A 142,098-nucleotide genomic window follows, 5' to 3' on the forward strand; every position below is an offset into this window, starting at 1 on the left:
TATTAAATCATTTTAATGTGTTTACAGATAGTTATAAACCATCATTTTGAACCATTTCTCTCATTTTTACCTGCCCTGCACGAACAAAAACAATTTTTCTGGGATGATTCGATGCACCGGGCGAACAGAGGTGATCGATGTCTGTATCGGATCTATTGCTACATGGCGACTGGATGTTATTTTGATCTGATGCGCGTAGTCAAGTCTTTGATTTTGTTCATTTATCACCGCTTTTAACATCTGCTCATGAAATTAAATCACCCCAGCGAGGGAAAAAGGCAACCATGGAAACCTGACTGTGACTGAGGTTCAGCGGTGGCCAACTTTTCTCAGCCCACAAGCTTGTTAACGGAGCTGCATGTGGTTGGTTCGCTCTGTGAGAAAGGAAAGGATTGTAGTGACTCATTGATTGTGCTGATGCATTTCAGAGCACTTTAACAGTGGTTTGGACACTTTGGAGCTTATTTTCCCCCCTAACATTATCTTTAGACATCATGTCAATTGTGACAATGAGGAAAATTGTCACAAACGCAAGAAACACAGTCGCCCCAAAATGTGAGACTAAACCAAATAAACAATAGGGAGTGGAAATTAGCAAAGTCAGCAGTGAAAGCAGAGAGTAGATGTGATGTATTTGCCGTGGAGGTCTCGAATTGTGCCAGCCGTGAGTGACAGCCAGCTGAAGGAAAAGTTGAGCTCATGGGACTTGATTTTATATCGTGGAGGGTCCAGGTGAGTTAGATCAGCTGATCCACGTTTGCCTTGTGGATCAGGAAAGTACAGAAATCGATGCTTTTGCTGTTTTGATCACGACTCCTCAAACAATGACTCTGTTTGTCTGTGAAAGTTTTCATGGCGGAGCAAAGAAAAAGAGCGCAGGGTCAGCATCACAAAAGCCTTTTTAGCAGAGCAGACCGCTAACTTTGTCACTCTGACAAATGATCTGTGCAATCCGAAGCTTATTTCAGGCCACTTCCAGCCTGTAAAAAGCCCAATCCATTACGGAAATGACAGCAGGGAGGGCAGCGAGCGGCTTTGGTGCACAGAGAGACCGTTCTGAAAAGTCACAGGTTAAATGCTTTTAGCAGCCAATATGTCCGTCAAAGACACCAAATTCCTCTCCAAATTATTTCCTCCTGTGCAATGCACTCTCTTTTTTTTTTGGACTTTGTTTGATCCGCAGTAAAAAAAAATAAAATCGAAAAAATCTTGGTATGCATTTTGATTTTTATGGATTTTCTGTCTGCAGGTGAGGCCGTGGAGCCGCGGGCCGAGCAGGTTGTGTGCGAGTTCCCGCCCATCCGGAAGATCAGTAAAGACAGCACCTGGCTGGGACCCAAAGAGAGCGCCGTACGGCAGCACAGGCAGGAGATGAAGACCAAGATGAAGACCAACAAGGTGGAGGAGGCCAAACCTGCACGGCCCAAACAGGTGAGACCAAGCAAAGACATACGGCATGTTTTCCATCACTTCAGTCCCGTCGATGGATTCGTTTGTCACTTTGTTCCAGTGTTGCTGCTTCGGGTTTGATTTCAGCTTCTTGTAGTCTGAAGAAATGTTTTAAGAGGAATTCTTCGACAATTAACACCTCGTAATGACTTTTTAACTCGCCGTTAAAGGTCTTTAACCAAATATTAGTTGCTTTCTATCACAAAAGAAGCATTTTACACAGCAAAATGTTCTGATATTTCCAAATAAGCATCACTCTCTCTGTGTGGATTCTCCCACGGGTTAATTGGTGACTTTCTCTCGACCTTAGTCAGCTGGGATCGGGGCCCCGTGACCCGGCATAGATGGATTTTTTTAACCTCACTGTGTGTGTAAGTTTTAGAAAGTTAGAAAGAACCGCCTCAGCTCAGAAATTTAATTTGATGGCTTCCATCTGTCCCCGATACGACCGACTATATCAGATCATCACAAGACTCAGAGGTTGCAACCCAAAGTAAGCCACAGCAACAAAGACGCCGACACATCATGTCCTGCAGTGAACGCCGCTGCAGGACATGATGTGTCGGTGTCTTGTGTAAACCTCAAACGGCTCCTGAGGGGAGAAAAGCAGCGCGGTGTCGCCTCCCTCTGGTACAACAGCTGCAAATGCTGCATTGAAAATGTTTTTATTGCCATTAAAACTCAACCTGTTCATAACTCAAAGTAGTGCACGTTCAAAAGCTGCGAAGGGAAACACTGAAGAATTTTAAGGGGATTAAAGCGGTCGCTGATATTTACTGACCTTAAATACACCTGACCCGCGCCGGCGCTCACGGCTGAAGCGCGGGCATTTCTAACAGCCGTCGTGGTATTTTCCATCCGCCATAAAAATCATTTAAAGGTTATTGCTCTACCAGAAACTTATAACTGTCTCAACAAGACATTTAGCTCCGTTGAATTGTGAGGTAAACCTGAGGTCACTGGCAAGAGTTATTATTCGTTACTGGATTCATTTGCTCATTACGGAAAGCCCTTTGGCTTTATTGTGTGTGTGTTTTATATGAGATTTTATGTAGCATAGCGAGTAAAAAATGTGCTCGCAGACACATCGTGTGTGTGTCGATGTGTCCCGTAACAGTTTTGTGTTTTGTTCATGGATTTTACAGATCCGGTTTCTGATTTTTCGATTATAAAAACACACAAAAAACGACTTCTCTGTGCAGAACATTTCTCGCCGCCACGTCCGTCACAGAGAAACCCGGTGACTCTTAAACACACCCATACGGGCTCGTGTACATGACCGGTGTTTTTGTTTGTCTTCAAGACTCAGTGTCAGCAGGAGCTCGACCAGATCCTGGAGAGGATATCCAAGATGCCCTTCAGAGATAACCGAGGTCCCCTGGAAGACCTGTACGCCCTGCACATCCCCAACTGTGACAAGAGGGGGCAGTATAACCTCAAACAGGTGAGTCCAGGCAGTCTGGATGACGTGCACGTTACAAACCTCCACGTTGTGGTCCAGGTGTTCGAACTACAGATCTGCTTGTTTTGTGTGTTTCAGTGCAAGATGTCTCTCCATGGTCAGAGGGGCGAGTGCTGGTGCGTCAACCCTCACACCGGTCGACCTATCCCATCGGCCCCCACTGTGAGGGGTGACCCCAACTGCAGCCAGTACCTCAGGGAGCTGGAGCCGGAGCTCCCTGACACGGCTCAGATTTAGCGTGGCGTGACACAAACAAAACAAAACAAAAAAAAAAACTGTAAAGTACTTGGGAACAAAGAACATCTGAGTAAGCTATATATTATCTTTCTGTGTGTATGTGTCTCTAGTTTACTTGATGACGGTGACATTTGAAATCGTAACCACCAAACAGGATTAAACGATAGAGTCCAGCTTGCTGCGTAGGATGTAACGGCAGATTAATCTAAACTAAAAAGATAAGACTCCCCCTCTTTTCCTCCCCTCGTAGATATTCAGTAGACGTCAGCTGCAGTGTCGGTGACTTTTGCTTTTACTAATTGTGACTTAAAGCTCAGAGTTGCTCTGTCTGTCAGTGTTTTGTACTGTATGCGTTGAAATATGAAAAAAAAGCCTTCAACATTATTTGGTGTTTTACAGGCGTGTCGTTGTGTCGTAGCTTGTTGCAGACTCACTAACAGATAACGCCATTAAAATGATGATAAATCCAGCTTGTGTCTCTTAATTTGTAGAAATCGACTTTTTGGGACGAGCACAGACGTTTTAAATCCTCTCATGGACGTTTATGGAGAAAGTTTGCCTGCATTAGTACAAAATTTAGTCCATGTTTTGATCAACTTTTGCCAGTCGTGACAGCTTTACGGCACTAGTTCTCAAACTTTGGCACGAGTACGACTGGTGACCTTTCTGTCGTGGTACTCAGAGGAATCATCCACAACAGTTTGAATGAAGAACATCTAAGAGTTAAGCTTTGCATTTCCTTGAAATATCTTGTCGTCACGTTCCGTCAGTTACGAGCTATAACATGATGTGCGATCGTCAAATTAACAGATCGAAAACTCTGCAAATGTGGCTCCAAGTGTGCATCAATGAGCACCACTTTTCTATCGAATGAGCTCTGGTTCTGGATCCGTAGTTCAACAGGGTCGGCCTACACTGCTGGATTTTAACGTAGTAGTGGTGGAGGTGGTACGTGGGGGCTTTACGGAGTCTTTCTTAGCTCAAAGAAAAAGTATGGAAAGTATCATGAGATCATTTCTGTCAGGATTTGGTGCTATGTGAATAAAATTATCAGCTGGCCACATTGGCGGATGAGAATAAACCACAAAGAACAGGTGAGGCTGATGGAGAGTTTAAGATACATCACTAAGCTGTGGAGATATTTCTGTCTGGATGTCGCCGCGCTGCCCTCTACGGGTTGAACCTTTCAAAGCACGTCTCACCTTCAGTTCAGTTCTCGCCTTCGACAGCCTGCATGGAGAACCACGTGAAGGTCATCGAGATAAACGCGACGGCTGACTCGACAGTTTGAGACAAAAAGTGCACGCGTGTGCATCATTCCTGTGAGTACATGAACTTTATTTAAATAGTGATTTGTCATTACAAAAAAAAAACGAGTACATCAATTACACGCCTGATAAATATTTCACCATAATGTTCACATTAATCTTCTAGCTGAGATTCTGTTCAAAGTGTCACCGTGTTTACATGAGAGCTAGAATCAGCATGAGCGAGGCGACGAGCCGCTGTCACCGCTCTCCTAACATCACAATATTAGGAATGTCTGAGATTATACGAGTCATTAAATGAACATTGAGATTATAACAACAACAACAACAACAAAAAAGGATTTAAGCAACTTTGGAGCTACAGAACAAAAATCTTGTCCTCTGTCGATCAGCGGCGCTCGACTGATCTTCGTCAGCAACCGACTGAAAATAAAAATCTGTCCACGCCTCAGATTGTTTCCCCTCTTCTTCCATTCGACACATGCAAATCAAAAATTCAAAGTGGCGTCGGGCAGAAGGCACTTGAATTTACATACACACTCAGCGACCTCGCTCTTTTGCAGGATGAAGTACCCGATAAAAACCCTGAGAGCAAGTCAACGTCAGGCCCGGCGGGATTTGCCTGCGTGGTGGAAGTGAAGACCCTACGCGCGGAAAAACATCAACTCTTTGCATACGATTTGTGTGTGGAGGGAAATGCACGGGGACACGTCGGACAGTAGCTTGGGTTGGCTGAGAAGAGAGAGAGAGAGAAATTTAACCGAAGCTTTACGGCGTCGAGAACTATTAAGGGCACACACACATACGGACACACACACACACTGTACATACATTTACAAACAGCGGACGCAGTTGTCTGGCGCGTGGAGTGTAAAATTTCTCACGTTTTTACAGTACCATACAGGACGATATGACGGTTTATCCTAATTTCGTGTTAAACTTTACGATTGCCTAAAATACGACCAGGTTTGACTCGTCTGATGGTGCCAGGACAAAAGTGATTTTCAATTAAACTTAAATCATCTCAAACTGGCAAAAACATTCACAGGACTCACGAGAACGCCACTTTTGATTCGATTTCTCTACGTCTTATGTTGAATTTTCATGGATTTTTTAACGTAGGTGTCTATATCTTGGAGCGGTTTGAGAGATTTCAACAAGTTACTATTCCCGGCCTGAAAATGGCCAAACAAACAACTTCTAACGTGTTAATCGCGAGCTTTTAAAGGTGCTGGTAGGTGGATCGAGTGAGCTGTCTTCGTGGACTCACATCCAAGTGTGTCAACTTGCCAATGATTTCCTTTTTTTGTTTTAATCTATGCTGAGCAAACAATGATAGCTATCATGCTGACATGACATATGAAATCAGCTGATTCACCTGCCCGTGTGATGACATAACATAATCCCTCCTCACTCCCCTTCGTCCTGCTCCGTGCAGCAGGTTGAGGATTAAACGGCGGACGTCTTATTGCATCAGGGCGTCATTCACACGATTAAAAATTAACTAATTCAGACGAGAACTGACTCTGTGACGATCGTGACAAAAACGAGATAAAATATTTGGGTTTTGTTTTTTAGCCACATTTAAAATATGTCTTGTCTCTGAATTTCTTGGAGTAAATTTAGCAATAAGTACACAACATATTATCAATATACAAATATATATATATATATATATATAATCCTCTATTATCTATGGATATAAAGAGGTGAGGCGTAGTACACAGTCAGCGGGGAGCCAGAGTTAACGCCTACATGTGCAGATTTTCACCCAAGCAAGCTTCAGTTGAGCTCCCCGTTAAAAACAGACAAACAAACACAACGCAGTCCATCACACCTGACCGTATATATAAGCATGTGTGCCATATTTTCCTGATTGGCAGTCATTAAGTGTGCTAGCTTGATTGGCAGGATCAGGGCTCAGCGGCTACGACGAGCGCTCTCATTCGTTGCTGTTGCTGCTGCTGTCGAGGTCTTTGCACTGCAGGTCGCCGCCGGCGTAGTTGATGTCGGGGATTTTGATGCCGAACCGGTCGACGCACCAGCAGATCCCCCTCCGACGGCCGCGGGACGGCTTACACTGCAAGTAAAGAGCGGACAGGAAGGGATGGAGGTTAGAAGGTTTCCTGTTTTTGATGAAAACGCTCGAGGCGGCGCTTAAAGATGTATCTGTACCTGTTTGCGCTTGAAGAAGCCCTTCTTGTCACAGTTGGGGATGTACAGAGAGAGAGCCAAGACCCTGGAAGTGTCCTTCATGCTCTGAATGAGATTATCCAGCCTTCTCCTGCAGGGACCCTACAAACACAAACAGGTTTCAGCATTTGCACGATCGAAACGTTGAAGATCCTGGTTCAAAATGAGCTTGGACGTTAAAGACTTAAGAGGCATGATGAGTTTTCTCACTCACAAACTCGGGGTCCAGTTTGTCCAGGCTCTGCGGTGAGAAGTCCAGGTTGCTGGTGGGTCCCAGCCTGGCCAGCTGCTTTATGCGGTGCTTGGCTTGCATCATGGCCTGCAGCTTCTGTTTGCTGATGTGGTCTCCATATATGGGCACCTTGGTTTGCGGCGGCACAGACTCGGGGACGGGCAGCACGGCGTCGCCGTGAGATTCTCTGTCTGATAGGCAAAGACAGACGAGATGATTATCAAGATTTATTAAAGGTACTTGGCACTCTTATAAACAGCAAGTTATATTTACATTGGTGAGTTCCCCTCCTCTGCATGTGACAGGAATGTGTGTTGGATAAGAGACACTTGCTCGTGCATGCACGTACTTTTGCATGAGATACAAACAAACCCACTCATTAGCGCCACTAGTGGTCAAAAACTCAAGAGGCGTGCCTTTAACGCTCAAATTTAATGAAACGTGTGCTTTTATTTTTGAAATGATTCAAAGCTAAAATGCAAAACTCACTTTAAGTTCTGCATTTTCTGCAGAAAAGAAGAAGTCTTGATACAGACAGGATTACTGTCATCAGACGAGAGCTGTCTTCACCACAGCACGGTCAGTAATTTACACTGTGACGTGACAAATTACAGACACGCAGGATTAAAATAACCAACGCTGGCAATTATTACAAACAACTTAATGTCCACAGGTGTAATATTAGTCCTGTGCGAGCGGAGCTTCAAAGCATTTTTCTGCTGCTTTCAAGAGGCCGTTTGAAGAAGAAGAAGGGTCCAAATCACGAGCGCCGTGACGGCTCCCACCTGGAAGACGGACCCATTTGCTAAAGTCTCGCTTGGCACAGGACGGCAGTAACGTCACGACACGACATGATGATTTCACTGCACCAGCTGAATGCTTATTTAGCACACTTAGTGGCTGCTGGCCAGTTTCAGATTGGATGTGTTGACATACGGGACAACATAGCCTACATTTATGGCAAGTTAGGTTGCCAGTTTGGGGTATATGTAGACCAGGGGTTTTAAAACTTTTATAGCCGGTGACCTAAATGAGATATTTAGTCTCACCCTGGCACCCAGGCCCATGAAAACATACTATTACACTTGTCATGTGGCAAGCCACCAGAAACAGCCGCAGCCCATTTTGGGTCCCAACCCCCACAGAAACCCTCGTGTACATGCATCTTTCATCTGTGCAAAAATACAGCTCCTTGCTTCAGTTTCTCGGGGGTGGGAAGTCGGTCGCACACAGTCGCACAAACCTCAGCGCTCGCCCCTCTCCCTCGTCTCGTCCCACCCTCTATTCATACGACCACAGCGAGCGCGTCGAGGCCAGAGCGGCTTTCTTTCTTTCTTTCTTTCTTTCCCCCAAAAGCACTTTGAAACTTCATTTATAGCTTTAAACATGCATTAGCCTTGTGCATGTCCTAAGCCAGAGCTGACCCCCTTTTCCAACTGCTGTGTCACACACTTGTTTCTCCGATTTCTGACGTTTGCAAAGCGACTGAACTCGGGAACGGTGAAACAAGGTCATCGGCACGTTTAAAACCTTCCCGAGCCCCCTCCAACCCCGGCGGCCTTCATGAGGATGAAGATCGCAGTGATGTCATCCGTCCACATAATGACTCCCATCCTCCAGTTTCCTGCTGACACATTTCTTTTTTTTCCGCTGAAGCAGATCAGCCGGTGTAAGTCCAATCAAGTCTTCACTTGCTAATCCTCGATCTTGTCTAATCTGACCTGTGCTGACTGATCACGTCTTTCATTTTCTTTCTTCCCCCTTCTCGAGAGCTCGATGCCTGACACAGAACTCCTTCCTTTTCTTTGCTCCTGACAAGTTCCCTTCCTTGATTTATCTGGAAAATCAACCTGTCCGGATAAAGTTACGCAGACATAACTAGAACTCGACGAGAGGGCAACTAAATACTTCTATTTTTGGCTTTTTTTTTTTACAGGTTTGAATGAGTGCACATGTGCAAAATACACACATGCACACACACTTAAAGATGTGCATCTTCTCAAGTGTATTTATCAGTGTGCACGTGCGTTTTAAGCCCAGCAGGAGATGTGGAGTTAATGGAGAAGCTGGCTGACGGGCAGACAGATGGGGGGATCAGTAACCCACGCTCAGCCTGCATTCTGCTGAATCACTGCACAGCCTGGGCCTGCCTGCAGCGCCGAGACGAAGGGAGGGGAGGGGGGACAGATGAAGAGACCTAGGGTGGGACTAACAAAGAGTGGTGGGAGGGAGCAGAGGAGAGTGTGGGAAAGGGAGGAAAAAAGGGCGAAGGAGGAGGAGGAGGGGGTGAACAGAAGATTTTTTTGGTTATAGAACAATTTCTAGGATGCAGAGGGAATCCTGATCTGATAAACATTTAAAAAATGTGCTGTAGATGTAAATGAGTGCTGGCCGAGGCGCAAGCTGGAAGCTCATTTGAATGTGACACTGATAAGTTTGTATTTGATTGCTTTGCTGCACTTCTCCGAGCTCTGAGCGCTGAGGTTTAACGCAGCCAGTGGGATTATTTATGTTTCCAGAGTTACACTAAAAGTCCAATCTGCGGGAAAATGAAGCACCAGACAGAGCGGAAAGGGTGAAATAGGGTAAAGAATAGGGTGGAAAAGATGAAGAGGGACGGCAGCCAGGGCAGGGAAAGAAGAGAAGAGGCAGTGTGGTGAGAGAGAATAGAGGCTCGGAGACAAAAAAAAAAAAAAGCTGGGTTAGGTGTGGGAACAGGCACAGGTGGTGGATGGAGAAAGGTGGATGACTCACAAAGGAACCAAAAAAAAGTTGGGAAAAGAAAGAGGAGAGGTGAAATATGGTTTCACACCTCGTGCGGAGTGAGTTCGAGGGCCACGGGCCAACATTTCCCCACAAAGAGACACAGCGACTGTCCCTGAACTGCCATTCAAACGAACGGGAGCCGGCGAGGAGCCTCGCTCAACACCACCTGTAATCTTCTCTCCTGTTTTATGTTGGCTGGGTGGCCCCCGAGGCGAGCTGGTTGATTTACAGCTCCGCAGCGAGGGCCCTCCTCAGCCCCAGATGACAGGTTGATAGGCGCTCGGCACCAATTGTTGACAGAGTTCATGGGGTCAAAGGCGCACGGGAGTCGTGTGCCTTGGTATAATGACAGGTGTCAGGCTCGTCTTAAAGAAGGGCTGCGAGCTGACCCACCTCTAATCCTCCACCTTTAGAGAACAAACTCACAGCGTGCATGTTGGAGTAAACTTCTATGACAGGGTGTGAAATATTGTCTTATTGTGTCCATCTTTTATTTTTTTTCCATTTGCATCACTGGCTGACTCTGTGTCACTTGAGGGCTTCATTAAAATTCCTGCATTGACAAGGGAGGAGTAACATCTCCATCCAGCTGTTTGCTATTTCTCTGCAGCTGAATCAGGATTTCTGCACCAATCAAAGTGAATTAAATGTTTTAACGAGTGTGAATAAAACGTGAGTTTGGCTGACAGCCTCTCCTCTCTCCTACCTTTGGACGGATGCTGCAGCTTGTACAGCTTCTCGTTCCTGCACACCCCTCGGCCGTGCAGGAGCGCGTGCAGCGGCTTCTCCTCGCCGTCCTTGGGCAGGCACCGGAGCCCGCGCGTGCACGGCCCGGTGTACACGCCGCACGGTTGACCCTCTTCGAGCGCGCACGTCAGGCAGCAACCACAGCCGGGCTCCTTCACCAGCTGACAGCCCACCGGCACCGGCGGACACATGGACAGGGCCTTCTGATCGCACGGCTGGCACGGCACGTACGACGAGCCGCAGCCGGTTATGCTCAGCAGGGGAAGCAGCAGGAAGGGAACGCTCAGCAGCATGGCGCGCTTCTCTTCTCTTTGCTAAAAAACTCGAACAAAAGAAAAAAAAAACTGGAAACGGTTATCAACTTGTGGTGAATCCTTTCTTTGCAGGAGATCTGAGTCCAAACATCAGGCGGGTGTTTGTGCGTTTGTGTGCAGGGGGTGTGCGTCGCATCCACAGGTGCTTTGCGCGCTCAAGTCCCAAATGTCACCGCATCCGATGCTCGCAAATCCACAAAGACAGTCAGCACCTCTCTCCCTGCAGCGATGAATTCAATAAAAAAATGAATAAAATATCCAGACAGCACGTCTCTGTCTCTCTCTCTGTCCTTTCAGTGATGCCCGGTGCCGTTTACGCGCAAGCTGTTCGTCTCCAGAGAAGCCTGATTCCGCCCGTCGCTCTCTCTCTGTCTGTCTGTAGGTTATTTTACCCGCACGGTTTGTGAGCAAAATGTATAATCTGTGGCTTTGAGCTTGCCTTTTAAAAAAGAAACTGCCAGAGGCGAAGCCTATAACGATGGGTATGTCAAACAACGTTTGGAGGGGGAGGCGCACTTGTCAACTCCGTGCGCTGCGATGCTGATTTCACAGGGCGGGTGCTGGCATGCCTCCAGATCTGCCAGATACAGAGACGGTGCGCTCCTGAATAAGACCTTGTGTCTCTCTCTCTCTGTCTCTCTCTCATGTGCAGAGTGGCCATTTAGCCTCCCAGCCTCACGACGACTGAATTATTCTCATGATTTTAACCGAAAAGATTGAGGAAACTTTGTTTGCGTGACAGCCAGTGAAGCTCCAAACCCATCCTGCTGGATTTAGAGGAGCTCTCAGGGAAGTGTCACACATAAACGTTGCACAGATTTATGTCAAATGTGCAAATAAATCTTCAAAACTCAACAGTCATGGAGTGCAGAGATGCTTCCTGACAACATATTTATGACTCAGTGTGTGTGCTGCTCCCTTAATGTGAGCTTCCAGATAACAATACAGCCATGAAACAAATATAGATTCACTCTCTTGCTCAGATTGATATTTCTTTCCCGGCGCTCGTCCGCATCCAAATGAGCTTTGTGGTCAAACTGAACCGCCTATTTTCATATCTGTCACAAGACAATAAGCCGATCCTTCCACTTTGCTCCCAACGCTTAAAAATTCCTGATTTGATGACTTGACCCCGAGAAATATGGTGCTCGGGACTTGGACTTGCTCTCTGCCTCAGTTTCACTGGAAAAAAAGCAGAAATCCCAGATGGAGATCTCCATCAAAATCTAAATACTTGTTTGACATAACCTCCTTGGAAGATGCAGTCGGATACTTAATGTTGACCACAAACATGGTTTTGTTCCCCTGTGGAGCTGCCAGATGGATACAAAGACCCCACTACACCCTAACATGTGTCATTTTCTTTCTTTCTTCGTCTAGAACAGAAACCTTTTAGTGAATTTCAAGCGTGTAACGGCACCAGATACACTTATTATACAACAAAAGTTAAGGCTTTCAAAGTTAAGGGTGGGTTCCTGCTTGTACGTTTTATAATTCCCCTCAGATATCTTCGGCTTTCTCTCGTTTGCCAGAAGGACTGTAGCTTTAAATATTTGTGCGATGCTGTCTTGACCATAACAAATGTATTCTCCAAAGATCCTGCGCAATGACTAAAAGGTCCAGATCAGGGCAAACCGCACTCAGATTGACCTTATTTTATGACTCAGCGAGGTCAGTGTCCAGCGAGATAAGTGGCCATCTCTCATGGAGTGTAACCGAGTACAAAACGCTCATAATTCACTTGATGTTTTGGCAGATACCAATATATGTCTGAGGACTGTAGATGATCAGCATGTTTTTGTTTTTAGTAAACAGAGTCCCTGCAGAGGCCAAGGGGAGTTAATTTAATGCTTTTGACCCTGGTCATGTTCATCCGCTCGGAGTCGGCTGTTGGAACTTCTTGATTATTCCGTTTTATTTACCTCCCTCGCTCTGTTTACATCCTGTTATCCTTCATCTTGATTTTTGCACTTTAAAGTGTCCAACAACAGGATGAATCCAACTTCACGTTTGCCTCAGTCAGCACTGAAACTGACCTTTAAAACAACCCCGCGCCGATCAAAGCTTTGATTCCTTTTTTGCTGCTTCGAGTTTCACTTCCTCTTTCCTCCCTGAAACTTCATCGGAAATCCCCCCCCGCCCCTGTTTTGCCTTCTGCCCTTGACCTTTGCGCCGTATCAGGTGTCCGATGACGTCAAAAGGTCAGCTCTGCGTCTGCGTGGGCGTCGCCGCCCACACGCGCCTGCCTACCTGTCCAGATTTGAAGAAAGAGCGCCATTCACATTGTGAAAAACCTGCGCAGCACATCTGTCTTTCACAGGTTCCAACGAGAAAAAACCTCCCTCTCAAAGAGCGTCGTGAGACTCTCCTACACATTTATGATTCATAAATTGATGATTTATTACCCAGAGGCATATTGGCAATGCTAATGTGTCTACAGTTGTTTTGTTTTCTCCAGATGTGAGACATGGAGGAACTGCGGTCCAAGGGCTGCTAGGGTTCGTAAACCCCGTCGCTGCGTCTGTTAAGGTTGGGTTTCCTGTATAGTTTGGGTCTGAGTCAGTTGGTGTATATGGGCCATATGATGCACAGATGGTGAATATAGCTGCCCTGGATAGACGTGAATGGTTTGGGATTTCTTTTGAAATTAAGCCCAGGACTAAATATGTGCTGAGGTTTCAATGTCAGGTCTGTGGGAAGCTTTAATGGGCGTCTATATTAGCAAGTGGAAGTTCCTGTAGCAACACCCCAGCTGTTAGGGGTGTAATGGTACACAAAATCCACGGTTCACTACATAATTTGGCTTCGGATTCCTGGTTTGGTGCGTTCAGCTTTGGCTAAGTAACCGCTGGCGCACAGTTTTCATCCATCCCAACACTCTCACGTCCAGTGTTGCTACTGGGAAACCATAACACTCCCAAACAACTCGAGTTTTTCCTCTTGCGTTTGCTCCGCTGACAACACTTGCAGGGGATAAACTGAGTAGCATGGTTCAGCTGACAACGTGCACACCCATGGCGCAGGTGTTTTTACTTATTGTGGCTGATTGGAGCTCTTCTCTGGACCATGAAGGGCATGTACAGACTGTGCTATGCTCCGGTTCACTGTCGGGACGAATGACACCTCGATCGCTGTGATTGGTACACAGAGTTACCTCACATCGACTCGCATCAACTTTAAATCTGAGGAGAGGTCCAATTAGCCGAGCTAACTGGAAACACCTGTGCAGGCGGGCAGGTTCTTTAGGTTTTCCACACACTAACCTAATTAGAGTGTATGAGACTAATTTGATTTGGTTCACGGGACAAACTGAACCCAAGAAAGTCACATACAGAACTGAACGCCCTGTGTCTACAAATAAACATTGCTTACACCCCGTCGACATGTTCCAGTTCAGGAGCTGAACCCTCCAAAGTCCACAGTCCTAGACTAAATACGCCATGTGATGGATTGATGTTGAAGTGTTGGAGGAAAAAGGGCAAAACCAGCGTAGCTTTTGCAGCTAAAACCAACTGTGTCCGAGTGTCAAGCTCTTACATTACGGTGGTCATCGATCAGAGAACGTCGCTTAACTGAACCGATAAGAAAGCAAGAAAAGCAAGCATCAACTTTAGCTGAGAAAACCTCATTACAAGCAACTTTTTTTCCGTAGAGCAGCTCCTTTAAATACAGTTTTCAAGGTCAAGTGTGAGCTTTGAACTTCAGAGGACGAGATGTCGTCAAAGGGAAGTCGAACATCTACAACAGGAACTGGAGAAAGATCATGCGATATGACCGAAAGCTCCAGAACATGTTGTTCTGCATATATATAACATTAATTTGACAGGAAGCGTTGCACTTTTTTGTCATTTGGTCAAGATAAAAGTCACAGGTTGTACCACAAATACAGTTTTATTGTTCTATGATTTCAGAACAGCCACCAAGTTGTCGAGGAGCACTTGAATGCACCATTAGTTTTGGTTTTCCATCATTTGTTGAGGTAGCACAAGTTCACGTTTCGTGTCCAGTGTTGCTGACCTTTGACCTCTCTTTGAAACCAATACAGGAAACCCGTTCTGTTTCTGATCTTTAACCTTTGCTGGTGTTTTCTTCTGCGATTAGAGTTGTAGTCCAAAGTTCAGATCAATTAGACCTTCAATAATTCATAAACCGTTGGGGTACTTGGAATCAACCAATCAAATGTTCAAAGACGGATGGATGGAGGTCCTCAAAAGATCGTCTTCATGTCTTTCTGTTTACAAGAGAGCGAAATTTAAAGAAGACAAAGACCATGTCCTCTCTGTTTTTCTTTCTGCTTCAACTCTTCAGGAATTTAGAAAAAGTGATGCAGTTTGGAAGCTGGCATTAAAATTATGAGTTTTTATCTGAGACAGAAACTTTTCCTCTGCATACTCAGACGATCTTCTCCAGCTCATCCATCTCTCGCCCCTCTCATCTCCTACTTTTTCCTCCACCATTGTTCATCTGCTTCAGTCTCCAGCTTGGCTTTCATATGCTGACCTACTTTATCTGTCAAAAGACACTGACGCTGCTGCTGCTGCACTTGTTCTGGAAGAGATAATGGAGCTGGAGTCAACTTGAGCGATGTCTGAGCGGAGCAAATGATCAAAAGCGGAGAAAAGAAGCAACCTCAGCACAAAATGGTTCGGAGCCGCGATACAATCTATGAGAAACAGCGTGGCAGTGTCGTATTTCTCTTCAGCCCCAGGACCTCGGGGCTAACGTGCTGCATTACAGGAGAGTCGGGAGAGAAAAAGTATGCCAAGACAATGAAGTAATCCTTGTGAAAGTGATACCTTGAAAGCTTGTGCTGCAAGACATTTTTTGGGGGGGGTTGGAAGTAGGTGGGGTTTTTTCTTTTTTCTGTGCCTCCAACATCTTAGTCAGGTGATAAATCATGCATCAAGTCGGCCAGAAACGACTTCATTAGATGCATTATCATAACATTTATTGTTCTTGACTATTTTAACCCCAGACCCCTTTTACTTAAAACTTTTGAAGCGACTTTAAAAAGGTTTAAACCACCCTGTATGTTATCTACTGCCGCAAAAAGTCTTTGTTTGCACAGGTAGTGACTCAAACTCAAGTGCTCCTTACTTAAAAATGTCACATGTAATCGCCGTAATCAAAATATTTAACCTTATTCGACCGTGAAACTGACTGAAGGTGCATGAAGAGGCATAAAAACGAAGGTGGATGTGGCGCCACATCTGTTTTTATGCACATGTAGGTTTTCCAGTCTGCTTCTTCTTTTCTAACCGCTTAATTCATGGTCATAAGTTGTGGACGGTGACTGTTGCATGCATGCACAATCAACAAAAAAAAAACAAGTGTGACATTCAGAGTTCAAGAAGAATTATTGCTCTGGTGGTGAAATGATCCCTCTTGGACGTTTTCTGATCAGGATCGACCCGGTGGCGGATCTACATGGTGCTAAAGAGGCGACATCTTCCATCTCAGCCTGTTTGGTTGCACGTCTGCGGGCCAGACAGAAGAATTAGTGGGCTCCTTCCCAGAAAATGGATAGAAAACGGATGTACTCACACTACAAACAGCGGCTTTTGCTTTTAGTTATCGCTCACAACTGTTTGCAGCTTGATGTGGATCGGCAGATGACTAGTTTGTGTGGCTGATGTGCACCATATGAAACAGTCAGAGCTTACTGTAAGCGAACCGCTGGAAATGTGCTGAGGCAGCATGCGTCGCCCTCCCCCATATACTCTCACACAGAGATAGAGTCAGTTCCCAGAATACTTTAGGGACTTGATCTGGAGTCCACGCTGGATAAACTGAAGCTGTGTTTGCGTGGTGTGCACAGGTGGAGCTCATGGATGGTGACCTATGTGTGTTTCCCAAAGAAAATGACAAACAAATAAGATATACTGCGTTTCTTAATGGCTGTTTGAGGACAACAAACGGATACTTTCATGTGAATTATCACCCTGTGATGCGCAGAAAGTGACGTATTTCATGTTTCTGGCAACAGCTGCAGTGTTTGTTTGGAAGATATAGATGAGTGAGGCATGAGCAATGATCAAGCTGAGCGCCACCTACAGAAACTCATCAAGGGGAAATCCCAGAAGACGTCTGCTTCATTGGCCACACTGTCAGATTTCCATTTGTATGTGGGAAGCAAAGTGCAAGGGTACCACATGAGTGGGTGACGGTGATCGATGACGGCGTCTGAATTTAAATAAAAAGTTGTTTGTGCAAATCAATATTTTTTCTGCCAAAAATTGCCTTTTACTGTAAACCGCCTGGCTGCGGTGGCTCTGATTCACAAACTTGTTATGATGACAGTGCATTTTTATTTCCATGACACAGCACAACACCAGCCGTCGCCGACACCAAATTACACATCGGGGCCCGAACGCACATTTGGGAAATGTAAACCGCAAATCAGCAGGACGCTGTGATCTGCATGCAAAAAAACTATAGCGTGAAGTAAGGAGGAGGAAAAACAGGCAGGAGTGAGGTGTTTAAAGAGCGCTGCAGGCTGCGGGGTTTGGTGAAGGAGGAGGAGGAGGAGGTGGAGGATTATAGGAAGCAGAACGTGAGATGGCAGATTGGCTAAAACCCTGTCAGCACATCTGTGTGGCCCTGGATTGGACAAAGGAAGATCATTGGATCCAGATGCTGGAAAAGCTTCTGGTGCGCCTGTGCCATGCCGATTCTATTCGAGGAACAAGTGTGTGTTTTTTTTCTATGAATTTGTGGAACCTGAATATTCAAATCTGTCGGCGAATCGTTTGTCTTTCGTAAAGTGAGTCGTACTTGAACGGCTTGTGGCGAGAGACCGATGTGTCAGGTGGTCTCTCTCTCAGAGGGAGGTAGCTCGGATCTATAAAAAAATAACAAGTTTGCTGACATGAGGCGTCAAGCTTTAACTCTCTTTAGGAAGTCCTGTGTTTCCAATATTCCACATTCAAAAACAGGCCTGCTCTTAAATATAATGTGTTTTTACGACCAGTATAAAACTGTACACCGCCTCTTAGCAAATGATTTACTCTAAACTAAACGCAGGGCAGGGCACAGCGACCCCGCCGTAGCACCTGCAGAGCGCGAAGTCAGAAACTAGCAAAACATTTCTTGGAAAACAGGAATTTGGCTCTCTCATACGAAAATGCTTTCTCAGAATTTGCGGTTTCTACTCGTCTGCAGCATGGCATGCAGTAGATCTCCCAAGAAAATATGGATGAATTTGGCGAGCGAAGGCTCCCCGTGGAATCGTTTAGATTTACTGCTCCGAGGCTGCAGCTCTTGTTGTGGGCCTGGACAGTTTGAACTTGTGGTCATGCTGTCCTCCGCTTTGTTGCTTTCCCACTGGCGTCGGTGCACAACGCAATGACTGATGGTTAGGTTTTTTTGTAAAAGGGTCTTTCCCAGAATAAGTCCCGCTGTGGTTTTTGGGGTCAGTGTGACTTGGAACTAAACTAAGTCCTCGCTCGCGCTTCTCGTGCATCATTTGTGTCAGTGTGTCTACTCATGAAGTGCCAGAGGAGTGCTTCCTTCAGTTAGCGTCCTCATTTCAGGATTGCTCGCTCGTAGACACAAACAGATGAAAAGTATATTTATAAAAGTATTCATAAATATGCACATGCACACACGGTTACTGACAGAGGAGATGGGTGTTTCTAACAGACCTGAACTGGTTGACTTTCAACTTTTAACCAAGATATTTGCTGGATTGTCTTGGGGCTCATTATTTTTGATTTTTTAATGATTAGAAATGGTGTCTCACCTAAAAAAAACACCCAAATAATCTCAATACCATGCTCCCCAGAGTAGCATTTCCACCTTCTATATTCATTATTTTTGGGTACAAGGTTTCATACCTAACCTAACCAATAGTTTGAAGCTGTACTTAAGTATCAGCCCAAACAAATTCGGAGTGCAAGGTAAGTTGGAGGACGTCCATCACAAGACAAAAACATTGTAACCCCATCATACCGCTTGTCCTACATATGAACAACAGTTTTCTCTTCACGTAGATTGAGTTTATCTTCATCGGCCTAGCTTGTGCTGCATTCGTGTCATTGCAAGAGCACCTCATTGACTGAAAACTGCAATCATCAAAGTTTTCTCGTCGTGGAAGAACTTTCAATAACGTTGGTATATCAGTCTTCAGAATTGGAAATAAAGTTCCCTAAACTTTCTCCGAAGTCTGTAGAATTGCTGTTTTCTTCATTTCTCCACTGAAAACTGGTTTAAACCAATCTCTGTTCATCCATCGATCCATTTTCTGTTGCTTAACCCAAGGCTGGGTTGCGTTGGCAGCAATCTAGGCAAGGTAGTCCAGACATCCCTCTCCCCAGCAATGTTTTCCAGCTCTACTTGGGGGATCCCAAGCAGGATGAGATATACGATCTCTGGGTCTACCCCAGGGTGTCCTACCAGTTGGACATGCCCATAAAACCTCCAAAGGAAGGTGCCAAGCTTCCAAGCTCCCCCTGGATGTCTGAGCTGATCGGTCTAACCCGATCTCAAAGACCAGATGAAACTCATTTTGGTCGCATAAACAAAATCACTTAAAAACTGGGAAGAGGGGTATTTATTAAAAGAAGGTGCTCCCCGTATCTTTGTCCAAGCTGCACCTTGCAGCCATAGCATTGTCTCGTCTTGATTACTGCTCATTAATCTGGTCAAGTGCTGCCAAAAAAGAGCTGAAAAAAGCTTCAGTTAATGCAGAACAGAGCAGCTCGATTATCTACAAACATCACTGACTATATGTTTTTATTCGGATATGGAGCCAAGGAGCTTTTTCCAAGTCAACAACTGATGGGAATCCCAATACACAACAGACAAATAAACCTCCTTACAGCCTCCATCTTTGCACCAATCCCAACCTGAAATAACCAGAGGCCAAGTCTCCACAATGTAGGACTTTGTCTCCTCCATTCTGCGCAATAAAGCAACTGTGTAATCAGGTTAATCAGGTTGGTTCCTGTCTCGATTAAGCCAGAGTAATTTGGTTTGAAATAGTTGAATCATTCATTGAAAATGCTGACGAGGGAATGCTCGCACACCTCACTGCAACCTTCAATCAAGTAGTAAATGTGTCAGGTTTGAATGCTCATAAAGCAACACCCCTAATTTAATCTTATTTGACTATAGCTTGGTATTATATAGGGGGGCATATCCTTCGGCTTGACTCAAAGAAAAGAATGTGCCTCGAACTAAAAAGCGTGCTTTGGGGCAAGATCTGTGCCCTGACATACCCTTGTAAACACTTAGCCCCTTAGATTTGCTTATTTTCTTTACACAAATGCATGTTCAGCGTGTCAAAAAATCCATTTTGAGTCAGTCTTGTTGTGTTTTGAAAGCTAATTTAACCCTAACCTTATTTAAAAACAACATTAACCCTAAACCAAGGGTTAGCATCAACTTGTTTCCCATATGTTCTTGTATAAAATCTCATTTTTATCGATTTTAATGAAGCAATCTGCTTTATTCTGTCCTCATTTCTCAACCACGTAGTTGATTTCTACGTGAAACAGGTTGAAGCGTTGGCTGCCTTTTCATAATTTCAAGAAAATAAACTCAGTTTTAGACAAAAATGACTTTATAAGACAGAGTTTTTTTGTTTTTTTGCAGTGCTCAAAACTCAGAAATGTTATATCAACTCTCCTGTGGGTGTGGGCTTGTATAAACAGTGGTACACTGCGGTTTTACACCCTCAGAGGTTAATTATCTCCAACAATTTTTGCCCTATGTATAATGATGTGTTTGTACGTGGAGAATCGGCGGTGGGAGTACAATCCAGGGATTTTTTTTTAACGACGCTGGCACCAGCTTACATCAGGTGAGCCATGTGAACAATTCAAGAAATCCTGCTTTCGTCAGTGTCCTTGGGGATCTTGCATTACACGGCAATGTGAGGAGGCCAAGGAGACCAGCATGTACGGGGACAAGAGAGAGAAAAAAAGGTTTCCGTGAGTGTTGCAGATTCCTATCAGATGTGCTGAGCTTGTCATTTACGCATTTTTGAACGTCAAGATACTGAGATTGCACACTGATGAGAATCATGGAAATGCACATGAGGAATGAGTCTCCTGCAACGAAACACAAAATCTACCTGCCTCTGTGTCTCGGTCTGCCTCCCCCCCTCCAAATCTGTCAAGTATCAGATACGTGCAGCGCAGCAGCTTCCAAAAGTCAGCTGCATTGAGGCTCTTGTTCTCTTGTTTGGTGATCTGTGAGCCGCTGCCAGAGCTGTGTCTCTTTGCAAGACATGCGATACGGTAACAGGAGGGCATTGTCAGGCCGGACTGAGTCAGAGGGTGTTACGTTTTCGAGACAGAAACTCGCAAACAGAGAGAGAGAGAGAGAGCGAGCGCACATATTCGACGGCTGAATGAGAGACGCACTGTGGTTTTGCGTTTCAAGAGCTTATCTCCTGAGATTTGATAGAGACACTTTGAGCCGGTGAGATGTCTTAAAAAGATGGAGAACGGGCCGAGTAACGGGGCAAGACTAGACGAAACAGAGGTGAAGATCTGACTTGAAAAATGTCAACAAATATCACTTCACGCAATAATTTGGCATTTTGGAATACGATTAGTTTCTTCCCTGCAGAGAGTTTGCGTAACTTAGCTTAGAGACTGGAAACGGACCAAGTGTAAAAACAACAGGTTGTGTTATGAGCGTCTAATTTGAGTTTTTATGCTAAACAAACCATCAGGTATCATTTCTGCGATGATTTGGACTCGTGTTTGTTTTCTTCTTTCGTGGTAACCTGCCAGACTATTCCCTGCTCCCGGGCCAAGAAATAGTCAGACAACATAATCCCTGTAAAACCGCAACTTTTCATTTTTAGATGCCAGTTTTTGTACAGATTAAACATACAAGATATAACACGTTAATTAGCGAGCTTGAGACGTGCTCGTCGGGCAGATTCTGTTACCTCCAGACAGAACAGGCTCGCTTTTTCTCCCCCCGCCGAGAGCCTGGCGAGAAGACCGGCCTCATGTTTAGGATGACTTTAATGCTAAGCTACGCTAACAAATTCACCGTACAGACACGAGACTGGTGTCGATCTACTCGGCTAAGTCTTGGCAAGAAAACTAACAAGTGTCTTTCTGTTTTTTTGTGGACGTGTGATTGAAATAATCCACTTCCACAGCTGCAACTTTCAGGGCCGAATTTCTCAACTTGTCTTTCCCTCCCGCGATCCGTCGACTGCGATAGTCTGCAAAGAGAAACAACGCAAAACAAACCTTTCACTAAGCTGTCACTGACACGTCTTAATACACTACAGTCTTGATTTAATGACATGTCATAAGTGCGGCCTGAGTCACTCTTCTTGGCGGAGATGAGGCTCTTACAATCACACTGGGGAGTTGATGGAAATCTGTCAGAGGGATGCGCCTCTTTCCTCACCACGCATACACAGACGCTCTTGTTTTTGGCCAGAGCCGGATGTGTGTCGTGTGCACGTTGATGTTTTGGCCATTGTGTGAAGGGCTTACTCTTTCTATACTGTTTAAAGTTTCCTCCGATTGCTAAACAGTGGTTACACAGCGAGATTTACATCGGGCCGGTGCACAGATTCGTGACATCTTCACCTGGATCCTTCGAGTGTGCGTGAGACGTTTGCAGAACTAAACTAATATCTCCGGAGAGCTTTTTCTGGTATTATATTTGCGAAAGCAAGAATCTTAAAGCCTTCCAGGATTAGGGCCTTAGACAGTGGCATTTCTCAGGGATTAAGCTGCATATACTGTTTGTACTCCTCTTGATGCCAATTCACATAGAGATCAAGCCAAGTCAATGAACCCACTGACATTAGATAAAGCAGAAGAGCCAATTTAACCTCACACCTTTCAGACTTTGTTAGATCAGGATAGTTGGATCTTTTTGCAGAGCAGATCTTTGACTTTAGAGGTTTCCCTCGGTTTTCGATGAATATTCCTGCTGCATTAAGGTGGATGTTGCATTTTCCTGCTCGAGATCTTAAAGGTTGAGCCCATTTTACCTACTTTATAAACTGTTGGGTACATTAATGCATCATACTGGAGTACCACTGTCCTGTGAGAACCGCAAATCTCTGAAATGTTTTCAGCTTTGCGACATTTCTAGTTAATCCAACAGAGTTTATTTAGCTTAAGGAGTAAAGGCGCACTTTTCATCCTTCAGTTTGTCAGAAAAAATCAAATTCAGAGTCTCAAGTTCAGTTTTGATGGACAAGATTGCAATCTGAAGGAGATACTTGAGTAAGTAGTACCTCAAAATGGTACAATACTTGAGTAAATGTACTTGGAACTAGAAAAGTTTCTCTTTCTGCAGGTAGGTGAGTAAGCACAAGAGTCTTTTGCACAAGAGCACTTCAGAAGGACAGATCTTCGCTGCCATCGGGGCCTGAACCTGAGTTTCTTTGCGGTCCAGGGACGCTCTCCATCCAGCTGATCCAACTCAACCACGGCTGGCAGGGAAGTGAAATTTCCGTCTCTCTGTGTTTGCAAACCAGCTTCCTTCCCCCGGCCAAAAGACAGAACAGGCTGCTATTAATTACAAAGAAATATTATCCTCTTGCGGGAGGTTCACAACAACACTAGTATCCAAAGCAAACAGATACGGTGTGCTTGGAAGCTTGGTGCCTTGTACAGCTGCCATGCCAAATCCAGGCCCACAGATCCTCTTACAGCAGATCAGAGAGAGGAAGGGAGGGAGGAGGGGAGGTGTGTTATCTGCATGCTGCAGCATCATGATTCCCAATTCATCTTCACGTCTCGACTCCAGGAAAGCAGCATGCATAAGTGATCTTTATTGTGTTCTCCACTGCGGTTTGTAACTTTCCTAATCTGCTGCAAGAAAAGTTATCTGAGCAAAACTTCTGCAGGATGAGAAGAGTCTGTTTGCAAGAGTGCGTGATAAATACTTTCCAACACACGGTGTGCGATAGCAGATGGTTGTGTGGGAGGTTGTAAGTTTTTAAACATGCATAACACCATATCAACCCTGCAAAAGAGCGCGGGAGGAAGAGGGAAGACGGCATTCATCGCGCTCAAGATGTTAGATTTTGTTGTGGGAAGCCTTTCCAAGGTCAAGAACCGCTGAGATGTGACGATAAGACTTTTTTCCCCATCAGGTGATCCTCGCCTGATGATACCACCTGACTAAGAACATGATGCGTTCATGCAACTTGAAATAGCAAAGCTTTTCTGAAGTCAAGCAAGTCGCCCTTGTTCAGCTTGAAAGGGAGTTAGTTACCGAAGGTCTACAAACCCTCTAAAGCTAGGGGCCCCCTCCGACATCGTCCCACAGCACTGTACGTAAGCACATCGTAAATAGCCATTATTCCTCTGACATTACCTGCAAACCGTGAGGAGAGGACATCCTGTGCAATCAAAGGTAGAGCGCCGAGTGTCAGGATGATGGATGAGGCTCGGCCGTGTTGTTTTGATGGAAAGATGTGGAGGGAGATGTGTTTGTGGAGGTGTGGGAGAGAAGAGGATACCCAGTGGGCTGCTTTGAGTGACGGCGGAGGTGAAACACACCGCCGCTGTTTTTGTTTGAACGGTGAATTTGTGCGCCCCACAAGAGTTTCAGGATCGTCCCCAAGTGGAGAAACTCTCAGGGCTTGAACAACACCGCTAAAACCTGTCGGACATGATGACAGTTCCAGCTCACAGGCTCACTTTGATGCATGTTTGACTTTTACACGTTCAGATTATTATTAAACATTTAAAACATGTGTAGCACTTTATTTTATATTCAAACAATTTCCCTTAAAAATAACTTTGGAAAGAATGTTTCCTGGAAAGACCTACAGTATGTAATCTGGCACTAATTACAGGGAAACTGTAGGGACAGTGTTCAATTCATACATGTCCAATTAAAAACAGTGTATTAGTGTTTCACTGAGAGTGCAGTAGGTTAACCGAGTGCAAACTGGAGTATAAACTTTAATTAAAGATACAAGTATGTCAGGAAATCAACAACTTCTTGTAAACTTCCTGTTACAGCTGCCGCCGACAGCATTTATGCTATGCTAGTCCCTCGTTCCTGACGGTCCAACCCTCCAATCCACAGGATGCAATTTAGGCGACTTGTTTGTTTGCGTTACTGGACATTTATCAAGTGGACGAAGTTCTCAGGACTCTGTTTTTAACTGTGTAATCTGTCCTTTCCTAAGAAACGTTGGAGGGAGTTACATCACAAGAGATGACGGAGCCAGAGGGACGAGGACGGGGTTTAATGTTTATCTTGTCTACCACCTAACATAAAGTACACTTGATGGGTCATTGGTTCTACAGGTATTGGACAAACTGAAGGTTTTAACAAGACCAAGTTTGGGGCGGTCGGTAGCGTAGTGGGTTAAGCGGTCGCCCCGTGTGTGGAGGCTATAGTCATCGCTGCAGCTGGCTCCGGTTCGAATCCCGCATCGGATCGGACGGCTAATTTACTGCGTGTCACTTCCCCTCTCTCTGCTTCCTGTCTATCTTCAGCTGTACTATCAATAAAGGCATAAAAAGCCAAAAAAATAATCTATAAAAAACAAGACTAAGTTTGAGGGGTTGAGGCCAAGACCTGTATCAAAACTTTGGTAATTACTTGTCTCAGACTTAGATTAAGTCTGAGACAAGTTCGAGTAAAAATGTGGTTGATTCGAAGACCTTCAAAAAGATGTTGAGTACATGAAACCTCCGATCTTTCATTAACAAAAAGAGATCTCCCATTTCCCCTCAAAGCCAGGACACACTTGAATTAAATAGCACATGCAGCATGTCAGAAAATTATAATCTGAAATCAAATGTAGCAAATCAATAAACTTTTCTATGCAGACGATGAAATAATAATAATGAATAAACTGAAAAAAAATGCGCTCCTGCTGTTACCATTCTGGCTTAAAGTAGGGCCTCCCAAAGTGTGTGTGTGTGTGTGTGTGTGTGTGTGTGTGTGTGTGGACTGCAACACAGTCATCAAAGACTCCATCATCGGTTTCTTTCTACAAGAGGCTCAGGGGATGACAAACAGCAGCGCGCTCACGTCGTCGGGGAGTTGTTGTGTCGAGGCCTGTGATTTTCTGCCTCCCTTCACCTCCCACGACGCTCGCTGGATTTTCAGGGAATTTAAGACATTCCTCTGCAACTCTGTTAAAAATAGAAAAACTAAATTGCCCACAGTGAATTCATCCCAAATACTTGGACTAGCCCTGAGTTTGTTTTGTTGACCTTCTGTTTATACCAGCTTTCTTCAGGTGACCCATATCTGATTCCCGCATTTACACCGGAACTCTTCGCGTTTACATTTGAAACAACCTGCATGCATACAAGTGATCGTAAACAACGACATAACCAAGCAGGGAACACGGTCCGGGCAACATATCCAACAGACGAAAACAAGGAAGACATAATTCAAGCTTTTCTTGAATCGTCGCCAACGATCCGTTGAACTGTAATATGATGAAGACAGAGGAAAGCCCTGACTGTTGGTGAATCAATACCTCGCCAACAACATAACACTGTAGCCCGAGATTCATCAAAGCAGCTTTTTATCATGACAAAGAAGAGCTACAGTAAATCTGCAGCTCTGTTAATAAAGAGAAAACAAATTACTTTTGCTCCTAAGACTTGTAGGAGGATTATTCAGCTGCACTGCAGCGCTAAAAGAAACGTTTCTACGTAACGAACCCTCAAAACGACCTCATACAAAGCTTCAACATACGATTTGATGAAATGTCGAAATCCCAAGAAGCTAATGTTTAAACTAGAACTAAAACTTTGCAAGATGATTTATGCAGAGTTCAGATGACACAGCATCTCGGTCTGTTCGGATGATTGCTGTGTCAGATTAGACAATTATAGAGCCATAAATTCTTGCCATGACTTGACTGAGATGTATACGAATGCTTTACAAGTTGCTCCACAACCAATCGTAGCTTGCCGTCTTTCACAACGTGCCTGACGTCATTGGGAAGAATGGATGGAAGGATGAACTACTGATTTTTATGTTATTAGGCCACAAACAGACATCAGCTATGTAAAGTCAAACCTCGACCTCTCGTCTCTTTGCTTTATTTCTACCTTCCAAAGAAGATATTGCGTAAATTCACATCAGCAGCTGCCGAGGGACACGCCGGCTGTTGTTTGGGTTGAACCCGTGACCTTTTTGTTCACGGACAGAGGCCAAAGATGCTGTCAGCCGTGATCTCCAGACGCCTCTGCTAGGTGTTCTTTTTCCTTGTCAGGTAAGGTAAGAAAAGGGATTTTGCCAAACAACACACTGTAAGCCCCCCTCCAGGCAAACAGGCGAGTTCAGCCTGACGTGCTGAACAAAAGAGGCGAGACAGCCTCTGAGTTCTGGGATCTTCTTGTTGCACCTCGGGAGAGATTCCTCGCCAACTCTGATGTGTTTCTTTTTCTCACCTTTATTTATCCAGAAAAGTTTTGCTGAGCAGGCACGCGGCTCATAAAGTTTCATCACACCTGGGAGCCGCTCGGCATGAACCACAGTCTCTCTACTGTTGACCGCTGAGCAGCTCCAGTGGTGCGGTGGTGGGCTGAGTATTTTGCTCAAGGGTACTTCTGACAGTCGGTGTTGAGAGAAGGGTGAATTATGCTTTTTCGCTTCCTCTAACTCAGAGTTTTCCAGGCAGACAGGGGATTTAAAGTGGTCGAACCTGTGTGTGTGTGTGTGTGTGTGTTTCCAGGCTACAGTTTGGATCGTGTATCTTCGGGGGATTCACAGGCTTGATGACCGATGCCAGTGATGCATCGATTACTTTGCCAGGTGCTGAGATTTTTTTTGGAAACGCTGTTTTCCTCCCGAGAAAATGAGTTTGGATCCTGAAATATTTCTCATATTGATGTTTCAAGACTCCAAATTATTATAGTTAGACTCTAAAGAAAATACGTTTAAAGCAAAGTTTTAAGGTTAAAGGTTCAGAAAGTGATTTTTGTTTTCATCTGTGCATTGGGATCACGAGCCTTTTAAACCTACAGACGAAGCTTCGCCATAGTTTCTCCTTCACGCTTGGAATGGGAGGACGAGGCGAAGGATACTCAGTTGGTTGCAACTTAACCACTAGATGGCATTACATCCTACACATCGGACCTTTTAAGGGTGTGCCGATGGTGCAACACACGTTTAAATATAAATATGACTTCATTGGGCAATGGATAAACAAAAAGCCTTTACACCCCAAAACAACGAGGATTCGAGGTTTGACTGTGGTCCAGATTTTTACAGATCTTTAGAAGTTGATGGCGTTAAACAGATACTCCAACAACTTGCTGTTGCACGTCTATAAATTTGGGAGGATTCACAACAGGCATCAAGATATTTGGCCCTGTTCACCGCTGACTACCAGCCCAAATCAGCAAAGTTTTTTTGGCACATCCAACTTGATTTAAAAAAAAAAAAAGTCAGCACAGCAAGAACATGACAGGTTTTTTTTACTAAGACAACAAAAGATTTTTACAACGTCAAATCCAGAGTGATGGAAGTGCATCAGAACATGCAGGATGACCGAGAACAGTCGGTGACGTAGTTACTTCGTCATTAGTACAGCAGCGAGATGAAGGCTAGTGATGTCTGGACACACTTAAAGGTCTGTAATAGGGATTAATGCTGGATCCTGCAACTCAAAAGCATGTTTCCATCTGGATTACCTTCTCAAACTTTGGAGCGCTCCCTCCGGAGCCACATTATATAACATTATTAGACGTTATATCACAGGCTAAGTAATATTCCTCATGATGGGTAAATCTCATGAGTTAAATTGGAGGGAGTGCCACTTTAAAAACATGCTGCGTTTGACAGCGTCGACGATGTACTTGATGACACCTCACCTCATGATGTTTGACAGCCCTGATCCCATAATCCCCAGATCTGCAAGACAGGCGATCTAATATTGGTCTGAATTCAACGCGGAGTCTCGTCTCTCAACCGCGTTCACCCAGTTTGACATCTTCAAACAAGACAAACGTTGTGTTGTAGTCCGATCCCGATGTTAAGGCAATAAATCTTTCATCTCGAGTCAAACAGCAAGTGATGAAATAGTAACACGATCGCAGCGTTATGTGTGCTGTTATATTATTACCTCTCCACTAGACGTAACTTGTTTCTCTATTGTAAAAATCAGATCTTATTGGTGTCAGTTACAGGTTTCTGTAGCTCAAGGCGCAGGTGAGGCCAGAAAACAACATAACTCCTGCTGATACTGGTGTAAAGGTCATAAAAACGTGTTGAAGTACAAGAAATCAGGAGCTTTATATGCACTCCTATAATATATCCATCACCGTTTGAGTTCTGTGTTACGTCCACGTTTCACTTGGATAACAACCAGCCTTGAACAATATTTCTCTATTATAAAAAAAAAGCTTTAATTGGCTTCGAAGCGCTGGACACTCCACTTTTCCCATATGCAGAGCTGAGTCAGTACACTGCAGAAAATATCCTTCCCTAACGAGAAAACGTGGAGCTTGGAGTGTATTGTATCCAGAACCCCCCCCTCACACACCTCATAGGACACTAATTCAGATCAGTCCAGACAAGTTCAAAGTGACACGATCCAAGAAAACGAGAAGAAAAATGTAACTTTTGAAAAGTGCCTATGTGGAGAAAAGAGAGCACATGCCATAAGATGAAGATGTACAGTATCATATACACAAGATATCCTGTTAATGCACAACTCCTACTGCTCAGAAAGAATTCTCGCTATGTCGGACTCGGACAGATTTACAAGGTGGTGTATGTTCTGCAGTTTACAGATTAAGGAATTTACGGCGTATACAGTACGCGGGCCGGGCGAACATGCACAGCAGCAGCGTCCAGAAATATGATGTTCTAAGACTAACGAGCAGATAGAAAGATAGACACTTTTTGCAGTTTTCTGGCAGCGTCTTCTCTGAATGAATGTGTCGAGGGGTGTAAGTTCCAACGTGGAGGAGATCGTCTCGATTTTTATTACCATTGGCAGAATTCACAGACTAAATAATGGTTGTGTAATGGAATCGGTGCTGCCTTAAACACAGGAAATAAATGGTGGTGGTCATGTTCATTCATGCTGGTAATTATCACTGGCTTTTTAGGAAAAAAAAAAAAAAAAAAAACCCACTCAAAGCAAAGAAATTATGAACTTTGGAAAGATACCGACTTGTGTTGCGTCGATCCAAGATTTAAAACCGCTCGTGTGTGTCTGTCTGGTACACTCAACTTTTCGATACTGGGCAACCATGGAGGAGAAATCACTCCTGCTCTGGGAGGACGTGTTCCCCTCAGAAGGCACTTTCCAGCCAGATGAATCTTCAAGCTAAAGGTTTCTTTTCCTTCCCTCTGCGTTGGGAAAGAGTTTCAGAAACAAGATCTCGAGAAAATGATGTGAAGACAAAAAGGCGCCTTGTGTACACGTCACATGAATAATCTCACCGGGAAAGATTTTAATAAAAGCATCTGAAACTAATTATGCAGGTAACTCCATACATCGTGGACTCTCTGGGAGATCCTGGCTCTTCAAAGCTGGCCCGAGGACAGACCCTTCCCAAAGCCCGAGGCTCCTCAAGGGCCACATCGTAAAAAGAAACACTTACGCCCTCGACATGACTCAAGTTTGGGAGTCTCTGCACTCGTGACGGTTTGTGTTTTCTCTCAAACATCATGCGCTGTATTTGAAGCAGGTGACCTCCCTCGCTCTGGCCTGTGTCTGGACCGGGTCAGGCATCGTTCCTGCGATGGTTTGAATTCTTCCACCTCTCCATGTCGACACGCACGCCGCTTTATTTTATGACACCTGCAAGATTGTAGGCTTCATTTCAGCTTGACGAGGGTTACACTCTGAGCAGGTATCATCAGGTGTAACTTTTTGACCCGTGTCCCTTTCACTTGTTTTCTCGCCGAGAGTTCGATGAGAAGATCAACAGCATTGTTTACTTCGTACAAACGTTATGAAGGTCTTTAGTCTCAGTCTTTATGCTAAGCTAAGCTAAGACGCATCATTCCTTTGCACACTTTATTTTATGACGCTTGCAAGATTGTAGGTTTTGTTGCAATTTCACAAGCTTAACAGGTATCATTAACTTTTTGACCCCTGAGTTTAAAGGAATACCATTGTACCCTAAACATGTTGCATCTTGTTTAATCTGTATAAAAGTGTAATTTAAACACTTTAAGTCTTTATGCTAAGTTAATCTTTTTCTATCCTCTCATCTAACTCTGGGCAAGAAAGTCTACTTCCCCAAAATGTTGAACTTCTCCCTGAGAATGCAGATCACTTGGCCAATCATAAAATACAGTATGCCTTGTTAAAACCACAAAATAAATCCAACTTCTGCATATAGTTTTGTGGCAGAGACAAGAGGAAACATTCATCCTTATCCTGATCCCGGAGGGAAGAAACCTGCCTGCCTTCCTTCCAAATCTAAGTCCATGCTTCACTGAGATGCCTCACAGTCTCCACTCAGTCTCATAAAACTTGACCCTTTAAAAGCTGAATTGGATTTGAATCCTCACAATGACTGCAGACGTACGTCGGTGTGTCTAGATATGAGCTGCCGATGAGCACCGCGATGCACGACCGCTGTTCCGGAGAGATTTCACACGAGCGTGAAGCCAAAAGGGAGTCAGTGAGCTGTTGCGGGGACACGACGAGAGTCTTAACAGGGGCCTGTTTTGCTGCTCTGGCGTGAGAACAGCTGGCCTGTTTCAGAGCCAACAATCGTCGGGCTCTTTCTGACCAACATGTGGATGTGAGGAGAAGCCTAATGTAGCGTTTCCACCCCTCATTAGCCCGAACTCAGCACTGTTATCTTAAGGAAATCCTCGGGAGATGTGAATCGGTCAAACTGCGGCTTTGACGGCAAATCAAAGATCAACACTGGCAGACACAGGAGAGCATCTCCGATGAGCACTTAAATATTTCCTATAACATTTCTCTTCATCGTCAGCATCAGCGCGTCACGGGTGTTTGGAGGCTGTTTGCTTTCAGCGTCACTTGTAATGAGCACCTGCTGCTGCAGAAGATTAAACCTCAATCATTCTCATGTGAGAGAATAATAAGACTCAGTCGCCTCTTTGTCAAGTAAAAAAAAAGAAAAGAAAAGGGCAGCGTGTAGGAGTGCAAACCAAAACAAGCAGGTTGATTTTTCCATTTGATAAGAGCGCAGTGGGAATGTTCCCTTATTTGAATATTTACAGTCCAGTGGCATCCGCATGTGCAGGGGTCAGGTTTTTCCAAAGCGACACAGTCTCCGTGTAGGAAGGTCATACCTGGGTGAGATGCCTCTCACAGGCTGCACACATTTCCACTGCACACTTAAAGAGGTTCATGCTCGTGTTTTTGGCTCGTGCGTCGACTGAATGATTGAAAACGAGAAAGAGTTTACTTCCCTCCAAATGATTCATGAACTTGAACAGGAGAGAGTACTCACGGTTCAAAAGTTCAGGCTTGATTTTTGGATTCAAGCTGGAGTTCACATGACAACTTTGGTTCTTTCACCCTTTGTACTAAAGAAAAAGTCAGTTCATCTTTGATGCTGTGAACTTCAATCAAAGCCAGTAACTCCATGTGTTTTCTAATGAAAGTTGATCTATGCGATTGCTGGACGGATTTCCATGAAAGGGCGGCACAGTGCGAGAAGATTCAAGGTCAGCTACTACTCCGACTTCCCAAAGGTCCAAAGACAAACTCTGAATGTTTCAACCCTGTGATGAACTGTCCACGGTATACCCAACCTCACGCCCCAATGCCAGCAACCCGCAACCCTGATAAGGAAAGCGGTTCCTATGGAATAGGTGTTCAAGGTCCCCAGAGGTTGAATCCTTCGAAGTTCATCGAAGCACCTGCAGGTCCAGAACAATCAAGTAAAACATCTTGATCTTGATTCATGGTTCCCAGATGATACACGACTCACACCCCTCGCATACAAGTTCAGTTTGTCCAATATTTTACTGCACTTTGCGTCCAACGTGGTAAACTTTTAACGGTTTAAACATCTTTTTACGGTTAATTCATCACGACTGCCAAGGGTCAAACCAGATTCAGCTGTTTGTCATCGATGCATCAACGTCTTTGCATGCAGACAACATGATAAGTAATAAGTTGTCTCATTTGGTCATTCAAAGAGGATTCCAGCGTCTTCGAGACTAACATAAATCTGTCCATGTCTATTGAACTCTGGAAGGTTTAATCGCTCAGATCTGTTGAAACCAAAGACAAGTATTTCAAGGAGAAATGCTGGTTTTAGTGTTTTAGTTGAAAAAATGCTTTGTCAGGTGTATTTGAACCTCGGCTGATCACAGGCCACAAACGTTTGATGCTTCTTTTACTTGCTGCTCGTTCTTGGGCGTCAAACACCTTCAGGGCACCAACCTTTAGACTACAAGTCTCTCCATCACAGTGGCTTACCTCCCAGCCCTGCTCCTTCAAAGACGATTTCAAAGCACAGAGGCATATGGTCCTCATTTTTAATTCAATGAACTGGCCGTCGGTCGAACCCCAAGCCACCAGGTATCAGGGCGGACGCTAACCGCCGCACCGCTGATCCGACGGTTGAACTTAAGCTGTGTTTTTATTGCCCTGACAGATTCTGTGTTTTGAGTTTGCTTCGTTTTCTCTCTGTTTCATGTTTTTGAAATGCAAAACTTATTCTGCGCTCCGGGGATCTCTTGTAAAAGAAAACTTTCGCTGTCAATGGGATTTCCTTGTTCAAATAAAGCTGTCAAATCAAATCAGATCACGGTGGCTGCCGACAGCAACGCGAACACGCCTCCCCCCTCCGCAAGCCCGTTACCTTTACATCTGCCCATGCTGAGGGTGAATACATATGTATTAGTGCCTATGAACTAAGCCAGGACCCTTGAGAGACCCAGATGCACTTGGTGTAAGCGTGTACCTCCCTCACAGCTCATAATGTGCCATGCCGACAGTGTGTGTGTACGTAATTTGTCCTGGGGGAAGTGTGTCATGCATATTTGGGAGTTTGAACACTGTCTGAAGCCGTGAGAACCTCGCACAGTTTTGATTTTATTCCTTCGCTGCCAGCTTCTCGTTCCTCTGACTCTTGTTCGTCGTCTCAGGCGTGGCGATGCTCGGGCCTTAAACCTGGAAACAAACAAACAGACTTGGAGAGCTGCCCTGTCGACTCCAACACACACCTGTTATCAATCTGTGATAGTTTAAGCTCTCGGGTATTTTATTTACAGGCTGAGGTCGAAACTTATTTTGTTACTAACTACCAAATTAGTAAGTGGCTCGGACGGGGAACCACCTGAAAACAACATGACGCGACGGGCTGGATAAATAAATAAATAAATGACGCGTCAGATGGTGCTCATCAGAAGAACACGCAATTTTCAGAGACAATAGAAACTGAAATGAGTCACACGTGGAGGCTTGAAGCTGAAAAAAGACAAAAAGATTCGACCTCAGATCGATTAATATTTCAATTGTAATGCATTTCCATGACTTCTTTGCAGGTAAAAACTGATGCATTCTTCTAATAAAACTCAAAAGGAACGATGGGATGTGTGTGTGTGTGTGTGTGTGTGTGTGTGTGTGTTTTCACAGCAGGCTTGTCATAGGAGGGAAATCACAGGTGTTGCTGATCATATTAATGATGGCTGCGTTCCATCCCCGCCTGAGTTTGACCGGTGCTCCTTAAAGCTTTGCAATCTTTAATTGTGTCATCTGGTTGCAAACTCTTCCTCCTGTAATGGTTTAATTATAATTGTTGTCAAAGCGTCCACGCTCTTAATCCTGCATAACTTTAAGCCTTAATATAATGTGAACAGGTGAGTTGTATATAAATTCACCCTCAGTACAGTTGTCATGAACGGGGAAATTAGCTACAGAGACCAAAACTGTTTTTTGTACCAGGCTGTAAACATGTTTATTTCTGCTGTGAAACATGGGGACTTATGGAGACTGACTCACTTCTGGAGCCAGCCTCAGGTGGACGATTGAGGAACTGCAGTTTTGACTGAGACGCAGATTTTCAGCACGGAAACACGAGCCAACATTTATTTCATTATCTAAACTTCTCCTTCTGCGATATGTAAAACGACTCTCTGACCTGCAGCTCGGCTTAACGAGCAACACGACGTGTTAAAATGCAAATGAGGATTCTTCCCCATCACAAGAGGAAGTGGCTTTAACAGTGAAATAAGGCGGCGTTGGTCAGAGCGGGAAGTGAAGGTGAACCAACGGTCACATGTGCCTCCAACTCTTCACTTCTTATGCAAAGTTGTTTCATATGAGAGGAAGGTTTGGATTTTTTGCCGGTGCAGCTGAGGTCTGAGATCCTGCAGCTCTTTAAATCAACTTCCCAAAGGTGTTACCTATTAGAGCTTTCTAACGAGCACACCTGACATGGATGGAAAACAAAGCGCAGGTGAAGCTTCCGGCAGACATAAAAACCAAATGAACACCCACATAGCTTGAATGTAACTGATTTGTATTGCTTTAATGTTTTTTTTTTCTCCTTAGGAACAGGTAAGCCATGACAATATAATGTAAATGATAAGCGCAAACAAAATCTGAGACCCTTCTGTACATCCGTAAGTAGCACATTCATACAACAAGTCCCATCTGTACATCGGGGTCACAGAGATCACTTCTTTTTCACTGAAACAAGGCAACTCTTGACTCAAAGCCAACAGGTACAATGCAAAATTTCATTTTTTTTAAATATATATAGAGAGAATTAAATTTTTTTGTCTCCTCCGAATGACTAAAAATGGCACAAAGCTTTGTTAGTAGTCGATCTTAAGTGCACTGTACCTTTTTGTTGCTTTCAATAAAGCGCCACCGTACATTCCTCCGGTAACCGTTAAAATCTGCGATGATGCGACGATGAAACGAGATTTGATCTTTTTTTTTCTTTTATTAAAAACATGTCGGGAAAACAAAAAAAAAAAAAAAGAATAAATAAGAATAAATAAATCTTTTTTTTTTCGAGAGAGAGAGAGAGGCCAGAGAAGACACACACACTTTGGCAGTCTGACAAAGCTGCAGCTGTCGAGCTTTTTTAGCATCACGGTGAGACGCGTCTAACTTTATTTACCTCCAGCGCTGACACCCACATGGAATTTATGTCACTCCTCTTTTGGTATTGTGAGTTATAAGTGCTTCGTTTACACACTTTTCTTTCCCAATTTGTGGGGCGCCACGCGGGCGATGGAGGCAAACACGTCCGTGCTTCTGTCGCCTCGAGTCCACGTGTTCCTTAAATCTGCTGCTAAACGTGTAAAAAACAAAACAAAAAAGAAGTGTGAAACACAAACATGGAAACATGCAGCCAGTCAGCATCATCGATAAAGTGTTTGAATCTTTGGCAAAAATCATAATCGGTCATGGGTGCATACGGCTAGTTTTCATATTGCATTTTGAGGTCGGCTGCTTCCCTTTTTATTCGAAAGTTTGAACCTTTAACATCTACCGGCTACGACGCTTTGTATTTTTTCTTCTTCTCTTTGCGTCTGCGAGTGCGTTTCTTTTTCTGCTGCTGCACTCAAAAATGCTTCTGTCCATGCAAAATTCAGACTCTTGGCTTCTTCTTCTTCTTCTTCTATCTCGTTCATGCCCTAACCTCGTTCAGAGAGAACGCAAAGATGAAAAACAAAAAAAAGAAACATGACGAGCCAAAAACAAACATATACATGTACAAAGTAATGTACACCATATATTCAAACACATTTCAAAATCGTCAGACTTTGAAATCATTAGCCAAAATAAGTATATATTTTTTTTCTCAACCCCTTTTTAGGTAATCTTCTTTATCTAGACTGTACAATATATGTATATATGAGTAATCATGAGGGACCAAAGCAACAAAAATAAATACTTTTTCGCTATGTCACCTTTCAAAGTAGTATATCTATGTACATTTATATCAATATCAATTTTCCTTAGCTTATTGTGAATGGTTGAGCGTGTGTTCAACAAGCAGGCATTTGCGCACAGTGTGTGTTTCTGTTTTTTTTCTTGCTCCTTTGCCCTAAAAGGTTTCTAAATGTAAATTTTGACGACACTGTGGAACCAAAACAACTTAAAAAAAAAAAAAAAAAACACAAGAGAACTGTCCTCGATACAGTGAAAGGTAACCCTGGCGGCTCAAACGGACCAAAAAGAATCAAAATAAATGAAAGAAAAGAAGTAAAAACAGAAACATCTCACCATCATGTGACTACTTCAACAATGGGTCTAACTTCTTTTTCAGGACTCTCTGAGAAGAGTACAAAAAGTGTTTGTCTAGTTCATGCAGTCTTTGACAAGTCGTGCGACCTCGCCGCGTTTACTCGTCTAAAAAGGTTTTTTTTAGGTTTTTTTTTTAGCACAAAGCAGAATGTTTTCAGTGATGTTGAATGTAGCTAATGAGGGGGACGGGGGACGGTGCAATCTTTCTTTTCTTTTTTTTGTTAAAAGGACAACAACATGCATAAAGAACAGTGCATAGGTCCAGGTCGGGCCAAGTCCCTGGTGGTTTCCAGTGTGTTTCAGTGGCAGCGTCTATCAACAGATCCACTACTGCAAGCAGTTGGTGATGGGCGAAGAGAGGAAGGAAGGAAAGGAAGGAAGGGAAGGGAGGTCCAAGCCTGAAGGAGTGGCGCCATCTCGTGGACAGTCCTCCTCTCTCTCTCTCTCTCATGAACTGAAAGAGAGAGAGAGAGGTCAGGCTCGGACCGGGAGGTGATGCGAGCGTGGCTGCACTGACACGAAGTGCGGTGACCTCAGCGTGTTTTTCTTTTTTTCTTTTCTTTGTCGTGAGTCTGGTCTGCTATGCGCAGTTTTTAATTTTTTTAATTTTTTTAAAAGATCAGTCCACTGCAGAGCCCTTTCCGACACACAACAGACCCGGAGAAAAATGAGCACTCTAAGGATTTCACAACGACTTTTTTTTTTGTGGAAGGTAGAAGAACCGAGCTTAAAGATCAAGCTAACATGCATAAGGTCTTCAGACACTGTTTTGCTAAAAGCCATCGAGGCCGACTTTTTTCCTGAAGACGAGTTCGAGAAGAAACTTCTTTTTCTTTTTTGTTCTTTTCTTTTTTTGTCTGTTTGTTTGTTCATCTTTTGAAAAGAGGAAATAATAATGGCTTAACAGCTACATCATTCTTGCACTTGTGTTGCAACTACCTTTGGTAAATCAATCGACAAAAGAACGAGAAACAGAAAACCCTGAAACGTACGTACGAGTCCTCGCGTGCTCCCCGACTGAACTTTGCATTGTTCCTTTAGTCTTTAGCTAGATTCTTCTTCTAGCCAATTAAAATTCTCTCCCTTCGATGCGTCCACGTCTGTCACGTTCACAGCTCCACACCACACACGTCCACTAGCTCCACTCTGGATCCACAAACAAATCCTTCAAATAGAGACTCTTGCAAACCGGCAAGGCAGAGAGAAACAAAGAGAGAGAGAGAGAGAGAGAGAGAAACAGAAAGAAACCGACAGGAAACAAACAAAAAGAAAAATCATCGAGTCCTGGCGAAAAAAGACACCAACGATGACGGAAGATTTCAAGACGGCCGCTGCCGTTTGGACGTTGAGGAGTTTTCACCGCTTCATCATTTTGGAGACGAAGCTGGCGATGGCGGAGGCGGGCTGATCCGGGTCCAGCTCGGCAAACAGGTGGCTGACATTGTCTGTTGTGCTTCCTTGTTTCCTCGCGACGAATCCGAAAAGCCTGACGGGATGGAGAGGAGACAGCCCGCAGTCAGTCTCAGTCAGCCAACATTAAAACACTTTATCGTCGTCATCATCGTGTTTGAACTCACCTCACTGAGCCGCCTCCTTCTTTGCCCCACCTGTGCAGAGAAAACACGAGATCATGTTCGAGATCAAACCATCGAAACAAAGTTTCATGTTGTTAATTCAAAGCTGAGCTTTCTTACTTTCTGTCCTGGGGATCCGTGTCACAGTAGGTTACCGTGTTGATGGGATAGTGTCGTCTGAAGAAAAGTCTGCAGCAACACACACACACACATGTTTTTGATATATTTATGTTGCTTCCAGCCTCTCACATATAAAGATTTCCTGCGTTTCTCTGTTTGCGTGATAGAAACAATCTCTGAGACAGTTTACACTATGTGGACAAAAGTATTCGGACACACTTCTCTTGTTGGAGGAGGGATGATGATGTGAGTTTTTCAGGGTTTGGACTGGGCCCCTTATCTCCAGTGAGGGAACATGTTCATTCTGTGTCCCAGCACACAAAGTAAGGTCCATAAAGACTCATGGTTTGATGGGTTTGGTGTTGACTGGCTCCACACAGAGCCCTGACCTCAACCCCCATCGAGCATCTTTGGGATTGCAAGCCAGGCGTCCAACATCAGTGCCTACAGAATGAATCCCATCTTGTGGAAAGCTTTCCAAGAAGAGTGCCAACTCCTTATTAAAGTATTTATATTTGAATACAACGTCCCTGTTGGGATAAACGTCAGGCGTCTGAATACTTTTGTCCATCTGCAAATTGGTGAAGTTTTGATGCCTTCTACAAGACGACCACTTGAGGTCGCCAAAGCAACAATTTTCTCTGATTCTCTGAAGTTTAAACCCTGATAACATGTGAGACATCTGCCGACTCACTTCCTCTGACTGTCGGTCAGCGTGATGCCTTGCGTCGACACTTTGAAGTGGACGGTGGTCGCGGCGGGCAGAGGGTTGGTCGCCAACGTCTGGCTGATCGCCTTGGCGATGGCCTGAGGCCCCGTGAGAGACTCCATGTCCACGGAGTTGATGTACAGAACGTTGCACGCTGGCGAGAGAGAGAGAGAGAGAGGCTGTGTTAAACAAGGAGTGGACAGGAGGAAGCAACGTGCATGCAGGGTGATGGAGGTGATGGAGGTGATGGAGGTGACGGAGGTCGCGGTGAAAGGTTTCTCATGCACTGCACAGTTACATTAAGGAATCCTTCAACAGTCCATGGACTGACTCTCAGTATGTGCATGCACAAGTTTAATTTAAAGCAACATTGTGTCACAGGCGTTTTGGACCACCGCGAAGAAGAAGAAGAGGTTTACAGCTGGTGTCGTGTCAGAACAGGAGCTGGGCAATGGTTGTTAGCAAAGTTGCCGACTTGCCAACTAGTTTCTACACAGAGTTGCTTTAAAGTTGCTTCTAGATGGACTCTTTGTTTCAGGCGTCACGACATTCACATTCAGTCAAAGTGCACGATGGAGCAAACCGGTATTTACCATGAGCGTCCTCGGGAACTTTCTGAACTGTAAGGTAAGGATGAGAACGTGTGAGCAGAGGAATGATTCATTAAAGCTTTGAAGCAGATAATTAAGTGATGATGGTCTCGCTCACCTGCTCCCTGCTTCAGAAGCTCAACCACCGGATCAGTCGGCGTGGCCAGTTCCAGCGCCTCTTCGTTCGGGTCTGCGGGCGACAGAATAACAGCTGTTTACCACCGTTAATGTTCGTCTATAAATGCTGCAAAGCGTTTCGCTTCAGGCGACGGGCGACGCTGACCTTTGGCGGGGATCATCAGCTTACAGGGCAGAGCCAGCGGAGTCATGGAGTGTTGGTAAACCAGAGCGGAAAGACAACCTGCACACACAAAGCTCAGTCAAACTGGATCGGATCTGAGAGATCTGCGAGACAATCGGAGCCACGAACTCACCAAAGTAGGGCTCATTGGGACAACCCTTCAGCCGGACGCCTTTGGCGCTCGTCTCAATCAGGAAGTGTCTCACCAGCTCGTTAGTCAAGTCACCAACTGGGAAAGATCAAATCAAACGTCAGATATTCTGTTTTCAAATCAGACGCCTCAAATCAAAAGTTTGCCTCTTTACCTTTTTTGTTCTGCTGGATGGTCGGCGGGGGGCACGCCACCTTCATGGCCAGGCCGTAGGCGCCGCGGAAGGAATGGCTGTCCCTTATGATGAACGCCCCGGGCTCCCTGTCCTTCAACAGATTGATGGCTGGAAGAAGGAGAGAGGAGGAGGAGACCGAGGAGGAGAGATTGGAATGGATGAGACAGAAAGGGGAATGACCAGAGGAAAACAAGACGAGGGTCACGAGAGTGGTTGATTAGATAAAATGGACGAGAGGACGAAGAGGGGATAAACAGAAGGGCAGAGACGACGAGAGGAGAATACACAATCAGTTATTTTATTCTCTTTCACTCTGCGATCAATAAATTCATGGCGGTGGCTTGTTTGAAATATTTAACTCTCACCTTGCTCTCTGGAGATGTCCGGCTTGTACCAGTACTTGGACGTGTCCTGGACGAACTTGACGTTCATCTTAATGTCTGGGTAACCGTCTGTTCGGACCGAAGAGAGACAAGAAAGCGATTATTCCAGAGGACGCAAACCTTCTGCCAGCCACAATAACATCTCGTCTTTCAGCGTCTCACCGTATATGGACTTCGAGACGTCCGGGAGCGTGTGCGTGCCCGACAGGTTTGGCGTGCTGCCACCGCTGACCGGCGTCAGGTTCTTGTTGTCGGTCCTCTCCGCGTCTCCGCTGGACATGTGCCTCTTCTCCGGCAGCTGCGGGGAGACGGGGAAGGCGGGCGTCGAGGGCGTTTGGCTCGCACTCCCCTGACGGGAAGCGGCCCTCAGCTCGTCAGGCGTGCTGTGGCCGCCCGGCACCGTGCGGCGCCCCATCATCGGGCTCTGCGGCACGCCTGCCGTTTTGGGGTTTCGGCCTATCAGGGGGCTCGAAGGGACAACTGGAGGTGGGTGTCTTGCCAGTGAGGGGCTTGCTTGACCGAGGCGTCTCTGGAGGGCCGGGCTCGGAGGCGTGTTGGTGGCCACTGTGCGGTGGAGGGTGTTGGGGCTGCCGGGGACGGTGTGGACGCCCATGATGTTGACCTGGGAGCCCTCAGGGGACGCAGGTCTGTTGGGGTAGGAGGGGTTGGGGCTGATTGGGGCAACATCGGAAGAAGCAATCCTCCTCCTACAGACAGAAGAAACAAAGTTTTTATTTCACCATCTGTATCCTCGATTTCCCAATTCGGTCGATGTATGACGATCTTTGTCTGCAGTTTGATTATTGGTGGCTGATCAGGTTGATCCTTTATTGGTTGATTCTGTGTTTTGATGACTCACCCGTCAGCACCGTGGACGGGACTGCTGGAGGAGAGAGGAGCGTTGAACGTTTGCCCTCTCGAGTCCCCGAAATTGCGATTGTCTGAGGATGACAAGGCATCAAAACACACACACACACACACACACACACACAGAAACGCTTCCTCAGTCTCGGGAACGGGATGCAGTTACCGGGGGCGACAGAGAAACTGTGAATGTTTCAAACGTTGTGTGGAAAGCTGGGATGCAGAAGTGGAAAACGAGACACACACAAATAAAAGAAAAAGTGTGTGCAGGTCAGGAGACTGTGCCGAGTGCTGACGTGTCCTTACCTTGATCTCCGTCATTAGAGTCAGAGTCTGACAGCAGAAGAGGAAGAAGAAGAGAGCGAGAGAAGAGGAGGAATGTGTGGAAGAAGAGGAGAAAAGGAGGACAAACTTGAGTGCAAAGCAAGAACTGGAGGTGTGTGTGTGTGTGTGTGCAGCAGGGGGCAGCAGATAGTAACAATCACTGTGTGAGCTACAGATGACATAATGCAGATTATTCATATTCATATTCAGACTGACCTGATCCGCCCTGTTGATGAGGCTTCAGGCCGAGCGCCGACAGAGGAGTCTTGGCCAAACCTGGAGGAGAGCGAGCTGCAGGGATGGAGAAGAAAGAAGGAATATAAAGGAGAGCTGCAACAACAAAACATACGCAACAATGAGCGTTAGATGAGAAATGCACATACGAGCCATGCCATGACGTAAAACAACCAATGTACGGCATGAAGAGACGATTCTTCACGTCAGCATCGGTGCAATGCTGCGTGAAGTTCTAGACTTGATTCAAAGGTTTATAAGCAGAAACATGAGGCTCAGGAAATGTTCCTGCAAAGACTCACAGCTGATATTTTGCAAGTTTCCACATGCCAGATGACGTATAAGCGTCACCACAGATAGAGAAATGTGCTTCATAAAGGAGAAAAATAAAAAGTTACACGACTTTGACTGAACTATGACGCTGAAAACGAGCCAATGAGCATCCATCCACATCACAGGTATGTAGTCATGAAGATGTGGGAAGATTCATCGCATGCTTCTCCCCGAACTGATGAGCGGGCTCAGGTTAGATCATGGTCGGATGAGTCAACAACACTGGGTTAAGACTGAAGATGGGGACATGCAACGTGGAAGAGACACAAACTGAGGAGTTGTTTCCAAAATGTTTCCCTCTCGTCAGAGATTTTAAAGCATTTTGGAAGTGAACTCTTCAGTTTTTTTTATCTTCCACTGACAAAAGAATCCAGATGACCGGTTACGAGGGGAGGTAAAGATGAAGGTTTGTGCCACAGAGCAGATTCTTACTGCAACAGCTGCGTGTTCAGGACTGACTGCAGGAGAGAGAGAGGGAAGCTGCCGGACAGAGAAATGTCTCGAGGGGTTCGGTTGAATGTGTAAAATATTTGATGAGGCTCGTGCGCGGGCAGCACGTGAAGAAACAGACCTGACGTCATGCAAACTTCCAAACTCTGCAGGAACAATGTTGTACATATGATGCTGGAAACTGGCTGCTTGCAAATAAGCCATCAACAACGTACTGCAGCGATGAACCAAAGAAAAACTATGAAACATTATATTTCATGGTGCACATCCACATATCTGTGCGCAGACTTAAATGTGTTTACAGCCTCCACACGTGCTGAATAATAATGTATACTGCACATGAATGAATGTTTTTTTTCCGTCTTCATTTATTGTGACAAACTCTGTCCTCTCGTTATTCACAGGCATGATTTGCACACACCTGCTCTGTGCTGTTTGTCCACTGTCAAGTCATGCAACACGTTTTTGCCTGAAGCAAATTTTACAATTTGTTTGTGTCATTCAGACGTGGGCTGCATCTCTGCACATGTATGTTTCACAGCAGAACGAACGAACCATTTTATCCGTGAGCTTTCCTCCTTTTTTTCTCACGCGTCGTGTCGATTTGATTTGTGATTTCGGACTCCATGAATTAAACTTAGACTTGATTTAGATGCTACATACTGCAGACACGTCATATTTCAGTGGGGAGGTTTTTCTCTGGAGTTAAGCATTTGTAGGAATCTAAAAAAGGTGTTTGTGAGCGACAAAGTTAGATATCAGTCAGTGCTCGGTTGCTCACAAGTAAACAATAGATAATTAATTGATTTCTTGAATAAAATAATGTCAGAAAATAACTCCCATTGGCTGAGGAAGCCTGTGGGATTTGATTGAAAGCTCATGTTAAGAAATGTATGACTTCTAGCTGAACTTTACACCAATCTGGTGAAAACCAAGAAATATATTTTGTCTGAAATCAGAGTTCCTCACATTGCAGAAGCTGTTTTTTTTTATATTTCTGAATTCATCATTACTACTCTCCAACTGAGCAGCTGTGTGTTGTTTACACAAAGACGGTCCACCCTATGCAAAACACACACTGCAGCTTTTCCACCTTCACACTCTCTTCACGGCCTCAGTGCTGCAGGACGTCGCTCTCCGACAGCAGACAGTGATGGATCAAACCTTCACCTGCTTCCTGCTCCTGCTGAGCTTGTCTGCGACTTTTGGCAAGTACGTTTACGTCAAGGAGCCAAAGACCTGGCACGACGCTCAGGATCACTGCCGGCTGTTTCACACAGACCTGGCTCCGATCAGCAACAGCCACGACATGTGGCTCCTCAGTCGGCTCGTCGACGACTTCAGGAACTACTTTTGGATCGGACTGGTGAGGAACACAGACGGCGAGACGTGGATGTGGTCAGGAGGAGGACGGGTGTCCAGGTTTTTCTGGGCACAGGGTCAGCCCGAGAACAGAGATGATGAAGACTATGGGCTGATTCGTGACTTTGTGTGGCATGATGCAACACTACACCACAATCTACAATTCTTCTGCTACAGCGCCATCGTGGTGAGGCAGAGAAAGACTTGGGAGGAAGCTTTGGACTACTGCAGGAAGCATCACCACGACCTGGCCAGCGTGGCGTCGGAGACGGAGATGTTGCTGATCAAGAAAGAGTTAGACAAGAACGACACCACCGACTACGTCTGGGTCGGTTTGCATTACTTCTCCGGACACTGGCTGTGGGTGGATGGGCAGACGTTGAGTTACAAGGCCTGGGGTCAGGGGGGCAAACCTGCATGTCCGGAAGTGAGGCTGGCGTGCGCGGCGCTGAGGATGGAGGCACAAAAGCCGAGTACAGCGGGGAGTGGGGAGGACCCGACAGGAGGTCACGGAGGAGGTATTCTGTTCAATAATGTGCCCAATGTTTCAAGAAGCAGTGATGCGACTGAAGAAGGAACAGAAAGTGTTTGGGAGGCCCGTCACTGCGAGGAGAGACACTATTTTATTTGCTACTGAGAGTTTACCGTGTGACACCGTCAGCTCGTGTATTTGGTTTATTAGTTTTAGTTCAACTTTGACTGTTTGAGTGAAAGATTCAGCCGTTTTCCTTTTACTTCCTCTTGTGTGCCGTGTTTGTTAGTTTGTCTACTGTGCAATGAATCGACTGAATAAAAATGATTCATCATCAAAATGTTTTCATTATTTAAATCACTTCTCATCAGTTATAAAAAACAGACTGCAGACAAGAAGTGGCGCCCCCTGTCTGCAGGCAGGGTGAACCTACACATGTTGAAGTAAGGAGTCTGTGGCGACACGGGGAAGCTGGGGGTCTGGGGGGAATTCTCACCACCGCCTCCGAAGGTGGGACTGTTGGCGAAACCTTCCGCCTCGTCGTCCTCGAACGCCTCCCGGTAGCTGTGCATGGGACCCTGGAAGAGACGAAGAAGGAGGCAGGCGTGCACACAGATATATATATTTAAAAAAGACATTAGACATTAAAGTTTGAAACATGTTACTGCATCCACTTGAACGCTGACCTCTCTGGGTCTTCCTCCCGGGTTGAGCGCCAGATTGTGGGCGAAGTCCGGTGAATCCGTCGACATGTTATCGTGGCTGCTCTGATACTGGCCCTCGCTGGTGGTGCGGCGCCGGCCGGTCTCCTGTGTCACTTCTGGGGTCATTCCTCTGGAGCGAACCCCTGAAACAGCCCAAAACATTCAGAGCGCGGACCCGTCGACTCACTCACTAATTTTTGCAAATTCATGGCAACCGACACATGCTGCAGAAATGCCTGGAAGTAAAGAAACTGCAAGGTAAAACAGCTTGTGTACGACCTTTTAGGTTTATTCTTGAATTTGAAAGCTAAACCTAAAACCTGTCTTCATCAAGAGAGCCAGAGAGAGTGAGAGAAAGAGGTTTGTAAAGACGTGAAGTGAAGGGAGTAAGAAGCAGTGGAAAGGGAGAAACAAAGCAGAAACTGGAATTGATGAAAAGTCATGAAGAAAGTAAATTATAAGAGAACTTAAAGGAATTTTTAAAAAATGGTGACAAATGTTGGAAAAAGTCAGAAAATAAAAAGAAGCGGAGAAAGTGGACAAACCAGAGAAGGAATAGGAGCGGTGGCGGTCAGATTGTTGCGATGTCATGCTTTCACTGATGCCACGAATACGAGCGTTGTACTCTGTTTCCCCGGGGGAGGGAGGTTCAGGGTGGTGGTGGTGGTGGATGGAGAGCAGGAGGTGGAGGAGAGAGGTGGAGAAGGAAGGTGAGAGGAGGAAGCAATGGTGGGAAGGGTTGTCCAAAACAGCAGGGGAGGAAATGGAGTGAACAGAGAAGAAGAAGAAAAATCAGAGCAAAAAATCTAATGAGACATTCAACTTTGTGCCACTGGGAGGCGCCGGGGAGCTGCCACATGTTTCACATAAAGGTAAATGTGAATGCAGACAATGCATGGAAGCTGGAGCCTCCGAACGCTCGGCTATTCTTACTCTCATCCCATCTCCACTCTCACCAGCTCTGCTTTATTTCAGAGCTGCAGAGCTAATTTTATGTCTACGGGTCATTCCTCTGGTGCGGCACCCCGTGATGAATCTGTAACAGAAACTGCTGAAAGCTGTGCCGCTCACGTGCTGCTGGGCACTCAGGGTTAAAGCCGCTTTGAGCTGAAGCTGGAATGGACGACTTATAGACGCACACATGAAGCATTCAAGTGATCTGATTTGGGAGTTCCCTTACCTGCGATGCGGTGAGCCACCAGGCCCTCCAAGTTTAGCGTCTCCTCCTCTGCATCTTGCTCTCTGGGCAAGGATGTAGAAGATGTATCCTTGGGCTGAGGGGTGAGTGTGGGGAGAGGTGAGGAAGAGGCACTGTAGCCTGGATAAGGAGACGAACCCTGCAGGTCCGGGGAGTGGGAAACCACGCCGCCTTGGTACGAGTTCGCAGGTTTCACTGGCACCTGCTGGTTGAAATTAGCGGAGGGGTCGTTGGGGTAGTGGTGGGCTGCTTGGCGTGTGTGGAGGTAGGGCTCTGGGGTGTGTGTCGGGGTGGTGTTTTGGTGTTGGTAGCCAGCGTGGGACCTCTGGGGAGAATACGCCGGGGACTCCATAACTGGGCTCTGGTTGGGCATCGTTGAGACTCTCCCAGTTGACCGCATGGGCTGATTGAAGGAGCTGTTGACAGACCCGGAGTTGTTGTAACCGTGGATGGCGGAGTCTGCTTGGTATGAGGGTCTTGCAAGGGTCTGGGAGAAGGGCGCCTGGGATGAACTGAGGTTGTTCTCCCCAGGAGGTGCGCTGTGGGATTTGGACATGTGGGAGTTGATTGGGTCCAGGTCGAGCATGAGCATGTTGAGCGCCTCAATGGACTGCTCGATGTCCCGCTGTGAGGCAGGGAAGTGGGGCAAGCTATGGGTCGACTGAAGAGGAGGGCCAAACGGATCATCTGGGAGACTATGCTGGTGCCAGTTATTGAGACCTCTTTGGACAGCCTCCCGGCTACTGGTGCTCCTCTCTGGGGCCCTGGGCATCAGCTTAGGGTTGGTCTCAGGGCTGCCAGCTGGTGGATTCCCAAAGGACTGTGAACGGTACATCCCACCTCCGTTCTGGTAGTTGTTGTATCCCCCCTGTGGCGATGCAGAGTCCACAGATCTCTCTTGCATCGCCGTGGGAGTTCGTACTCCATGCACAGGCATCTCGCTTAACTTTTCCCCAAGAACACCTCTCTCAAGGTAGGGTCCGTCGTTCTGCCTGCTGATGGGAGTCTGTGATCGGTAGTAGAGGTCACCCGGCGTTGCCTGGCCCTCTAGAGATGAGAGCGTGCCCAAGCTGTCCACGCTGTTGCCCTCTTGGCTATTGGGCAGCTCGTCGTCGAGAATATCTGTCTCGCGTTCCTCTGTTGAAGGGGCGCCAACTAATCTTGTGTGGCCCCCGTTGACGTGAACCTGCGCTGGGACCAGGTGTCGGACACCTCCGCCTGGACTGGTGGACGTGGACAGGTAGGCTTGCCGTTGAAGAGCCGGCGCCTCGAGGCCGCTCAGGAGCTGGTCGAGCTCTCTTTTCTCCTGCGGGCTGAGTGGCGGGTTGGTCGCTGTCGGGTTGTTGTGATTTGCGGCGCTCTGCACAGACTGGCTGTGCTCGTCGGTACGATCGGTCTTGATAGACGCGGTCGAGTTGCCTGAGTCGCTGCTCACGGAGAGAGTGTGGTCGACGGCAGGGAGGGAGGCGTGGCCTGTCACAGGAAGGGTCTGGTCGGTGGTTTGGAGAGGGTGGTTGGTTTGTTGTAGCGGGTTCTCTGCATTGGTCAAGGGATTTTCATGGACTGGGAGGCCATTGATGGTGACAACTCCCTCCAGGGAGTCTTTCTTGCGGACTCGGGCATATAGGCTTCCATCAAGTGGACCTTGGGTGTGAACGACATCTGAAAGAGACGCAAAGAGACTCAATTTATTACAATAAACCATAAAAAGACGCCTGTTTGACTGCAGGGTTGATTTATATCATCTTGTCTTCACGCACAAACATCAGGTTTCACATTTGCACGGGACAGGATCACAGTTTTTGACCCTGAGGTCCAGCATGCAGCCCAGCCACCACCAGCAACACAACCCCTTCCAGCTCTATTAATAGCCAATTTGCAGAGGGCTAAAGCCCGTGTCACGTTGCGTCAGTGCGGGCCCACATGGTCTGACGTGAACCTGGGGTGGGTCCCGTCCAACACATTGAAACAGCTGGTCTGCGTGAGCCAGAGAGAAGAGCTGCAGTGCCAGTTTGGAAGCCCAGAGCTGTCTTCCTCAAGTTGATTTCTGGCTGCTGAATCATGCCAGAAGAGTCAGACTGATTGCCTACACAATAAAAGTTTCCACACAATTCATTCACAGGAATGTGTAATATATATATATATGGCATGGGTGTATTTTTATTATCTGTTTTTTAGTGTTTGTTTCAAATGGTGCATGGCGATATTTCTTCACGGCTGAACGACAGAACCAGATTCTTTTGGTCTGGCCGCGCTGCCAACGAAGGAATGAAGAGAAACTTTACCTATGACAACTTTCAAAACAGTCTGAAAACTTATATAACACAATAACACTGGACACCATGCAGACTCTCAAAAGTCTCATTTTGATGGGAAAGTACAAAACTTTGGGATTGCTCTTTCCTGGCAACCACAATTAAAAACATTAAGCACGAGGGGGAAAAAAAAATCACCATCTGTTTATAAAATTAGAAGCGTGTAGGACTTTTTCTTTGGATGTGCTCGTGTCCTTTTTGGAAATTTATGGTGCAACCGTGGTGGAAAACAAATACCTAAACAATTGAGAAACTTGTTTGTGGCACAGGAACACACAAACAGAGGTTAGGTGCTGTAATTTACCAACTGTAAAACACTGTACTTGCAACAATCACACGTGCAACAGCTCATTCTGTGGTCGCACTTATGCTTACAAGAAGAAAATAATACACCCAACACTCGCTTCCCGTATCCAGTTTTTTGCAAAGTGATACATGACATATACATGACCAACGCCGCCGCTGCTGGGGGGGGCGGCTCATATGTGGGATGTTCCAAATTGAGCGACCCCCGGGGGACAGATGGTGGATCACTCGGACCGCAGCTATTTCAAACCCATGTCAACAACAACTCGCAGGCACAGTAGCAACAAGAACGCAAGAGAGCGGGCAAGGAAGTTGTAAACACAGTTTTTTGTTTGTTGTGGTTGATTTTTAATGACATGAGGATTAAAGTTATGAGAGTAAATTGTGAGGTTTAGTCTGGGTTGTAGACTTCAGTCCAAAATTTTGAGACAAAAATCAAAATTATATTCTAAAAAATCTAGTTATTTTGAAGACAGTTGCAGGAGTCACATATTCAAAGTTGGCAGCCAATGTTTTTTCACATTTCAAAAGACTCTAAGAGACTTTTTCCATCCCTAAAAAGCTTCAAATTATAATTACATCTCTATGTCGAGGTGTCAAACCCACTGGAAACTCTCCTTACCTGTGCTGTAGGTCCCCCATCTGAACTTCTTTAACTTTTACTTCATTCTTTCCAAAACACTCAAGAAAAGTTGAAATATTTCCTCCCATTAAAAAGCCAGAAGTGTCTGTGCATCAGGAGTCTTCTCCTCTCAGTGGCTGTCTGAACTTGTCTTCCTCTGGGCTTCTTCTCTCACTCTCCCTGTCCTCTCTGATTCATGTCCTCTCATCACCCAACATGTGCTCTGCTGGAGCGAGGCGGGGCCGTACCGCTGAAGCTGCCGAAGGGGGTGAGCTGGCAACTCTGGGATGATCCCTGACTGTTCCCGGCAGCGGGGGAGGGACTCCACCACCGTCCCCACCACCAGCACCACCTCCCAGCTTTCAGATAAACTACAACTCCCACGCCGTGCATCACCCCTGCCTGCTCATGTCGTCAGAGGGGATCCCCTCTCTCATCTTAGACGTTCATCTTTTCTTCACTGCATGGCGTGAATCTTTAAAATTTTAACTGCTGATGGAGGTAAACTGCAGCATTTCCAGACTTTCCAGAGAACTGTGCTTCACATTGTCCACCAGCTGAGCTCCATCTGTCTTTGACCCCCTCTCCCTGCCGCCCTGACCTTTCACAGAATAGGGAATGCCCTTGTTCCAGTTCATAAAAGATGATCTTTGAGCGCTCCGTGGCAAAAACGACTCAAGTTTGCCAGGGTGACACTTTTTCCAGCGGCTGGTTAACCCCATCCGAGGTTAAATCAGGGGAGCAGACACTGTTATTTGACATGTCATGGCTCACAGCGGAGACGAGAGGAAGCGACGGACAAACTATAAATGCACAAATAACAGATTTGGGGTAAGAAGCCAAAGAAGTGGCTGCAGTATCGTAATTATAGCTGTATTAGCAGGAAAGCTTTTGATTTATTTTTGATTTGGTGTTTCCATTGACCTAACAGACCCACAAATTAAGCCGATTGTCCACATCCAGATCTCATTTTCTCAAAGGTTTTGTTAAACGTATGCCAACAGGACGAAGCGTAGACAGAAACATCTCAGGACTGACTCACACGCAGGTCAAGTGTGAATGTTTCTGGAGTGACTCTCGCCTCTTCCTTGCTATTTTCTCTTGCTCACCAACAGGGGTGGAGGAGAGGCCTGAGAGGTTGGTGTTGGTGTAATCCTCTCGACTTAGTAAAGAACAGACGTGCCAAACAACGTCGGGCACGCCAGGAACTTACTTGCAAGGTCACAACCTTCACATTTGCCCCACACTCAAGAGTGTTGAGCAACACGCTGGATCTCTACCAAGCTTCAGGGGCTATATCAATTAATTAAAGTGTCCGTTATTTGATATAATGTGACAAAAACACAACATATTGTTCATTTTAAGACAGATTTCACTCCTTCCAGGGAGCTAGTGCTTCGTTTAAGACAGAAAAAGTCCGTTCTGACACTGTCTCACCCAGAAGAAGTTCTGGAGCTTTTGATCACATCCCTGAAACAAGGCAGACCCTAACCCAACATGTTCGGAAACTCCTGAACAGCTAACGTGGATGTTTTGTTTCTTTCATTTATATCAGCGGCTGACTCTCAAGTCCTGGATGTCAGCGCTTCCTCGAGCACATCATCATCAAAACGATATTTGCAATACTGTAATATTATAAAGCTATTACGGCGTGATGGTATAATGATGTAATTACTGCCGGGAAAGAGGAAATTGGAGAGAAGTTAAGGCTGTCAGAGAAAGTTTGCAGAGTTCTCGTCCTTCTGAGATACGAAGCTATTTAATGACCCTGCGTCACCTGCTGTAATCATCTGCTATTAAATCGTGACCGTGATTCTGAAACGGCAGCTCGCCATCTGAATAGAACAAATAACTTTCGTCTGGTGTCAATAAATAGCTGCAGCAGACCTCAAATTAGATCTGCTGAGTCACCGAAACGGCCAACAACTTGTTTCCTACTGCGGTAAATGAGCGTGCCGCTCACTCTGCATCAAAAGACAAAGCCACGTCCAACTCGTTTGAAATTTCCAGTAAGATCTTTTGAGTTTTTCAGCTTTAAACAAAGCTAAACCTGTCTCTCTCATCGATAATGTCTGTCTCACACCTGTCCATTCTCTGTATTCTCTCATGTGACAGGTGCTTTCTGCTCTTGTGAAAGTGCCAGAGGCATTGCTCATACAGCTCTGCACACACACACAGCACCTGCCTCTTGGCTGTATCCTCTTAAGTGTTCGCTTGAGTGTTTCATTGCCACATCGCAGCCTTGGAGGCCATTAAAAAGCCATTTAAACACCTGTGGCCAATGGTTTATTATAAATAGACAATGTGCTACAACCACTGTTATTGCTGTATCAAATGCCCACGGCTGGGATGTGGATTATATACATAGTTAGTACATTTGGGATTAACAGACACGGTGATTGAGGCGGCACATTTGTCGACCTATAAAGCAGTGCCAACATGCTGGACGCTGTAACTGTGGATTACTCCCTCGGCTCTGTGTTAGTTTAGGGCTTTTCCTTTTTAAAACCATCAGAATCATTTTTATTGTACAGGTTTAATCAGCTAAATTTAGTTTATCGTGATTTCTTGTGATCACACTTGCTTCCTTCATGGATTTAGTTGGTCTTAATACCTAAATATCTCCTGATTATTGACTAAAATAATTCAGTAAACGGAGTTCCTCAGGGCTCTTATCTCGGACCACTTTTGTTTTCCCAATATATTTATATTTTTCATCATTTAAACACTATAAATGTATTTTTTTACGCAGATGACACCATGTTGTATGTCATAGTAACTTGGCAATATCCAAAATACAAGAACTGGATAAAAAAAACAACACTGCAGTATTACCACCAACTATTTTAAAGGTCTTTATGTGGATTTTACCAGCTTATCAGCTGCTTTAGAAGTTTCCAGGGGTGGTGAAAACTTAAAGATGGGCTCGACACTCTTATTGGGAACATGATGACCTTATAAAAAAAAAGAGCCAAACCCATTTTTACAAAACACTGACACGTATAAATATAGAAACACACCTAACGTCCAGACAGGGGTCTCTCATCTATTGGATACGGTGTACAGTTTCATGTATGTGAATGAATGCATATATAAGCGCATTCAGACATCTACAGTAAGAGCTATTTAGAGTGACGGGGGTTGACTTGTCTGTGGGTTAGGTGGAAAATGGGTGTGTATGTGTGAGAGCAGTAAAACTGGGAGGTTGGGAAAAGTGAAGCAGCCGGCTTGAAGGAGACATTTGTTCTCCAGAGCTCATTAAAGGGAAACGCAAACAATGCTGAACTTCAACTTGAAGGAGCTGGGTGAGAGCGGGACGCTGCAAAAAAGAGTGGAAAGAAAACAGATTATTTTATTTATTGGCTCTTTTTTTATAGATTTCTTGCTTAACATTTTTACGAAAATAGAAAAGCAGTTATCTAAATTGGCATTAAGGCATGGTTCTTCTTTAATTAACTAACCTATCATGATCTTTCACCTGGTGGAATTGTGTTTTTCTCGATTAAAACGAGTCAAACCGCTGTGCAAATGTTTAATTATCGTTAAATAAGATGTGTTTTTTCCCCTCATGTGACCAAAGTAACTTCATCTCCTCGCACGTCTCCAATGTCTCAACATTTTTGAGTCAGTTGCCGGACTCTTGCGCGTACAGTTATACACGCTGACGTGCAGCGGCAGGCATGGCGGTGCTGTCAGCGAGCCGGCCGGGGTACCTCACAGCAGGATGTGACATTCACCTTCACAGCTTTCATATCGCCGTGCCGACGGCCAGTCTGCATGCCAACAGCGGATGACTGACAGCTGACTGACTTGTCTTAAAGACCTGTGTGTGTGTGTGTGTGTGTGTGGATTAAGACATTTAGTCCAGTGCTTGGGCTGTTTTGTTTTTAGATTTCTTTGTGTTAGCGTCACTTATTTCGAGTGTGAGTTGTTTTTATACACATTTTAAGGCAACACTCTTGTTTGAAATGCAGATATCTGCCTTTAAACTCCATAAAACAACAAAAAACAAACTTTTTTACATGTTTTACAAAGAGGCTGTTCAGCACGAAGGGAGATTCTCATGCGGGATGATGTGACAGTGCATCAGTGAGGAAGGTGTCATGGTTGGTGTATCAGTGACTGGCACAAGGAAAACTGTCGCGGGTTTTATATTTGCCATGTCTGCCTCTCACCCAGCGTCCAGCTGTCACAGTTTGAGGTGACGTGACTGTATCGGTGTCTGTCTCCGCGATTGCTTTCAGGATGATGTCATCCATCCAGCCTGTCTGTCATCTGAGTGACTGTCATAAAACGCTGTCTGTCTGACTGTCTGTCTGTGATTCATGTCGAGGGGAGACATCAAATCAGATTTCCAGCAGCTTGTTAAGAGATTCTGGGTTAGTTAAACTGTCTGATATATTAGTGACGATCAAATAAAATCATAATTGATGAAGATTTATATTCAGAGGTTAAAGGTGCAGTGTGCAGTTTTTGCGATGTTTTTATGAGCGTGATCGACAGCTAGACGTTGGACGCGTGCAGACATCGCAAGATTTTGCCTTTGCAACCTGAATGTATTCATGTGTCACCACTTTTCTTTGCTTAGGAGAAAACTCTGCAGGGCAACGTCAACGTCAACCACTGCGCCTGCAACGATTCGATGATAATCACTGAAGCGAGCGCTCCCTTTTTGATTGGATGCACATTGGACAAGGTCTCTTCTCCCTTTCATCAACGTGATCTGTAGAATCTGACATGAAATCTCTACAAGAGTTTGAACATCTTGAGTTCTCTTTTCTCAAATATGGTCAAACAAACTGAACATTGGACCAAAAGCGTGCGCTTCAGTCCAAAAATATCAGCTCAAAAGCCCCGAGGGGGTCAAGCTGGCGTCTTTGCATATGAACAAGAACAAAATTATACCGCCAGTGCGTCATAACGTTGCCTCAGACTTAAAACGAGGACCAACAGGATCACGTCAGGCCGGCATGTCTGCCTCTGTACGACTGGCTGTCTCCTGCCTGGCGGGGTTGGTTTTCTGTGTGCATCTGTCCATCCATCTGTCTTTCACTCGGGAGGATTAGTAGCTGTCATAAAAGTGTGTCTGCCTGCTGTCTACCTAGATGTTTGGTCTGTCATCTCGGGCTCTTCGAGAGCTCTGCGATGCCACGTTGAACTCAGAAACCTTTCACCTACTGTAAGCGCCGCGCTGCAGTCAATCTTTAGATTTGCACTCCTGGATTTTAACATATTCAGTCCAAAGTTTCAAGACAACCTCAGATGAACTTATTTCGAAGTGGCGCTGAGTTAACGGAACGCAACAACATAAGAGAGAGCAGGAGCCGGAGAGAAAGCCGCAGACGTGGAGACAGACAGACGGTAGGAGAAAGGAGGCATTAAGAGATGAGGAGTGGCTCAGCGGGGTATCCAAGGCTGGGATTTGAACCTGCTGCTGCAGCTCACCGCGCTGTCAGCGAGAGGTCTAACTGGCATTATGTGCTCATGCAAGACACACACAGGGCGCTTTGAAAATACCTGAGCGCTCTCAGACTGTACAGCTTTGATTGAACAGTGTGCAAGAGACAAATGATGTCATTTGAAATGCTCAAAGCTTATCAGGAGGGTCAATATTTTTATATATATTTCCACAAAACCTTCACACGACCAGCAACAGTCTCAAAACAAATCCAACATGCATTGTATCCCAGTCCGACCTCTCTCTGCCGCTCACATGTTGGAGTTACCAACCAAAGCTCTCTAATAGTTTTGGTGTAACCCAAAATTGCAGCTCGCTCATAAAATGTTCCGCACACAAATTGCTCGCTCCATGACTCATTTTATGCCACATAGGTGCCAAACACACACACAGGATGCAGCGATGGGTTGACATGGAAACGTAACAAACAGACAAACAGACTCTCGTGTCTGCGGGGACGAACGAGCGAACGAACAAAAAGTTATATTCTTGTCTGAGATGACGACAAAACCTGCGGACGTCTCAATATTTTTCGCATCATTTTATAAAATCTGAATTAAATCTGACTATCTGTTTTATAGTTTGTAAAGAAAGTCACTGGCAGTGATCTCAAGGCCTCACAGTGCTACTCACCAACCCTCGACGTCACTCCTTTATCTCTCCCCCTTCAGCAAAAACGACAAAAGAAGAACCTGCTTTGTCAAATCTCTGCAAACGTCTGCTCGCCTCTGCCTCTCCTCTCTGTGTCTGTCTCTCTATCTCTGTCTGTCTGTCTCTGTCCAGCTATTCCAGACATGTTTCAGGGCTCAGCCCCAGCCAAATATGGGAGGTGGGCGGCAAACAAGGAAGACTGGGCCCGCTGCCCTACTGTACACCACACTTCAACACACACTCGGACACACACATACTTATTCTGCTCTGTTAAGTGGTTATTCTCAAGGGGATGGATTTATTTCTAGACCCGCTAACAAGTTTAAATATTACCTAACAACTTTGTTATGAAAACTGCGTTGCAACATTTGAGTTTAGGTCGTGTCTTCTGACTTTTTTTCCGATTAGAAACTTCCGTTTGACACGTTAAAGATGCTGCATGAAGCATCTGTAAACATCAGCGTGTTTCTAAGCATCAGACTTTCTGCAGATGTTTGGTTTATTAACGCACGAGAAGTCGCATTTCTGCGATCTTTTAATGTCGTCTTTGTTGTTTCGTGACTGAACCGATGCCAGTGTTTTGAAAACGAGCCGTTTTCGTGCCATCGTGTGTCATTTTTTCAGTTGCAGTTGCTCTTTGGCTGCTCGGTGGCCCAAACGTTGGCCTTCTGACTGCTGTGACCTCGGGGGGTCGACAGCTGCCACCACAGCACAGGGCTATTAGTGGAGCAAAGGCAAGCCGACAAACACAAGGTGCACTGCACGCGCACACACACACACACTTAAAAAAATACCACATAAAAAACTGCAAAAGACTCGTACAAACATGTAAAGATTTAACACCAAACAGCTGGACACACACGCTCCGGACGCCTCTCGAGCATCAGCATGAAATGCACACGCCTGATCCCGCAGACGCTCTTTCGCTGAGTCCTCTCAGCTGGATTTCCAAGGTCGCCGGGCACTCTTGTTTAAAAATGGCGCCGGTATGAGTTAGCCGAGCCTTTCGGGGCGCGTTTAAACATCAACGCCTGAGGACGAAACATTCGTTTAACGCCCGGACAGATAAACAAGTGCGGATTCTCCAAACGATACCTGATGACTGATTAGTGTCCACTCGTGTCCAAAAATAGGCCGTGCTGTCACGGAGCTTATCGTGGTCATTCATGTGTGATCACCTGGGTTTACCAACTCAAATGTGTGTTTGACACCTGATTAACATTCTCTCAGTGCCTATTAATAATCTTTACATCCCGGTGGGAGTTAACTACTTTTTCCAACAACAGAATTTTAACGCTGGCTTCCCGTTCCTGCCTGTTCGCTCCTTGTAAAAACAGACTGTGTTCCTGCTGCAGCTCCCTCCGAACGTTTGGATTCTCACGTCAGAGTGCAAAAGAGACGAAGGCCGGCGCAATTAAACAAATGAATAAACTGGCCGAGCGAGGTTTTTTCTTTCTCCTTTCTGCTGAGTGCTGAGAACACCGCTGCCCATTCAATTAGGCTCAAACTTGCAATCCTGGCGATTCCCGCTGACCTTTCTCGCAACACAGCAATTACTGCGACGGTTCTCTGGGGGATAGTTCATAAAAATGAAATGGCTCTTTGCGAAGCCGTAAAAAAAAAAAAAATCCCATATATAAAAGTGGATGCAGCACCACGACGGCTGCCAAGTCCTGACTCGACGGAGGACGAGCGCATCCTCGTGTCCGTGCAGGTTTCTCAGATTAACGGCGGCAATCATGAGCGTCGTCATCACAGACGCTTTATGATCTTATTAATGTTTGATGATCCCACTTACTCCTTCACACACTGCGTATGTGCATGAATGGAGCTCGAGCATAAAGATATAACATTCCTGAGCTCCTGCTACCGAGGCGAAAGCTCGGAGGTGGGTGGAGGTGGGTTTGGGCACTCGGTGGTGGTTGTTGGTGTCTCATGTTACCACCCCCTCCTGGGGTGAAGGGAGGGGGCAGCCAGTAGCAGGGCGACTGACGCCCCCCTATTTCTGCAGCCGCTATTTAAAGGACAAATTGACAGGCCGTGGGGGGAGGAAGGTGGAGGAGGACCTGTCTTCTCCTCAGTCCAGTGCAGAGATCTTGGACCTGGTCTCCCAAAAACTGAAACATCTTTGATTCAGCTCCATTTAAAGTCTGTTTTTTTTATTTAATTTGAAGTGTTTGGAGACCGAAATGGCAGCCGGTACTCTTTCTGATAAAAGCTGTGATGTGAACACAAACACACTGTGAGACATCAGCAGCATGTGAGTCTCTATTAGTAACTGTGGACGGGTGGAGACAACCCATTCATCAAGCTCTGTGTGTGTGTGTGTGTGTGTGTGTGTGTGTGTGTGTGTGTGAACATACCGTGCTCGCCGTCCACGGTGTCCTCACAGCGCTGGTTGAAGCTCTCGTACGAGTCCCAGCGGATCAGGTGGTCCTGGGTGTTGTAGTCCACAGAAACGCTCGGCCCGTTCTCCAGGTGGCCCAGGCCTGAGGAACACATACAAGGCATGATGGGTAACGGAGTCTCCCGCATGCAAAAGATTTATAAGTTGTGAGGTTTGTAGCTTACCTTTGATTTTTTCGGGTCCGTATGAGAAGACAAACTCCACCTTCCCGTACTCTGGGAAGCGCTCATCTGTAGAGACACACACATGTTTTTCTTTGTGAAATAACGGACACATCACGTGTATACACACAAAAAACACAGATCAGATGTCAGAATTTCAATTTAGCAATCGTAGAAACGATCAAATAATGCAAAGATGTGTAAAAACTGGAGGAAAAAGATGAAATATTTTGTTGCTTCTACGTTTCATTTCATGTTTAAATGTTTTTCTTCTGGTGTAAGTGAATGCTGAGTTTGCCTTCACCACCAGAGGACCCTGTTTACTATAAAAACATGACTTCACAAAACGTCTCAACGATAAACCTCTGCTGAATGTTTCACTTAAATTATCTGAACTTCATCAAGTGTTAATGATTAAAGCTGCTTCACAACGAACACAAACACAAACACACACACATATAGATGTACTGTAGAAACACCCACCCAGAGGACAGTTACCTTTGAAGGTCTCGTCGAGCTCGCTCTTCCCGAAAACGACGCCGAGGTCGTGGATGGCGCAGGTGTGGAACTGCACCCTGAACACCACGTCTCTGGTCGGGTTCCTGAACCGCTTGTGGTAACACTTCAACTGCGATGAGAGAGGAGGAGAAACAAGAGAGGTGCAGGACAAAAACATGAAGTCAAGAAGATGAAGAATGAAGATGGAGTGTTGTTTATGTGGTTTAAATCCTACCAGGATGTCTCCCTTCAGGAGCAGGCCGGGTTCAATCGTGATGCAGATGCTGGTGTTGCTGTCTCCTTGCACGTTGCTGCAATAAAACAATAATAACTGGATTCAGCATCTTTGCCCTGCATTCAAACACAAACCACGCTGAACCGGAATGAAAGTTTCCATACTATATTCCTGACGTATAGACTGGTTGCATTGCCTGGTAGATCTTCAGGAAAGGACGGCAGCCTGTGAGGGGAAATAAACGATTAAACGTCTCAGAGAAAACCTGCAAAACAGAGTCAGGGTGTCGATACGGAGGAGGCGCGTACTCACCTCCTTTGGACTCAAAGTTGGGAATGCCGTGCATGATAACGTGATGCAGGAACAGCGGCTTGTTGTTGATTTTTATGTGTCCGGACAGAAGGCCGTTGAAGTATCGGACATACCTGAAGACAAAGGAACGTCTGAATGATGAAGCTGGATACAAATGTGGATTGTACACACATGAACCAACACTGTTGTGGAAAATTGCTTTGTCTTTGCATCCTTTTCCATTACTTCCAATAAACCCGTCTAAACTTAATTTTATATTGCCGTGGTCCTTGTTCTGGTCCGTGAATCTCGGCTTAAAGGCACCAAGGTTTTCAGATAATCTCTCTACTTTTAACTATCGAACAATAACAGTTAACAAAAGCCATACAAATAATAAAAACCGTGAAGTTCATTACGCCATGAATTAAAGCTGTTCTTACGAGTAAAGGAAATAAAAGTTTTCCCTGCTGGCGATGTGAACGCAAACCCCATGGTGGTCGTTAAAATCAGGACTTCATCCTCTTGGCAGCAGCAGATTTCAGGTCACTCTGCCAAATAAATGATGAGATATCGTGGATTTGGCATGTGCTCCGTAGATTTCAGGCTACATGTCTGCACAAACATGCATTTTTTTGCCTTTTGGTAGTGATGGAAACAGAGATACCGTGTCCACTGGAACAAACTGAAGATCGCGGGTTCGTTTTGGTTGAGCTGTGGGATCACCAAAATAACTTGGCTTCATTAACATCATCTTGTTTAGATACACGGTCTTAAATCATCTCAGGACCTTCAGACCAAAACCAAACAGAACAAACCCGCATCCTGTGCGGTTCACCTTTACCGCCTACGTCCGCTCCAACAGCCCAGCCGGAGCTGAATTCCTGCTCGGCCTATAAAACAACCTTTATCCACGGCGGGGAAATGTCAGGCTGAATTGGTGTGTACAGAGGCCAGTTGGGGGTCTGTTGAGTTAGTGTGGTCTGGTTGTTAATGATGATAATGATGATGGTACCAAACGTGACCTTGACCGTGGGGTCGCCACATGCAGGCGCCCCCCCTTGCTCTGCTGTCAGTGGCCAGATGGTTTAGACTCCCTTTAATTCAATTAGACCCGAGTGGGGACGCCTCGCGAGCAGCGCTGAGCGGAGGAACCGGCTTGTAGCTGCTACGAGACGTGATCATGTTCTGTTCCTGGTGCCTGTTTCGATCGTCTTTGATTGTGTGAAGCATGTTTGAACTATTCTTAGAAGCAACAGCGACGTGTACGTTGATCAAGGTCTACTTTCACTGCTTCTATCAAGATTGTTCAGGTGGTGTCCATCATCCTCCAGGTTTTATCTCCTTCGGGATCCCTGTCCAATCTCTTCATTTGGGCCTACATGTAAGAAGATGCTTCACATCCCCCGGTTTCCCATCTTTCTTTGATTGTTTGGCAATGTTTCCCTTCGATAATTTGCATGCATCCTCGCAGAAACCCTGCCGGTTCATTGTTGGGTCGCCCCTTTTATACGGGACAAAAACAGGAAGCTTCTCACATTTCTTGTGAGCAACTTTCAGCGAGAAACCTTGTTTTTGTGGCGTGAATGACCTAGTGGCACACACAAGAGGCAGCCGAGCCTCCCCAGCAAGATCTCGGCTTGTTTACCGCAGCATTGCACAACCAGCACAGTAATCGTTTTAATGATCCTAAACTGGTACGATTTACACCTTTAATCCAAACTTTTACAAGCTCTCATAGCGGAGGTGGCGGATCGAGCTCATCTCCGACTCTTGATGTTAATGTCACACATTCCAGACCATAATACAGGCAGACTCCAGGGGCAGAGATAATTATATCCGAAGCAGGAAATAGCAGCGGGGCAGAGGGCAAGCCTATAGACCTGTTAGAGAATGGCTGGCTGTCTAATTCACTGGCTTAAATGAAGTGGTGTTAAGTCCCCTGCTGTCTCCTGTGTTTTTTCGTTTATTCCCCGTAACCTCTGTCTCGCTCATCCTTTCCGAGAAGCGCCCACATCAGGATTCCTCTCTCCGCAGGTGAAGACGAGCGACGGCGAGGGGTCAAGCCTTTAAGCAGTTGAGTGTCTAATAATGCAGAGAGGGGCTGATAATGTGGTAGGAGCAGATTTATGACTTAAAGGAGGACGACGACTCCCTCTAGAGGGAGCTGCATTCATTCAAGGAATTGTTTGAATACCTTTAAACCGCTCTTGATTGATTTGACCCGTTCTGGTTTGGAATTTACTCCGCTGTTTTGCTCTCTATTCATGGAAAGGATATTAACTGCGAACGCTCAGTACTAAAAGTGGAGAATAATTGGAGGAAAATATGCTCTGATATGCTCGGAAGACAGGAATGAACTGCCACCAAGCCCCGCGGCCTCCCCAGAGACAGAGAGGAATCCCTCAGACAGACAAGATAGATGGCCTCTCCGGGCCATGACGATCATGCACAATTATCCCAATTAAAACTAAATTGGAGATAAACAGAAGAAAAGGGGGAAAGAATTTCCTCAGTGAGATGTTTCTAAAACAAAAGGGGAGAGTTAGAAAGGTCACAGCACTGATCACTTTCTCAGTTCTCGATCGACCTTAACCCTCGTGCAATCATAGCGTAGCAACTTGAATCCTTCTGCAAAACCTGAACCAGCTGTGAGCTCTGTTTGTGTCATGCTAACATCAGCAGCTCTGTTTAAACTCCAACAACTGACTCCGAGTCAGGCCGAGATAGCAACAAAGTCATCACTGTCACATTTGAACATGGGGACTTATGGAGACTGACTCACTTCTTGGAGCCAGCCTCAAGTGGACGACTGAGGAACTGCAGTTTTTGGCTTCCTCATTAGCTTCATTTCACTTCACACAGAGATTGCTGATGGGCTGTTAACTAGCTTGTTGTTAGCTTGTCTTAGCTCATTGTTAGCTTGTTTGAGCCTGTTTTAGTTTGTTGTTAGCTTGTTTTAGCTTGGTGTTATCTTGATTTAGCCTGCTGTTAATTTGTTTTAGCTCATTGTTAGCTTATTTTAGCTCGTTGTTAGCATATTTTAGCTTGTTGTTAGCTTGTCTTAGCTCATTGTTAGCTTGTTTTAGCATGTTTTAGCTTGTTGTTAGCCTGTTTTAGCTCATTGTTAGCTTGTTTTAGCCTGTTTTAGCTTGTTGTTAGCTTCTTTTAGCTTGGTGTTATCTTGATTTAGCCTGCTGTTAATTTGTTTTAGCTCATTGGTAACTTGTTTTAGCTTGTTGTTAGCTTGTCTTAACTCATTGTTAGCTTGTTGTTAGCCTGTTATAGCTTGGTGTTTACTTGTGTTAGCTTGTTGTGAGCTTCTTTTAGCTTGGTGTTAGCTTCTTTTCAGCCTGTTTTAGCTTAGTATTAGCTTGTTTTAGCTTATTGTTAGTCTGTTTTAGCTTGTTAGCTTGTTTTAGCTTGTTGTTAGCCTGTTTTAGTCTGCTGTTAGTCTGTTTTAGCTTGTTAGCTTGTTTTAGCTTGGTGTTAACGTGTTGTTAGCTTGTTGTTAGCTTGTTTTAGCTTATTGTTAGCCTGTTTTAGCTTGTTAGCTTGTTTTAGCTTGTTGTTTGTTTGTTTTAGCTTGTTATTAGTCTATTTTAGCTTGGTGTTAGCTTGTTTTAGCTTGTTGTTAGTCTGTTTTAGCTTGTTAGCTTGTTTTAGCTTGTTGTTAGCTTGTTTTAGCTTGTTAGCACATTTTAGCTTGTTCTTAGCTTGTGTTAGCTTGTTGTTAGCTTCTTTTAGCTTGGTACAGTTGTCATGAACGGGGAAATTAGCTATAGAGACGAAAACTGTTTTGTACCAGGCTGTAAACATGTTTATTTCTGCTGTGAAACATGGGGACTGACTCACTTCTGGAGCCAGCCTCAAGTGGACGTTAGAGGAACTGCAAGCTGTAGACAGGTCACATTATCTTAATTCGAAGTGAGGTAGTAACTGACCTTTGTTGTGACGGCTGACCCACAGGAAGTGCTTTGTCCTCGTAGAAGCGCCTCATGGCGAATCTGTCCAACGCCTGGTCAGCACTGTGCGACACAGAGTTTGAAATATTAGTCAATAAGTGGCTGTATGTTGGAAGACCTGCAGGTTTTGTGATTTAGAAACAGCCCTTCATCGTTTACAAAGCGGCTTTAAATCCTCCTGGCTCCATCCCATCTATTAACATCTGGTTGCATTAAAGAATGATGACATTTTTTGGAGTGCTTCTTCTCACAGAGCCAGAAAAATAAGCTGGCCAGGATGGAGTGTTTTGCCATAATAATCACATCAGTGTTTAATTTTCAAGGCTGCTGAAGTCCCAGACCTCGAGGCCTAGCTGTGATTGATTGATCCTCTTGTCCTTAGAAAACCTTGTGAGGAGATGTAACAGACATAAATCACACGTTTACAATATGGACAGCCTGAAGCTGATCGTGACATGTTTGATACCTTGCGGATATGTTGCTGTAGTGCATGTACGCGGCCACGACCACCCCCGTTCGACCTCGGTTACCCTGTGTCACAGAAACAGAGACAAAAAAAGAGTCGTGATTTATGGTTTATTTGAAACGGGAATCATTTTAAAGGGGATCAAAGACTTCTATCCATCAGAAAAAGAAGAGTGGAACAAATAAATCAGATGATGTGATGGACTGGTCAGAAAGCTCCATGAATTATGTTTGAAAACCCCGAAGCTGGAAGTATAAATAATGTGAAATAATATTTGATTTCTCTGCTTGTTTAAAGTGACCGGTCAGACTCTTAAAAAGCAACAAGCTTATTCCAGAGTAAAGCGGAGAAGCTGGAAAAATGTTTTCTTTTCTGCTTTTTCTGCTTCATCGGTACAGTATGTGCAAATACGGCCTCGTAATGTATGTTTGAACAAGGCGGAATGGATCGTACAGCTGCAAGCATTGAATAACTACAAGGATTTATGTTGACTGAGGTCAGGTGTAGATACAAAGAGACACGTTTTTCAGATTTAAAGGAATAGTTTCACATTTTGGAACATGTTCTTGCAACCTTAGTGTGACAGAAGATACAGGAGTAGTCCAGTGTATCCTTTTTTTGTATTTACACGTCCAGTTTTGGAGAGATTCAACAAATGAGGTAAGCTAGCTTTATGCTAAGCTACGCTAATCGCCTACTGGCTCCATCTTCATATCGACTGGACATATATCGAGTTGGGTATCAATCTTCTCGTCTAAGTCTCAGCTAGAAAGTTAAGAAGTTTGTTTTCTAAAATGTTTAACTATATTGTTTTAAACTGGGCCGATAACTCCTCAACAAGAGGTGATCCCTGCTTTACCTTGTTGTGTAGTACCACTACGTTGCGCGGGTCTCCGTTGAGCCACGTGTCGATGGCCTTGCACATGCTGCAGATCTTGTCCAGCGCCGGTGCGTGGTGGTCTGGCCAGCCAAACTCCAGAACCTGAAGGAGGATCATCAGGACCAAAAGCAGGAAAAAAAGGTGGTTTGTTTTTTGTTTTTTATTTCCTCGACTTCATAGAGGTGCCGACGTGTTTTGTACCTTGTGGTTTAACTTTGTTAAGTCGCTCCTCCACTCGCTCAGGTTGAGCACCTGAAATCGAGAAAGAGAGAGTTGTGTAAACAGGAAACAGAAAAAAAAAAAGAGTCGCTCCGTCCTGGATTCACGTGGCGGACGCCGCTCACCAGATAGTGCTCGCCATGTTTGGACCGCAGCATCGTCGCCACCTCCTTGAGGTTGGTGGTGTAGCTGCGTTCCTCGGCGCCGGCGGGGAAGCAGAGAGAGATGATCCTCTCTGTGATGTAGACCAGGTCCACCTCATAGCTCTCCTCCATGGCCTGAACCACACTCTGACTCCTGGAGAAGCAAAGGATTTCTTTTATTCTAAAGATCTGTTTCCACAGTTCGCCTGCACTCATTCAGTCAATCAGTAGTGAGGGTTTCCTGTACTATACTCTGACATCAGACCAGAGGTTTGGTCCAATAATGAAGGGTGCTTCTGTGCAGATGGTGGTGATGATTCATCCTAAAGCTGAAGCATCTAATTTATCGAGTTTTATCGCTTCCTCGGTTTGTTGCTCTGCATGCGTGATCTGAGAGCTTGTTGCTCTCCAGTTGACCTACAAGTTGAGCTGTACATCTTCAGCATTTCAGGTTTGTTCGCTCTGAAACCTGCAGCTGTGTGAACATTTCTCCGATTTCTCTCGGGGACTAATGGGTTCATCGCAAACACGCACTCGATCAAACGTAAACTTGCGCTTATATTTCTTGGAGAGGAAAAGATTCACAGTCCTTCCTGCTGACTGTTGACACGACCTCTGCTCGTGTTATGCGATTTATTTCACCGGCCAAACGGCGATGGGGTTTATTGGCCGGCGAGCGTGCAGTAAATACCTGCATGAGATGTTTGAAGAATAACAGGCAACAGAGAGGTGACTGTGAAATGTCAAGCACTGACAATCCTGTTTGGATGTTCATCATAAAAAGAGTTTAAGGGACAAAAGTTCCACATTTCTGCAGAAAACTTTATTTCTCAGTCTGCATGCAGCGTCACACAATCATACGACAATGCAGTGTTTCTTACCGCGACTGCTTTCGCCTTATCTCCACACTCTTGCAGGACCTCGTCGATCCCTGGAGAGCACACACACACACACACACACACACACACACACACACACACACACAGAAAAACACACAATAGAGGATGGTGATTCATAAGCAAACTCCATCTGGTAATGATGATGATGTTATTGAATTATAATCTGACATAACCTATTAGGGAAAGGCCAGATCACAGCGAAGCAAAACTGAAACTGTTTTGGAGAGAAAGGCAGAAGAGGAGGAGGAGGAGGAGGAGGAGAGGATGAAGAGGGGACAAAGGACAAAGAAAAGATGGTGAAGGAGTGAAGTAAAGAGGAGGGAGAAGATGATGAAGAGAACAGAAGATGGAAAAGCGAAAGAAGAAGGAGCGGGACAGAGATAAGACAAAGTAACAGGAGATAAAAAAGGAGAGAATAAGGAGAAGGAAAGAAGAAGAATGGAGGATGAGTGTCAAGATAAAAGGAGAAGGATGGATGATGAAGAAGAGAAGAAGAGAAGAGAAAGGAAAGAAGTGGAGAAGAAAGTGACGATTCATTAAAAGAAGAAGGAAGAGAAGGAAAGAGGAATATGTAGAAACAAGAAGATGGAAGAACAGAGGAGGAGGACTCAGAAGATAAAATATCAGGAGAGGGGTAGAGGAGAAGAAGTAAAGAAGCATCCTGTCTCAGGTCTCGTCAGGACGTCAGCGCACTCTTTAATTATCCCGTCCTGCACGTAGTTATTTACAGAGGGGAGCGTGGAAGTGTGTTCGACTGTCACAGGACTGCAGAGGAAGCAAACGTTACTAAACACGCTGCACTGTCGAGGAATCGCTGCATAATAGATGCTGGAGCTGGCTCTTCCTCTCGCTGTTTGTCGAGCCCAGGGGAGAATTTGTCTCCACCAGTCAGGCTGCCATCAAAAAAGATGAAGCCATCCAAGAAGAGAGAGAGAGAGAGAGAACGACAGCTGAATTTATCTTCACAGACTTTTTCCCACACCGTCAAACACAGCGAGCTCTACGGTCAAGTGCTTGAACAGAGATACTGGCAATGAGGGGTCTCTAATCATGGTGCAAGGTTAAACACACACACACCCCTCGAAGCTCTGCTCGCTGCTGCAGAGATGAAGCTAATCCCGCCCCCCCACCCCCCCAAGAGCCAAAACGGGAAGCATAATTCTCCGTGATTTGACAGGAACCAGATGCTGGGCGGGCCACGGCCACGGACGCTGGTGTTTGCAAAATGAAACAGCCTGTTCGCACGGGGCTTTGGTGGGTGTCACTTCACTTCACGGGGACAAACTGTTGATGCCTCGTGAAAGTCCTGCTGTCCACAAACACCGAAATGAGCTGCGTTCCAATAAACGTGGATTAATCCACCGCTGAAAATAGTCCCCTAACAAACTCACTATTAACTGCAGCACCCAGCTGTTTTTAAAACCAATCAATAAATAAATAATCTATAACTTTGTGCTCCAATTTTTTTGGATTTAATACAAAAGTGCCTGAAAACTTCTGTCAGCCAGAGACATTCAAGGTAAATAAATCTAAATTGAACACACATAAAAAGCTGTATCATTGATGACCTCGCTGTGATTAACATATTTAATGATGTGAATGTTTGCAAGTGTTTTTTATTTATTCATCCAGTGAGCGTACCATGAGCACCACAAACTCTATTTTATGGGATTTCTTGGCAAACGCGAAGCATAATCTTTGAAGTAATACAGTTAAATAAGCTGAAAACAAACAAATCCCTGCTGAGGAAGACCGTATGATTTGAGCTTTGACGACTGAAAATCACAAATTTTAAGCAGAAATAAATAAAGATGAGCATGTTTGACTTCCTGTGTGGGCGTGGCCTACCTTGCTGAACAGGTGCCCAGTGCTCCACCTCAAGGTTGAACGCAGGTGGGCGAATCGCCTTCGGATGGAGCTGCCGAGAGGCATCGCTGACCGATATTCAGATCATAAAATGCAGAACTATAGTCTGTCGTTGCGTGTCCGGGTGAATAAAAAGTGATTATGTAATATCTGATGACGCTTTCTCCTCCCTCGCCTTCGACCGTCTTCTCCCGACTTTCTCCTGCTTCCTCTCGTCCTCTCCCTCATGCCCACTTTGTGTTCTCTGGAACTACTCCTCCTCCCACGGTCTCATTATCTCTCATTATTACTGACTCTCCCCCCTGGTTCTCTCGTCTTGAAGCTATGTTTGTGTGTACTGCACTGTTCCTGTGAGGGTTTACATTATGTTTGTGCACACATGTTTGACCTTAATTAAGAATGGAGAGGCTGAAGCGAGAGGTTACCAAAGCATAAAACGTAATGAAAGCAATATTTTTATAATATTCCCCCGCTGGTGTTGTGAAATTGGATGAAACTTTTGTTTCCCTGTTTATCATACAAACTTACAACAGTATTATTGATTTACAGTCTCTGGAGCGTGCATGCATGTCTCAACTCACTCTATCTTCTCCTGATTTAAATAATCCCCATAAAAACAGGCCCCACATTGTCTCAATTATGGTCACTACGGGGCGTTTTGACTCCAAACCGCCACGGAGGTATATGAAGTAACCAAACAAACATTCCACCGGCACATCCCCCCTTTGGTCCATACGCTGTGTGCAAAGACTCCAGGATGAAATCTTCAACATACTAACGGACGAGGAGATGCTTCGATAAGAGGCAACAACCACAGCAAAGATTTCTGGAGGATAAATCAGGATAACTCATTTTTATGTGTTTTTAAGTGTCTTGTTGTGCTATTACTCCCAAACACCAATACGTCTTTGTCAAATTGTTTGCGACAACTTTCTATAATTAGAAAAAGACCATGGTCAAGACAATTAGTAGCCTCTGTCTCTGTATTTTTAGTGCAAGCATTTCTTATAATTACACCCACACTTCCCATAAACTCTGCTGCCTGCTTGCTTGTTGCAAAAGAGGACGCTGTTACTTGTGTCAATCTTTAATCCGTTGTTTTGCTGATGAATAATCCTTCACCTTAAAAAACAGCACCTGCTTCGTCGTTGATTAGACAGAATTGGGGACCTCCAATTGTTCCGGAAAACCCCTAATATTCCGAAAAATGTCCCATTGGACCCAAATTATCCTGCAAAAGAAAAGTCCAGCTCCAAAAATATACAATCTCCCCGGAGTCCTTCGCTCTACTTTTGCTGTACAAGGAAAGGAGGCAGGTGACCTTCATCAGGTGACCTCTGTCGGTTTAGTTTAGGCACCAAGAACTGCAGAGATCATGGTTTGGGTTTAGTGGTTTAGGTCAGTTACGTGAGTCGGTGATAGTGGAGTGTGCATTTTTGTTTGAATCAGCAGGTTTCTTCAGAATAAAGGGCTATTGGGCAAACGGTCTTGCATCCAGTGGGGCATTTATTTGGAGGATCTGGGTTTCTGAGTAATGTCCCGTTAGAACGATTGCATGCCAAATGATAAATAACGTGGTATTGATGCACAACAATAAAAACATTGACTCCTTGTTGGCTTGAAATGTGGTGCAGACACTCGGTTGGTTTTTGGTGGTTTTCCTTGAAGCAGCTCCACACAACATGCTGATATCAAGCTCCAGCCGTTCCTCTGTGAAAACGCACAGACTGTGAATTAATCTCCACACAGCCTGGCGTACACAGGCCGATCTGTGTTTATAATCTCACCCTTTGAATCGCCGCCCGAACTTCTGCCTGCCGATCTAAACATTCAAGGCGACGTCCGACTCTGACGCAAACACTGAATCATTCTCGTGACTCACCAAAGACAGAAGAAACAGGGCTGGAAGACATCAGCGCTGCTTTTATCTTTTCAATAAATGTTGCTTCTGGTTTCATGAAAAGGAAAATAAAGACACGGGAGACCCTTCTAATCTGAAAACATTTGAACAAGTTTTTGCCTTTGTGACTGCTGACTTGAATAAACTGTTGTCTCTCTGCATTAGTAGTCTCTCTCTCTCTCTTTCTTTCTCTCTCTCTCTGTCTTTGTCTTATTTTTCTGGAGTCTTGCCTTCTTGGAAACCCACCGCCCTTTGCCGACGCCCTTCATGGTTTAACAATGTCAAGCTAAACATGCATGCCTAGTCTCGGGGCCGGGCCTTGGCAGCAAGTTCTGGCACAGACGAGACACAATTTGCAGTGAACTGGCAGCAACAGATGTCACGGCAGCTTGTCTTATTTTGTGAGGTATGTACCAAACATAAAGAAATATTTGGTACATACTGGCACGGATCAGAGAGGGGTTAAATCTTTTACCTCAGGGCACCTGGGTCTGTTGAGTCACGGGCTTTAGGTTTCATTCAATTTAGGTTGAAATGATGCATGAAAAACAGGACGAAGTCTTTCAAATGAAAAAGTCATTTTCTTGCTTTAATCTTGAGATCTTGTGCCACCTGAAAAATACAGCTGACAGAGGAGCAACACGAGCTCTGATTGGCTGGCTGCTATGTATTGCACGGTGCTGCCATCTTCTGCAGTGTGCAGGAACAGGTCAGCCACAGTTTGTTCCAGTTATTCGTCTCTAAATATTCAAGGCAACACAACACATACAGCGTCTTTCCTGCATGGCCAAAAGTGTAAGGACGCCAGAACAGGCGTGTTATTGTTGATCAAACCGTGCAGCATTAATATACTGAGTCTATTCTTCTGGTTTCAGGCTTTCCACAAGGTTTTGGCTGCCCCCCATTTCAGCCACAAGAGCATTACTGAGGTCAGCCGCTGATGTTGGGTGATAAGGCCGCGTTCGCAGTTTATCCCAGAGGTGTTGACCGGGGTTGAGGTCAGCGCTCTGCGCAGGCCGGACGAGCCCTTCCACAACAGACTAGTCTGTGCACAGAGATGAACGTTTCCCTCCGTCGCAGCCAAGAGGTGACAAACAGACGGAAATCTACAAATGTATGTGCAGGAGGGTGTCCACATACATTTGGCCACAGCGTTATTTACAGTATTTATGAATGGACAGCATTAAAGCATGTGGTGAAGAAAGAAGAGGGAGTCACTTACCGGTGTATCTACATGCTTTAATGGCAGCTGAGGAGTGGGAGGCTGGAGAGAGAAGCGACACAGACTCAGTGGGTTAGTCATTGTTTCGTTCACACGGAGGAAGAAACAACACGGAGAGAGAAAGGACGGGAAAGAGAGCGAGAAGGTGGAGAGACGACACCTTTTATAGTCTCTCTCTCTCTCTCTCTCTCTCTGTCTGTCTTTCTCTCTCCTTGTCTGGCTGTCGGCGATACACCAGACACACTCATTCTATTAACCTTGAAGAGAAACGCTCCGTCTCTTTGATCTATGCACGCTTCGCCCGACATATTTATATGAATGATGAAGGGAGTCCATTTTCTGCACCGGACTTAACTTAATTGGACTCGTACAAATAAAACATTAAAGGTCTGGTGTGTGAGATTCAAGAGGAGCTCTGAAAATCTTCATGTTTAATCACCTAAAAATGAGAATATTTGTATTTTCGTGAGCTTAAAACGAGAATTCATCTACTTTATCTACTTTTTTTGGGAGGAGAGATCGAGGTGAGGGTTATTTAGTTGCTTGCAATCTGCAACTTCACCACTAGATGCCGCTAAAATCTCACACACTGGACCTTTGTGGACACTTATGCTCAATATAGTGGATGTTTTTAACCAGTGTGGGGTTTTAAGAAAGAATTTTTTTAATTTTGCGAGGTGCCAGAAACGATTTTTTGAAGTCTAACAACATGAATTGCTCAAATTACTAGATTTATTCTCGCTTTTGCGACTGGTGAGCTAAATTTTTTGTTGAATTACAGCATCGGTTCGTGTGTTTCGGTGGAAAATGGTCACAGAGATGATCGGTGATTGTTGAATTTCATCGTGGGAAAGACCGAATGATGTTCAGGGATGGAGAGACAGAGCGAGTGTGTGATTTAGAGAGTATGTGACGGAGACAGAAAGAAAGTGTGTTTGCCTGTCCGCACACACACAGCTTGACAGTGATCCATGTGTTAAGGAAAATCTCTTAACTGAGTTAAGTACAGCGTCTTAGGCTGATGCGAGCTCTATAAACAAAAGCGGGGACTGTTTAACAAGCTGCTGCAGTCATTTAAAAAGGCCGGCGTCCAAAGTAAATAAGTGAAAAGTAGTTACCGGAGCTTGGAATGTGCCTAATTTGGTCACATCATCTGCGGTTTATCTCGAGCACATAAAGCAGGGCCACTTTTTTATTTGACTTTATAGGATATTGACTGGAAATCGAAAGAAGGATCGAGTCGCCCGTCCCTGCCGCTTTTCTAATCCCGTCCCACCGTCTGCTGAGCGTGCATTCTTTATGGAAGTGAATGAAAACTCCCATTTCGAGCTCATTAAAGTGGAAACGACTCGAGCCGCGGCGTCGCAGCGCATAAATCACATTTTGTGTTGTAAAGGAGCAACCCCAAGAGGAAAGGAGAATAATCACTTCGACTGTGAGCTCAGTGTCTGTCCGCTCCTACTTAAACAGCATCTCAGACCAAATCTGTGATTTAAGATCTGGGAGCGTCTGGATGCTTCTGTCTGTCAGGACGAATCCGGTTCAATTCACACTGCAACACATCAGGAGAAAGTAATAAAAGAGTGATAAAATATAGAAACTGTGGACGGTGGGACGACAAGAATGCAAAGTATTAAAGGTTCCCTGTGGATGTTTTTATGATATGATATTTAAGCAATGCAGGATTTAAACTTTAAAGCCACACTTGGGTTTGAATTGGGCGTTTATTACAAGAATTCGCAATTAAGTCCATGATGAGGCTGATTCTTGGCGTAGCAGACTCTTCTGAACAGATCGCTGGAATTTATCCGCGAGTCTGAGCCAACTGAACTTTGCTTTAGCTTTGACAAAAACATTTTACATTTCAGGAGTTGCTCGATCTGCAGCGAGTGACGTTGCTAAAACACCGAAATCACACCGACAAAGTAACAGATCGACTCGTTTTCTGGGAGGTGAAATAACCGTTTTTGTTAAATTCTCACCAGTCTGGTGACGATGCATTTGTCAGTGTAATCTTATGTGGTGCCTTGCTCAAGGGAACCTCATTAGATGTCAGCATCTTTACGAGCTCTGCAGCTCAGGACGCGGAGGGTGTCGCGTTTGAGTCGCACAGGAAGACGAAGCACAGGAAGCTCTTCTGGTTATAGCGTCTGACCTTTGACCTGTGGCAACAACCTCGACCTCTCTCTCTGTGTGTGTGTGACACAATTCCAGGAAGGATCATCGCATTACGAGCGAGGATTTCAGAGGTCAACGAGATCTGTAAAAGTTTCCTCCACACACACACACACACACACACACATGCATACGTTGACACTCACCAGCTCATAGTTGGTAGTCGTTTGGCATGACGTGGTGACCTGCGGATGGAAACAGAGGAATCGTGAGTGACTGTTAAAGAAAGCTGGAGCATCTTCTCATGGCTGAAGTACTTCAGGACTAAAAACATCTCTGAATGTTTCCTGAGTATTTTCCTCGACGGCACAGAAATAAAATAACTGCTCCCAAAAGAAAAGGCCATGTGAGTGTTTGTCTGTGTGGGAAACACGTCCTTAAGTGACACACTCGGGTTAAGACCTCAGACTGTGATGATTATGACTCGTTCTGCACAAACACAGCAGTCGATTCACGCGCTGTATCCCTGCAGAGGGGGGCAGTAGGACCCTGGCCGTGTCCGGGCCTGCTCTGTGACTCTACACGCACCTCGAGCACATGTCCGACCAAACAGCACATATGCCAGGATCGGACTACACGGTATTTTTGTTGCCTTTCCAGATGGCGACTCAGATTCGGCGATCACGGTGTCATAAATTCATGCCGCAGCTCCAACCGAGAGACGCTGCGGATTACAAGCTGGACACGGACGGATCGCGGAGAAAAGCTGCCAGGAAGTGACTTCACTCCATCATCCGCTCGGCTGATGTTCTGCAGCCTGATCCCGGCATTAATGCGTCTTATTATTTGTTTTCTTAACATTTATGAAACCCTTTAAATCAAGTTGTTCTTCTTCTAGAAGTACAAAAGAAGCACGACTAGAACCAGAACCGGATTTGTCAGGTAATAAATAAATCCTGGCATGAGTCAACTTTGCTATTTCTATCTGTGTACACAACTTTAATACTTTTATTACTTTTCTTAGTAAGTTAATTTTAGTGATATTTCAGGCTGTACCTTCTGAAGTGATCAGATTTACCCAGAAAAGCCAGATTCCTCAATAAACATGATGTCCTACGTTGGGATTTGTGGTGAGATTTGGTAGTTTTGGTTCCTTTTAAGGCTACGCTTAACGTTTAATCCTTTTAATTTGACAGATATTTTCTTGACTGGCTCAAAAACATTCAGCTTAAAACAAAGAAAAGCAGAAAATGCTGCCACTCAGGAAGCTGAAACCATCAAATCTTTTGCTTAATCCTGCAGTGCATATCATAATTTATATTAAAAGGCCTTTTATCAGCATTAAACCTCAGTCTTCTTGCAGTGAACCTGCAGAAAATGCCACGTTGTCTAGCTGGATCTTGGTCTGTAGCACATTGGTGCATAGGTCAGTCCTCTGAAAGCTCCATCCACCTCCGCCTCTGCGCCACAGCCTCAAACTGCAAGAGAAACGTATAGTTTCAGCTGCGTCTGTGTTGTGAAACAGCATCCTGCCCCCGCTCTGTGCTCTGCAACAACATGTTTTCTCTGCACTGAACAGTAGCTTTCTTAACAAATGCGGCCCGTGTGGCTATAAAATGCAGAGTGGAGGCACGGTACCTGTTGCCAGACCTCCCAGCAACAGTATCACTTGCCCCCTAATTATACTATCGCCTCAAAATTAGAGCGGTATGGATGTCCTGATGTTGCAATGTTACATGCAGCATCTTTAAATAGCTGGTTAGGTTTGCCTGACAGGCGAGCGTGGCTCCTAATAGTCTGTCTCATCACGATGCATGACCAAGCCTTCCGTCTGACCGTGGGAGCTCGTGGGTGCACACGTGAGCGGCAGGTTGACGGATGTTTGCGAGCGGCGAGATGAGAGCGCGCTATCAGCAGACAACAGACGTGGGCAGAGAGGAAGCCGCCGTGATTAGTTTGCTCCGGGAAAACAAAAGACTGGTTGACTTTGTAATGCTATCATCAAGCGTATCAGAGTACAGTAGTTGGAGAACAGCGCAGCAGAAAACAGATCCCACCCAGTGCACGCTGACATGCAATGTGACGGCAGCTGATACACGCTCGACCAAACTTTAACATTAACATACACTGACTGCTGCTTTGTGATTTACACCCTGAAACCAGCCGACAGGTGATATCCAGCACCACGATAACAACTTTAAGTGTTTGACAGAGCAGAGGAACCGACAGAAGGTGAAACAAGTCGGTTATTCTCTAGAACAGTAACGAGAGGCATAAATATGTATAAGGTGGAGGTATAAAAAGGCAGGTGTTCAGGGTGAAGGGGTAAAAAGACGACACCACGAAAAGGAAAGTCTGTAAAAATGAGTTTTAAGACGTGATTTAAGTCGAGCTCGGGCAGGTCGGACTTTGAAGGAGCCAGAAGTGACCTGCTCCAAGGATGTAAGGCTGCAAACCGGGGCCTTTAAAAGTGATTAGTAAGATCTTAAAATCAATGCAAGGGAGCTAAAATCTAACGAAAGAAGTGGAGGCGTGAGAGTGATTCAGATGGTTTGTAACTGGATGAAGCAGGACTCGACAAGTGTTTGATTTTGTTTCATGAACTTCAGATTTACAAGCTTTCAAACATGCCTCCTCGAGGCAGAGAAGATTTGACGTTTGTTTATCGGTGGCCAATAAGAGGCCAGCACTGGTCGGTACTTGCCCCTGTTTGGTGGCCATTCCTTGTGAGAAACACTCAGAGTTAATAAAGTGAATGAGTTACAGTGCAGGTGGATTAAAGGTGAGGGGCCAGTCAGTTAATAGATATATTTTGTCTGTTTTCATGTTTTCTCTGCAGAAGTGCCCTTTAGCCAGGCAGCTAAAACCCCAACCGAGGCCAAAAGAAGATGAAGTTGCTCGTGGCGGCAGCCAGCAGCGAGTTGGCGCACGCTTGCTTTTTTTTTTTTTTACTGTTCCCTACACTACCTGAGGCGGCGGCTGACATTAATATATCAGCGTTGGCGGTCCCAGCGGCCCCGGGGCCTCGTAGCGGGAGCATCTGCCTTTATTTACAGCTGACAGGAGGTGCTGTTCTGCAGCGCGCTGCACTGTGGCAGACGCCTGCAAACGTCCTGGTGATGACTCCCTCCAGTATCGATCTAAAGGTCAGGAGGGGGCAGTGATGACTCGGAGTGTCGGTGGCTACTGCGTGTTTACAGACTGCCGCTCAGACGCTGATTTATTTCTTCAGGGAACATATTTGTGCGTGAACTGTTGTTTTCATATCCCATATTTAGTGAAGCAGTCACGAGATGGCAGACGGAGAGAAAGCACAGACACTGACTTCATAATCGCACCATCTTACATTCCTCCGAACACCGTGTCTCGGCGTAAATCCTCAATCACATCACCGTGCAACTGAGCGAGAAGGACACCGGCTACTTCATCCATATATGGTGGCTGCAGCTGGACCAGACTATTACGGGCTTTCACGTGGTTTTTAACCAGCTCAGACGGATGAAAGTGGAGCAATCTCCGAGAGGCCCTCCTGCCACGCTTTTCTTTTTCTTTTCTTTTTCCAGCATTGCACCTGAACTTCATCCGTCTGCGATTGTGCAACTGCATCTGTGCCATCTCAAATTCAGTAAAACGATCTTTGCTCGATAGTGAGAAAAAGTTGAGTCCGAGTCTATCAGTGCATCTTTTCTGCAGCACAGCAGTGAGATTCCTGATTTATGCTCGTCCCAACTTTTCTTTGACCCCATGAGTGAGTCTCCCCAATCACTTCCAAGCAAAGTGACCAGCAGACCACAAAGAAAACTCCAGCAGCCAGTGAAAGAAAGTCAGAGTGGCTTTAGGGCTTTTAAAACAGGGAGCTTATAATCTCATTGAGTCACAAGGGGCGTCTGGGAAGCCACTGAACTAGAACAAGGAGTCAAGCGAACCACCGGGGGGGCGGAGAGGGGTCTCCTTTGCAATCACAACCCAGCCGAGAGGCCTCATTAGGGGGCAAACAGAGGTGAGCTGAGGCGGGACATTGCTGAATTACCCGCAGCAACAAAAAAAAAAAAAAAAGGTCAAATATCTCAGGTGAGTCCCGACAGCTTCACGGAGCTTCCCTCCCTCTCTCCTCCTTCACAATAAGAGCGTGGATCAGAGGAAGCTTTAATGATTTCAGCAAAAAAGTGCTGCTCAAGTACTCAGAGGGGTTTATATGGAAATGGAGAGTGCAGGATATCAAAGCCGGACTCTGGAAAGCCCGCCCAGTCCACTGGGTTGAATCATATAATGAGTAAATGTTCTGCAGTTGAAGCAGCAGAGTGATGAACTGTTTTCTCTTGGTTCTCACACACTTCAAACACGCTGGAACAAGTGTCCTCTGACGAAGAATACGACTTGGCCGGGCGAAGGCTTGCTCAGCAATCTTTGCATTCTTTATCAGACAATAAGGGCAGCTGCATGGAAGCAGCACCAAATATTGAAATATCTGAGTTTTTGTTGCTCGTACTAACTGATCTGCTTCGTCCTAACTGATGGGAGGAAAGCGTGTGTTTGCCACTGTGCATAAATCATCTCATTGGCTCCAATAAATATGCCTGCCATTGGTCCAACCACACTCAAAATTCCTCAAGCACTCCTCCTGCCCACACAAGAGCCACTGCCGCGGTGATGGCAGTTTGCCTGAGAAAGTAAATTCTTCACTTTCCAAACGGGGGCCAAATAAGGACTGAAGCTCAAACAGCCCCTTCGGAGGGTGGATTTATACATCGGCTGGGTTTCTGTTTTACTTGGAGGGCCAATAAATCCGCTCTCGATGGCGGGGAGCGTGTTCCTTTACGGTTTTGACATTTTGACATGATGTCAAGTGCGTAACACGGCGTGTTCGACTGGGTGGCAGCGCGGCGTTGGCAGCGGCGCCTCGGCGATCAATGGTTAAATAATATCTGACGGAGAAGGATGCTGCATGGGAAAGCTCCACCGCTAAAATGCTATCTATCATTCAGAAGAGAGTCGATGTCCTTTAAAAACAGACAATCCGCTCTGTAAACATGTTGTTTGGTCAGAGGGTCTAAGATATTTGCTGGATCTAAATTTGGAACCAAACTCTGTGAAACATGCCTTCAAGTCTGGGCTCCTCCACGAAGGTCCGACTGCTATTTCCGAGGCGTTTGCACCCAAACAGGATGGAAAGAAGCTGGTGTATACACATAAACGTCTAAATAATTGTTTTTGTGCAGAACACACCGCCCGCCAGCTGTTTCCACTGACGTCTGTCGTCACCCGGTAGCGCAACACACAAACAAGGCATCCTGTGATGGACGGACGGACGACAAGACGTTCCCAGACTTCGCTATCTAAACCTTGTGGATAACACAAGAAGGGAGATATATATTTCACATGGAAACTAAATCACTACCACATGGTTAACACACCATAAATAAGCACCAGGCACAAGCGTTTGCTTCCACCCTAAATGGTTCAGACAAAATATACCACAACATACGGGAGGTTATTTACAATGTTTCATTATAGTGGATTTCTCTTTTTATTTCAACTATTTTGATTGCCCCGTTTGCGTCCAACAGAGGCACTGACATTATTTCACCTCGAAAACCGACGTTGGGTTTGAGGCCCCGAAGGAACTTCATCGAGTGGACGCCCAAGAGGCCAAAGACCACGGATCGTTGAGGAAGCAGCTATTTGATCATGGTCAAGCCACAGTGGATGGCGAGCGGGGCTCTGGCTTGGCACGCTTCAGCCTCCCTTGTACGGTTACAACCAAATCACTGCGAGCTACAGACGACAAAATACCCCATTAAACAAGGAAATGATGAATATCAGATGTGCAATTGTGGCTCGCGTTGGACACAGGTTGAAAACCTCCAAATGTGAAAGCCCGCCTCGGAGTTTTATGCAAGAGGGGCATGACCGAATATCATAAACGTTAGGTCATTTAATCGGGGCTTCAACTGTGGGAGAAGTTGAATGTTTGGCACGGGTTTAAAAACCCCAAAACTCACCTGATTTGAAAGATCTTGGGTTTTCAATTGTGGGAAAGTAGCACTTCAAAAGGCCAGACCGAGTTGAAAACAAGCATGTTTTCATCATTACTGGATGGAGTCGATGTTAGACGGTGCTGATGGGCCTGTTCCGGACATGTTAGCCTATCAGTTCCTGTTTAATTAGGGGTGGCTACAGGATGATTCCTCTCATTCGACCACTAATAGCACAGTGAAGCGAGAATAAAGAAACAATGCCAAGCCAAAATAAATGGTACACACACACACAAACGTAGAAAACATAGGCTTACTAGAGCACAAAATGCTCAAAGGGACTCGTGGACGCTCGTCTGGTGCGATGACTTCCACAGTAACCTCAATTTGTGCTCGCCTGTACTTTTCTTACAAGTGTAAATCTGAAAAGAGTTTGCCGGTGCTGCGCTGCATTGAGCCTGTCACTTATTGACAGAAATAAGTTAGCTGGAAGGCCGAGCTCGGGCCTCTCGTGTGGTTGCATGTAAAATGCCATCCTCCTTTGGTCACTACTGCTTTTATAACACATACTTTGGAGCTGACGCAGCTCTTGGAGTTTTCACAGTTTACCAAGCCACGCTTCCTGTTTGTGTGCTCTTCTTGTATAAAGCTGACAGTAGAATATCTTAAAGTCTAATCTGAAGAATGAAAACACGGGGGAAACAAACAAACACAAGAGAGGAATCGGTATTTGGCGATCACGGTTTCAAAGTCATCCACTTTGAAGCTTTCGAGAGGATTTTCTGTGATTTACGGTGCTTTCTCTCGGCATTTCTCTTCAGGTTGCCGAGGTTTCGCTCCTCTGATGTGTCAAAAGATGAACTGCCCTGAGGGAAGCCAGGAATGTTATTAAGGCATGGGAGAGACAGACGGAGGAGACAAATAGTTCAAGAAGCACAGATCTACAGGGGCGAGGAGCATCGCTCTTTGAGAACATCTTCATGTTAGGAGAGAGAGTGGGACACGAGTTGAGTTAGGCCTCTTTCTGCAAGGTGGAGCTTCTCCCCTCGAGATGTATGAGCATCAGCTTCAAGGTTAGGTAAGTGTTTAATTCAGGCGCTGTAATAAAACCACATTCCTCTCTGTTGTTTTGCCTCCTCAGTGCGAGGCAGGACTCATGACCTCTTGACCGCTTCATGTTTAACGGCCGCCGTTGTGTTAGCTCGGGGTCAAAGGTGAACGATCGCCGCCGCCAGTCCTGCATCCTCTCTCAGAAAAAAAGTGTGAGAAGAAGCGAACGAGACATTTCCTGCAAACGCTCTGCTCCACCAGCTGCTCTGCTTTATCCCCCGTAATGCCGAAGCAGATGCAGGTTACGCTGAGCGAGAGCGAGAGAGAGCACGTGCTTCCCTGCTGTGTGGACCAGTTGCTCTCGGTCTCTCTCAGATTCTGACGCCACAAATCACTGCTCGTCAGACGGGAGGACTCATGAAAGGTTCCCGAGAGCCTCAAGCAGCAACTCACATGAACTCTGTCTGTCAGGTTCCCGTGGGAGCAACTTTCCCATGAGTGTGTGACAGATTCGCCTACAACCAAAACATGCAAAAATATCCTAGAGGACTCATGCACCAACCAGCGCTTTTATGCACGCAAGAGACACATGTTACGCCACCGAAGAATGCAAAGAGCTACAGATACAGATGCAAAAACACCAGCCCATGCATCCTTTCCGGACGTCTTACCTGCACGCTCTCTCTTCTCTCCCCCTCTGCCTCGTCTTGTCTCTACCTCTGCATTCTCCCTGCCTTCCTTCAGACCCCCCTCCAGGAGAGAAAGAGGGCAAGAGAGGGAGTACCAAATACAGACACTTTCCTCCTCCCTCCTCCCTCCTCCTTCCTCTCTCTCTCTCTGTCTCTCACTCAAAACAACAGCAGTAATCCCGAACGCGTGCCAGGGAGCTACTGAACTGGTTTCAGTGCATGTGGATGTCTGCGCAGCCTCTGGACCGGACCAGGATACACACTCTTTATGCTGCTGGCTTCGGTTCCTCCCCGTCAACTGCCAAGAAATTTTGAAACACGCTATATAAGGCCAAGAAAGTGGCTTGGGGCTCTGTATGAATCCGGTACCCAAAACGAGAGAGCAAAAGCCGTCCGGGGGCAGACAGTAACCGTATCCCTCTGTATCCCTCCCTCTCTCTCTCTCTCTCTCTTTCTTTCTCCTCCCTCCTTCCCCTCGCAGCCCTCTGTGTCGCTGTTGACACATGCTTGACGGAGGCAGCGTGAGCAGGAGAAAGAATAACTTTTCTGTTCTTGTTTCTGCAGAAAACCATTTGAATTCATATATAACGACTTCTAAAGGCTGTTTTGTTTCGTTGACACTGGCTTCACTCGCTCATTGTTTAACTCCACTGATGCATGCGTAAAAAAAAAAAAAACACATGCTCAAATATTCTTTTCTTCTCTTTCTGCCTCGATATGTCAAAAGAAAGTTCGAACGACCACAAAACATTGTTATTCCAACAAACACGGACATATTTCATCTTTCATACGCTTCAACAAGTGCTGTACGTTTTCATGTTGTTTGCCAGATCGAGAAACGTACAGTGTGTTGTGATGTTAATAAAGGAGAGGTTTAACTCAGAACAAACAGGCTGATGAGCCGTGTGACGGATGTTAAAGAGGAATAAGCTGGAAACGAAGTGTACGCATCTTAAAATGAGAAATAATAAGACAGGCTGCAGCAGGAGAATCAAGAGATCTTGAAAACGGGTCGATTTATTATTTCAGTCACTACATTTGAGCCCTTTAAGTGGTTTCATTGATGCATTATCTATTATTTTTGACTTCTACTGTGTGTCAATGTGCACACAAATGTTGGACTCAACAGCAGCTGGTGCCCCCTGCCCCCCCCTGCCCCTCGGCCCTCAGACAGCCTGAGTCCGGCCGTGCGAGCTGTTGCAGACTGAGGCCGTAAACACAAAAATCATCTCGGGGAATCTTTTGTCCAAAAACATTTCTAGACATATTTTTTTTTTGCGTGAAATAATAAACAATTAATCTTGGAGTTGGAGAAAAGTTTGGGACTTTTTCACCTGTTGACAGCTGCGACACCAAACAAACAGACTTTCTAAAATATTTGCTCCCGTCGGGTTTTTAAACACTCGGGGGTGAACTCAGCTCTTGACCTCCAGACGAGGCCTGAGGGTGAATTGGGCCATCAGTCATCTGCTAGCGCCCGGGTTATTAGGCCGCCCGTACCGTTTGTCTGCCAGCGCCATCTCCCGACTACCGCCGCCGCATCTATAGCGCTGAAGGGCGTCGCTATGGAGACGTGCTGTGATGGCTCTTTGATGTGACGTGTCTGCGCCGTGGAAACAGACTTGCCTCTGTGAAGGGCTGCTGAGGAATGAGGAGGCTTGGCTCTCGTGAGTGTGTGTGTGTGTGTGTGCACATGTGTGTGTCTCATCACTTTCTCACTCCCTCCCTCACTCTCTCTTGTTCTACCTTCTTCACTTTCATGCTTGGATAGTCGCTCTCTTTTCCATGCCAACATTCTTGAACGCTCTTCATCCCGGCTTCTGTGCACGTCTTACTGTGTTTTTGGTTTTGCTCCATGCACTTTCTCCCTTCGGAAGATAAAGCCGAGAAAAAAATGAGAACCTTAGAAGGAACAAAAAGCAGCCATGGCGGCGCGTTCAAGGGCAAAAGTGACTTTAAAGTCCAACTGAAATAATATTTTCCATCGTTTGCTGCAGCTCAGCCTTCGTTTTTAGATGCATTGCTGATATTTCTGTTGTTAAACCGGAAAAAAAGATGCAAAGTAAACTAAATTTTAGGGGTAACCATTATCTAATAAAGACATAAAATAATAATGATAAAAAGGTAGCTGAACATTTGCAGAAACATTTCAAAGCTGATTAGTTATGTAATATGCAAACTGATGAACTTCACTGGTGGATGTTTGTTTGGGAGCTCATACAGCGACCAAGACGTGCTAATGTTGTGCTGCTGCTGTCTGTTTGAAATGAAGTGATTTCATTGGCTCTCTGCAGAGAGTCGATTTAGAAAAACAGCATCCATCATTGCACACACCCTGATTTCTTTCTTTGTCTTTGTCTAGTTTTTTTTGCTCTCTCTCTTCAAACCAATCAGTCAAAAAGTTTTGGTATGCACACAAACTCAAACATGCTGCGTTACATAAATAGTCTCATAGCTCCTGAAATTTTAAAGAGCGTGTCATTTGCCAGAGGTCTAATTAAAGGCTTCTTCCAGATTCCACACATCCACACGTGTTAGGATGTGGATTAAACTGTCAGGGTGCCAGGATTAAAAACCAAGACCGCAAAACACTTGACCTAAAAAAAAAAAAAGGAGGCCCAGATTAACTAAAGTCAGGATTAGTAGAGTCTGGAATGTGCAGGGATTGACTCAGAGACAAACAAATCTGCTTTAATGTCACTTTGTCTGGTTACAGGTACGCACCCGGAAAGGTTTCTGTTATCAGTAGAAAGTCTGACGGAGCATGCTCCCATTCTCGGTGTTATCGCTGTGTTATGTAAGCAGCAGCTTGACGTGAGCTCAGCCTGACAGAAAGGGATTTTGGGCGACTGGAGATGAAACGGGACCGTCTGAGTCTCATCACAGGAATAATATCCCCTGGATTTTCTCTTGCATGACAAAGGAACGATTGAATCTGCTAAAAATAGAAATTCAGCAAGTGATGGGGTTGCCAAGACTACTTAGAAACATTAACAGCTTGAAGACAAGGACGCACTAACACAGCAAACTTGATTAGGATTCATGTTTAAGATACCTATTCCATCCAACTGCTCCAACAAGAAACTCTCTCTACCTCTAAATGCATCAACAAGAGTTTGCTCCTTTGCTTTTTAACGTGTTGTTTTATTCCTGGACTGTTACCGTGACTCACTTCCTTGTCGTCCTGTTTCCTTCTGTATATTGCTCCAGGATCCGTGAACATCTACAACACCAGGAAGTGGAAAAGCCTGATTACGAGAAACACTTTGTTTAGATCCAGCTGACAGAAGTGATAAAGTGCATGAGATTTTAAAACTGCATTGAGCATTGAGTGCTTCGACTGGGCGGCAGCAGTTAGAAATGGTCCCTAAACTTTGGTGAGCTTGGGAACTTTGGGTTAAAGGTCAGCAGGCCCCTACCTGGTTCAAGTTTTTATCATGAGAACAGAATAAAACTGCTCTTGCATGGCATCTTTCAGCTGTATCATAACTTAGAAATGGTCCTTAAACCTTGGGGAACTTGGGAACTTTGGGTTAAAGGTCAGCAGATTTCTACCTGGTTCATCATTAGAGTAGAATAAAACTGGTCTTGCATGACATCTTACAGCGGTATCATAACTTCAGCCGACAATATTCTTGCTTTTGAAGAAGTTGCTCGAGATCCAACTTCAAGTAGGTTGCAGACTTGATCTCAGGAAGTTCTCTCTCTCTCCTTTGCTTTCTTCACATAATTGGATGTTTTCAAAGCTTTAATCTCAAATCTGACACCGCAGCACTGCCAGACTTGCATCTATTTTCATCTTTCCAACCAGATTTGTCTTGTGGCCGAGGTAGAGGTGTAGCAGCGACACGTATGGCATGTCAGACAGGACCGCATTGCACATTTTTGCAAAGCACAAACATGTAAACAGCATTTTTTTTTATATAAAATAAGCACCCTCCATCATTGTTGTTTACACGAGGAATACTCAAACTTCTTGCGCTCTCTCTCGACTTGTCCAACCCCTTCCCATCATTCCTTTCAGCCCCATACCGTCCCCTGCCAAACCTCGCCTGTGTCTTCCAACCCGCCAGCCCATCGAACAGCAAAAACCACTGCAGCGGCATTCCAGGAGCCTCCTCCAAAGACATGGCAGGGATAAATCATAAGGAATAATGAGGGCTTGTTTCCATGGAGGGTGAGAGAGAACAGAGAGCTTACAGACGCTGCGCTATCCGGTCAAACACAAGAAAACACGCATGCTTGCACACAAGCATACTGATGGTGTGTTACTGGGTGGATCTGTGTGCATATTTTTCTTGCGATGGTGCCAAATCGAACCCGAAATCCAGGCGGAGGAGTGTGTCGGTCTACATTTGACCATGAGTGAGTTAAGCAGTGTAACAGAAGGAAACACTCATGAAATATAGGCAAGCTGCCACAGTGATGACACATAAGTACGCTCACATGAGTGTATGTACTGTATGTGGTCCAGACACACTGCTGTGCAGGACATAAACGGCAGGTAAAGAGCTTTACATTTAACAGCTGGAGTTCCTTATAAAGAGTTGCACCGTGTGTTGTAAATGTTGTAAGAATTAACCTGCAACAACGATCAAGATAAATCTGAAAGGGGAGCTGCAACTTCTTGGAGAATTTTGGATGTTTTTAGGCCTTTAATATGAGAAATGAAACAATCCAAGAGGTAGAAGTACCAAAAAGGTCGACAAGGATTGGCTCGAATCTGTGGACTCAACTCTGCTTCAGCTTCTGAGTGCAAAAGGTTTGAATAAACCTGCTGGATATCAACTGTCAGGTCCCAAACAGCATATAAACAAACTTTAAGAGCCAGGTATCTTCATCAGGAGTTGGTGGAAACCAAAACATAGCAACAACTACTGTCCTGTCTTCAACAGATGCATAGCCAACTTCTCACTGACCAAGACAAGAGTTAAAGAGACTAAAGTTTGCAAGAAATACATCTCCAAATGTATGCCAATGGTGCTCCATGTCCATGTTTCCCAACTCGAGTAACGCAACGACTTGCTGGGGCAAGGTTTTTCCGGAGGTCAAGGCAAAGATTACGTGAAACGCTGCACTGTAAATACACAGTGTGCAATGATTCCTCATAATTTAAGCACATGTAGAGAAATAACTGCAAATAATGTTGAGTCAAAATGATGGATGCCCTTAAAATTGCAGGACTGCGGCATACTCAGAATTTACACAAGGGTGGGTCAAGAAGATTGGTTTCCGCCTTTGAGAAATTCTAATACAGAGTCTTGTTCATCTAATTTATTACACCAAAATTTCCCAACATAAGTTAAAGCACCCACAGCTTGAGAGTCAGGTATGAAGACCCGAGTCTAACAGAGAGCCTCTGTCTGCAACCCACAACCTGGGTGTCCATGCAGCCAGATTTTGGGCAAGTATCCCAGCCACAACACCCCTGTCCCGACAAGCCTCCACCTCGCCATAGACAACCATAACAACTACATTGAGGTCACCAAGTCTACACGCTGCTGGGGCGGGAACGCATCCGTCGCCGAGCTTGAATGTCCTCAGGGCTCCAATAACAGACGTCCACGCGGAGACGGTTGCGGCTGGACGGAAAGGAAAACAAGAAAACGATGGGTAGCCAGAGACGATTAGGTCGCTCTTCATCAAGGCACATTAGCGGACATCCGTCTTTTGGATGTTCTGCACAGACATTTTAATAAGCTTTAAAACTTAATGATCGAACCGCATGTGGTTACAGATTTTCAAAGTTTAGCAGAACGTCTCTCTCGTCTCACTGACAACAAGATTACAGGGACGTTGGCAAAATGTTTTATGGACTTCGAAGGTGCAATAAGTCAGATTAAAGAAACGAACATCACGCTGTTTATCTGCTTCAGAACCTCCCTTTGGAACAACTCGTCACATTTATGTCCTCAAAGTCTATAAGCAGATGAGAAAGTAGCTGTATTATTACAACATTTAGCGGGGTGATATACAGCGTAACCCCTACTAGATATTTCTTGATGTCAGCTACAGTAAAGCCACATTGAGACTCTTGAAAGAGTTTCATGTTACTGCAATTTCTCTGGTTGCCAATAGCGGCCAGTAAAAGTCACTTTATGATCTTTACGAAGTTAGATCTCCCCTAATTGTATCGAGGTCCATGGCGAGGAGTCCAAATACCCCCCGTGCAACCACACGACTAGAAGAAACGTTCTACAGAAAAACTTCAACGATCAGTACAATTTTCTGGAAAGTTTGATCCCTACACTGGTGTTTCTCAAACTTTTTATACCATGTACAACCTCAGAAAACATAAGGCGCTCTAAGTAAGACTATTTTGGTTCATACAGCAGCATGCAGATGTTTTAACTCTTAAATGAAGCCAGTTCAAGAACCAGAGATGGGCACTCATGATCCTTCATAATATTTCCTGTTTGAAGTTTTACCTCCACTTACTATCTCACCGTCATCTTTAACTAATCATGGATGTATGTGCGCGCTACGTGCACAAACCTGACGGTGTATCAGATTGAGATTCTCCGAGTACCACGAGAAGAAAGTCTGCGTAGCACCAGTGCAGTTTAAGACTAAATGCATGTTTTATCGTCCTGAATTGCAATAAAAATGACTTATCACGTGTCACAAGTCAAAACTATGAACAAATTTAACCCATTAAACGACAGTGACACTTACTGTAGTATAAATAAATCACACATCACACGTTAAAAACATTTACCTTCATCACACGCACGTTAGAATCAGAACAGGCTCCATTAAAACGCCATAAAAACATGGAGACGCTGCATAAAACGTAATAAAACATTCAAATAACTCGTCTTTTAATGTCCCGGCTACGAGGAAGGGAAGTTGCGGCAGCTTGAAATAATAAACACATAAAACAGAATCAAACTGCGAACTGCAAACCCGCTGGCGACGACCTCATTGTGCGCCGTGACAAATTTACTGTCCGAAGGTCAGCGTGGAGTCAGCTGAAAGAAAAGCATCGCCGGCTGCCTAAATCCACACTCGTATTTGCACGACTTTTACTTTCCCGTGCTTTTTACGAGCTGAAACAACGAGCGTGCCACTGCCGTATTGTGTCCTGTTTATTTTTATTCGAGGGGTCGTTTTCGCAGGATACGGTTTGTTCCAGAGTAAACCGATTCAAGGATTAACACGTTACCAAAGCTCTGATTTTTAACCAGATTCACAACACGTTTACCATTTTCTCCACGCACACACACACACACCTCTCATTCCTCCTCCTGCAAAACATTTCCTGTCCAACGTCTGTCACCACCAGAATGAATGACTCATGACTCCGGCTATCCTGATTATTCCCCCAATCGCCACCACAAATGGCTTTGCCTGGTTTTCGAGGTATTTGGGAGATTTTTCCTCAGATGTTTTGGGAACACACAGCTTTTGTTCCTATAGTAATATTTGGGTAGAGTGATGTTTTTTTGGGGGGGAAAAGCAAGAGGAGGTAAGAATAAGGGCAGACTGGAGAAAGAAGGAGGAGGAGGGGGAAGGGAAGAAAGATATTTCAACATTTCTCCGCACCAGTCACAACTAAAACCACTAAGAATAGCCTTGTTACGCTCTTCACCTCCGCCCTTTCCCTCCGTCATTCATTCCTCCCTTTCCTTCCTTTTCATTTACTCTCCCCCCATGCATTCTTCCCCCCTTTTCCACTGCAGATTGGGATCAAATGTGGCGAGTGTGACTGTGAAGAGGTACGACTGTGGAATATGTGATCCGACGCGAGGAAGCAGAGACGCTGCAGCCACATGCTTCGACTTCCTCCTCAAACCTCAGGGTTCTGTTCAAACATCCTGCAGCTCGGGATACAAATAATGCACGATTGTGAATTATGAAAGGTATTAACTCATGCAAACGCTGCGTCTTTCAGCAGCTGTGTAATGAAGAGGTTCAACTGAGTAACTAGAAGACGAGTAACGGCATCAACACCAAAACTACAGATACGGACACGTTAACCTTCCATTCGACGAAGAGGAGGCGACGTTATGAATCTGATGAGGGCCGAGAAACACGCTTGTTTCTGCTGGCCAACTTCGACTGCAAGAAGCTCATCTTCGATTCGTCTGTTGTGTCAGTTTCAAAGCAACTAACGATTACTCTCATCGTGGATTCTCGAGATTCAAGAGTTGTTTGGTCGATAAAACGGCAGATGTGTTTCCCAAAGCCCGAAGTGACGTCTTAAAATGTCTTGTTTCGTCCACGACCCAGCAAAGATAACAAAAGAGACAGAAGTGTAATACGACTGAACCTCATGCTCGAGTTACATCATAATCTACTGCTAATGTGAGCTTGCAAGTGTCCGATGCTTCACGTGCAGTCATGGCAAAACGTTGAGGTTGAAGGTTTTTGCTGAACTTCGTCAGATCGCTCCGTGTCTGTCGGTCTAAACACAGCAACAGTCTGAACCTGAACAGTCTCGGCTGAACATCCAGGAGACAAAAATATGAACTCTTACAAACAACACTGGAGATTGGATCAGGTTTGATGAGCCTGTGTGTGTGGGTATCAGTCTGAATGTGTTGAGGAGTTAAAGATGTTTGACGTCTTACCTTCACTTCACATTTTTTATGGCAGGACAGTCGACATGCTGAAAGAAAAAACAGACAAAGTTAGATTTGAGTTCATTTAAAGTGTCGAACAAACACACGTCTGCATGCATGAGTGAAACACACACACACACACACACACTTTGATCAAAAAGGAGAAATCTTGGATTCAATCAGAAAATGAAGCGCAGCAGAAGAAGAGTTCATCTTTCTGAATTCACTGCAACCAGGTCAGCACTAACATGCTGTGGTGCTGCCCCCAAGTGGCCACATGAAGCAAACATCCACTCAATCACCTGTTTGTGTTTCATGTTTTACAGGTTTATCTTTACGTAATGACAAATGTTACGATGCCGTAAAAGAAGCAGTTCAAATAAAGTGAAGGAGTGAGAGGTTCATCGACCTTTGACCTCCGACACACACACACACACCTGCTGCTGCTGCCTCGCTGTCAGACTAGGTGGTCCCCAGGTGTGTGTGTGTGTGTGTGTGTGTGTGTGTGTGTTCTGGGTGGTCTTACGGAGGAGCAGACTGTTAGAAAAACACTCTCCGGTTAGATGAAGGTAAACCTGCGTGACGGTGATAAATGGATTAGTCTGCAGTTTCGTGCGCGAGGCGCTGATTGGTGATTATTTGGAGACGGTGAGTGTCGAGTGGATATTTGTCCGGCCAATTAGAGAGGCAGCTGTCCAAACCCACGTAAAAATGCAACTCTGAGGGTTCTCGACTGTGAAAGGAGTAGTCTTACTCTCATGGTAATTAAGATGAGTTATACTACTTAACAAGAACCAGAACTGGACCATCACCACGACCACTATGCAAACCGAAAACCACAAAAGCCTGCAGAAAAAATTTAATTTATCCGGTAAAATCTGCATCCTTGTTTTTGATTCAACGGCAGAAATCGTTTGCGCTTTATTTTGTGTCACATGCATGAAAATAAGATGAAAACAAAGCACCAGGTAACCGTCAGAACGAGTTACAGGCCGCCTGATATTTAAATCACAGATAATAAATGTCGTGTAAGTGTTTTCATGAAGCAAAACTGCTGCGTCGCGATGAAATTTAGAACCGCAGATGTTTCCCTCAAACATCGCTTTGCCATCCAATCGTTCGGATCCTGGAGCCGATCCACGCAGGGCACCGGAGGGAATCATTATCATCATGTGGTTTTTATGCACTGTTAATGAGCCCCACTTATCCACAGGAGGTGCGAGTGCATCCTCACACTGATTCATCTCAGGCGAGAACAAAGAAAAAACATGCGAAGACGAGCCGAGCACATGAAAGCAGAGACACGAGGCGGTTTGCAGGTGAAAAACTTTGTGCAAACTTTTAAAGCTGCAGTGACACGTTAACGCGATGCAAGCGGGCTCGCTTCCTCGAGACGGTTGATGCAATTCAAACAACAATTTGCAGATTTATGTTTGTTTTGTGTTTGGTTTATGACGGTTGCCTGGCAACTGGATCACGCCCAATAACAAACCAGAGAAGAGACATGTTGTTGAAATGTTCCTTTAACGTTTTACGTCAGAGGAGCGTTCAGGTACATCTTCAACATCCGGCACACGCCGTCCTGTCGTCACGTCTTATCTCTTGGCCGTAAGCCGTCTAGCAACGTGGCGGGGCGCCTAGCAACGCATCCCGGTAACGGTAAAGGGCAGGAAGGATGCTGAAGACGTAAAGACCGGAGGACTTTAAGCTCACTGCGGTTGAGGATGAACGAACAAAAAAGGGATGAAAGTGGAAATCATTCTCCCGCGCTCCCCTCTGCACTCTCCTCCCTTTGTTTTCCACGTCTATCTCCCAATCCTCCCATACCCCAATTTCTCTCTCTTTATTCTGCCTCGCTCTGCCTCCCCTCCTCCCACCCATCACCCCTCTTTCCCTTTTTTCCCTCTTATCTAGGCTAATGCAGCAGCAGCAGCAGCGGCAGCCATGCTAATTTTAACAGCAAATCCTCAGCCAAAGCCCCCGTGCAGGCCCGGCTGCCGGGCTTTGAGTGTTTGTCAACTCGGCTTCTGCTAAAGACGTTTGTAGTTCAAAAAAGGAGAGAAAGACGGGGGGGAGGGAGGCAGCCGGGATCCTCTAATGTTGATTTCCCCTGGACTTTTCTCGGAGTTACAATGAAACCTTTGGTTCCTCTAGAATTAGAAGTGAAACACGTGACTGCATGAAGCTGCAGAGACGTTTACAATGCATGCACGGTGCAGACAGACAGATGTAAAACACATCTGTAAACCTCAACAACAGCTTCATATCTGAGAGGTGAAGTCAATCTAATTACACTCAGTAGCTCAGTCCGTAGGGACTGGGTTTGGGAACCGGATGGTGGTTGGTTCAAGTCTAGCATGGACCAACGTATGGAGCGTGAACCGGTAGCCGTTCAGTTCAGTTCCAGGAGGTCTGATTCAAACCTTAGACCTCTGCAGTGAGTACTCGCTCTATCAGGAAGCTAACGAGTAAGGATATTTAAAAAAATACTGAAACGTGATTCTCTGATTTCAGCCCGGGTGGATTTATGAGGATCAAACCTGAAACATGTGTGAATAAAATGAACTTTGTGAGCACGTTCATGAATGAAGCGCCCCTCTCTGAAACAAATCACTCGCTCTGACCTCAGACGTCCCGGCAGACACTCACCTTTGCAGATGAGGCCCTCCTTGGTGATGGCCTGCTTGCATATATCACAGCTCTTGGCCTTCTTGAACGGCTTCAGCTTGAAGGTGTGTGTGTGGACGCCCTCCAGCTCGTCGGGCTGAGGGGAGAAGAGGAAGGGAGAGAGAGAGAGATCAGGAGAGAGGCCGCTTGAATCGAGGCCAGTAGAAACACATTTGGTATTCAGCAATGATATATTCGAGCTCTTTGATGGGCTTTGGTTTCAGTCGACTGGTTCACTCGAGAAAATGAACAATTCTCCTCCTTAAACAACTAAAAAAGTTGGTGTTGCTACTTTTTTTGGGGTAAAATACTGATAATTTAAGTGATTTATCAAGCAAAACACCAAGTTTCTTTGTTTTATATCACTGTAAACTCAATATTTTTAGTTTTTGGGCTCATTTAGATGTAATTTTTGGGGTCTGAGAGACTGAAATGTGCATTTCTTCTTCTGTTTTCTGTCTAAATCATGACCCGATTAATCAATAAATGGAGAGTTATAACTGCAGCCATGCTTAAACTCGTCTGAAGTCACGTTTCCGAGCCCGAACATGCAAACGTGCAACGTTATTTTGACTCCTTCTACCATGAAACACGTCTTTTGTCGATTTAATCAGACGTCACATGATCACACGCTTTCATAACTAACACACACACACACACACACACACACACACACACACTGACATAGTCCGCCCACCAGCAGAGGATGTTTTCACTTTGAAGTTCTCTAATTAAATAACTAATTAATGATGAAGAGGAGAGCGAGGAAAAAAAAAAAAGCCTCACAGCAGCCAACAACCTCAAAAACTCGAGGAATGATGAACGCCTGCGTGTGTGTGTGTGTGTGTGTAGGTGTGTGTGTCATACTGTATTGCTGTGTATGTATGTGTGTGTTCTCGGATCAGCCTGAGGATCTAGAAACTGACGCAGGAGCAGTTCACACCACATCGACCACGACGAAGGTGTGGTCGACGCTCGTTGGCGCGACGGCAACAAGGAGGATCCGGTAATAATCATCTCCGTGATTTATCTCATCCATCCCTGACACGTGGCCACAACGTTAAAATACGACTCTCTGCTCTCCAAACAGCTGCACATTACTCAGTGCTGATTTGATTGGTTTAACCTGGAGCCTGCGAGATGCAGCCAAGAACGCTGAAACTGGGTCACCAGGATTCCCTTTGAAGCCGCTCAACCCGACACCGGTTGCTTAGGAGCGTCGTGAAATCACATTTTTGGTTATTTATGAAGAAGTCTGAGCGATGCAGAGAGTCGTACGAGCTGTTTGTGTTGGTATGCGTCCCAATCGGACGGTCACATTCACTTCTCTCGCCCTCCTGGATCTCTCCGAACAACCTCCTCGGTGAGTCATGGCGATGATGTCATTTCCTTTGTGTATTTATGCAGCTGGGCCCGTCCCGGCGTTGGGCTCGCAGCCGGACTGTAAATCTCAGCTCTCTTTTATTGAAAACAATATTTTTTTACAGACACCTTGTTCCAACTATCACCTTGAAGGCGTGAGCGGACGAGTCCCTCCAGGAGTAATTAACACAAACTCCCGAACTCGAACCCGAGCGAGAGCGACTCCGGCTCTTGAAGAGAACGCCGCGTCGCTTCCCAAACAAAACAATAAAGTCATTAAGATCCGATTTTACAGGCCGACGTGAAATAAATCAAACTAAATTCCACAAAGGCGATTTTCTTCCAGCTATGTCAACATTCTGAACCAGCAGAAAAACAATTATAAACCTCCACACGGTGAAGCGAACCACGGCCTGCTCACATTTCTTCTTCAGGCTCTTCCACAAGCATCTGGAACTCGTGCTGAACTTGAACTTTGGGTAACAAACATTCGGACGCCGCCTCCTGACAGACAGTTAGATCAAATCAGCCAGGTGGACGTACAGGGGTGGATTCAGGCGGGGCTGCACCTGCACGCCCTCCTCAACCCTACGCATGACACCTCTGTAATAAAAACATGATGTATAACCGCTAAAAGTCACGTGGAGGCCAACTTAGATGGCGATTCGTCATGTTTTCTCGCGCGTGGGTCACCGCAGAGGTCGGTTTATCATGTCTTAACTACCACAGGGAGATCCAAGAGGGCACCTTCATGAAGTCCACGGGACGGGCTCCGTGATGCATTGTTAATACGCTTCACTGTGGAGTTTATATCCAAACAGTGCGCCTCATGTTCGTATGCAGACTTCAGTGACTCACGCTCATAATTACAGCAGTTCTTCTACTACCACAACTAATCAGGACAGCGCTGCAGCTACAACTACTCCAACTACAAAGGAGGTGTGATGAGGAAGCAGCTTCGTTTGTCTCTGAGCTCATGTTCTCTTCGTTTTCCTCCCCTCCTCCTCCTCCTCCCTCCTCTCTCGATGTGCCGCAGTCAATTTGGCTCCGAGCTTTTACAAAAGTGTGTTTCTCAGCGTTTCTCAGCTCGGCCTATCTCCCTAAATCTTAATGGCTTTTGTCACGGCGTGACATGAGCTGCGGAGAGGAATCGCGGCTGACCTTGGCTGCACACGACACGTTACAACAGGTAGCTTCCAAACAAACAATACGCTGATAATAATAATAATAATAATAATAATAACTTAATTAACAACCACTCTGCCGTCTGTCTCATTCATTTTTCCTTTGGTGAGTCGGCTGATATATCGAACAGTGGACCGGGTTTAAACACAGACACAGTTTCATTAAACAGAAGCGATGTAATCTGAGCTGACTGATATCCATCATGATTATTGGACGACTGCTGAGACGGACAGATCACAAGAGACGGCGCGAGACGGAAGCAAACAAGCAAGTATAGTATGGAAAATTAACATGCAACTCAATGTAACAACAGAAACATTAGTTTTTAGATTTCTGCAGCACGGTTTTATTGCACGATTAACACTTTCCAATATAAAATACTTCTGTAGAAATTCCCTTAATGCCACATGAATCATGTTTTTACCATGACTATGTTTAAAAAACTGGCAGCTGTGGTTAACAGGATTTTACCGTAGAAAATAACTTTTTCTAAAGGTGTTTGGTTGGTGTTTTATTCCATATTTTTCTATCAAAAACTGTTTTGCTGTATAATTAACATAAAAATAATGTATGAATCCCATATGAGATAAAGGAAATTACAGGGTTTTACTGTAAAACGAACAGTTTCTAATATAAAATTCCATATAAATTAAGGATTAACCATGAATATTACAGTGTTTTACTGTTGTTTAGACATTAGTATTAGTAGTATTGCTTTTACAGTTAAGGTTGTTGTTTCATTCAATGTATACTACTTTATATCCTGAACAAATTTCCCCAAAATGCCGTATAATAAAAGTGTTTTACTGTAAAATTAACCGTTTCTAATATAAAATTCTGTATAAATTCCCCTATCCATAAATAATTTAGGTTTAAACAATAAAAATACAGAGATCATATTAAAATAGATTAGAACAGGCAATTAAATTAAACTAATTAAGGGCTTCTCTGTGCAAATCATCTGATTCAGTCGTCACAAATATTTGATCTTTTTCTTCACATGCCAGTGGAGGAAGAAACTGTAATTTTTCTTTCCAAAAGTTTTATTTCCTTCATTAATCACTGACTGAATCAGCTGTTTTGGCCTCTGACATCTGGATTAAAGTCCTAAAAACGACACGGTTAAATGTGGAAAAGTAAAACTCCGTCCAAACGCCGGGATGAATCTTTAAAAGACTTTCAGACTAAACAGACTAAATGATACATGTGGACATCTTTTGCCTGGCTGGGGTTATAAATAGCAGTGGAGGCACCTTGGTGCCACTCTACAGCCCTGATGTTAAAGATGACCTGGCAGAAAGCCGGCGGCTAAACCAATCAGACGCAGCCAGCTGTGTCACAAGCAGGAGCCATGGTTACCTGGCTGCCACGGCAACTGGGGTCAACGTGTCCTGTCAAATAATGATGGATGAGGAAGGATGGGAAAAAAAAACATGCAACCACAAGTTTGCACACACACACATATGCATGGACGCCTTGGCATACAGGCCCACAGTGAGTATCCCCACAACAGGAGTGCAAATGGCTGTTGGACGGCTGCCATGCAGCATCTGTGAAAAAGACCTCAGCAGCTTAAAGTTTGTGACCTACGCGATGGAAATGCTCGCACAAACTTCTTCTTCTTCAGCTGTAATCAGAAAGCTGATTCACTGACGAGCGCCATCGGTTTCTGAACCAACTTTTGCCAAGAAAAGGGCGAGTCAGACCCAGATCGCCAAGGGTGTCGCCAAAATCCAGAAAACCAAGCAGATCTTTAATCCCTTTTCAAAGTAATAACACCATCTCAGCTGCCAGAGAGCCAAAAAACTCATAATCATGGACACTTGACTGACTTTTAAGGGCGTGGATCATGTCATGAAAGCTGTGTTTTGGACAGGAAAGGCCTGTCCTCTGTGTCGTGTCAGGAGGAGACTCCCAGGAGAGGCCGAACAGAGAGAGAGAGAGAGAGAGAGGGAAGGGAAATGGATGTAGATGGAGAGAAAAAAGGGGGATAAAGGGATAGAGGGAACGGTCTAAGAGCCGAGGATGGAAGAAGAAGTGTGTCCAGGCTTATAGACAGCAGGCGCAGTAAATCAAGGCTCGATGCTCCTCTCCCCCCAGTTGCACTTAGCTAATGAAAAGCATCACTACGCTACCTCGACCGAGACCCCACTTAGAGCCAAGATGTGGGAGCAGGAGGGAAGTGAAAGGAAAGGAAGGGAGGAGGGAGGAAGGAGGATGGAGGAAGGGGGGAGACGACTCTCTCTCAAAAGGCACTGCTCTTTCCATCTGCACAGGGACAACGCAGGGAAACGAATTACTGCTGGCACACACGAGCAATCACAAAACATGCATGTACCGGAGGCGGGAGTCATTTTACAGACTTTAAAGGCTTTAAGCTGATGTTTGCATTTAAAAACTGTGATGTAGCCTCAGCAACCACATTGAAATGACTTAAAGAGGCTGCAATCCATATTTTACATTAACAATAAATCATGCATTTGTTGTCCCCTCTTAAACCAGACGTCAGAAAAGATTATTTCTTGATAAAACAATGAAACATTCAGTTTATTCTGAGCAGCCAGCCACGGTTTTCTGCTCCGTTCTTGATTATTCCCATCGTACGCCGGACAAAACATAACTTTCATATCGTTTTTATGTTTGATACTTTGTTCTCTAAAATGTACGAGACCCATAAACTCCAAAGGTCACCCAAAACCACACATAAATATCAAACGTTCGCCACACCCCGCCCTGTCGAGAGACGGGGGAGTCTCAATCGTGTCTCGTCTGGACATTCCCGTTTATGCCAGGTGCATTTTTTCAGCTGCCACATCTGGGACTAAGACACACACACACACACACACACACTCATACATCAACACAAACTTCCCGACGTCCAGCTTAGTTCCCACATGTATGGCCCGACGAGCCTCCTCTACAATGTAAAACTCCACATGTGGTTCCATTTAAAGCTCTGTTAGAGGGAAGTCTTTCTGCATGAATTGTGAGAACGCTTTAAAAGCACAAAGAATAAAGATGCACCGTATCGTTTTGCATAATGATGTAATTTGACCTGTAGTCCATTAATCGCTCGGTGTCCGCGAATGTGCAATGACTGTCATAAATACAGAACTTTAGAGAGTTAAAGCAGAAGAATTTTGAAAGTTTGATTATTTTTTCTGTTGTATTTAGGAGAAGGGTTGCAAAGAGAGAGAGACAGAGAGTGAGGTGGAGGTTTGTCGGATGGGCGAGGTGAACAGAAGGAGTGAATGAGTCACCCGAAAAATAGACAAAAGAGCCAAAACCAGGCAAAAAAAAACAAAAAAACGCTGGATGACATGACTCAATGAAGTCAAGCATGAGGAACAGGCCCCACAGAAACACACACACCACCTCCGCCTCCTCCTCCTCCTCCGCCTTTACCACCACTGCGAGATGAAAAAGCAGAGCCACACCTGCTTTCAATTTCCACCAAATTGAGATTCTGTCATGAACAATGGGCGCCTTTGTGGGACAGAGCGAGAGCGAGAGAGAAAACGAGAATGAGAAACACAAAAAGAAAAGAAAATGAGAACCAGGACGATGTTTGTAATATTTGTATATATGTGTGTGTGTGTGTGTGTGTGTGTGTGTGTGCGAGCATTCGAAGTTTACGTAAACACAGGCGAAACTAGGGCACGGTAAACTGCTTTAACGATCGGCCTCGTGTCAAGAAAGACGTTTTATTTCAACGCGAGGGTCTGAATTTGTGTTTTTAGAAGAGAGAGCGCTGCTCAGATTTACGCTTTGACCTCCGTGACGTTTCTCGAGAAGCAAATCTGGAAAAGAATCGTCAAAATCGAAGCAGCGGAAGCCGAAATATCCTGAATTTCAGGCCTACATTTCCCAAAATGCAGCTCGGTAGCAACTTTTCACAAGAGCCTGGAGAACACTCTGTGTTTGTAACGCTGCATTTCTGATTTCTACCTGCATGACATCACTATGACGCCATCAGCGTCGTTTTGGCATGGTCTCTGTGTTCCCGTTGGCAGCCTCCACTGTCGAACTCTGAATCCGTGATCTCGACACACAGATGGCATCAAACGGCTTCAATTAGCAGCGCGCCTACGACTGCCAGCTTCCAGGAGCTTTACTCAGCACAGAAATCCTGATCGGTTGACGGAGGTGTGTCCCAGGCTCCTGCATTCAGGGAGAGTCATTATCCCGGTTACAACCCCTGAGGGGCTTTGCTCGCTGTGATTATGGGTACATCAGCACAGATTAAGGCTGTTTCTGTGCAGAATTCTTTCAAATATACAAAAAATATTAGAATAAAACACGTTTCAGCCTGTCAGGGCGTCGTTCTTCATGGAAATCGACACATTTGGTCGCCGGGGGAGCGCGGCGCGAATCAAACCGAAGAAATTCCCTCCAAAAAACTCGACGCATCAATCGGAGTTTCTGACAGTTTTAAAGCACCGACGCGGCACGTTCCTTTCCACACACCTCATGTGTGGAGTATGGATAAGCAGCGCGCCGGCTCATAGATATGAGTCCAGGATGATTTATTTATGGCGCTGAACACAGCCGATCCCAGCGGACTGACACCGTGGGCCGGATGCCAGATTGTAGTAGATCCCTCCTTGAAGCCGAGAAGCTGTGTGTGCGTATCTATGACGACCTCCCTACTTATACGTGTGTGCACGATATTATACTTGTGTGTGTGTGTGTGTGTGTGTGTGTGTGCAGCTGTTATACTGTTTGCACCAGCGTGCGATATGATCAATACCAGGTGCAGGCAGAGAGACACAGAGATCAATGAGCTGTGATCATGAAGTCCAGGCTGCTTATGATCATTAGCCAGCTGCTAATGAACTTAGAATGTTTGCTAATGAGCTCCAACACACGCGAGGCGAGCGCGGGACGAGACGACGCCCTGTAAGCATTTCTGTGTTCCCACACACACACACACACATGTGTGTGTGCAGGTGCTGCAGCAAAGATGCTGCAGAGGACAGGAACGTGAACCTAACGTGAGCCCGACCTAACTGATGGTGTCGATTGATCGACTGACAGGAAATTAACTGGCAGACATGTTGATCAATCAGCGGCTGCAGCTGGTTAAATGTGAATATTTGTTGATCTTCCGTCATAAAAAACTGAATGTTTTTAAGTTTAAACAAGAGATTTTCAGCCTCCAGCACCGTTTTCTAGACCACAGGATTAACTGACAGGAAAATAATCATTCGAACATGATAACTGCTCTAACTGAACATACCCGACCTCCCAAACTTCATGGCCCGTGACCACAAACAAATAGCAGGTCAATCAAAGCGATTTTAATTCCTTGTTGGCCGAAAACAGCTCCGACTGTTCAGGATCTGCACGAGAAAAAGCAAAATCTGCTTTTCATGACCACTCAGATTTATCTTGCGACCCCTGACGGGTACTGACCCACAGGTTGAGAACACTGGAGTGTATTTACCTGTTTCTGCTTTTCAAAGGTGCTTTCGTTTGTCTGAACAGACGATGTATACATGACATTACCCACAGGTTTCTGAAGAGACTCCACTTTTATCGAGGTTGCCACTTTCCACTCTTGCAGCCCTGATCTAAAAATAATCATTTTCATTCACTTCCACATATTTCTATAAACACTTCTTCTGTTTGAATCATCTACATCGTCTCTGAAACTTTGAGGGCAGAGATCTGAGCTCGGACATGAGATGCGGGGGCAGAGCGCAGTGCACAGCGCCCAGGGGAAGAGTGCTGAAGCTGGGTCTCGGGCCGGGCTCGGCGATGGCCTGAGGGGCCTGGAGGGAGGCAACCGGTCACATCGCATATAAATCACCTGGTCACAGATACGCAGAGCGTTGTTTAGCCGGAGTGACGGCTCGGCTCTCTGAGGACGGTCTCAAAGATACAGTACCACACGCCATGCACACACACACACACACACTAAGGCAGTGGTTTGGAAACGAGAGCATGGAGGAAGGAAGCTGCTGGACGGCACATGAAGTCCCTTTGGAGGCTGTTCACCAAAACTAGGTCTGAGTGCAGTTTCGTGTCACTTGGACGTGGACAGCATCATCGAAACCACAAATATCACCAGCGGAAAGGTCGCAACCTCGAAAACGACAGTCTCTGATGAAGCCACAGGAGAGTACTTGACCCTTTGTGTGGCTCACGCTTCAAAAAAAGCTCGTTAATTATGATTCATGCGTAAAGAAGAGGATGTTTTCTGTTTCCTGTTCTTGTCCTTTCAGAATAAACCAATAAAAAAAACGGCGCGACAGATTCATTACTTGAGAATCTCCTCACTCAACGCAAGTTAATCGTCAGGCAGGCCGAGCAGATACACACTGTTATTAGTGACACACCGGGCCATACACACACACTCAGATGGAGGTGACACACACACACACACACACACACACAGAGGCGTGGCAGGCTGTAACGGTCCAATCAAAGTCTGATTGATTTTCAGAGCTCTCGGGGGATTCTGTTCAGTCAATAAGAGACTCTGTTAGACAACTGAAGACATGATGGATCTACCGTACGTCTTTCACTTACAGCGTTCCAGCTGCCGCGCGCCGGACGACAGCGAAGAATAAAAGACGAGTCAGCTCGAAAATCATGACAGATTCCTGCGGAGACACAAAAAAAACAACCCTAATATGAAGATGAATGTCAGTCTGACGGGTTGGTTGCACCGTGTGATGACCCTGAAATGTCTCAGTGTAGTTTGGTCCATACTTGGTAGCCACGGCGATGTAATTAACAGCAGCTATTTTGAGATACACTTCTAAATAAGTCGATCTGATCCGACTTCTGTCGTTCTCTCCCTATTTTGGTGAAAGTTGAGCTGGAGAAGAGCTGAGTGCTCGTACACGTCCGTAACTTTAAAGGTCACACCAGTTGCATTTTTTAAAGAGGCAGTTTATTTAGTTTAGTTTGTTAGTCGAGCACCGGGGGAAGTCTTAGTGCTCGTACGACTGGTGTTTTAGGACCACCGCGAAGAAGAAGAGGAGGAAGAGGTTTACAGGGAGTGGAGCTGGTGTCATGCCAGAACAGGAGCTGGGCAAACTGGGCTCAGCAGAAGAAGAAGGAAAAAAGCGAAGAGGACGTTGACGGAGAAAGCTACGAAGAGAAAAGGAGAGCGTCAACAGGACGAGAGTAAACTGACTTTCAGTGGTCGCTTTGTTAAAAACACACCTGAGCGCTGTCGTCAAACCCGTGACGCCGCAGAACACCGTGAACATTAAACGCAGCGCCCTGACTGCGCTCAGGAAATTCTTTAGTAGATTCGTTAAATCATATCGTCCATGCCGTGTCAAACGACGGTTTGTTGTTATTCAGAGCGGGGCTGCTTTGCATTAATTAAGCAGTAACGAGCTCGCAGTATTTGGCCGGCGCTGGAGTGAACTAGCCTGAGTTTGTGGCTCTTTTCTGTCAGCGTGTCAAATCGAATATTCTCCCCGTGTGTGTGTGTGTGTGTGTGTGTGTGTGTGTGTGTGTGTGTGCGGGGTTGTAAATTATTAATAGCGTGTATTTGAGGAGCTTTCTTAGAGCCCGCTTCTTGCACGTCACTCAGCTTCAGCTCGTCACTCCCCATCATCTCTCTGCTGATGTCGCACCTCGTGCAGCTCATCTCCGTCCCGTTTGTCGAGTTGAAGGCCGATAACGTCGGATCTGAAGCTCCTGCATCCGGACAAGTCTTCACTTTGCATATGCAACTGCGTGGGAGCTTCTCCTCCTCCTCCCTTGCCTCCTTCCCCCCTTGCATCTAAATGGCCTTCTCCTCTCCACTGCAAGCTCCAGAAAAGTAGGGCAGATGCCTCATTTAACACTTGGGTGCGATCATTACGCTCTGTGTATACATTATACAACAAAAAAAGCAATAAATCCACCTGCTTTCCCAGTAAAGATGCAGCCAGGAGCATTAAAAGGTAAGTAATGTGTGATGTTGCAATATGTTAACACACAGTTTTTCACTCTAATATATGATTATGTGTCTGAACAGCATCATTTTGCATCTCACATGTGTGTGGGAAGAAGAGCAGGCTTTAAAAACCCTGTCCCTGTGCAAGACAAACACTTCACACACATCTTTACACATGTCCAGAGGAGTGCTGGCGTGCTTGACTCTTTTTTAAAAACCCGAGATGCTGCGTGGAAAGCCCCCCCCCCCCCCCGGTTCCTGACACACTCAGTCAGTCCCAGATAGGAGGAGAAGCGAGCGAGCAGCAGCAGATTAAATTATACAGGAGAAACCAGAAATAGCTCAAGCGCCGAGGCCGCGTGGACTCAGAGACGCAAAAGAACAACGCCGATGCAAGTTGCCGCGGAGCAGTCAACTAGATTAGTCCTGGCCGGATCACGGAGCAGGAGAGTCAACGACTGCAGATCTGCACGAACTCGACCTCTGCTGACCGACAGAGGAAGACGTTAGAAATCTAATCTCCAGGTTTGGTTGGAAAGGCGTTGCACCTGTGTAAACTTTCATTATGAACCAACGTTTCAGCCAAATATCGACTGTTGCAAAAAGCGTCTTTGACCATGAACCTCTCACCTCTTCACACTTCACACATAAGCATAACTGCACACTTGGAAGGTCACCGGGATCATTTTTTAAAGCCGCGAGCCATCGCAGAAGTCATAAAGGTGACAAATGTAGCTCGACCTGACAAGCTTACTCAAGAATAAACCGCTTTCTGTCGCCTTTCTCATCTGCAGCCACCTGCACACACACCTCGATCTGCGATTCCTTACCCAGAACATGCAGGAGAGGCAAACCCAGGTCCTGGCCCGCCCTGCCAGAGCGGAGGGCAGAGACAGAGAGACGGAGGGCATCCTGAAAAAAGTGCCACTCGGGGGCTCACGGCAGAGATCCACGGTATTCCCAGATATTCCCGCCGGCTCCATGCAGGCTGCTTTGGCGACACAGATCCATGCCAGACGTGCGAGGTGCACAGAGGGTGGGAAGGGAGCGCTGCTCTCGTTTCCTCTCTCTGATGGCCTCAGTCAGTCTCCTCGCATCTGAGCTCCCTCCCTCTCTTGCTTTGCTTGTTCTACCTCTTCCAGTCTCTCTCTTGTTCGCTCAGTCACTCCGGCCCTCCTCTCTGTCCCTCTTGAAGTGTGGTAACTTTATTCCACAGAGGAAAAAAAAAGGGAGGAGGAGGAGGAGGAGGAGGTGAGTCTTTATTTTTCTCCCTCTCCTCAAGTGATCCTTGTTAGCCCCTCCTTACCCCCTCACACACACTCTATTCATTGACCACCTTCCTCCACCCCCTCGGCTTCCTCGCGTTGCATACCTCACCTCTCTCCTTCCCTCCACCTCTCCTCTGCAAAGCATGCTCGCTCATGTCTGCGCTAATGTCACTTCAATTTTTCATCGGCAACCCCCTTTTTCCTGTTTTCCAGATCTCCTCCTTTTAAAAAGTATCCGCGCCGCTCGCCAGCTGGCGTGACGCAGCCCAGAAACAAACAGGTAGCTGGCTGCAGGAGTTGGTGGGACGATTCTGAAATATGGCACACAGCTTCGCGGCCATGTGCACATACACAACGTGCAAACGTGCATTAGTGTTTGGCGGGAAAACACGTCACCCACCTTCTTTTTTTATGCCATTTTAACATTACACTTCAGTAAAGTCATAAAATAAAGAAAATGCTCGAAAACTGTTGTCCTACACTTCCCATAATGCAACACAATAACCCACAGGGTTGCGGTATCATTCTTACACATTCTCTTAAGGCAGATAAAACTACAGCACAGTCATGACTTCAGCTTCACCACCACCGAGTTTTAAGTGTTTGACGTTGTGACCTTTAACGTCCTCCGACAACCTCTGTCGCCACTTGTCAGGAAACTCCTTTTTAAAGACGCGTAAAAGCTTCAAAATTCACGAGCACGCCGTGTTAACTGACGTATTTTATGTCGTAGAACTAAACCAGAAAATATCCTCGAGCTTGTGTTGACCACAGATCTCGTTTCAACCGTCTAACTATCAAACTTATTTATTAAAAAAACTCACAGACTTCAAGACGAGAGAACCGGAAGTTCATAAAGTCGAACTAGTTTTGGGTTTTTTGGTTCCACGTAAATGTATTATTAAGTTATTTCAATTCAAACTGTTGTTAGGGGTTCGGTTCCATCACATTCTTGAGTTGAAATAACTTGTTGAACAAAATAAAGTGAATTAAAGCGTGTATGTAGACCGCAGCAGCCAGTTTGTGGTTGATCACAGGTGTCACCAATGATGCTAATTAAGAACCTTAATTGGAATAATTTGATGTTTTCATATCTAGTATATCAAAGAGGTCTGTTAGAATCTTTTGGAAACTGATGCAGGTGTTTGTTAAAACCTTCATCCGTGCATGCATCCATATATAAATGTGTACACGCGAAACATTTCTACGCACACGTATGCAAACACTCCCGAGCGCACGTGTGAGGGATCGCTATATATGCATGTGTACATCTATATAAAGTACAGCACTGAATCAACATTATATCAGCGGTGCGGGCGCATTACATCACTCCACAGTCAGATCCATAAAGGGCTAAGAGCCAATTCATTTTGAGAAAACACCCTCTATTGATCCCTGCTGCACTCCATCACTTCCACTGTAACAGTTACCTCAATCCATAGGCTAACCTGACACATAATCTGTGTGTGTGTGTGTGTGTGTGTGTGTCCTTCTGTGTGTACTCTATTAACATAATGTCAGCAAAGAGCACGGCGTGGAGACCAACGCCACAGCTCGTGGTGTTGTTGTAGCACTGAACTGGTTTTTGGTGCCTGTGTTTGATGCACGGCAGCCAACTGGTCTAAACTGGGTTGCTAGCAGCCTCTAGTGGCCTCCAACCAACCCTCAGACAGTCTCTGCAGATGGGCTTTTAGAAACACGCATACGCAGCTCATGCGTGCTGCGTCTCGTTTGTTTTTTCGGTCCAGAACGGCCGTTTGAGCGATCCTTTACTACCTGCAAAAAGCATTGATTTTGGGGCGTGCTGTTGGGAGTGGTGTATTTTCTCAGTACAACATTTTTGCACAGTGAGGTCAGGTTCTTAGTCCCTTATTCCCAATGCAACATGCCGGAGCTCACTGAAAACACACAGGCAGGCAGCAGCAGCAGCACACACACACTTTCTGCAGAACTGTACTCATGGAAAAGGGAATTTAGACCATCGTGGGAGAGTAAAAGTCTCCATTAAATCCCAGGCTAATGACGTTAGCAGCCAGCTACACCTATTTAAAGGTTGGGGAACTCTTATACACACACTTAGAAATGCGAGCAATAAAGAAGACGAAGGGGAGAGAGATGAGAGGAGAGAAAACTACTCCACATCGACTCTGCAGTCTCCTCCTCTGTCGCTGGAGAATCCATCACATTAAAGCTTTAATGCTAGAATAACAAAGCATCCATCACGCTGAACGCCAGCCCAGAATACAGTGAGCCATTCAGGGCAGGAGTCTGCAATCCTCGGGGCGCGGTAACCCCGTGCACGCGCTCGGCCACAGCCGGACGGCGTTACCCCGGCGTGGAAGGTGAGCGTGTGATAAACACAGCGAGCGATGAATGGGGTTTTCATGCATATGCTGGAGAGGCAATCTAGTGGAGGAGAATAAGGAGCCATTCAGCGGACAGGTTTCCCATCACCCTCTTCTCTTTTGGCTGTCTGCAGTGCTGCCTGATGTGAATTTATTGCCCGGGGGGACATTAGTTAAATGAATAGGGAGGCAAGTAAACACAAAATACTGAGGAGAGGAGAGGAAGGGAGGGAAGGAGACACACTGAGTGAAAGGGAAGTAAAGGAGACAAGAGGAGTGGGAATACAAGGAAAGGAGATGAGATGAAATGCAAGGAGCAGAAAAGGAGATGAAATTGGATGAAAGGAACAGAGGAGGAGATGACAGGAGTCACAAGGAGGCGAGGAGAGGAAGTTAAATAAAAGAAAGGGAATAGAACAAAGGGTAAAACAAGGGAAAGAGAGGAGGACACGAGGTGAAAGGATGCAAAAGAGGAGACGAAGGAGAGAAAGGGAAGAGGAGACAGGATGTGAGGATGAGAGGGAATTTAGGAAGTGAGGAGGCGAGGAGAGGGTTACCCTTTCATAGTACCACAGTAGTGTCACCATAGTAACACACATGGAGAAAACCTTTACACATCATCGTCCCTCCGCCTCCGTCTCTGCTTCCCCATCTCTGTCTTACAAAACCACCGCGCACACACACACACACACACACACACACACACACCGAAACACCGGCAATATTCCAAGCCCGTCTCTCCTGTTGTAACCCGGCCCTATCATGTGGGGACTGTGTGTGTGTGTGTGTGTGTGTGTGTGTGTGTGTGTGTGTGTGTGCGAGAGCCGCCACGTTGCCATGGAAACTGAACACCTCACAGCGGTCCTTGGAGGGAAGACACAGAGCCTTACCTCTCCACTTTCACCTCCCAGCCGGTCACGTGAGCGAGCTGGAGTGCTGCAGCTGGAGCGACGGAGCAGCAAGCAACAGACTGAACGCTTGTTCACGTGAAAAAAAAAAAAATCTAAAATTTCAGGCGAATTACGGAAAACAATACGGAACCACCGAGGAGCTCGCTTAGCAAATGTGTTGGCTGAACAAATGGTGAGAACTTTAACAGCTTTACCGTATGTTGCATTCGGCAGTGAAAAAAGCAAAGCTGGGTGTGATGTTTACACTCAGTGCAGTCATATCTGTCTGTTTAGAGCCCCCCAAAACTTTTTTAATGAAAATCTGCCACTGCAGTGAGAATATTTCAACCTTTTTCACATAGAAACCAACTTTTTTTTCCAAGAATCTGTCAAGGAACGAGCGCCTTTGTCTTAAAACGAGAAAGATTAAGCCACATTTGGAGACTTGGATCAATAAAAATGAAACTTTATGCTGGAAAATCTCTAAAATAACTGAAATATTCTCATAATAATCTCAAACATAGACAAAAGTCACATCTTTGCAGAGCTCGAATGACATTTTTAATCATGAATGTTCCTTCCAAAGTATAAGCGGACCATGCCTAAGGGTGCAACATCCATACCTGAACAAGGGTACGTCCCTGATGGCGAGCATCTGCCCCCATTTTACAGTGTAGGTACAAGAGTTGAAGATGTGACTGAAAATGGTGCAAAAGCTTTTGATTTACCACATCGAAGTGGGAAAAATGTGAGGAAAAAAGGCCAATGCTGACAGGACAGGCTGTGACTGAATGAACATGATGTGTTGGGGATTCATTGTCCGGGGTCGAGGAGATATATAATGAGTGTGTGCGTCTGCAAAGGCACTAACAAGCTCCACAGCACATTTACACACACATACGAGGGAGTGCGACAAGGCAAGGGGGAGCGTTGTGGAATTGAGCGCGGGTGTAGAGATAAGGAGCTGCGGCAATGGGGTGGGGGGGGGCTTTGCTGCTAGTGTTGGTGGTGCTGGTGGGAGGGTGGTGTTGGGGGGGCTCGAAGAGACGGGCGGCTGCAGCACTGCACGCTACGGCGTCACCACGAGCAAAAAATCCCACCATCGCCAGACTTTATAACACCAACGCTCGCTGCCGTACGCAACAGCAGAGAGCTCGCAGTCGACGAGGAGTTACAGCACTGCAACACTCAAGTTTGAAACCTTTTGGCCGGTATTTATGATCAGCATCGAGAGCTTTTCACGAGGCAATAAAGATACGAGGGTGCATGAAAGTCCCATGACTTTATGATGATATTCTCACTGGGGGACAGATTATTTTTAAAAACTGCTGAGGGTGCAGCGCATTAAGCCTTTTTGGTCAGTGTTTCCTGCCTGAGGACAGCTGCTATAAAAAAAAGGGGGGGTCTAAAAAAGGTCTCGCTTTGCTCAGGAGATGTTCATTGCATTTAAAAAATCATCCCACCCCATCACCATTCATCAGAGCATGACCTCAGGCAGCGTTTCTGCTGTCCTCACACGTGTGTAAGTGTTTGTAAGGAGGAAATAGTGACATTTAGACATACCAGAATTGTTACACGTGATTGATTATCCACTAGAGAAAGATTGCAGTCCGAGGGAACAGACAAAGAAACTCGAGTGTGCGTTCAGCTGATACCATTCAATGAACTCCGTTTGGCCTTTTCTTGCTCGTACACATGTGCCATACGACCGTCGGAGTATGGCGCAGCGATGAAAGGCTCGCATCGCCGAAAATAAGCAAATACAGCATGACGTGCAACGGCGGGAGATGAATGGAGAGCTTTTTCTTGGGGATACGCAAATCCCCGATAATGGTGCATTACAATTCTGCAAGGTGACCCGATGTATCAGGAGCAACTATCATTTGTTCCAGGTGGTTGCTGCAAGTGCCTTGCTCGAGAGGCATGTCCAACAATCTGATTCCCATGGTTCCCGTACCGTCGTTATCTGGAGCAGCTGCCTGGAGACCACTTGGAGATGTAACACTGACCTTGAATCAGCACTTAGAGGGACACCAACCAAGTCTTCCAGAGCCCATGGTCCATGACCATTCAAGCCAAGCTCGTTTTCACAGCTACGTCATTTGATGGTTTAGGTAAAGCCGGCTGTTTGCATGCAATGGTTGAGTGGTATGACTGAGAACGAGGCCCGTCCTGATGTATATTTCATGCAGAATGAGAATTCCTGTCATATTTTTTGGCATTTATTGTAGAAGAAAGTCACCCGCATGGGTCGGAGTGAGATATGAAAGACGACATGTGCAGAACTCGTCCTCTAAGTCCATTGAATCCCATCTCGGTCTTCCCATTCGTAGCAACCCCCCCCATGTCCGTGAAGTCTTACCTTGTCTCGCTTGGCCCCCCGCAGAGGAAAGAAGCAGGCGAAGAGGAACTTGCCCCAGCTGATGACGGCAGCCAGGCACCAGTTGAGGCGAGCCATGCCTGCGTCTGTCCCGTCTCGTCTGCCAGCCTCTTATCTCCGGGATAGGATCCTGCAAACCCCCCGTAAAAAGAACGATGTCAAGCAGGGGGGGGGAAAAAAAAGACCCTGCGGAGGACAGGAGACCCTCTTGTCCTCGTCCGTGCAGCAGGAATGAAAAACCTTCCTTCAAGTCAGATGACGACTGGGGATTTATTTTCCTTTCTGGGTTTTTGGGGGCAATTTTGGCTACCTGTCTGGTTATGTGTCTGCAATTCCAATTTGTGGGGGAACAAGGGGGGCCGCTGTGAAGCTACTGGCGTCCCACAAACGGACTAGACCCTTCGGACGGTCTAGAGGGACCCAAAGCATCAAGAGCCTAAAACTGTCTTCCTCTCTTTCCATCCATCTGTCTTTCTCTCTCTGGCTCTCTCTCTCTCTTCTGTCTCCACAGCCCGGTCTAGATGAGTCAGTCCTCAAAGTGTGATGAGCACCGTCGGCTGCATAATGCGAAGAGCCCGTCCGTCGCTGATCGACGACACTGTTACACATACACACACGCACATTGGCATGTCTCTCACACACTCATTCATGCACACGTACACTCGCCTTGCCAAAAAATAAAAAATAAAAAATCACAAACGCCGTCCTGGCACATACATCCACAGGCGGCAAGAAGAGCCCCCTTCTCGTCACACGGCGGCTCTCCTCCTCCTCCAGGCTCAGGATCCCCGGTGCTTCGCTTCGCGCTCACACACTCCGCTCACACACACTCGTCTCTCTCTCTCTCTCTCTCTCTTTCTCTCACACATGCACTGATGCTGCAGCACTTACTCAGCCAGCGCGGGAGGAGGGGAGCAAAAGAGTGAGAGGAGGGGAGGAGGTGGGGGAGATAGGAGAAATGACTGGGAACATAACGGTTGGAAAAAGATGGAAAACAGACGGGGTTGCTGTTGAGGATGACAGATTGAGTGCATTCAGTCAGTGTTTATATTTCAGAGTTGAAGGAGAAGACGGCGACGTGCGTCTGAACGAAAGTGCGCATCAAGTAGTGATCACTGGTGGTGGTGGTGGTGGAGCAACAGAATGGACTGGACAGAGTGAATGGAGGAGTCAAGATGGACGGATTGATGGAGAATGATGAAAAAGGAAAGGCAAGGCGAGTCGCAGGAGGAGAGGAAGAAGGAGGGGAGTGTGTGTTTGAGAATATTGAGTACTGGTGAACACACACACACCAGCATGCGCAATACACACTCACATACACACATATACAAAGGGACACGCAGCAGCCGTCACGGTGCAAGGCGGATACAAGGCAGGCCGAGGGTGAGATGATTGTAGTGTGTGTGGAGAATTGGGTCGAAAGGAGGGAAGGAGGGAGGAGAGAAAGAAAGGATAAAGGATGACAGAAGAGGAGAGGAGCAGGGTGTTGAATCATTGTGTCTTGGGTGATTATTTCCCTCTCTCGCTCTCTCTCAAACACACACACACACACACACACGACTGCAGGTGGTGCACAGGCTCGTTCACTGTGCTGCAGTCTCTCTACGCTTCAGTGGGAGCACATTTTCACTGCAGAACGCTTTTCTCTGCTACACCCCCACCACCACCACCACCACCACCACCACCACTACCCCTCTTCTCTACACCCCTCCCAACCGGCACACCAACGCCACACACCAACGCAATCACAACACATCAAAGCAATGAGCGAGGGAGATAAAGTGTAGAGAGGATGCTGTTCTGTCAACCAAAGCTAGCTCAGCCCGAGGGGGGTTGGTGGGGCGGGAGGTGGAGGTGGTGGGGTGTTTGTAAGGGGGGAACATAACACAAATTGTTCGGGCCATATGGAGATGCGCTGGCAATAAAAGAAATACAAATCTCTCCCATCAGAGCCGCTCTTCATGTTATCATACGTACTGAAATCTGCAGTCAGTTCACACGTCAGGAAAAACAGCGTGTCATCCATCCATACATGTTCCTGTATGAATAGAATCGTGCGTCAGTGGCTCGGTTAGTGAGTATTTCTTAAAATACCAAGTGACAAGCGACAACTACTGAAAGAATGAATGAAAATCCAATGTAATTTTGGTTTCAATGGTACGTCATGAAATCTATGAATATCATATTTAAAAAAAGTACTGAGATGCTTCTGAGCAAGGCACCTGCCCCTTAGTAACTAATGATACAGTAGCATTGTCCGTCTTGATTTGAGCTCATTAACTACTTCCTACCAGGTTCTCTTGACCTTTGGGACATCTACCTATCCCAGGTTCTCTTGACCTTTGGGACATCCACCTATTCCAGGTTCTCTTGGCCTTTGGGACATCTACTTTTCTCTGGTTCTCTTGACCTTTGGGGTGTCTACATATTCCAGGTTCTCTTGACCTTTGGGACGTCTACCTATTCTGAGGACTCTTGACCTTTGGGACATCTACCCATTCCAGGTTCTCTTGGCCTTTGGGACATCTACCCATTCCAGGTTCTCTTGACCTTTGGGACGTCTACCTATTCTGGGGACTCTTGACCTTTGGGACATCTACCTATCCCTGGTTCTCTTGACCTTTGGGTTGTCTACCTATTCCAGGTTCTCTTGACCTTTGGGACATCTACCTATTCTGGGGACTCTTGACCTTTGGGACATCTACCTATTTCAGGTTCTCTTGACCTATTCCAGGTTCTCTTGACCTTTGGGACATCTACCTATTTTGGGGGTTCTTGACCATATCCCAGAGCCTTCTTCTGCGAATACTACCTTTGTAGAGAACTTTGGTCATGGAGTAACCAGGGAGTCAACAAGAAGTTAACACCTATAACAGCCTTTCAACACCATAAGATGGTAATTGGATGGTAAAAAAGACTGCAAGAGCAACTTGGGATGGTATCCAACTTGGACATCACTTGCAACATTTACAATGACCACTACATTGGTGAAATGGCAAAGGACCATAGGGGAAAAGACACCAGAAGCAGGGCCAGGACTCAAGGGATTAAGGAAGACACTCAATCCAATGCCATCTTTGACAAGACAAGAGTCATATCCCCCCCAAATTGTTACCTCATGACAAGTCTTGTGATGACACCTGAGCCAAATTCAAGAAAAGAAAAGCCATGGGATGTAGTCTAAACCTCCAGGATTAGCTAGACATATATAGCATGCATTTAGATTATGTACCACATATAGCAATTCCTACATTTACCAGAATGCCTTTGAATACCCTCCAAAAAGTGCCAACTGCATTACTATCAACAATGCTTTATGGCTGCATTGCATTCTGGTCAACTGAGTCTGCAGTTGGAGGATGAACAGAAATATCTTCCTTTATTGGCCGATGCATGATGTCAGTATGATGCTGATGCAAAATGGCAGCTCTATAGAAAGAATCCCTCGCTGAGTCTGACTCTGATGGACCAACACCAAAACCTGACATATATCTGTGACATTTTAAGACCTGCTTGCCGTATGCAACACCACACATCTATGCTCGGCTACTTGTCTGCAGGAATATGAAAAATGTGGCACCAAAAAGGCAAATGAGCCCAGAAAGGCAAAGCAGACAGTGTATTTTTTCCTTTATGTCAACATTATTGATGATGTCCCTTGGACCTGCTCCTTTTACACTGAACTGGTTCCCTGCTTTAGTTTGCAAGGTGTGGAACACATATATAGCTTCTATTTACAAGCATATGAAGCCATTTAGATATAAAACAGGGACGAATTTGTAGTAAAATAAATATATATATAGGCTGGGAAGGTATTTTATTGACAGAATATTCAGTTATGTCCATTTCATCAGCGATATATCTGCTTAAAGACCACATTTCCTTTTCCGCAGAGGAGCTTTTTGTACAGAACATTATTCTACAGCAGTGTGTACTGTACATCGCAGTGTGAGACTGGGCTTGTGTCCCACTCTCTTGGCAATGCGCTGATCTTTATCATTAGGCATAAGCAACTTGCATAATCACTGCTGACTTCTATTGACTGGCCTGTCAGGCTGCCTATCCGTTTGACTGGAAACCCTGTGAAAAAGTGCAGGCTGCCAAAAAAACTTCTCCCTCAATGACTTTCTCCTGTCATCTACAGTGGGATCAGAATCATTTTTCACCAAGTGTACAAAAACAGGGGCTCTGCAATGTTAGCTGAGATCTATTGTCTATTGCAGCAAAGGTTTTCGAGGCACACTGTCCATCAATATTTATTAAATGTTAAGGTTATTTTCCTTTCTGTTCAAATATAGGCACTGTTAATGTTGTTTATGTTATATAATAACCCTTTCTAGAGGTCTAAAAGCTCACCTGTGCACACATCTTCTCCGTTTCAGAACAAGCTGATGTAAATGTTTTATCACATGCAAACAAAATCTGATTTGAGTTTTCGCAACAAAGACTGTCCTGAATGTTTAACATCTTACCTGTGATCAACACATTTGTTCCCAGTCGAGGAACCTGGATACAGTCTCCTGTTGGAGTTGTATGTACAGTATATATTACCTCTTGAGCGTTTGTTTACTTTCCCTGTGTTACTGGAGATGGGTTCTGTAAAGCAATCTCCATCTTGGGAGTAATTAACGGCTACTACTAATGCTACGGCACTTTTACCGCGTCAGCACGGCCGAGTGGGAAAAGCTGAACGCTGTCCCAACTGTGTTTAAGGAATAGTTTGTTATTTCAGGACTCATTGGCCGCTCCATACCAAACAACAGCTGGCTAGCTTAGCTTATCTGCCAATTTCTTGGTCAGGGCCAGTTGCCAGGCAACCAGCGGAGAATCTAGGAAGTATCTGATCTTAGCCAGGAAATGGTCTGGTACCACGTAAAATGGCAAACTTGACATTTTTCCACTTGCTGCATCCTGTTTTGAATTCTCAGTGCTAAGCTGAGTTAGCTGATATCTTCATACTCGGTGTACAAACATGAGGGTGGTCTCCATCTTCTCGTCTAACTCCAGGCAAGACGGTGACTACATGTCAAACTTTTCCCGTTAACACAGCGGCAGCAGCAGCAGGGTGGGATTCTTCTGCGTGCTCAGGGACAGTTTCACAAGACAAGTTGAGAAAAAGTCTGTCCCATTGGAGCACGATCAAAATCACATAATCAAAATAATTAGCTCGAGCTCACCGCCCAAAGTTTTGCTGCCTCGCGGTGATGTCATCCTGACTGGTCACGGGGGGTTGTGATTGACAGCTTGGACAGCCATGGCGTACGGAGCTGCAGGAGAAGAAGAAAAAAAAAAAACGACAGACAGACAGAAGGCGGTGCAGAGTTTAGTTTCCTGCACCCAGCATCCACATTCACATTCAGAGCACAGAGTGTGCACTGTACTGAGCAGACAGCAGATTAGGTCCCATCACACACCTCATCATTCACTAACACGCAGACTCATCTGCCTTCCATTTCTCTCACACTCGTCCTTATATTCCCTCTTCTCTCCTCCTTTGTTTGATTCCTCCTCCCTTTCTTGTGCCTCCATACATCCTCTCGCACTGCAGCCATGCCAGCCCTGACTCCTGGGCGCAGGGTGGCATACATAATACATAACAATATATAATAATGACGACGCCTTGTTGTTTCGGAAATGTCCCTCTTCATCACATCTAATCCGAGTGAAAGCACCGCAGAGACAGAGGTGACCCTCATGGCCTGTGATCAATGATTGAGTCTATTAAGTGAAGGTGCTCTGATCAGTCACTCTCAATGACGCCGGATCATTGCACGTCAGTGATCCCTGAGTGATTTGAACCAACTGTATGAAGCTGAATCTCATCTGATTTATAATTATTAAAACAAAAACGGGTAAAAAAGGATCCTGCTGTGCTCCACTCATACGGCGTCCATCTCTGCTCTGGGAAAAAAAAACCTCCAGGTGACAGGTTCATCTTTAGCGGGAGCAAATTATGTGCAGGGACAGGGAAGCACTTGGGATGCGCTTAGAGTGGAGGTCTATGAGCGGTGACACTTCCGGGGCCTGCTGCCAAGGGAAACTCAGTTATCCAGCGACGTCGGCTCCCCTCCCCCAACAATACACACACACAGATGAACACAAACACACACACTGTGATGTCCAACCTTTTTTCCCGACCCCCGAGGGAGAAGGAAAGACAAGAAGGGAAAGGGTGATGATGAAGCTATTGGCAGAGAAGTGAATGTACAGTCTCTCAGGTCATTAGCAACAACACGATCAATTTGTGCTCGCTTTTGTTTGTGTTTTTATTTGCAAAATTTCAACACATGAACGGAGGTGAAGTTAAAGGACAGCTCCAGATTTTTTACAGTTAGGATGTTGCTTCAGGTTGGTTGTAAACAGTCCTCCAGATTAGTTAGATCATTGATCCATACCGTTTCGTTTGGAGGTAAACTGAGTGAAACTTCGTCAATGCACAAGAAAACTGAGTGTGCACAACTGCAGGGAGGACTGTAGATCAAAGCTGAGCGAGAAAGTTGGTCTGTAAACTGTGATGGATGGGTAATCATTTTATGGTTTGCAGGGGTTCGTTTAGGATCTTTCTGATCATGTGATTGCTCGTGTTTCTTCTTCTAAATCCAAAAGAAACACAGTTCAGTTGAATAAACAAAAATAAGATACAAGCTGTAAAAATGTTTTATTCTAGAAATCATTTGCTATTTTTCAAATCTGTAGAATTGTTGTTATCAAGACTTTAACTGTCTCAAAATGTGGACAAGGACAGCTGATCTGGGTTCAGTCACGGCAGGCGGAAAATAATCAGTGATGTAAATACTCCTGATAAGCCGCAATCAGGTATCAGCCAGACGACAGCAGCGTAATGCAACTCAACAGCACCGTTATCGTCGCAATCAGCTTCAGTCCGAGGGCCAAATTAGAATCGACCCCTGACTCTCCGCTCCGTTCCTTTAAATCACACTGCAGCTTTCACCTTCCTGAGCTGCGAGCAAGCGAGGGCTGACGAAAACCGAAACGTCTGCAACGGCAGCGAAACATTTACCAGATGTTTAGATCACAAATGGGACACGTATCTGTTTAGTTTCCTCTCTATGTATTCATGTTTGTTTAAATGCACCTCCGTCGCTTCCCCCACTTCAAATCATGCTGCGTATGAAGGAAAGTACCACTCCTGTAATTGGATAGCAACAAAGCTGCCCATGGTTACCTCACTGCCCCTCGAGCAAAGCAAGCACGGAGCAATAAAGTGAACATAAACGTGCAGTAAAGGAAACAATAAAGAAAAATAATTATCAGTGTCATTTTCAAAGTGCTTTTCGTCATTGGGAATGTTTCTGATGCGGAAAATAAAAAAGATCCAGCACAACGTTCATAAAATCTAAATCATTGTCCTCCTTCTGGTCGTCACAGGATGTGTGCCTGGAACACAGCAGCAGGATAGTGTATGCTGGCTATTTTCATTTGGAACAAGCTTGGAAAAAGCCTGAGGGAAGCTGTCCACCCCCCCCTTATGTCCAAACATCCAGCTCATAGCTCACGTCCTGCTGCTGACTTGGCTGTTTTCCAGTCGGGTTTGTGGCGTGCTTTTAGCCCCACTAATGTAGCTACCTATGTAGGTTAAAGACCCCCTCGTGGTCGACAAACACACCAGTGCCAGGGGGAGACATCTCAAGGTGAACACACCGCTCAGGTCGTACACACTCCCCCCCTTTCAGAGGTGGCGGCAACAATAAGTAGGACAACAATGTCAGGGAGACACAATTCAGCTGTGATTGATTTATTCCGAGTGTCACAGGACAAAGAAAACATTTAACCAAGACAAACGTTCGGATATAATTCACGGACATCTCTGTGGGCACATGTAGGAAAGCGAGTTTTGCTCCCTGAAAGATGGGACCTTCTCCGTTCAATCCCGAGGCTTGTCTGCTGTGCTTAAGAATTTGCAGGCCCTTTAATTCCCTAAATGAGCCAAGAAATCGATAGGAAGACTACGGGCCCTTACTCAGTCTAATTATGCACATTTATCACCAATCACAGCCTCGGATTTGAATACCGACCACTGAGACTCTGCCGTACTGTAAGGCAAAGTGACAGTCCACTGCAATCCAGTTCATCCGTAAAGCAATACTCAGCGATGTAATATCAGGATAGGAGCAATTTACAGTGCTGAGGATAAAGATGAGTGAAAATAGCCATGAAACCAGAGGGAGGGAGGGAATGTCTTCTGCATAATCACAGAACATGCAGTTCCGATTGTATGAAACCAGGCAGAGCGGAGCAAAACATCCCTTCACACACGAGGAAAACGCTTTAATCCCGGCAATTACCGTGCAGCGGGAAGATGCAGAGATCTGTCTGGACCAATCTGGAGTGGAGTAGTAGTGGTAGTCGACGTACTGGGCTTAAGAGATAAACATCAACAATGTGATCCCGTGTTCTTGGCAAAAGAGTTCTAGTCGCTATGAAGTAAACATTAACGAGCTTTTGTTCCAGAGACACAACAAGGTCAACTTACACATTGCCAGTGTCAGATAATAAATGATACAAGCTTCTCTGAGCTGCACATCTGCATTTTGAACCTGTCTACCAAAAGTTGAACCAATCAAGAAACTTGAACATTTGAGATTTGGGAAGCGTGTGCACTGGCTTGTATGCAAGGCTCTACAACCTATGGTTACCCGTCACACCGTTCTCCTGCTTCGTAATATTCATGCTCTCCTGGTGAGGTCGCATCACAGTCACCTTGGTATTTTCTGCCATGATGTGACAATGCTTACTTTGATTTTAAGAGATTCAAAGCTGTTTGATTGGTCAAATATTCTCAAACCAAACCAAGTGGTGGTATAAACATATGAACAGGAACATTGCCCTAACATTTGCTTTCTCACAAGCATAAACATCCACCCGCATGATGATGATGTTTATACCAATTATGGAGGGTTGCGTTGCTGGGTAAAGACCTCTAAGTCAGAGACTCAGCAGGCAGGCTTGTGCACTACACAATGAGGATTTGAAAGCCAATGTGCTGCTTCATGTTTTCCTCAAATATGCCTTTGTCTGGACGCAGCTACAGAACAAGAATGTGTTTTGACAGCGAGTACACTGTGGCCTTGAATGAAAAAGTGCAAGAAAGGTGCAAAATATTGAGAGAAAGAAGAAATGCTGGATGTCGCCAACAATGAGTGACATTAAATCTACACAGTGACAGTGAAGTTGGTCTAAAGCAAACGAGAGCGTTTGAGAAACGGACAGAGGAAATGTGCAGAACACTTTCTACTGGTCAGGCGTTGGAGCAGCTCCCCTCCTCCTCTTAAATCTCCTTATCTCAGCCGAGAGGCGAGAAAGAAGAGGGAGGGAAGGGGACGAATGGGAAAGGACAGAGCACACAGAGAAACAGAGCGAGGAGGGACGGGGTCAAATTAACAGCAGAGACTGAAGGTGGATGAAGTAAGACGTTTAACGGGGAAGTAGGGTTGCTGAAATGGTCACGGTGAAAGAGAAAAGATGTTAAAGTTCCCGTGAAAATGAGAAAGACCTTTTCAATGTTACATTGTTGTCCTTCCTCAATGTTAAGCTCCTCACAGAACGTCATACCACAGTCGTGAAGGAACGTTTCTTTTGTTTACTTGCTTGTCTTTCATAACTTGCACATTTCTGTAAATCAGACTGACTGGAACAAAGAGGTCGCGACTACTCAACAAGTCCACCAAACTAAACAACAGAATCGGTTGTCGCCTTCAAGGACTCACCAACATTTCTGATCTCACACCTTCTAAAACACACACTGCTGTTCAAAAGTCACTCATCCTTTCACCTCAACCTCGTCCCTAATAGTGCAAAGTCTACACAAGTCTGTGGCTCTTTGTCTTTGTGTTCAAGATGCAAGCACAAGATTGCAGTTTGAGCATTGCAGCTCGCGGCGGCAAGACAAAGCTGACCCTTATCACCTCCAACTATCACCTCTTCAAATGCAGAAGCTCGTTTGTCAGTCCTGGAAACGTTGATTAGCCTCATATCGCCCCTTCAGACGCTGACGTTGAGTCAGGTGTTGTCTTGCGGTTTGCGCCCACTCACACAACAAGAGGTCGTTTTAAGGATTTCATCATCACCATCATTTTGGAACTAAACCGCCGGTCCAAAGAGGTTCACAACTCACTACAACAAAACAAGGTGACACGAACTGCCTCACCCGTGGGTGAGAACGTGTTTATTATTCATTCATGTTTATTATTCATTGGGTTTTGGTTCTGGTTTCCCTTGAGCCTCAAACTGTGTATGAGGGTTTGTGTGTGGCTACAAGGGTAAAGTGTGTCTTTGTGGTGTGAAAAGCAACTCCCACTTTGTTGGATAAACTGAAATGCAGTTCACCTTTAAGTCATTTAGAATGAGTCATACAAACTGTATGTCTAATGTCTGTTTTAGAGTCGGTTCTACTGGACTGCACAAAACTACGCCGGCCACATTAGAAGTGAAAATGCCAAATTCTCCTCTGTCCCCTTAAAAGCTCTGGCAAACCTGACCTCTTTTGTGGGCAGAAAATGTCGCCCAGATATTAGCAGAGACATTTCGAGGGGAAAACAGCAAGAGATGCAAAGACCTCTACTCTCCTTCAGAGCCGAAGCCATGAGAGGCAGTGAGCAATGTGTCTCTCCGGGGGGAATTACAGGAAATGAAGCATTCTAAAGGCCTGGCGTATCCGACGGGACACAACTTCAGGCATCGCTGCCAACGTGTCACAACAATGGCAGGCCACAAAACACTGACACACACAAACACAGACTGCACACGAGCTGCAAAATCATACAACCAGCTGCAGCCTTGCAGACTTGCATTTGCAAACTGCTGCTGGTAGGCTGAACGGAGAAACGATGGACACACAGGAAACACATGGCTGCAAACATCATGCATCAAAGCCAGCTGACACTCAGCTGACCGGAGCGATGATGATGTTTTCCGGTGACGGCTCCTCTCCCTGCTTCTGCCTGGCGCTCGCTCGTGCACTGTTGCCATGGGAGATGTTTATGTAAGCCATGCCTAATCCTGTTAACTGTTACTGCGGCTACTGAGCTGCATAAGTGTTCGGCAGTGCCGCACTGCAAAAAAAAAAAAGTCTATCTTTAAGTCCTTTCATGGAGTGCTGAGGTTTATTTTTCTCTTGAAACTAAATGGGAAGACTTAATTTGAGGATTTGACTGCTGAGACGAGAACAAGAGAAGCAAAGGGGGGCAAGAGGAATGTTTGGGTGCATCCACATCTACGTTTTTTGACATAAATGTGTGATTTATGCTGCTAAAGCTGCATTAAATAAATATATATATTTATAGAGTGCTTTAAGAATTCTGATTTGTGCAAACTAGGTGAGTAAATTTCACTTTCACTCTCAAAATTAACCAATTTCTCAATGTTGCATGTTTCAAAATCAAATTTCGTCATAGTAAATGAAAAAAAAAAGCACCTTTTAGCAGTTTTTTGTTGTTCAAACTGTTTATTAAAAGGTCCACTGTGTAGAATTTGGTGCCACCTAGCAGTGAAGTTGCAGGTTGCAACCAAATGAATACTCTCAGTCTCTTTGGTTTGACTGCTCAGGGTTACTGTAGATATAAAGGTCTCATTTTAAGGCAACAAAAGCACAACGGTTCTCATTTTTTATGTGATTACACACTAATGAAAACAAACAAACATACATACATAATATTCATTTAAATCCTGCCAATAGACCCTCCTAAATCTTGCACACTGGACCTTTAAGTTTAAGCTTGGATCCTTGTAAAATTAGGACACATTACGCTGCAGGGTGAACGTCAGCTCTTAGCTGCCTTCTTTCTCCGGACATTTCTAAAACCGTTGACCTCCAGTCCTAATGATTCAAGATCATCTTTGTGTCCTGAACAGACGAGACAAGGCAGAAGTTATGCGAAGCCGAGAAGGACCCTGCGACGCAGCCTTGTATCCTCCATCTCATTTCCTACTGTGGAGCGTAACGCTGTCACTAAAATGGATTTTCTTCCGGACAATCTAAAGCATCACGGACCATAAACCCCCCACCTCATTGCCTTATCTTCAACCTTCACCACACTCTCGTAAAAAACGCCTTTAAATAATTTTTAGATGATTATCCTCCAATAATAAGGAGCATTATTTAGGTGTTCCGCCATCTTCTGCAAGGAAAGGAATAGCAAGGGAGAAGTCTAAGCCTAATTATCCCGATTAAAAAGCAGAGAGTATGAACGAGTCATACAAAAGAGGATTATACAGACATGAAAGAGGAGAGAGTGGGAGAGGAACAGAGCGACAGAGGAATGGGAGAGCTCATGTAAAGGCAGACGTGGATGATGAGACGTCACATACATGCGGTCTATACGCCTCACAAAGGAGATTGGACAGGGAACCTATGCATCGCTGTCTCCTGGTCTCCTCCCCCCATTCTCTCTCCTCTCTTTTGCTCCATTAGCTTTATTACAGCCTCTCGGCTGTGGAATCAGGCTATTGTACAGTTACTTGATCATGAAGGTCAACAATACATTCGTTGTGGCTTTGGCCTGCAGTCAGTTGGAGGGTTTTCCCAAAGCCACTGGCGACCTCTGATTGGCACAGACGTTCGTGGTCGCATGAGGATGGATCCTAATGACTCGCAATGCAACATGACATTGAACTTTTTTGTTTTTAGTGACATTTCCCCGACACCTATTTCATGTGGCACCAGTCCAGCCTCACAAAGCTGCAAGCCTGGCAAACAATTACACCTGGGTCCATTGTAAAATAGCTTAAAGTACCAGTGCGTATAGGATTAAATGGCATCTACTGGTAGAGTTGCTGATTGCAACCCCCTCGCCTGACTCCGTTCTGGACTCCTGTAGAGAGATGGCGGACCACGTGGAAGAGGACCTGCAGCATATTTTGATATAAAAGATATTATTTTTAGGTGATTATGGATATTATATTCCATTTCTGACATATTTTGTAAATAGAGACCCCTAAATCTGACACACTGGACCTTTAATGCAGGCTGATATCACACATTTTAAGCTAATTTGCCTCTAAATCTGCATGGAAATACAGAATATAGTAACAGCGGAAAGTAATTTATTCGGAACAAACTAAGCAGCAAATATATGTCACCATTTTTCATTTTTACTTTTTAGTTCGATAAGAAATTACTACTCCTGCAGTTTATATCATATAAGTATTGCTCTTCCATTGGGGGGGTCAGATGAAAAGTAGAGCCAACAAAGGGTCAGGCTCCAAAAAAACGCTGGATCCTACATCTTCTATAATGGAAATCGATGGAGCTGTTGGATGCCCACATTTTTTTAAACTCCTTGCTTTCAGCGTCGTCTTCAGGCAGAAGCCGAGCAGAGTACCAAACTTTCTTCCCATGCACATACTACCTCACCCGCCCTCGCCACTCTGTGCCTGCACTGCACAGCAGCCAGGCCTCAAGCCCATTAAACACAGTTTTGTTCTACTCAGCGCGTCATCATCACTCTGATGCATCTGCTGATCGCAGCATGAAGAGGAACATTAAAACACAGGCCCGGTCACCAAGGGGACCACGAGGTCTCTGCTGCCTCCTCATCCCAAACCTCCTGAACCTCCTCCTCCCTTCGTGTCCAGTTAGACTTTATCCGATAGTGGAACAAAGAAGAAGCAAAGATAAAATCCTTAAGGCGTTTATTACTCCAGAGATCATAGATGAACAGGGACGTTACTTGACCTCATACTCAAGGAATGAGATTTTTCTAAAGGCATTCATTATATTCATGATCTGCTCAATTTACTGCTGATTATAATTCTGACAGGAACATCATGACCTTCAGCCCAAACGAACCTTTAGGGTGCACTGCTTCAATTCACAAGAAGAACTTCAAACGCAAATGTGTGTATGGCTATGACTCCCCTCTTGTGACACCATCGCGCGTACATCGGCTATTATACACATGACACGGGTAGGTGAGTGCCGCATGATTGCATATTGTACGCTCTGTGCTCCCAAAAGCGAAAACTCAGGACAAATCGCGTCGCAATGCCTTCAGCTTGCAGGGCGGTTCAGCATAGCCAACATTTTCTCATCTGCTGTGCAAATGAAAACATGTATATGGATAAGCAGTTTTATGTTTCAGATGAGCGCTATAGGAAAGAGGACGTTTACCAGCCAGCACAGCACAGCAGCTCAGTCGTGTATAACGTAGAGGTCTGTGTGACATCACATTTACACACACTATTATTCACCTCGTGTCTTTTACCGAATGTTGCTTCCTCACTTTCCCTCCTACTCTCATTAAAAGGTCAAAGTGCGTTTGGCTCTTTTTGGACCAAGTTGGCTCCTGGCATCTGCCTAATGTCTGGTTTAACATTGACAGACTGGCTGTCCTGGTATTTATTCCTGATGCCAGAAGCCAGGAGCGCAAAACAAGGTTTAAAGCTCACGCCGAGCTCATTAGAGGAGAGACGAACCAGCAGCAGTCAACCGCCATTTTTGTGCCAGCTCAGCAGTAGCAACAGTGGGGCGGCAAAGTTTGACATGGAAGCCGTGCCATGAGATGGTCGGAGCTTGGATTCCCAACAAAAGCTTCAACAAACACACAAAACATTTGATTATGCACCACCATATGTTGGTGCAACTTCTCGGGTGCGCTCAATTCTACTATTTCTCTGCAAACACAAGGTAGAAAAGAGTCTGAAACACACAAGCCTTCAACACAATCTAGACAAGGCCTGTCTGACTTCATCCACAAGGGGCCTGAGGATAGTCAAAAAATGTCATTATACCCAGAACTTCGCCTTAAAAAAGACAAATATCTGTGACACCTTATGACACATCACATGTTCAGAGTTGATAGTAAGATCAGACAGCAGTTATTCTACGAGATTTGGACCATGCTGTGTCGGATCTTGGTTACTAGGAACTGAGTAGACCCAAGAAAACGTCTATCCAACAAAAAGCCCAAAATTGTTAGGAACTACATGGATGTTAGTGCAACTTTTTGTTTCTCTACAGCTCGTAACAAAGGTAGAAAAGCATCCAAAACATACAAGCCTTAAACACAATCTAAAAAAGTCCATTTTAACTTCAATGCGCCCACTTTAATTTTCAAAATAAGAGACCCAATCCATAAGAGACTTGAGGATAGTCAGATGGAGAGAGAACAACAATGCCAACAGTGGTTCCTACACCACATGTCCCATGGCATCTATGTGATTCAGACCAGGCTGTGTCAAGTGTTGGTCACAAGGAACCAAGTACGCCCAAGAAAACATCTAATCAAACCAAAGCCCAATATTCTCAGGAATTACGTAGATGATGTCCAACGCCGGTGGATTCCCATTCCAACAGACGAGTGATATTCTTGTTTTTTAAGCTGCAACCACAATCTTTCTCTAACTTTTTGTAGTTGCCATCCACAGATATCGTAGAGCTTTCTCAAAGAACATGATTTGGGGGTTTTTGCAGTATTGCCGAAGACTCATGTTCTAGTCTGGAGAAAGCACGATCAATTCCAGCGCCATCGTACTCAAGTTCTCTGATTCATTCATGATGATTCAGCAGTTTGTTGGCAATTTTAATTCATACAATTTTCTCAAGCAGGCAAAATACCTCACAACATTTTCCACGTGAACACAAGTGCGACGGTGGTGTAAACGATGCCATTCAACAAAACTGTCAGCACATACCGTGACACGCCGAGCGTGAATCGCGGAGGTGCCTTTTTCCAGGGATCAGAGCAGCATGGAAGCCAAACGTGTTACATCCTCCCAGGCTAATTTAATTAGAAGTGCCATTTATTTCCTCATTCATCTTCCACACGGGGAAACCGCTTTTCTGTTTCTGTCGCGGGGGGAAGCTTTTGGTGGTGAATCCACTCGGGACTATTCTGCGGTGCAGAGTGCAAGGCTTTAAAGGGAAAGGAAACAGGTGATTTGATTAGATTTGATTGGATCATGGGTGATTCCAGGACTCCTGCAGCTACTGATGCATCCCTCTGAATCCCACATTGTCAACCATTGAAAGACAGTCAAATGCAAATCTCATCCCCAAAGTCTTGAGATATTTATAGCACCATGTTTTGTAATGTAATCAGTATATGTGCTTTCCTATGCATTATTGAAGGGAAATAAATATTTATGAAACAGTCGTGGCACAGTTTTGCCTTTTGCTACTTGAAGAAATCATGCAACATATTCAGCATGACCCACATACTGCAAAAAAAGTCTCACTGTCTAAGATCCACCCCTCACCTTCAATCGGTCAACAAATACGCACATCACACACATTTCAGTGCAGTTTTTTTTCAGGCCTACTGGAGGGTTTGACATTGTATAGTTGAAGAGTGTGTGATATGAGGAGTGACCTGAGTGCGTGGAGGGTAAACGGAGTGACTCCCCAGGGGGCCAGCTTGTTCTCTCCAGCCCTCTTTTAGAGTTCAGACAGGTCCCATGATGCTGAGAGATTAATGAAGCCGCACTTGCACCGGTGATCCCTGCAGGATGCACGCACAGTCACACCGCCGTACGTGCACACACGCTATTCATTTCAGATTATGACAGTTTTCATGCACCTGCATTTATGTGAGCTTTGCACAGTTCAGGTGAACATTGAGGTTAAATTTTCTCATAAACAAACCTGCACTCGAGTCGGTTTAGTAAACCTTCAACGGGATTCTCTTAAGATCGTTCTTTTATAATCGATGACATCTAACATGCCTTTTATCGGCACCTTGTCTTGTCATTTAAGCATGGACTCATAAATAATATTTGGTAATTTATCATCAGAATTTGAGTCTTCATTCAAAAAAAAGAAAGGCCTGGTTGTGTCTCTGTCCATCCTCCAGTCTGGCAATGACACAAGCAAGCTGCACCAGAGCTCTGGAGAGTCGGGAGGATGTCGCATTAACACATGGACTAATCTCACACCTGCAGTCGAGCCAAGCTATCTTGCACACTGCAGCGCTGCCTCTTTGTGTTCACATATGGGTACTACATCTCTGCAACAACCCAACCTCTCAGTTCGGTTCTGCTGTGAAAAGGATAAGGAAGGACAACTGAGACAAAACATCCCCCAAGGATGTATAATACTTTGAAGTATTTGAGGTTAGGAGAAGAGGAAACAAGATATTCTGAATGATTTTGGGCCACAGCACTGCAATGATGGCTGTGTTTGACATATCACCTGTTGTAAACGTAGCTGTGGTACAGATGGGATTGTAGTATGTAACTAAAGTGCATATAATAAGATATGTTTTGGCTTTTTTTCATAGAGACAGTAATGTGGGGTGAGAGAGACGGGGAATCCACGGCACGGAAGGAATGCTCTACCAACCGAGTTAAACGACACCCTGACTTTTCAAATTCAAGGTTAGATGTTGCTAAGTACAGAAAAAAAACCTGCTGCTGATTTTAATATGGCTCAAAGTCAATCAGGCATGTGATTTCACTGGTTAGTCATTGGGGTTCATCCTCTGGGTACCACAACAATCCATTGAGTCCAATCCAACCGGATCTACTAAATATTTATCAAAAGACAAATAAACAAACTGTTCTCTTTGAGTTTTTTGTAACCAAATTTTATTGGAAAAACATTGGAAACATGTTGACAATGCACAACACAGCTCCATATATTCACAGGTAATTACATTACGCATTATACGTGTGCATACATTTATATTAACAAAGTTACATGTAAACAAATATAGAAAAAAGAAAAGGACCCACCTCCATTTATTGAAATCCATTATATAAACTGTAGCCTAGATTAATGCTAAACTATATTTAAATCAATGGGAGGTGATATAAGATACAATAACATATCACATGAGTCACACATGCACAACCTGTGGCACTGATATATTATATTCAGAGAGCAGAAAGGTTGTTTTTCAACAAAGGCAAACTGGAATTTCGAAACAATGCAGACTCGGACTGAAAAACCAAAAAACTGGAGTGCCACAGAGTTCACTTCTTCACAACATCAAACATCGTTTACATCAAGAACTATTAAATTCAAAGTAATATTTCACCTTAAACCTCAATATTTTTTATTAGGTGCTTATACATACAACATATTTTTAATATATTACATTTACACGAGTAGCTCTGGTTCTGCTGTGAGGAGCTCTGAAAGCAGACACTGTTAACAGTCCTCAGAATCAGAACAAAAGACTTAACCAGGTAGAGAAAAAGACGTTCTCTCCTTGTTCTCCTTCTCCTCTTGACGAGATGCGTCCTCTCCTATCCCATCAGCTCTACTGCTCTGATCAAACACCTCAGGGGCTTCATGCCAGGTAGACTGACACAAAGAAAAGAGCAGCTGCCTAATCTGCGGGTTCCGGACGAGAAGGAAAGCTCCGATGATGAACGTAGGTATGATTATTATTAGTGGCGTCACTAATGAGTTGACCGACCTGCAGGATGATGCTTCTTTCTTTCCCGTCATTGTCAGGACAATAAAAAATATGTTCAGTGCCAGCTGCAGGAGGAACATTAAAAAGTAGAATCCCACAGTGCGCTTGGCTCTGTGGTTATTACACTTCAGAGCGATGCTCACTCTTAACGCTGCATGATAGATGCACCCATAGGAATAGCAGATGACCAATACGCAGAAGGCAGTTAAGACAGACGGTGGTCCAAACACCAGCATGTTCTGTTCGTAGGAAAAAGGGATGAGTTCCTTGATAGTAAAAGCGTCGCACAGGAGCCCGTTGGTTTGCTGTTGGAAGCCACACTCAATCCAGCTCAGCACCAACCCTCCATGAAGGCTCAGCGCCCCACTGACCAGCCAAATAAGCCCGGTGACGATGGAAATACTGTAGGTAGTGATAATCCTGAGGTAGTGGATGCCGTGACAAATAAATATGTAGCGTTCTATGGCCATGACAGCCAAAGTCATGTGGGACGTCAGGAAAAAGCAACGCAATATACAGAACTGTGCGATGCACCAGTGTCCATACACCTGAGTTTGCTTACGCACTATCGAAGACAGCACGACCAGAGCGGTTACAAGACTCATCCCAATGCCGGACACTGATATATTGTTTATCAGAATGTACTGTGGTTGCCACAGCTGCTGCTTATGTCTCACCGTCAGGAAAAAGAGAAATCCATTTGCGGTGGATGAAAAAATGACACAGCTGAGAAACCCGAGAAGAAACACCAGGAAAGTTTTATCTGAAGAGGAAAAATCCCAGGAAAAACAGCCGGACGCTTCATCCATGTGTTGATTCCAGTCACTAGTGGTAGTCATGTTGGATGAACCAGAGACGGAGCAGTTTGAGGAATTCATCTTGCTGCAAGACCTTTTGCTGTATGAAAACCAGCTAGGTGTTGACAAGTGGCGGCATTAACTCGGAAAGTCTTTGAAAAAAAAAAAAAAAAGCTGTGAAGGTTACCTGGCAACTGCATACTCTGGGTTGTTTAATGGTGATTTTCAGGTATGTACCTTTAAAAAAAAGTCATTGTATATTTCTGTATGTTGTTATGTATATATCTGTGTAACTTATTTTGTGTGTCAGAGATCTTGACGTGAGGCAGGCAGTTCTCTTGCCACATGGTGGGGGGACTTTTAAAACTGAAAGAGGACAATGAATGCTTCTACATAAACGGACAAGTAACGGACATTTTTTGTCCAGAAGGATTGGCGGATTTTAAATGAGATGTGCGTCATGTGGGCTAGTTTGTATGTGTAAAGAATGCTCATATGAGATATGAAACATAACCCGTTAACTGCTGCCGATCAAACGGTGAATAATCTACTCTGTTGGGTTCATATATTTGTAAAAGTGATTCTGATGGAGTCAGTGCCTCACCAGGTCTTATAATGAGAAGACCTACAGCGAGAGCGGGTCCTCTTCCATGGAGTCCACCATTTTTCCACAGTAGCCCAGAACAGACAAAGCAAACACTGATCTAGATTTGGCAGCCGGAGTTTTGCAGGAGAGGTTAAAGTGTGACTGCTTGACTGCTAAGTGCCACTAAATCTTTCACACTGGACCTTTAATGATGCACAAAGACACAAAGGTGATTAATGACAAAGGTCAAGCTAACGGCAAATCCTGAGAACTGACGGACACAAATTGAAAAATACACTTTTTCTTTGATGAATAAGAACTTTTTTAAAGAAGGCTTCTGTCAAGTTGCCTCCTGGTGTAAGGAAATCAGTAGGTTGCGGAGGCACTTAAGGCGGAAATTACACAAACGGTGCTCATTACTGCCAGTCACTCACAAGGTTTTATTGTTTTTTGTTCCACTTGATTTTACGTTGGTATTTATATAACAATCACAAACCAAAGTGAAGGATGGTAAAGGAAGGACAAATTATCTGGGTTCATGAAGTTACGGTGTGTGTCGTGGCAAATTGCTATACTTTAACACTCAGGTTTCTATCCGTCTTCCACATTCACCAGTAGTCTCTCCAAGCTTTAGTGTTCCTTATATGTCAAGCCATTAATGAACAAATTAGTTCCCATGGAAGAAACTCTACTCTAAAAAGTACCAAGCTGTGCTTTGAGCTTTGAAAGGAACTAAATGTATCATAATTTGCCCCACACAATGGAAAGACCAGACTTCCCCGGAGTTTCTGTGCTGTCGTCCAGCAGGTTCTCGTGGATCGTGGCTGCTGCTGTGATCCTGCACGACGCCCACTACACATATTATTACTGTCATTATTACTACCATATCTGTTACTGTAATCATTTTTATCATTCATTGTAATTCATTGTCATTTTATCAGTCATTGTACAATATGTTTGTGTTGATTTGTCCTGCACACGTGACATCCATTGCACGTCTGTCCATCCTGGGAGAGGGATCCCTCCTCTGTGGCTCTTCCTGAGATTTCTTCCACATTTTTTCCCTGTTAAAGGTTTTTTGTGGGCAAGTTTTTCCTCACTCGAACCGAGGGTCTAAGGACAGAGGGTGTCACTCCCTGTACAGATTGTAAAGCCCTCTGAGGCAAATGTACTTTGTGACTTTGGGCTATACAAATAAAATTGATTTGATTTAATCTTTGTTCTGATTTGGGTTGAGCTATATAACATACATCATCACACCGTATGTACTCGAAATAAAAATATCACACTCGTGAAAAGTTCTCATCACATCCTAGATCCGCCACATCGAGTTACAATCTGAAATTAAATTTGTTTCTTTGACAATCTCACTATAATAATATTCAGAATTATCACTATGAGTTAGAGACTTAAGGATTTCAGGCAGCGAGGTGTACAAATATTAAATTTTGGGGAAAAAAGGTGACCGTATCGGGAACGGGAATCAGAATTGTCAGAAACGCTGACTTGAGGGATTGGAGTCACAGTTTTGGGCTGTTTACGATGTGGTCAAGGTAGTTTCGCTGTGAAAATATTTGCAGCTGAATCTCGTCCAATTAGATCAAACTTTTGTCCTCGTAGGTTAATGAGCACAACTAATGAGCTAAAGAGTTGTTTTTCCTGGAAGAACTAATAGTGTTATTCCAGAATTGAAGAAGCCTCTTGGGTAAGAGGTGAAACGTCTTCATGGATCTACAACAAAGTCTGGTTGCCCCAGGTTCGCCCTTCTCGAAGAACTTCTTTGTCTTCTGGCCTCTGACTGAGAACCTCCACAGACGAAACACCCTGAGACTGGTGCAGGAGTACGAAGAGATAGCTACTAGTGGCACGTTCTGGCGACTCCATAAGTCGTTTATTGATTTATTTATTGATGAAACCTACAAATTCTTATTTAATATAAAAAGTCGCCAGCGATAGACACTAATCCTACCTGTGAAATCTGAAGGTAAATGAGATGTTTGACCATCAAAGTGTGAAATCTCTGTCAGACACACTCAGAGTGACTCTTCTTTTTTATGTTGAATAACCACCACAACACATTTTTCCCCACCTAAGCAGCCTCGACTTTTAAACAGCGACTGAAATTTATTTGAATTAAATAAAGTCTGGTACATTTCACAGCTATAGGGGCCTACATAGTAAGCAAAACAAAGTCTACTCTTTGTCCATGTGCAGAACTACACCACAGGGTAGTTCGAGACAGTTTTGTCATCATGTGAATAAAAGGAGTGGGGGGGGGGGGACACGGCTGGTGGAAGAGAGAAGACGGCCGAAGCACCTGATTAAAACGACTCCCCCAAAAAAGACCGCTGATGTAAAAATCATAAAAAAATGAAGAAGATGAGGTCCTCAATTTGTGACTTCAAGAAGCGTTGTCATGCGGATTCCTTCCATGGTTACACATCCACCACTTGAAAAAAAAAAAGTGACAATTTGCAAAATATTTCACCAAATGACCCATGCTTTAAAGGCAGATAGCTTAAGTTCTTTGTAATGAACACACAGAGACTGGATTCATTCCTAACAGATATTGTATGGTAAACTTCTGGTCTTTTGTTCCTCTCCAAAGTCAGTGTTTTATATTTTGTATTGGTACTTTTCAGTTACTGATATTAATTTACTTTGGAAATGTCTCTTGGCGAATGTTGTCCAACCATAGCATCGCTCTAAGCCCGTCGATCCTCCTCGATAGGCTGTAGCAGACCTAAGACAACACAGCCTGGGAGTTCTTGATGCCAACCAGGTTATCGGCACTGATAGACCTCCTCATAGCAGCTTTACTCAGGTCCTTGTACTTGTCCTCGCACAGCCTGGAGATGGCCTAGAGGTGAAAAGCGCAAAAAAAAAAACTGTTATTATCTAAACTGTACCGAGGCCAGACAATCTGAATTTGGACAAACTCACCTCCAGTTTCTGGGCCCGCTTATTGCTCAGTGGCTCGAGAGGGAAGCTGAGGTTGTTGTCGTCGGCCAGTGAGCGCAAATCGAAGTAATACTTGGCGTAGACGCTGGCTGGGACGTTGATGTTGAACTGGAGCAGCTCCAGGAAGTGGCGCTCCATCTCGTTCCTGCAGAACGTAAAACAAAAGGGAGAGAGCCGGTCAGAGAATTCAACGTTTTGGCATGCAACAGTTGGTTTATGTTCAATCGACACTCACATGTCCTCCACTGTGATGTCTTTGAGGATCTGGCAGTAGTCGACGTTCCACACCGCCTGATCGTCCCAGACTTTGGAGGCCAGCAGGATGGCACCGAGAACAATTCGCTTCCAGTTACAAGGACAGATGTCCATCTCAGCGTACGTCAACAGCCTTTCCAGGTACACCTACAACAGAACAGTGACAGAGATTAGGACGGTAAAACATCCTGATATCTGGGGTGTGTTTTTAAGAATCCGACTCTCTGCACTGTTTAACACGATTCCTGTGAAGGTGGTAAAAGACGCGAGTGATATTTGAATTTCTTGGCACAGAAGAAGCGCCTCTTTTAGGTACGAGCTCCTTGTTTTGTCTTGGGTAGTCCGAGACCTTCTCCTATTGTGAATTACAAAGACCTGCCTGCATCCGTGCCGACGTACGCAAGGTGTGATGAACATCAACGACTGAATGCTTAGAATCATTTATGAACTTACCAGAGTGACGATGGCACACTCAGCAGTGAGCTGTGCGGAGCTGAACAGCGTTCGTATGAAGCGGTAGATGAGTTTGTGTTCCGGATCCACGACCGAGTAGTCGTCTGGAACCTTTTCTCGCTGTTGGACGAGAGGGTCATCGTCATCGTCATCGTCGGGCCAACAGTAAAAAATATCGCAGACTCATGTCAAGTCAAACCTGTCAACTCACCGACAGAGGGTGCTTCTTCTCGTCGAATATTTCCAGCGAGCGGTTTGAATCTCTGCGGGAGCAAAAGATCAACGTTAAAAAAACAGTGACTCAACCACTTTGAGTGAATCACTGCTTCGCTGGATTTATATCCTGATGAGCTGGCTGACAAAATGTGACACTCGTGTTCATTTAAGGGCTCCGTGAGCTCCGACGGATCTGACGCCAAGAGGCTAGAATAACTCCAAGATCACAACTCTGAAACTAGCTGAGTGACGGACGACTGGCCGAAGAGTCGATGAAACCCAGATCGATCTATCCATGTATCTATCTATCTATCTATCTATCTACCTACCTATCTACCTATCTATCTATCTATCTATCTACCTACGTATCTATCTACCTACGTATCTATCTATCTACCTACCTATCTACCTACCTATCTATCCATGTACCTATCTATCTATCTATCTATCTATCTATCTATCTATCTATCTATCTATCTATCTATCTATCTACCTACCTACCTACCTACCTATCTACCTATCTATCTACCTACCTATCTACCTACCTATCTACCTATCTATCTATCTATCTATCTATCTATCTATCTATCTATCTATCTATCTATCTATCTACCTACGTATCTATCTATCTACCTACCTATCTATCCCCAAGTACCGAGCACAAAGAAAACAGTACGGCACCATCTACATCTACATGAGGTGAAATCAATGACGATACTTGTTAAAAAGTTTCCTACCTGTTCTTTATGTGGTAGTATATGGCCAACGCGACGCTGGAACAGAGAGAGATCGACACAGACAGACAAACAGTGAACCACTGGATGTGACTTTTATTCTGCTGCACCAAACAAGAGACGTTTTTCTTCCTGCATGCGAAGTTTCGCCGACTGACTGTGGATCGCAAAAACTCTCGCAAAGAGATCTTGGTAGTTGAGCGAACTTTCGAGGGGGGCGCTGCTGATGGACACAGTTTAAAAAAGCAGGAGCACGTTGAAGGAGGCGGAGGTGGGAGTCACGTACCATTTGATCGTGCTCTTGAGGTTGGGCTGGCTGACCGTGCTGTCGTCGATGAAGATCGTGGAGCAGGAGCTGTACTTTTTCGTCAGGAGCCCCGGGGACATCTGCAAAGAGACAGAGAGAGAGTTAAAGACGCGTGGACGCGACCGCAGAGGAGACAGTCCCGCTGATCGTCACTTACGTGATTCAGGTAGTTGCTTTTCCTCTTCTCGCGCACTGAAATCAGGAGAAACAAAGTCAGTGAGGGTCAGAGACGGGTGACATGAAGCATCTCTGACGTGGGGAGGTACTGACCGTCTGTCTGCGACTTGTTGAGGAAGAGGGTGCTGGCTCTGGGGTGATCGGACGGGTTGGCCTCTTGAGCCAATTCTGCAAAACACACAAGCAGTGAACGTGAACACATCGGTGCCAGAAGCTGGAGGAGACGTGAGAAAGCGTGCCAGCACGTCACCCACCGTCCGGGAGCTCCCGGTCGCTGATGTGCTGCAGGTAGGTCCCGGTGTCCTCGCTCACGTCCTCGGTGGTGGTGATGGGACACTCCTCCAGCTCCACCTCCCTCCTGTGGATCTTGGGGCTCTCCCCGGGAGAGATGCAGCAAGACACCGAGCCTCCCATGGCTGATGCACAACAGACCTGCTGCAGCCGGCGCTGTTTCCCATACAACAGCCCGAGGATGGACTCACCCTGCCAGCTTTGACGGAGTCTGCAGAGCCTGATCTGGATCTTTGAGCTTAGACAGAGATGATGAATCTAATCTGAGCTCAGTGTGTGTGTGTGTGTGTGGCTGCAAGGTGAGCGCGGCAGAGAGAGGCTGTGCGTGCTGTGCGTGCTGTCAGGGCATCTGCGGTGTGTGCGGGACAGCTGACATATTCAGGGCGTGTGCGCAGCGCAGCACTGGCGCACTTTAAGAAGCGGGAACACGCGTGGACTCTCTAACCGAGCAGCTGACACCTCATTACCGCACACAGCACAAAGTCACGGGCTCCCTCCATGGCTGGCCGGCTAACGCTCAGTCCATCCCGGGCTGCTCCGGCAGCCTGGATCAATCCATCCCCGCCGCGGCTGACAGCCGCCGCCGCCGTTAAAACGCCTCGGTACCGGGCTGACGGAGGTGTCGACGAGCCGGTGGAGGTGTGTGGAGGAGGCTAAGGCAGCGGGAAGGTGTGGATCTGCGCACAGGTAGCCAGCGTTAGCTGCATCTGCAGGACACGTCTTTGGATGTCAACGCAGCACGAGAGGCTACAGTTCACAGGTAACGTCCGGTTACTGCTTTTCAAAATAAAAGTGAACTTGATTTAGTTAATGTTAAACACGAGAAAGTGTAATAAAATGCAAGTTAAATACAATACTATGACATTTTAGATAAAAAAAAAAGAATAAATAATAAATAGATGTGAACACGCAGTATATATAGACATTCTTAAATCTGCACATTCTACTTTAATACTTTTTGTAAATATGTACACTTGTGTTTTCCCTCCTTGATTCTATTTTTCGCTGCTGTAAACAAGTGAATTTCCCCGTTGTGGGATAAATAAAGTTTTATCTAATCTAATCTAATCTAATCTAATATAAATAGGATATATTACAATATTTAAAATCTCAGCCTATACAATAAACAAAAAACAAACAGACGTGCAAACGAGTGCTAAAGGTAAAGTGGCCATGATGTGAATAATATTGCACATGGTAAGTAATTGGAATACAGATTAAAAAATAAATATATTACACACACACAAAAAAAAAATCATGAGTGAGTCATGATGGTGCATATTTCGCAATAGTCCGTAGTTAGATTATGAGTTATCATAAATGCAAAGAGTGTTAGTAGTATTTTCAGTGACATTTCTGAGGTAAATATTGTACTGTTTACTTTATATTACAAGAATCTGACAGCTTTAGTTACTTTAGAGAGTAACTGACGAGTCAACTGACAGAAAAAAATAACTTTTGTTAATAAAAAACAAGTCATATTTCTTGCAAAGGATGAAGATTTGTCATTATTTTAAGGTTTGTACACATTCTGGACAATTGTGATGCAGTTTCTCACTATTTTCAGGTTTTTTTTTTTTTATAAATTATGAATCCAAAGAACTACACATAAATCTTGATTTTACAGCAATGGGCAAGTAAAAAAATAAATAAAACAGTCACATTTATTTTGGTGTTACATTTCATTCAGCTTATGTTCTGTGCTTTTATTTTGAAGGCAGGAACAGTGTCGCTGCTGTGTGCTGTTCGCTTCATCCCGCAGGCCCCGCCCCCCTCCCCCGTACAGCCGTTGAGAAAAACCCTCTCGGACACGCCCACTGTGAACCCAGGCTTTCACCCATTGGTCAGATTTAGCTAAACTGTTACGTGATTGGCTGAAAGTGTTCGTTGCGTTGCCGTTAAAGAGTAGGCCGTAACCGCGGTGATGGCTGACTCGATGTCGCTCGCGCTATAATATTTAATGAAATAGGCGGGGAAATGTTGTGATATTTTAGAATAAAACAGATAAATTAACGAATTAAAAACAAGAGAGGTGATATTTAAGTCCACAAGATGGCAGCAATGAACCAGTAAAGCTTCCTCGAAGAAGAAGCTCACTGCGCATGCGTACATGGATTTGTAGTTTTTCATTCGTCATTGTAGTTTTTTTACACGTCTTCCAGCATGGCGCTGGTTCCGTACGTAGAAAATCCACTCCCCGCGCTTTCCAAACTTCACAACTCATCCGCGCAGTTTCGGTTCGCCGACCGGGACCTCCGGCTGGCCCAGGACTGGAAGCAGCTCGGGGTGGCGGCGGTGGTTTGGGATGCGGTGAGTGATCACGTGACTGGCCGTTTCTCTCTGTGTTTGTGTCGGGTTGAACTCGTGCTGCACGCTTTGTTGTGCAGGCTGTCGTCATGTGTGTGTACCTGGAGCTGGGGAAGGTGGAGCTCAGGGGGAAGGAGGCGATCGAGCTGGGAGCCGGCACCGGGCTGGTGGGGATCGTAGCAGCACTGCTGGGTGAGATTAACCTGGAATCAAATGATGCATAAATATCACATCACCTGCACCACATGATCATGCTGTAGGCTCCTGTTCATGTCTCACTGCAGTATTATTTCATTCATACCTTGAATGGTCATTTAGTTTTGTAATATTATTTATATCATGGTCACTTTACATTACAACACTCTTTTTATACATCATGCCACTTTTATCCTCAGTACTCGTCTGTTTGAAGGCTGGTTGTTTATTTATGTTTATTGTAGGTTAAAGATCCTTACAAGTACATTTCCCCATGGTGGGATGAATAAAGTAAATCTAATCTAATTCACCTGTACACCTGTCACGTGATCACTCCTCCAGGTGCCAAAGTGACCATCACAGACCGGCAGCCCGCTCTGGACTTCCTCTCCGCCAACGTGAACGTGAACGTGCCCGCAGACCTCCAGGGTTCGGTGGTCGTGTCCGAGCTGAGCTGGGGCGAGGGCCTCGAGCGTTACCCGGCCGGGGGGTTCGACCTGGTGCTGGGTGCCGACATCGTGTACCTGGAGGACACCTTCGTGCCGCTGCTGCGCACTCTGGAGCACCTGTGCTCGGACTCCACCGTGCTGCTGCTGGCCTGTAAGATCCGCTACAAGCGGGACACGGACTTCCTGAGCATGCTGAGGCGGAGGTTCACCGTGGAGGAGGTGTACTACGACAAACACAGAGACATCCACGTGTATAAATCCCAAAAAGTGACACCTGTGAGGGATTTGTGACAGATCAGAGTCGGCCCTGTTTGTAGTCTTTTACAGTTTTTGTACGAGAATCAAATAAAAATCAAAGATTACCAGAAACACATTTATTAACAGCTGCCAAAAATGTAATATTCCAATAGCTCTAACATGATGCACTGTATTATACAAGTTGGTGCTGACATTTAGAAATTGTGAATACAAAATTAATGAAAAGCAACATAAAAAAAGCATACTATGTCATGACATTACATAATACCTAAAACAATAATACAATATGGCATTCCATCGTCATGAAAATATCCATTTTGTTCACCGTCAAGTCTTTTTTGATTTGGTCGCACGTTACAATCCTGCAGGGCGTCCCGTCGCTGCGGCCAACAGTCGAATAATGGAGCGCAGGCGGACGCTTCCCGTTAACGGTCCAGTGACGCCTCACTGCGTCCCGCCTCGCCCTCGCAGTGCTGCGCGTACATGAGTGTGAAATGTGGTCGGATTGTATATGCAAGGGGAAAGTGCGCATGCCACTTTAATGCTGCAAACAGAATTTGGAGAACAGACGTCCTGATGTGTTCGATTCCGATTCCTACAGAATTCATCCAAACGTCCCCGAAAACAACGTTCAGTGACAGTACACACACACATATACACACACACACACACACACATACATACACACACCAGGTGGCCACGCGTCTCCAAAGTCTGTTTAGAAATATTTTGTAATGGTCAAACAACTTCCGGCTCATTGTTTTTGCTTTTTATTCAAAAAGAATCCAGGACGTGATAAAATGAATAAAAAAAAGCTGGATTGAAAAATCCAGAATACAAAAACATGAAGGAAATGAAACTTTTTAAAACACGACGTTCTGCAGTTTAACCTTTGTTTGATATTTTGGTGCACGAGCAGCGCTTCATTTAATCTCTCCTTCACACGTTCACTGTAAGCCACGGCCAGACGTTTGATAGAAATCAAAAACAATGAGCCTCGATGATTAGAAACAAACTCTACAGTCTCATCGTGTTTTTAAAGCTGCGTTTAAACAGAAACCTTTTTACAACCCAACGTAATGATAGTTAGCTTTTTTTGTTCGTGTCATATCAAGGCAACGTAAAGTTAAAAAAAAAAAAAAAAAAAGTGGATGGCAGTACGCGAGCAGTAAACATAGCTAAAAGATAAAAGGTCCATGAGCCCGTCTACGGGTCGAAGCGTTAGTAACAGATGTTAATGCAGGAGCGCCGTTACAATTACAAATGCTGCACACGAGCGCGGCCTCTCCGAGCGAGCCGAGAGTCTCGGGGAGATGAAACTGTAAAAAGTTCCGTGGTTAGTGGTGATGGTGAGCGAGCAGTTCCCGGTTGCTGGTGATGTTGCCCGGTTTCGTCCGGGCACCAGTGACTGGAATGCTTCCTCCGTCAGCGAACAGCCTCGGTCTGTTCTGCCGCTTCACCACGAGGACCCCGTGCGGGCGTAGCCTCCTCCGCGTCCGTCCTTCACGTTGCTTCACCTTTTCGGCGATGGGGACAGATTTCAAAATGGTTGAAGTGGGGACATGGTGCGTTTGTTTCCTATTCCTGGTGAGTCTTTACACGTTTGTCAGCAGTTTTTAAAAAGAAAGCAGAAGAGTAGAAAAGGGGAGTGACATCCAGATGCATGGCTCTGTGCTGAGTCTCTGTACATGGGGACAGACCTGTGGGCACCTGTCCAGGCGCTGCGAGACGTTTCTACTCTGATTTGTGGCAGTACAAGTCTTTAAGGGCTTTGAGTTCCTCGATGAGGGTTTTGTTCTGGTTCTCCAGCACCGCCACGCGGTTCTCCAGACACTTGACGTACTCCTTCTTCTTCCTGCGGCACTCGCGGGCTGCCTCCCTGTGACACAAAGAGCAGTGTGAGTGTGTGTCTGCGTGTTCAGGTCTAACACACGGGCTTCAAACTCTGACACACACACCTGTTTTTCATAAGTCGGACCTCCCTTTTGCGCGTGACCTCCTCGGTGCCGCCGCCTGTGCCGATCGCAGGGGAGGTTGCCATGACCACCCCGGGAGTGATGGCGCTGGTGGGGGCTGTGCGGATCTGATACGCCTGGACGTCACCAGAGGCGGCTGACGGACAGAACAGGTCACAACATGATCACATGACACACTTCCTGTGCTACACACTCGGCAGAACTTCACGGTGAACCGTTTCCCCACCTTGTACGACCACCTGGTTGCTGGGCACGAGGATCTGCTGCCCGTCGCTGGTCTGGGCGTACTGCAGGATGGTGGCACCCGGCTGGGCCGCGGCAGCGTTGGCCATGGTCAGCGTCTGCAGGCCCTGCACTCCATCTGTGCCGTTATTGGCCAGCTGGATGGCGCCGCCCTGAGTGATGGCGACTGCGGAGGGACACGGTCACGTGTTAGAATCAGTCCTCAGCACGGACACATTGTAAAAGAAATCCTACGTGTTGCAACAACACGTCGCTTCCTGTGTCTGGAAGTACTCACTGTACTGGCCGCTGCTGGTCTGATAGATGGGAGTGGGCATGGTGACTGTGGTGATGGCTGGAGCTGAGTCATCCTCCGACTTCTCTTCCTCAATTCGAGGCACTGCGGGAACGTCTGACGATAAGTCATTCAGAATCTTCCTGCAGAGGGGAAACATTCAGGGAGAAGCAGTTAAACACACACTCAGATTATTTAACATTTCTCTCATGCACGTTCAAACCTCGGCCTTCCACCCTGAGAGCAGCTGCACACTTTTATACAAAGATTGCAAGGCTAGATCTTTGTACGGGATGAAAGCGCCTGTCTAATAAATTGATAAATATGACTGATGTGGCACGGACCTATAGGAGGGTCGTCTGGAGAGGATCTCTCTCCTCTTCTGAGAGTCTGTCACGCTGTCTACAGACTCCTGGGAGTCCTCGCTCTCAGCAACAGTCGAAATCTGCAACAAAAAAAAATCACAACTTCTTCATTTTTAACAGCTGAAAATCAGTTTAAAAAAACATTTTGACATCAATAACGTCTCTCTCTCTTACCTGTACGGTCTGGACCTGCGGGGACTGGATGACGGAGGGCTGGGCAGCTTGGATCACCCCGTGCACTTGGACCGTCTGCCCGTTGGGTAGCTGCACTAGTGTGACCGTGGGACTGCTGGACGACACCTGGGCTGCCGCTATGGATGCCTGCAACCCATAATCGTACAATGTCTGTCTCCAGTGTTACGAGGTGTTTGTCAGCAGCAGTTTACTCTTCTTTTCAGAGAGTTATGCAATCACACAACTTATATTGTATTATATTATATTGCAGCGTTACGTGCAAGTGGTGACTGAGGTTGTTTTTTTACCTGGGCCAGTGTGATCTGCTGGGCCTCAGACTCCGAGACAGCCGTTTCACCACTTTGCTGTGTGTCTGCAGCAGCCTCCATGGTCATTTAAAATCTGCAAACAGTGAGACAGCATCATCAGCATCATCACGCTTAAAAACAGAAGCACGTGTGCAGCACAGACAGTGTGTGTGCAGCACAGACAGTGTGTGTGCAGCACAGACAGTGTGTGTGCAGCACAGACAGTGTTTGTGCGGCACAGACAGTGCGTGTGCAGCACAGGGATGTAACGATGCACCGATTAAAAATCGGTGATGAGTCGCACCGGATGACAGAAAAAACGAGTCGCGATTCTTTGCGAATGCCAGAGAAGTAGGATGTGTTCTTTTTCTTACGTTATCTTAAAAAAAAAGTCACTGGCTGGTGATTTATTTGTTTAACGTCAGACGTCAAGGCACAGAACGAGGGAAGACGTGGCGACGGTAGAAAATATCTTCGAAACAGAGGACGCACCGAGCAGGTTTAAATCACCTGTGTGGAGCATTTTGGATTCCCTATATACACAAATACAACCGTGAGAAACGGACAGACAAAAACCGAAACAGCATGGAAATATCGCCTAACTGCAACATATAGCGGCAACACCAGCCGCCAAAGTAACGTAAGCGAAAACTGCACATTACAGCAGTTTACCTGTGGTTGTTTCTAAAGAAAGCAGATATTTCTCGTGTGTTTTGTAGTTTAAGATGCACTTTTTATAAGGGAACAAACTGTTT

General features: G+C 45.3%; 7 protein-coding genes across 19 annotated transcripts in view; 3 read left to right on the forward strand and 4 right to left on the reverse strand.

The window, feature by feature from the left end:
* igfbp2a (insulin-like growth factor binding protein 2a) overlaps positions 1-3,617 on the forward strand; it is a 13,974-nt gene extending 10,357 nt beyond the window's left edge. The window contains exons 2-4 of the mRNA XM_010742583.3: positions 1,250-1,431; positions 2,753-2,893; positions 2,990-3,617. Coding sequence (XP_010740885.1) covers positions 1,250-1,431; positions 2,753-2,893; positions 2,990-3,148 — 482 coding nt within the window. The 3' untranslated portion in view covers positions 3,149-3,617. The remainder of the gene's footprint in view (positions 1-1,249; positions 1,432-2,752; positions 2,894-2,989) is intronic.
* An 848-nt stretch (positions 3,618-4,465) lies between these two features.
* On the reverse strand, positions 4,466-11,261 carry igfbp5a (insulin-like growth factor binding protein 5a). The gene is made up of 4 exons (XM_010742582.3): positions 10,314-11,261; positions 6,824-7,032; positions 6,592-6,711; positions 4,466-6,496 (listed from the first exon to the last, which is right to left on the reverse strand). The coding sequence occupies exons 1-4, from the start codon at positions 10,645-10,647 to the stop codon at positions 6,359-6,361; spliced, it is 801 nt and encodes a 266-aa protein (XP_010740884.1). The 5' UTR covers positions 10,648-11,261; the 3' UTR covers positions 4,466-6,358.
* A 23,787-nt stretch (positions 11,262-35,048) lies between these two features.
* tns1a (tensin 1a) lies at positions 35,049-89,681 on the reverse strand. Of its 8 annotated transcripts, none has more exons than XM_027291563.1 (33): positions 89,650-89,681; positions 73,569-73,607; positions 71,248-71,289; positions 66,242-66,291; positions 65,343-65,514; positions 65,200-65,250; positions 64,978-65,100; positions 64,119-64,183; positions 63,632-63,715; positions 59,712-59,824; positions 59,564-59,624; positions 59,400-59,475; positions 59,150-59,294; positions 58,670-58,735; positions 58,462-58,587; positions 46,729-48,408; positions 46,094-46,174; positions 45,531-45,691; positions 45,278-45,422; positions 42,210-42,284; positions 41,976-42,002; positions 41,665-41,746; positions 40,968-41,512; positions 40,788-40,874; positions 40,402-40,530; positions 40,230-40,325; positions 40,079-40,156; positions 39,914-39,985; positions 39,799-39,825; positions 39,191-39,359; positions 38,497-38,565; positions 38,380-38,409; positions 35,049-38,288 (listed from the first exon to the last, which is right to left on the reverse strand). In XM_027291563.1, exons 5-33 carry the CDS (start codon positions 65,490-65,492, stop codon positions 38,159-38,161), a joined length of 4,743 nt encoding a protein of 1,580 aa, XP_027147364.1. In that variant the 5' UTR covers positions 65,493-65,514; positions 66,242-66,291; positions 71,248-71,289; positions 73,569-73,607; positions 89,650-89,681; the 3' UTR covers positions 35,049-38,158. The 8 variants fall into 8 exon arrangements, with proteins under 8 accessions (XP_027147364.1, XP_019128788.2, XP_027147362.1 ...); XM_019273243.2 differs by lacking the exon at positions 89,650-89,681 and adding an exon at positions 81,059-81,491; XM_027291561.1 differs by lacking the exons at positions 71,248-71,289; positions 73,569-73,607; positions 89,650-89,681 and adding an exon at positions 68,108-68,634 and having other exon boundaries at positions 45,341-45,422.
* On the forward strand, positions 44,054-45,268 carry LOC109141723 (macrophage mannose receptor 1). Its single transcript, XM_019273245.2, has one exon. It carries the CDS (start codon positions 44,164-44,166, stop codon positions 45,007-45,009), a length of 846 nt encoding a protein of 281 aa, XP_019128790.1. The 5' UTR covers positions 44,054-44,163; the 3' UTR covers positions 45,010-45,268.
* Positions 89,682-131,478: 41,797 nt separating the features above from the next.
* Positions 131,479-134,954, reverse strand: LOC104928320 (cyclin-Y-like protein 1). 2 transcript variants are annotated; one of them, XR_003464243.1, is made up of 11 exons: positions 134,758-134,954; positions 134,597-134,671; positions 134,484-134,518; positions 134,306-134,406; positions 134,023-134,058; positions 133,281-133,332; positions 133,070-133,189; positions 132,597-132,763; positions 132,344-132,506; positions 132,061-132,260; positions 131,479-131,849 (listed from the first exon to the last, which is right to left on the reverse strand). XR_003464243.1 is itself a non-coding variant. In XM_010742580.3 (10 exons), the coding sequence occupies exons 1-10, from the start codon at positions 134,915-134,917 to the stop codon at positions 132,144-132,146; spliced, it is 1,026 nt and encodes a 341-aa protein (XP_010740882.1). In that variant the 5' UTR covers positions 134,918-134,954; the 3' UTR covers positions 131,479-132,143. The 2 variants fall into 2 exon arrangements, 1 of the variants encoding a protein (XP_010740882.1); XM_010742580.3 differs by having other exon boundaries at positions 131,479-132,260.
* A 486-nt stretch (positions 134,955-135,440) lies between these two features.
* Positions 135,441-138,984, forward strand: mettl21a (methyltransferase 21A, HSPA lysine). Of its 2 annotated transcripts, XM_027291523.1 has the most exons (4): positions 135,441-135,554; positions 136,957-137,104; positions 137,182-137,293; positions 137,639-138,984. In XM_027291523.1, the coding sequence occupies exons 2-4, from the start codon at positions 136,958-136,960 to the stop codon at positions 138,034-138,036; spliced, it is 657 nt and encodes a 218-aa protein (XP_027147324.1). In that variant the 5' UTR covers positions 135,441-135,554; position 136,957; the 3' UTR covers positions 138,037-138,984. The 2 variants fall into 2 exon arrangements, with proteins under 2 accessions (XP_027147324.1, XP_010740881.3); XM_010742579.3 differs by lacking the exon at positions 135,441-135,554 and having other exon boundaries at positions 136,626-137,104.
* Positions 138,105-142,098, reverse strand: part of LOC104928338 (cyclic AMP-responsive element-binding protein 1) — a 5,139-nt gene continuing 1,145 nt past the window's right edge. For 2 of the 4 annotated variants that reach the window (XM_019273270.2, XM_019273271.2), the window contains exons 2-8: positions 141,344-141,437; positions 141,036-141,206; positions 140,841-140,941; positions 140,500-140,639; positions 140,206-140,388; positions 139,962-140,115; positions 138,105-139,882 (exon numbers count right to left, since the gene is read on the reverse strand). In XM_019273270.2, the coding sequence (XP_019128815.1) occupies positions 139,738-139,882; positions 139,962-140,115; positions 140,206-140,388; positions 140,500-140,639; positions 140,841-140,941; positions 141,036-141,206; positions 141,344-141,430 (981 nt within the window). In that variant the 5' untranslated portion in view covers positions 141,431-141,437 and the 3' untranslated portion in view covers positions 138,105-139,737. The remainder of the gene's footprint in view (positions 139,883-139,961; positions 140,116-140,205; positions 140,389-140,499; positions 140,640-140,840; positions 140,942-141,035; positions 141,207-141,343; positions 141,438-142,098) is intronic. The other 2 variants (XM_010742601.3, XM_027291522.1) reach the window with 1 other exon arrangement.

Source organism: Larimichthys crocea, chromosome XIX (assembly GCF_000972845.2).
Source record: "Larimichthys crocea isolate SSNF chromosome XIX, L_crocea_2.0, whole genome shotgun sequence".
Taxonomy (NCBI): Eukaryota; Metazoa; Chordata; class Actinopteri; family Sciaenidae; genus Larimichthys; species Larimichthys crocea.

What these genes read in the sequence shown, in the direction of transcription:
- igfbp5a (XM_010742582.3), bottom strand. Translation starts at nt 10,647, where the DNA reads ATGCTGCTGAGCGTTCCCTTCCTGCTGCTTCCCCTGCTGAGCATAACC. An exon ending in GCTGCAGCATCCGTCCAAAG is followed by an intron (nt 7,033 to 10,313) that starts GTAGGAGAGAGG and finishes TTTGCCTATCAG; the next exon opens with ACAGAGAATCTCACGGCGAC. An exon ending in ACAAACTGGACCCCGAGTTT is followed by an intron (nt 6,712 to 6,823) that starts GTGAGTGAGAAA and finishes TTGTGTTTGTAG; the next exon opens with GGTCCCTGCAGGAGAAGGCT.
- LOC109141723 (XM_019273245.2), top strand. Translation starts at nt 44,164, where the DNA reads ATGGATCAAACCTTCACCTGCTTCCTGCTCCTGCTGAGCTTGTCTGCG.
- tns1a (XM_019273241.2), bottom strand. Translation starts at nt 68,191, where the DNA reads ATGCCTCTCGGCAGCTCCATCCGAAGGCGATTCGCCCACCTGCGTTCA. An exon ending in CAACTTTGAGTCCAAAGGAG is followed by an intron (nt 59,625 to 59,711) that starts GTGAGTACGCGC and finishes TTCCCCTCACAG; the next exon opens with GCTGCCGTCCTTTCCTGAAG. An exon ending in CTGACCGACAGTCAGAGGAA is followed by an intron (nt 38,566 to 39,190) that starts GTGAGTCGGCAG and finishes GTGTTGCTGCAG; the next exon opens with ACTTTTCTTCAGACGACACT.
- mettl21a (XM_027291523.1), top strand. Translation starts at nt 136,958, where the DNA reads ATGGCGCTGGTTCCGTACGTAGAAAATCCACTCCCCGCGCTTTCCAAA. An exon ending in CGGCGGTGGTTTGGGATGCG is followed by an intron (nt 137,105 to 137,181) that starts GTGAGTGATCAC and finishes TTTGTTGTGCAG; the next exon opens with GCTGTCGTCATGTGTGTGTA. An exon ending in GATCGTAGCAGCACTGCTGG is followed by an intron (nt 137,294 to 137,638) that starts GTGAGATTAACC and finishes TCACTCCTCCAG; the next exon opens with GTGCCAAAGTGACCATCACA.
- LOC104928320 (XM_010742580.3), bottom strand. Translation starts at nt 134,917, where the DNA reads ATGGGAGGCTCGGTGTCTTGCTGCATCTCTCCCGGGGAGAGCCCCAAG. An exon ending in AAAGCAACTACCTGAATCAC is followed by an intron (nt 134,407 to 134,483) that starts GTAAGTGACGAT and finishes GTCTCTTTGCAG; the next exon opens with ATGTCCCCGGGGCTCCTGAC. An exon ending in AGCGGGCCCAGAAACTGGAG is followed by an intron (nt 132,261 to 132,343) that starts GTGAGTTTGTCC and finishes TTTCACCTCTAG; the next exon opens with GCCATCTCCAGGCTGTGCGA.